We start from the raw sequence: 144,179 nt of genomic DNA, 5'->3' as shown, positions 1-144,179 counted from the left end.
TGACACCCATTAGGGTGGCTATAATCAAAAAGACAGACAACAGGTGTTGGTGAGGATGTGGAGAAATTGGAACACTGCTGGTGAGAACATAAAATGAAGACACATATTCACACAGAAACATGTTCATGAATATTCATATAACATTACTCATAATATCCAAAAAGTGGAAACAACGCAAATGTCCATCAACTGATGAATGGGTTAACAAAATGTGGCATATTTGTACAATAGAATATTATTCAACTATAAAAAGGAATTAACTATTGATTTATGCTATAACATGGATGAACCCTGAAAAACATTAGGCTAAGTGAAATACACCAGTCACAAAATGACATATATTATATAGTTCTAGTTATATGAAATGTTCAGAATAGGCAAATCTGTAGATGTGTGGTTGCCAGGGACCTGGGGGAGGGGCAAATGGAGAGTGATTGCTAATGGATATGAGGTTTCTTTTTGGATGATTTATATGTTGTGGAATTATTTAGTGGTGATGGTTACACAGCCCTGTGAATATACTAAAAACCAGTGACTTATACACTTTTAATACATGAATTGTATACTATAATAATTTTTTCTCAATAAAGCTGTAAAGTAGAAAGGAAAGTGAAATAGATCCCCAGATAACCAAAGATTAAGAGAATTTATTGCTACCAACTTGTCATACAAGAAGTATTAAAAGATGTCCTTAAGATTGAAAGGAAATGACACCAAATGAATGAATAATGACCATCTGTAAAGGTAATTACATAGATATATATAAAAAGTGGTATAAATATATTTTTTCTCATTTATTCACTTAACTGATTTAAAAGATAACTGCATAAATCAATAATTATAAAATTGTATGTTGGTTTTAGAATAATGGTATAATATACATGAAAATAATAATGCAATGGAGGGAGGAAAGAAGTGAACTCTTTGGAGCAATGTTTCTACCTCCTACTGGAATTACTTAGTACTAATTTGATGTGGTTTGTCAGTTAAGATGTTTTTCAGGGGTTTTTTAATATAAATTTATTTATTTTATTTATTTATTTTTGGCTGCATTGGGTCTTCATTGTTGTGTGCGGGCTTTCTCAAGTTGCGGCAAGCAGGGGCTACTCTTCGTTGCAGTGCGCAGGCTCAGTAGTTGTGGCGCACGGGCTTAGTTGCTCCACGGCATGTGGGATCTTCCCTGACCAGGGATCGAACCCGTGTCCCCTGCATTGGCAGGCAGATTCTTAACTGTATGCCACTAGGGAAGCCCAGTTAAGATGTATTTTGTAATCTACACAGCAACCATTATGAAAATAACTAAAAATATATTAAAAACCAACAAAAATAATTAAAATGCTACACTGGAGAGTATCCATTTAATGCAGTAGAAGGCAGTAAAAGAAGAACAAACAAAAAAGTTATGAAACCTATAAATCTAAACATATCAACAACTACATCAAATGTAAATGGACTGAACATTCCAGTCAAAAGGCAGAGATTATGAGATTGTGAGATTGGATACAAAGCATGGACTATCTACAAGAGATATACTTTAGATTCAAAGACACAAATAAGTTGAAAGACAAAGAATAGAAAAAATATTTCATGCAAACAATAACCATATGAGAATTATAATGGCTATACTAATATCAGACAAAATAGACTTTAAGACAAGTAATGTTACTGTAGACAAACAAGATTTTGTAGTGATAAAAGGGTCCGTTCATCAGGAAGATATAATAATTATCAATATAAACATGTACTCCTAACAACAGTGCCCCTAAATACATGAAGCAAAAACTGGTAGAATTTAAGAATGAAATAGACACTTCAACAATGATAGCTGAAAGCTTCAATACCCTACTCTCAATAATGGCTGGAACAACTAGACAAAAAGTCAGCAAAAATACGGAAGACTCGTGCAACCAACTTGACCTGACCTGATAAAAATGATGAATTTAGATCCTTCACACTATACACAAAAATTACTGAAAATGGATCATAGACCAAAATGGGATAGTTAAAACTATCAAACTTACAGGAGAAAATTTTCATGATTTTGGGTTAGGTGAAGATTTCTTAGATACAACAGCCAAAGCAAAAGCCACCTAAAAAAAATAGATTTCATCCAAGTACGAAACTTCTACACTTCAAAAACCACCATTAAAAAACTGAAAAGACAAACCACAGACTGGAGAAAATATTTACAAATCATATATCTGATAAAGGACTTACATCAATATATAAAGAACTCTTAAAATGTATAAGAAAACAAACAACTCAATCTAAAAATGACTAAAAGTGACTTCCCTGGTGGCGCAGTGGTTAAGAATCCGCCTGCCAGCGCTGGGCACACGGGTTCGATCCATGGTCCGGGAAGATCCCACATGCTGCTGATCAACTAAGCCCACACGCCACAATTACTGAGCCTGCACTCTAGAGCCCGCAAGCCACAACTACTGAGCCTGCGTGCCACAGCTACTGAAGCCCACACGCCCAGAGCCCATGCTCTACAACAAGAGAAGCCACCGCAATGAGAAGCCCTTGCACTGTAATGAAGAGTAGCCCCCACTCGCCGCAGCTAAAGAAAGCCCGCGCAGCAACAAAGGCCCAACACAGCCATAAATAAATAAATAAACAACTAAATAAAAGAAATAATAATTAAAATGAGTAAAAGATGTGAATAGACATTTCACCAGAGAAGACATAGGGCTGGAATATAAGCACATGAAAAAATTCTCAACTTCAGTAATCATTGGGAAAATGCAAATTTAAACCACAATGAAACACCACTTCACTCAGCTGGAATAATTATAATAAAAAAGACAGACAATGACAAATGTAGGCCTGGCTGCAGAGAATTGGGATTCCCTCATACGTTGCTGAAGGGAATTTAAAGTGGAGATTAGTTTGGCATTTTCTTAGAAGGTTAAACATAAATTATCATATGACTCATTTATTTCACTCCTAGGAAAAATAAATAAATAAATAAAATAAATGTAAATAAAATAAAAATAGCATATCCCCCCCCAAAATTAACTCAAAATGGATCATAGACTTAAATGTAAATATAAAAGTATACAAATTTTAGAAAAATGGAAATATTTTCAGGTTCTAGAGCTAGGCAAAGTGTTCTTAGACTTGTCACCAAAAGCATGATCCATAAAAGGAAAAATTTATAAATTGGACCTCATCAGAATTAAAAACGTTTGCCGGTTGAATGCCCATGTAAGGAGGATGAAAAGACAAGCTACAAAGTGGGAGAAAATATTTGCAAACCACATATGCAACAAAAGCCTAGTATCTAGAATATATAAAGACCTCTCAAAACTCATCAAGAAAAAACCAGACAAACAAATAATTTAATTAGAAAATGGCAAAATACATGACATTTCACTGAAGAGGGTAAACAATGACCAAAAAACACATGAAAAGATATCATTAGCCATTAGGGAAATGCAAATTAAAACCACAATGAGATATCATTACACACCTCTCAGAATGGCTCATTTAAGAAATAATGATAATACCACATGATGGGGAAAACACAAAGAAACTGGATCATTCATACATTGGTGTTCGAAATGTAGAATGGTACAGTCACTTTGAAAAACAATTTGGCAATTTCTTTAAAAACCACTGTACAACTCACCAGTTGCACTGTTGGGCATTTACCCCAGAGAAATGAACATTTATGTCCACACAGAAATCTGTGCACTAAGGTCACTAATGTTTATAGCACCTTTATTCTTTTCTTTATTTATTTATTTATTCTTTTATTTATTTATTTATTCATTTATTCTTTATTCTTTTACTTATTTATTCTTTCATTCATTCATTTATTCATTCATTCATTTGTTCGTTCATTCATTCTTTCTTTTTCTTTTATTCATTTATTCATTTAGTCATTTATTTATTCGTTTATTCATTCATTCATTTATCCATTCATTCTTTTATTTATTTATTTATTTATTCATTTATTTATTTATTTATTTATACTTTTATTTATTCATTCATTCACTTATACATTTATTTATTTATCCATTCATTCATTTATTTATACTTTTATTTATTTATTTATACTTTTATTTATTCATTCATTCATTTATACATTTATTTATCCATTCATTCATTCATTTATTCATTCATTTCTTTATGCATTCATTCTTTTATTTATTTACTTATTCATTCATTCATTCATTCATTTATTCGTTTATTCATTCATTCATTTATCCATTCATTCTTTTATTCATTCATTCATTCGTTCGTTCATCTGTTCATTCATTCATTCATTCATCTGTTCATTCATTCATTTATTCATTCATTCATTCATTTATTTATTTATTTATGGCTGCATTGGGTCTTCATTGCTGCTTGTGGGCTTTCTCTAGTTGCAGAGAGCGGAGGCTACTCTTCGTTGTGGTGCAAGGGCTTCTCATTGCGGTGGCTTCTCTTGTTGAGGAGCACGGGCTCTAGGTGCGCAGGCTTCAGTAGTTGTGGCATGCAGGCTCAGTGGCTGTGGCTCGAGGGCTCTAGAGCACAGGCTCAGTAGTTGTGGCACATGGGCTTAGTTGCTCCGCAGCATGTGGGATCTTCCCGGACCAGGGTTCGAACCTGTGTCCCCTGCATTGGCAGGCGGATTCTTAACCACTGCACCACCAGGGAAATGCCAGGACATTTATTTGTATTACTCCAAAGTTGGAAACAACCCAGATTTCTCTCAGTGGATGAATTATTCAACTATTGTACACACATATGATGGAATTCTACTCAGCAATGAAAAGCAACAAACTTTTTTTTGTGTGTCCACACCAAGCAGCTTGCAGGGTCTTAGTTCCCAGACCAGGGACTGAACCCGGGCCCTTGGCTGTGAAAGCATGGAGTCCTAACCACTGGACCGCCAGGGAATTCCCCAAAAGCAACAAACTTTTAATAACACACAACAACTTAGATGAATCTTAAGGGAATTGTCTTAGGTAGAAAAGCCAATCCCCAAAGATTACCTACTGTGTGATTCCATTTATATAACATTGCTGAAATGACAAAATTAGGGAAATGAAGAACAGATTAGTGATTGCCAGGCGTTAAGTACATCAGTGGGGGAAGAAGAGAGGTGTGGTTATAAAAGGTAATATGAGGGATCCTTGTGGTGGTAGAACTGTTCTATATCTTCTTTTTTTTAACATCTTTATTGGAGTACAATTGCTTTACAATGGTGTGTTAAGTTTCTGCTGTATAACAAAGTGAATCAGCTATACATAAACATATATCCCCGTATCTCCTCCCTCTTGCGTCTCCCTCCCATCCTCCCTATCCCACCCCTCTAGGTGGACACAAAGCACCGAGCTGATCTCCCTGTGCTATGTGGCTGCTTCCCACTAGCTATCTATTTTACATTTGGTAGTGTATATATGTCCCTGCCACTCTCTCACTTCGTCCCAGCTTACCCTTCCCCCTCCCCGTGTCCTCAGGTCCATTCTCTACATCTGCGTCTTTATACCTGTCCTGCCCCTAGGTTCTTCAGAACCATTTTTTTTTCTGGATTCCATATATATGTGTTAGCATATGGTATTTGTTTTTCTCTTTCTGACTTACTTCACTCTGTATGACAACACCATATATAAATATTGTTTTAACATCTTTATTGGAGTATAATTGCTTTACAATGGTGTGTTAGTTTCTGCTGTATAACAAAGTGAATCAGTTATACATATACATATGTCCCCATATCTCTTCCCTCTTGCATCTCCCTCCATCCCACCCTCCCTAACCCACCCCTCTAGGTGGTCACAAAGCACCGAGCTGATCTCCCTGTGCTATGTGGCTGCTTCCCACTAGCTATCTATTTTACATTTAGTACCATATGTCTTTAAGCCCTTTAAAAATTACTTTTATCAGAGAAGATATACATGGAACACCTACTGTGTATAAGGTACTGTTAGATTACAAGGTTAAAATAAAACTCGGTTAATACCCTCAAGTTCCCCCAAACTGTCCAACAAACATCTACTAAGCACCCATAGGTGCTGGGGAAACAGATATGAGAAAGACCTAGTCTCTGTCTTCGGGGAGTTCCCAGTAGAGCAGAGGAGACAGACCCACGAACAGACAACTTCAATACAATGTGGTAAGTGCATGGAACAGTAGAGGTGAGTGTAGAGAGCCCTGGGAGTACATAGGAGTTACTAACCTATCCAGGCTACACAGGGAAGGGATAGGAGTAGTGTTGGGAGCTTATAAAGCAATAAGAAGGTAAGAAAAGAACCATCTGGCATAGATACATATATAACAATGCCCCCAAACAGTCTTTTTACTTTATACTTGAGGAGCAAACTACGGAGTAGAGCCTGTAGAAAACAATGAGTAAACAATGGGGTGACGAATTATTTCCTCCCTCGTCTCCATAGGTTGTGGTTAACCCACCACATATGCTCCCTAGAGGTTCCAATCCACATCTACAGTCTGAAACCTAAGCATCTCCATGCATAATGGGACCTCAAAAAATGTCATGGAACACTGACTCTCATTGACAGAACAATATCCTCCTAAGTCGCTTCATGATCTGCTATAGCATATCTTCTGGGGGTTGCAGAAGATTGGACCTCTAATAACTGGTTGGGGCATGTGTATCAGCTTTTTCAGAAAAGATTATTTGGCTGAAGAGCCTCACATATCCTATCATTAAAATTTACAATTCTCTATCCTATGTTGCTATCTTAACATACCTTAAACTAAAACTGTATTCATAAAGGGTTTATGGACATTTTAAAAACAACAAAATATTCTTTAAATATAAGGCAATCTTTTAGTTTTTTTCACATGCTGTTTTCATCAACCTTATCATTTACCTGAACCTGCTGGTTGTGCTGTGGAGAGAGGGTATATAAAGCCTGTAGAACCTAATCCTTGTCTTTCTGTGTCTGACTTACTACACTTAGTATGTTAACCTCTAGGTCCATCCATGTTGCTGAAAATGGCATTATTTCATTCTTTTTAATGAGAAAGACAAATGTCATATGATATCGCTTATATGTGGAATCTAAAAAAATGATACAAAGGAACTTATTTCCAAAACAGAAACAGACTCACAGACAGAAAACAAACTTATGGTTACCAAAGGGGAAAGGGGGGGAAGGATAAATTAGGAGTATGGGATTAACAGATACACACTACTATATATAAAATAGATAAACAACAAAGACCTACTGTATAGTACAGGGAACTATATTTAGTATCTTGTAATAACCTATAATGGAAAAGAATCTGAAAAAGAAGTGTATATACAGATATATATATATCTGAATCGCCTTGCTGTACACCTGAAACTAACACAACATTGTAAATCAACTATACTTCAATAAAAATAAAAGTTAAAAAAAGAATCTAATCCTTGAACCAGACTTCAGGGTTAGATGTTGAGTCTCGGTGACAAAGCCTTACTTCTCACCACTTTCTTGTGTAGAGACATTTGCTGCCCAAGGATTTTGCCTCCTAAAATGCCTTAATTAGAGCCTGAATGGATTTGACCACTAGAAAGCCTGCTGCACATTTGGTGCATGGTTTCCTGTGCTCCAGAGAGCTCTGCTGTTCAGAGGCTCATAAAGCACCCTCCTGGACAGCTTCTCAGGCCCGGGTTTCTGCTCCTTGGCTGGCTCTGTGCTTTATTACCTCCTGAGGTACTTACCCACTTGCCTGTTCTCAAGTTACTTCCCCAGGCCCACAGTTTGACGGTGCTTTCCTAGGGGACACAGCCAGCCTCCCTGTTGCTCCAAACCAGCTGGAGGACTCGCAAAAGCCAGAAGCAGCCACTTGCATGGGCCTGGCCTTGAAAATGGAATGCCTCACCTTTCTCACACCAATTAGTGAAGGATGGGATCTGTATTAAGGGGAAGAATGCTGAGCGAATCTTTCCAGAAAATGAATGGAAAAGACAAGCAAGAAGGGGTGGGCATGTTCTCCAAATGGTAGGGCTCCTTGTTCTGTTGGGAATCATCCCAGAGCTGGAAAAGATGCCAGAGCTGTGGGAGAGGGTGAGCAAGTGAGCTAATGATCAAACATTTTGACCTGGGCTCAAGTGGATATGGCAGAACTACCTTAGACCATGTTCCAACTTCACTCTTTTCCTTAAATTTTATTTTATGCTCCTTTCCAAAGAAGTTGCTTTCTAGTTTTTGTTTGCTTGTTTATTCATTTGCAAAAGGGAGTTTGCAAACCCAAAACATGGTTGAATGTCAAAGGAGTTGGTTAAAACATTTGAGTCCTATACAAACACCATAATCTAAGGTCTTGGCCCAAGCTACAAACAATTTTCAAGAAACAACAAGTGCACAGTGATTAAGTTGAAGCTAACATAAAAGGATTTCTAAGGTTGAGACCCTATGGATCCCACAGGGGAGAGGAATAAGAAGCACTTCATTGAGAGTTCCCTACTCAATATAGCTCTCATTAAGTGCTCACCAATTTAAATGTAATTCCACCAATAACCACTCTGTGAGGAAGGTGTTGTTATTCTCCCTATTGAACAGATAAGAAGGCAAGTTTCAGAGAGGTGAAGTGACTTGCCCGAGTTCAAACCGTTACTAAATGGCAGAGCCAGGATTTGAACTCATGCCTAACACACAGTAGAGTCTCAGCTCATGCATATTGTTTATGGAATGAATAAATGAATGAACAGTCTTTTTGAGTAGAACAGTTCTGTATCTTGATTGGGTCAGTATCAATACCTGGTTGTGATGTTGTACTATAGTTTTGTAAGATATTACCATTAGGAGAACTGGGTAAAGTGTTCAAGGGATCCCTCATTTTTATTCCTCACAACTGCATGTGAATCTACAATAATAACAAAATTAAAAGTTTAATTAAAACAAAAACTATGCTAAGGAAAGAAGCCAGACACAAAAGGCCACATATTATATTATTCCATTTATATGAAATGTCCAGAAAGGCAAATCTATAGAGATAGAAAGTTGTTAGAGATAGTAACGTTGATAGAAAGTGATTGCCTGGGGCTTCCCTGGTGGCGCAGTGGTTGAGAGTCTGCCTACCAATGCAGGGGACAAGGGTTCGAGCCCTGGTCTGGGAAGATCCCACATGCCGCGGAGCAGCTGGGCCCGTGAGCCACAACTACTGAGCCTGCGTGTCTGGAGCCTGTGCTCCGCAATGAGAGGCCGCGACAGTGAGAGGCCCGCGCACCGCGATGAGGAGTGGCCCCCACTTGCCGCAACTAGAGAAAGCCCTCGCACAGAAACGAAGACCCAACACAACCATAAATAAATAAATTAAAAATTTTTTTAAAATTTAAAAAAATTAAAAAAAAAGAAAGTGATTGCCCAGGGGTGGGAATGGGGAGTGACTGCGCATGCGCCTGAGGGATCTTTTGGGGGCAATGCAAATGTTCTAAAACTCAACTGTGGTGATAGTTGCCCAACTCTGTAAGTTTACTAAAAATCATTAAATTCTACACTTACAATGGATGAATTGTTTGGTGTGTAAATTATGCCTCAATAAAGCATTTTAAGGTAAGTTTCTGTATATGTAAAATTACTGCAAAATAAAAGGTTTATTTTGAAAAAATGAAGAAAAGAAAAAGAAAAAAAAATAAAGACTTGAGACCCTCCCCACAAAAAAGGAAAGAGATAAAAAGATCAATAACTATGACTATATCTATATGCCAAAATACATAAAATTAAAAGACAAATGACAAACTGGGAAAATATTTGCGACAGTTATAACAGTGTGTCAGTATTCTCAATATATAAAAGCTTTTTAAATACTAGCATCCCCAAACAAAAATGGGTAAATGACATTCTATTCGGATTCATTTGTTTACAAGAAAGAAAAGCCACTCTAGCTATCTTATTGTAAAGATATAACAGGTAGTCTCATAGTCATCTAAGGACCAGAAAAGTGGTGTACACAGGGAATAGTACTGGAAGGGCAGGAACAGAGACTGCCCACTCTCTCATGGACCTGTGTAGCTCTTCTTTCTGCTTGTCTGTTTCATCAACCTCTGAATCTCTTAGCTCAAATTCTCAAGACTCTGGCAAGCCATGGATTGATTTGACTTGGATCAGCTGTCCACTGTGTGTCCAAATAGCTGTCACTATTTTAAGATAAGGCTTTAGATTATCTGAGACAGAGCAATAGACAGAACAAGCAAATTCACTGACATGTCTATGATAGACATAGACCAGCCATAGAAGTAAATACGTGTTTGGGGAAAATATGCAACCTCATCATTAGCAATCAAAGAGACAGACATTTAAATAGCAAGAGACATTTTTTGCCCATAAAAATATCAAAGATTAATGATAATTCATGCTGACACAACAACTGGGAGATAGGACAAATGGGTCTGGAAAACAATTTTTTTTAATTTATTTGTTTTTATTTTTGGCTGTGTTGGGTCTTCATTGCTGTGCGTGGGCTTTCTCTAGTTGCGGCAAGCAGGGGCTACTCTTCGTTGCAGTGTGTGGGCTTCTCATTGCAGTGGCTTCTCTTGTTGTGGAGCACGGGCTCTAGGCACCCGGGCTTCAGTAGTTGTGGCACGCGGGCTCAGTAGTTGTGGCTCACAGGCTCTAGAGTGCAGGCTCAGTACTTGTGGCGCCTGGGCTTAGGTGTTCCGTGGCATGTGGGATCTTCCTGGGCCAGGGCTCGAACCCGTGTCCCCTGCATTGGCAGGCGGATTCTTAACCACTGCGCCACTAGGGAAACCCTGGAAAACAGTTTTGCAATATGTATTGAGGACCTTTATAATGGACATAACCTTTGACATAATAATTCCACTTCTAGAAACCTATCTTAAGGGAATGAATAATCAGAGATACAGGGAGATTTATATATGTGAATATCTTTGTAGTATTTTTTATAATAAAAGAAAAAGAATGAACAGTATAAGTGTCCAATATTATAGGATATTTAAGTAAATTGATAAACATACGAGGAACATACAGTCATTTAAAATCATGTTTTTGAAAAGTATTTAATGAATGAAAGGTTCTTATAGTATTATGTTGAGTGAAAAAAGCAAGATATAATATTCTATATATAGTGTGAAAGAGAGAGAAAAAAATTGAGATTTGAGATGCTAGGAAGAAAGAAGCCAAAATCGTGAACTTAACAGCGGTTATATCTAAATGGTAAGATTACAAATTATTTCCGTTTTTACTTTTCATTTTCTTCATACTTTTTTTGGCTTTTAAAATGTTTTCTGAATGAGAATGAACTTGAACTTTTGTAATCAGAATAAAATCATAAATGTTGCTTAAAATTCAAAGACATGGAGGAAAGACATGGAGTAAAAGTAGAGACCACTAAATATTAAAGCATATTTAAAATTTAAGTCAGTATGGTCCTGGCATGAGAAATAAAACACAGAATAAATAGGGTAGAAACAGATTCTTGTATGTGTGAGATTTTAATATAAGATATGGGAGGCTTCACCAAATAGTAAAAGAAGGATTATACCATGATTGAATTAGTTACAAATAGTAACCAAGAGTTCTGGTATGCCATATGCTAAGTGCTTTTAAATTCATTTTCTCCTTTACTTATTACAACCTTTGAGATTTAGATAGTATTATCCCCATTTTAGAGATGAGTGAACTCAAGCCCCTAGAGGTTTAGGCATTTGCCCAGAGTCACATAGAAAAGTAGTGGAACCTAGACTGGAACCAAGTATGTCAGACTCCAAGTCTCTATTCTGTGCTACTTCTTTTTATGTATATAAAGTTCCTGGCAAGGTATCTAGAATACAAAAGGCATGTAGTAAGTATTATTCCTATGAATAACTTATACTTTTCTGCATATATTATAATGTAATATTTAATGCTTTATATAGTATATATAATAATGTAAATACTAGTAATAATAATATGATAAATATATCATCTTAATAACTCTTGTCTTTGTCCCCTGGCCTTCTCTATGCCCTCAGCCAGTGCCTTTGTTCAGACCTCTTTGGCCACAGGTTGCTTCAGTTGCCTCCTAACTGGTATCCATATCTCTTGTCCCCTACCCTCTGAGCCAGTCAATATCAAACCAATCTCCTGCTGACAATCCTTAACTGTCTTCGTATATTTTCAGGGTGAAGGTCCAAATTTCTTAATATTGTTTCTGAGACCCTTCACAATCTGGCCTACTTTCTTTTTTTTTCCAGTTTTATTGAAAAGTAATTGACATGCATCACTGTATAATTTTAAGGTCTACAGCATGATGGTTTGATTTACATACATTGTGAAATGATTACCACAATAGCTTTAGTTAACATCCATCATCTCATATAGATACAATAAAAATAAAAGAGAAAAAGTTTCTCCTTATGATGAGAACTCTTAAGTTCTACTCTCTTAATAACTTTCCTATATACCATGCATCAGTGTTAGCTATAGTCACCATGCTGTACTTTACATCCCTAGTACTTATTTATCTTTTAACTGGAAGTTTGTACCTTTTGACCACCTTCCTCTAATTCCTCCTCCTCCACCTCCCCCATCCCCTGTCTCTGATGACCACAAATCTAATCTCCTTTTCAATGAGTTTGGTGGGGTTTTTAAAATTTATTATTATATTCCACATATAAGTAAGATCGTACAATATTTTTCTGTCTCTGACTTATGTCTCTTAGCATAATGCCTTCAGGGTCTATCCATGTTGTTGTAAGTGGTAGAATTTCCTCGTTTTTGTATGGCTGAATAATATTCCATGGTATATATAAACACCACAACTTCTTTAGCCATTTGTTCATTGATGGATGCCTAGATTGCTTCCATGTCTTGGCTATATAATACCGCAATGAACATGGGGGTGCAGGTATCTTTTTGAGTGCATGTTTTTGTTTCCTTTGGATATAGCATTCCAGGAGGTAGAATTGCTGGATCATGTGGTCATTCTAGTTTTAATTTTTTGAGGAACCTCCACACTGTTTTCCATAGTTTGGCCTAATTTCTAATCTAGCCTCCTGTCACTGCAAACCTGCTTAGCTCCAGCACTATGGGCCCTGGTATATCATATTGAACTCCACACCTCCATGCCTTTACACATGCTGTTCCCTCAGTCTAGAGCATCCTTTCTCCACCATTTGTCTCACTGATTTCTATAGCCCTTTGTAACAGCTCCTATTGACTTTTTCTTCAGGATGCCTTCCTTACTCTTCCAGTAGTAGCCCTCTTCTGTGCTCCTATAGCACCCTGTGCATTCTTCTATCTTGGTACTTAACACACTGTCCTGTCTTTGCTGACGTATGTGCCTGTCTCCTCTACTACCTAGACTGTAAGTAACCAAAGGCAGAGATTCTTTTACGTTATTTCATTGGAATTATCAGAACCTAGCTAGGGTCTGGCCCATGATAGGTTCTTAGCTTAATAAGTGTTTGTGAAATGAATAAATGAGCTTTTGTCACTTAATGATGCTTTTATCTTCTAGATATATGGTTCAGTGGCCTGGTGGCCGAATCCTGCATCGCCATGAGCTAGACACCTTCCTTGCACAGGCAGTATCTACTCAGCTTTATGAACCAGATCAACTTCAAGAACTCAAGGTGATTTGATCGATCCTCATTTAAATTCTTTCTTTTATGAACTCATAGCTTTATTTTAGGTCTTTTTTTCCTGGAGCTGGGGAGAAGAGTAAGTTCTGCAGGTAAATGTTTGATTTACTTTAGCCAAATATTTATGTCTATTAATAAAGCCAACACTGTTCACATAGTGATAGGTGAGAATGGGTAGAAAAAATGGATATTGTGTAAGACAAATAAGTTGTGGCCCATAGACCACAGTAAGGTTTCCAACTCTTACAAAAGATGCTACAGGGGACTTATCCTGGTGTTTCCTCTTTGTCTCTCAGTAAATGTCCACCCTCCCTTTTTTATTGAAGTATAGTTGATTTACAATATTGTGTTAGTTTCAAATGTAAGCACAGTGATTCAGTACTTTTGCAGATTATATTCCATTGTAGGTTATTACAAGATAATGGGTATAATTCCCTGTGCTACCCTCCCTTTTTAAATAATACTTATTGGGTGTTAGAGGAAAGTCTAGAAAAGCATAAGGAAGAAAGTAAATCCACCATATAACTGAAGGCAGTAGAATATAGTAGGTTGGAGGGCAGACTCTGAAGCCAGGCTGCCTTGACTTTGAATCTTAGCTTCATTGCCTTCTAGCTATGTGTCCTTGGGCAGGTTGCTTAACCCCTGTAGCTTCAGTTTCCTTACTTGTAGGGTTATGAAGATATTAAATAAAATAATCCATGCAAAACACTTAGAACAGTGTCTAGCACATTTTAAGTACACAGTACTCAATAAGTATTAGGTACTAATGCAGGACATTCCTCTTCTGACTTCAGTAGCCATGGTCCTTTCAGGCCCTAGTATAAACTAGAAGATAAAGTCTAGTAAGTCTTACAAAATCTTGATTTCAGTGGGGTCAACTAAGGAAAAGATGAAAACAGTCTTAGACAGACAGTGTTGGTTCCTTTTTACAGTAAATGTGATACTGCTTGGTGCTAGAGCAGGTACTGACAACTCCACACCACACCTAGCAGGGGGCCTGCAAGTACTTCCCCTTTTCCTGGTAAAGCCATCTAACAGGACAACTTGAGATAACCACTGTGAACATTTTGATGGTTTCTTCCAGCCTTTTGTCATGTATTTTCTACATAGTTGAAATATTATTTATGTAATTATATACTGTATTTTTAAACTTATATAGCATATAGCACATATTTTCTATGTCTTAAATTTTTTGCTAAATATTTTATCATATGGATGTATCATTTAATTATTCTAATGTTGGCCATTTGGTTTCCAGTTTTCACCTATTATATGTAATTATTAACATCTTTTTTTTTTGGCTGCATTGGGTCTTCGTTGCTGTGTGTGGGCTTTCTCTAGGTGCGGCGAGTGGGGGCTACTCTTCGTTTCGGTGCGCGTGCTTCTCATTGCAGTGCACGTGCTCCTTATTGCTGTGGCTTCTCTCGTTGCGGAGCTTGGGCTCTAGGCACGTGGGCTTCGGGAGTTGTGGCACATGGGCTCAGTAGTTGTGGCTCGCAGCCTCTAGAGCACAGGTTCAGTAGTTGTGGTGCATGGGCTTAGTTGCTCTGTGGCATGTGGGAGCCTCCTGGACCCGGGTTCGAACCCATGTCCTCTGCATTGGCAGGCGGATTCTTAACCACTGTGCCACCAGGGAAGTCCTGTAATTAACATCTTTATGCATAGAGCTTTATTCACATCTCTACTTCCTTAGAATAGATTCCTAAAAGTAGAATTTCTGAGTCAAGAAGTGTGGACATTTTTAAGGTTCTTGATATATATTGCTTAATTGTAATATACATTACTCATTAGTTTTATTTGAGTGTGCCCATTTATTTCACCATATCCTCATCAGCATTGGGTGTTCTTTTGGTCTTTAGTTTTGTTTTAATTTTGTTCTAACTTGACAGGCAGAAAAAATGGTTTCTCAAGTGGGTGTCTTTTTAAGGTTTTAAAGCTGATTTTTTTTTTTGTAATGAGTATCATCCAAACCATCTCAGGGAAACAAATGGATAGAGGCTGCTTATGCACTCAAATGTCTGTATTGAAAGGCAACATGTTCTAACTTAACTGGAATAATCAGCAAAACAGGAATAAGCAAATGTAACCAATAACAGTAATTTCTTTTTTTTAACACCTTTATTGGAGTATAATTGCTTTACAATGGTGTGTTAGTTTCTGCTTTATAACAAAGTGAATCAGTTATACATATACATATGTTCCCATATCTCTTCCCTCTTGCATCTCCCTCCCTCCCACCCTCCCTATCCCACCCCTCTAGGTGGTCACAAAGCACCGAGCTGATCTCCCTGTGCTATGCGGCTGCTTCCCCACTAGCTATCTATTTTACGTTTGGTAGTGTATATATGTCCATGCCACTCTCTCACTTTGTCACATCTTACCCTTCCCCCTCCCCATATCCTCAAGTCCATTCTCTAGTAGGTCTGTGTCTTTATTCCCGTCTTGCCACTAGGTTCTTCATGACCTTTTTTCCCCCCTTAGATTCCATATATATGTGTTAGCATACTGTATTTGTTTTTCTCTTTCTGACTTACTTCACTCTGTATGACAGACTCTAACTCCATCCACCTCACTACAAATAACTCCATTTCGTTTCTTTTTATGGCTGAGTAATATTCCATTGTATATATGTGCCACATCTTCTTTATCCATTCATCTGATGATGGACACTTAGGTTGCTTCCATGTCCTGGCTATTGTAAAAAGCTGCAATGAACATTTTGGTACATGACTCTTTTTTTTTTTTTAGATTCCATATATATATATGTTAGCATACGGTATTTGTTTTTCTCTTTCTGACTTACTTCACTCTGTATGACAGACTCTAGGTCCATCCACCTCACTACAAATATCTCAATTTTGTTCCTTTTTATGGCTGAGTAATATTCCATTGTATATATGTGCCACATCTTCTTTATCCATTCATCTGTTGATGGACACTTAGGTTGTTTCCATGTCCTGGCTATTGTAAATAAAAATATGGAACGCTTCACGAATTTGCATGTCATCCTTGTGCAGGGGCCTTGCTAATCTTCTCTGTATCGTTCCAATTTTAGTATATGTGCTGCCGAAGTGAGCACTAACAGTAATTTCTTAATGGCAGTTTTTCCTCTGTGGTGGTTTCAGATTGAGAAACTGGATGCTCGAGGGATCCAGCTTGCTGCTCTCTTCATGAGTGGGGTCGACACAGCTCTGTTTGCTAATGATGCCTGTGGCCAGCCAGTCCCTTGGGAACACTGCTGCCCCTGGATTTACTTCGATGGCAAGCTGTTCCAGAGCAAGCTAATTAAAGCAGGCCGGGAGCGAGTATCCCTGGTTGAGCTCTGCGATGGCCAGGTACCACATGTTGGGCAGCTACTAAGACCGTCTCTGATCTGCTGTGGGGATGAATGACAGAAAGCGGAAAAGGAGCAGAGACATTGGGGAAGGAGGTAGCAGAAGTGGGAGAATGTGTCTGACCTTAACCTAACTTGGTCAAGGATGATCCCAAAGGCCCAGAGTCTGATATGTACATGTTACAAAATCATGTTGGGAAGGGTTTTTTTTTTTTTGAAATGAGCTTCAAGTTTTCATATTCCTTTTTTTGCTCCAAGTTATTTCTTCCCCATGGAATACTCAGATATACTCTATGCCTTTCCCCCAATTCTTAGAATTTCAGTTCCCTTATTTACAAAAACTGTAAGTCATTTTTGCAAGTGATGATATTTTTTATAAAGGAACTATTTTGGAAATAGAAGAGGGTAGTAAAGTAGATGACAGAGTAAAAGCAGGGGATATTTTTTGCAGTAAAACCTTGGGAAAGATGAGAGAAGTCAAGGGAAAGGAGCACTTACTTACTTCTTTGTCCATTTGTGGGGTATAAGCTGAGAGACTAGAGCAGGGGGTCAGCAAACTATTAAAAATTTTTTTTAATTTGAATTTTTATTCCAATAAAGCTTTTTGGAACATAGCCACATTCATTCATTTACATATTGTCCATGACTGCTTTCATACTACAGTGGCAGAGTCAAGTAGTTGTGACAGAAACAATACGGCCTACAAAACCTATCTGGCCCTTTTCAGAACAAGTTTCCTGACCTCTGGACTAGAGGCATGGACTTATCCTGGACAGAGGTCATGGGCTCTGATCCTGGGTATGGGGGAGAAGGTTAAAAGGGTTTGTATATGTCAAGTTTTGTTCTCTCTTTTACCTTATTCTGTTACCTCCCCCTTAAAAAAATAACCTAGCCTATTGCTGGCTCTGTAATAGACAATTAGTAAATACTTCTTTTTATATTTGTCTTCCTTGACCTAGTCAAGGTGCCTCGCAAGCCCTCAATCAGAACTAGTATGATGGTAGTTTGGTGTCATGCAAAGAGTGGGGGCTTTGGTGCCAGACAGGCTTCCCTGAGTATGTCACCTTGAGCCATTTAACTCCAGGCCTCGATTCCTTTAGTGGGAATAGACTTGTGAGACTGTACCTAGACTGCCCAATACTGTGCCTGAAACATGGGAGAAGTTCAAAAAATGGCAGCTGTTATTATTATTCCGTCCCTCATTTGAAGGCTGACCTGGCAACCAAAGTGGAGAAGATGAGACAGAGCATCCTTGAAGGAGTCTACATGAACCATCCACCGCCTTCTGCTCTACTTCCATCACCTACTTTTGTGCCTCCCATGGTGCCCTCTCTCTACCCTGTTTCACTTTACCCCCGAGCCATGGGCCCAATGCCACCTCCCCCTCAAGGAAGGAGCCGGGGGTTTGCAGGTCAGTACCTAAGAATGAGGTGTTTGTCAAACTCAATCTATTTCATAGTAACCCATCCAGTAATTATTGCCAGTTACAGAATCAGCAGTTTCACATATATCTTTACCTTCTGTGCTATGGTGTGGTTTGAAGAGGAGCTTACTTAGATGGAGGGGTGTAGCCTGCGGAGGAGAGCCCACTGTCTTCCTAGACCACTCTCCATAGAGGTGATTGATCCCTAAGGATTTGACTCTCACCAAACCACTCATGAAGTAACTGATGCAGAAACCAAGAGTCACTTTATTACTTTTTTTTTGTCAATTTATTACTTTTGAGAACTGTAATTCATGTGAACTGGGTCTTCATGGCTGCTGGTTAGCTCACTCTCTCCCCATAGGCAGATGTACACAGGAGCTTGCAGGAAGGGCAATGGTAGGTAAGTAAATGACCAGTGTCAGCAAACAGCCATAGCTTGATGTACCCATTTCCACTCTGAGGGTAGATCTAACACATTTCCAGAAGCATGGAGAGAAATAAGTCATAGTCTGTACCCTCCAGGGGATTGCAGTTTAGTGAAGAAAACAAATACATACACACTCACATGGATCCACACACACATGTATATACACACACGTATGTATACATTATGGTGATATCTGAGCTGTGGCTTAATGATGAACAGACGTTCTTGCTTAGGTAGGTCAGATACTGACCCAGATAATTCAAACAACCTGTCCCCTGGCGAAACAGGGTATTTTAATGGGGACATTTTAACATGAAATACCAAGTTTCTGTGATCAGGTGAGAGTGCTATGGTTGAAGTGTTTGTTGTGTATTGCTCGTCACTTTAAAAATAATAAAGCTGGAAGTTGAAATTTGTCTTAAAGTTAGGGTCACAAAATTCAGCATGGATGTTTAGCTCAAGGCTGTGCTTAGAGGAGCAGTGTGAATGTCTGCTCTGTTCAATCAAGTAATGATTAAGTCTCACAAACCAGGGAGCCAGCCATTCATTCCATCCTTTGAAGGTGTCTTTATAGATGCCTGCTCTCATTCTTTGCATGTTGACTTTACTGTGTCTCAGAAGACAGCCTTAATTAAGGCCAAGTTCTTGGGAGGTCCTCACCATTGCCCCAACTCTCACTGATGCCTAGTCTCCAGTTACTGGTGGTTCATGAGGAGCCTTCTGACTCCTTAAGGGCCACAGTAGGATCCCCAAATGCAAGTCTTTCTTGCCCTCTTAGGATTAGCTAGTCACCTAGTTCCTTAGACTCCCACTTTTATATAAATGAAGGGCTCTTTGCTAACAACCTGCTAAGTGAGTGAAGAGTTATTAATATTTGGGTTTTTTCCACAAACAAAAATTAAAGGTTTACTAGAATTCTGTATTCTATGAAGGCTTCCTTTTGTGCCAAATTACAGAGCTGTACTGTGCTTGTGAGCTCACACACAGAGTTGGAGTTTCCTGTTTTAAGGAGATATGCTATCTTGTCTTGAATTGGTTCTGGTTTTCAACTGTTGCTATTCTTACTTCTTAATCATAAATTACTGTTACTTTGGTTTCATTATTTTTTGTTTTGTTTGGTTGTTTGGCTAATCCTCCAGTGTGTAGTGACATGTATTTGAATCAAAAGTGGTTTTGGCCTATAATTTTCCAATAGCTAGATCTTAAGACCTCATTCTCTCTCCACAAATATTGAATGCCTACTGTGTGCAGGCTCTGTAGTTGGAAAATGAATCAGGCACACCCCACTTGCTAAAGTGGATATGTACAGATCTTCAACACCCTCTTCCAAAATTTGCTTCCACCATGACCCTTTGTTGTTATCACAGAGTCTTTTTATCATAGAGAAATGGAAATACACAGAATAGGTGGGCTGTAGATCTTTTGTTCCACCTCTTATCCTACCTTGCACTTATCATTCTTCCTCTCTTCCCAGGTCTCCATCCAATCCCACCCCAAGGAGGAAAACTAGAGATTGCCGGGATGGTTGTGGGCCAGTGGGCTGGCAGCAGATCCTCCAGGGGTCATGGCTCCTTTGGCATGCAAGTGGTTTCTGTCGGTGGGCCGGGAAAGGGGTATGTATTTGAATAGGTTGGTATAAGCTAGTGTCAATCAAGGTGCTCTTGGGAAAATGCCCAGCTATCCAACCCTTCTACTAAGGTAAGAGGCATTAACTAACTTTGCGTTTTTAAAGCCAGTTTTCAGTTGAGTTCAGCAAACATATAAAAATGCCCTGCCTTGATGAAAAAGTTTTTGCCCTAGAGGAGGACTTGGGACACAGGACAATTCGGTATAGCATAGAAATGACAGAGATAGAGGTTTACAGTGGTAACACAGAGGAGAGGCATCTAACTTAAGAGGGTCAAACTTCCTAGAGGAGGTGAGTAGTTAACTAAGTGAAAATGGAGGTACAGGCTTTATGTGTTCCTCATGATCACTTTTCCCCCCACTTTCTAAAGGCATGGAAAAGAACAGACTGGTAGAGGATCCAAAGGACATAAAAAAGGAAATAAACAAGTAAGTACCTTTTTGAGATGATCTAGCTTCTGTTTGATACCTCTTGTCGGTTTTTTGTTGGTTTTTTTTGCAAGAGATCAGGCATGGAAACCTGGGAGCTTTCATAGCTTCTCCCAGCATTTGATTTCATCCGCCTGCTCTCTAGCAGTCTAATGAGGGTTAACCTGCCCAGGCTCTTCCCGCAGGGCTGCAGTGTCATCCTTTTCCCTGAGTGAGGCCACAAGATAGAAACCAGGTACTGTGTCCTAAAGACCTACACTTAGCATAGCATGCACTACATGCAGCCATAAAGGGACCAAAGTGAAGTTAACAGTGGGACTCCACCAGCATGCCTGAACTTCTGAGGGGCTACCAGAGATGCTTAGAAAATTGGACTTTTGCCTTTGCTGATGATGGGAGGGGAGGAGGCATCGCCATTCTGCTTACTCTTAATGGTTCAGAATGGTCTTAAACTCACTGGTCTTCAATAGGCATCCCCCCTTCCCCCCGTAGTGATCCAAAATCTTGTAATGGCCTCAGACTGCTGGGCTCCTCATAGTATAGTAGCTACCATTTCTTGAGTGCTTACTTTCTTCCAAGCCATCTACTAGACATTTTATATGCGGTTTCTAATCCTCACAAGGGTCACTGACTAGACCATACTGCAAGGCAATTTTATTGTCAGCCCTCAATCCCAGCTCAGCTCTCATGTATACAACCAGCCCTCATTGCATCCATGTTAACTCCCATTGTCTAATGTTTTCTCAAGGAATACAAATTTGCTTTAATGTTATTTTGAGCCCCAAATGGAACTACAATGGTAAGTCCCCCACGCAAAGCATTTTGTAATGTACTCCAAAGCCAGAAAGCAGTGACTTTGGATTTTTCCAAAGCTTTTCAGCTTTTTCCAGAAGCTGCTCAGTAAGGGAAAAGAGATTGCACCAGGCAGGAAAACTAGTCACTCAGATAGTCTCTCATAAGGTAGTACAGCCTTGATGAATTCACCATGATTCAGGGACTGATCAATAGGCATACAGTCTGAAAAACCTGATATTTTTGGTACAATAATAGTGGATCCATCAGTAAGTGGTTGACTCACATTAACCAAGATCACAGAAATAGCTATGTGGATATGGCTAAAGGAGTGGGGGAAGGGAAGAGAAGGGAGGGGGTGAAAGATAAAGTACTGATTTACAGTGAGAAGAAATAATTATCGCAATATATTGTACACTTTTTTCCAGTCACTCATAAATACATGTATTTATTATTCCCATTTTAAACAGGAAAAAACTGAGGCTCAGAGGGATGAAGCACCTTGCCCAAAATTACCCATCAAGTTAGTATTAGAGTTGACATTCCAGCGTGAGCTGACTGATTCCAAAGCCCTGTGCTGTGCTAATTCTGAAACGGGATAACAACTCTAATTGTTAGAGATAAGATTCAGACCTAGGCCTGGCTGACTCTTGTATGCATGCTCTTAACCATGTCTACCAGAGCTTTTTCTCTCTAAGAGCAAGCTGAAAGGGAGGCCATGGTATCAGAAGTTTGCCTGGGGGCATGGAATCAGAACAGTAACATTAGCTGGCATTGAGTTCTTACAGTGTGCCAGGCACAACATGTTCTAAGTGCTTTACATGGACTGTGTCATTGAATCCTTATAGGAACCTATGAAATAGATACTATTATTCTCTCTATTTTACAGATGGGGAAACTGAGGGAAAACAAGGGATGGTAGATGATCTTAAGTTTCTCTTAGCTAAGATTTCTGGGGGTACTGTTATCTACTCTAGAGGTAGCCTGGCCAAGGAAAGCCTCACATTGACTTTGTTTTTAGCTAAGGCATCTTCCCTGGACAGAGCTGCTGCTGATTGCCTTGCTGACTCTCCTTTTTCTGTTCAGTTGCCCTTTCTCCAAAATCTGAGATAATTAATTGTTGCAGTTTATTAAATCTTCTTACATTACAGTTCTGTCTTCTTGAGATTATTCCTAGGTCAGTGGAGTTTTGTGTGTTCTCAAATTCTTCAGTCACTTACTTGTTACATTTTTATTTCTTTGTTGACTACCTCACATGGCTAATTCCATCCATTACTAGTTTCATCTTATTTCCAGGTTCTTGAGAAACACTTCACAGTAACGCCCATGTTGTGTAGGTTTTGGAGCCAAATGATCTAGCTTTGAATCTGGCTCTGCCACTTACCAGTTCCGTGACTTTGGGCAAGTTACTTAACCTCTCTGTGCCCTAATTTCCTCATCGGTAAAAATGGAAGAATTGGTATCTACCTCATAGAGTTATTTTGAGTATTAAATGAGATGATATATGTAGTGTTTAACACAGAACCTGGAACATGGGAAGTGCTCAATAAATATTAATAATTATTATTTATAATTGACCACAAATTCAACAGGTATTAGACTTCCATTATGTGTTGTGTCTTAGTGGAAAGAACAATGTCTTTGGAGTCAAACAGACTTGAATGCAAGTCTAGGCATGCCGGTGACCTTGAGCAAGTTATTTTACTTTTTCGAGCCTCATTTGTCTTTCTTACCTGTGAAACCAACATCAGAGTACCTGGCATGCCCAACCACTGTTATTATTCCTAATAATATTCATTGAGAGCCAGTACTGCACTTTCAAGGTAATACAGTTCATGGAGTTAGCATTTCAAGAGCAGTTACATTTCTGAAATTAAAAGAAAACCAGATGATTGTTTTTACTTATGAAAAATTCTATGGAACATTGCACATAGATCTTATCATTTGTTTTCTTTTCCTTTCATTTACATGTCCAGTTGTCAGTATTGGACAGCGTTGCGTGGAAGTTAAGAGAGTAAACTTTAGAGGCTGACCAACCTGGAGTGCAATCCTGGCCCCACCACTTTCTACCTGTGTCTCCTTGAGCAAGTTACTTTAATCTTTCTGAGCCTCAGCTTCCTCATCTGTAAATGGGGCATCATAATACCTACCATTTAGGGTCCCTTTTGGCATTTGAAAAAAATATATTGTAAAGCTTTGTAAACAGTAGCTGTGTCATTACTGTGTTGTCATTGCCATTGGATTTGAGTCAGATCCATTTGTTGTCACCCTAAGTTCTCCAGACAGTGTCAGAGTGTACTAGGTGTTAACAAGCTTTGGGCTTTCTGGTGTTTTTGAAGAACTGAAGCAGTTTCTGCAGGCTAACTTATAAACATGCTTGGGAAGGATCAGCCAGTTTGGGATTACCATTTCTACTGAATATCTCTGTTTTTGACAGAGCACTTCAGATGGAGTTTCTAAATCCCTGGAGCCTCATCAAGGTCGGTCTCGCTCACAGGTAAATGGAAACAATGGCACATTGATCAAGGAAGAGAAGAATGATCATCTTCCAGCTCCATCACAGTGTGCCTTAACCAGAGACAGCAGTGTGTGTAATAATGGTAACCGCTACTTCCCCGTGAAGAATGGTGAGAAGAGCCGCTTACGAGAGCAAAAGCTGGGAACTGTGGCACAACAGAAAGAGGAATAACAAGCAGAAGATGGCTTCAGCAGATCAGGAAGAGGGGAAAACCTATACTTTTCTGATTTTAGGCCCAAGTTAGAGGAGGACATAAAATGCTTACCCTAGTTTCATCCAGAATTTGGATGGGGTGTTCTATTGTATCCATCTTTTCCCCTTCCCTGTCTTTTTCTGGGCTTCCAGACTCAGCGGTCTGCTTCTAGGGAAGCTCTGATCAAATATGAATGGCAACAAGCATAGTTCCTGTTCTCAAATTGAATATATAGTGCCAATATTCTCTTTACGTCCCCTGGAAGCCTATTAAGGCAGTGACTATCGGGTGTCATCACGTAAGGCCCTATAGAAAAGTTCCAACTTTCGTTTTCTGAGTATATGGCTTCCTAACTTGCTTTTTTCTTTATGAAATAGTAGGGCCTTCATATATAATCAGTATCCACATCTTTTAACTCTTTCTCCCCATTCACCTATGCCAGGAGTTTATACTACCACCTCTAGCTCTGACCTGACAATCAGATAGGTAGATGTTTTCAGGGAAGTGAGGTAGTATTGGTTATTTTATTTTTTTAATTTTTTTTTAATTTTGTACACTTAAAATAACTACCAATGGCCTTTGTACTGGGGGATTCAAGTGAGTCAGAAAAGTACTGGGCAGATTTTTCCTGCCTCTGAACTAATGAATTGTTTGTAAAATAGAAGATGTGGCGCAGTTCACCCACTCCCTGCTGCCCACACCCTGAAAGGGTGGAATCAATATAATGAAATTGAGTACGAAAGGGAACTCAAAAGACTGTGTGTGCTTGTGTGTGTGTGTGTGTGTGTTTGTGTATGGATGTTTGGATAGATGTATATATGAATGCGTGTATCTATATGCATACACATACCCTTTATATAAAGAGACAAATCTATTTATCTATACATATTTTATATATATATAAATATATGTGTATGTGTGTATGTATATATAAATATAAATATATATATTTTGTATATATATATTTATATACATGCACACACATACATACATGATGATGTCCCAGAAGATTTACTGAATTTCCCAGAAATGCTTCCACTGCTATGGAGTGGTAGGTTTCAAAAGACCACATTTTAAAATCCTTACTAAGTCGAAGCCCATCACAATTATGAGAAGATGGGCTTCTCTAAAGCAGACAAAAAGTGCTTTCCAGAGATTGCCTGTTCAGAACAACAAACAGTTGGGTTGTCACAAGCCTAATCTTGACCAGAGTTCTCACATCCCGTATGGTAAAAACAGGAGGTTGGAATAGGATCGGGAAGAGTTGGGCATTTCCTTATGAAGGAGCAGCCTGGTCGGGAGAGAGAAAAGGGATGGGAGGTAATTACCGGGGCTTGCAGCCAGTTTGGAGGAAATCTCATCTGAAACTCCGGGATCAAACTGGCCTCAGGCCAGAATTTATTGCCATGAATCCCTGAGGGAGAGAGGACTAACATTGGAAAGATGGGGTAGGGAAGTGTGAGGAAATCGGCAATTTGATTTTACATACCTAGATTGTTTCGTTTGTTCATTGACATTTTGACTACTGGATCTTTTCATTTGCTTTGCAAGGAAGACTTCAGAGGACTCTGGCCCGGGCCTATAGGGGTATTCTATAAAAGGTTCCCAGCCCCCAAGTGAGGCCAGAATCTGTCCAGGACAAAGAGGCTGTTCCCCCTTTCTGGAGATACTCTTGAGACAGCCTTGCATTTCCAGTTTCCCTCCTCAGCAGTATGAGGGATGGGAACATGGCTTGCAACAGGTTAGCATTGTGTCTTCGTTCAGGAGTTGAGGCTTCCAGCCTCATACACTTCCTTTTGGGCTTTGTGATATTCTTGCCCAAGAAGTACCATTTATACAGGAATACAACTGACTAGACTTCTAGCAGGGTTCTCTCTCTTCTTGAAAAACCCCATGTACCTTAACCCGGAGTAGGTCCTTGGTGATTTTTTTCCAGACAACCAGAAGGCTGTTTGCTCACTACCCACTTACAATGAGTATCATCATGAGAGACTGAAGACAGTCTCAGACTGTTTTATCCTAGTCTGGCCCAATTTAAGAGAACCCACAACTCGCAGGGGGAGGGAGGTCTAGAATGCCTTTCCCCCTGCCCAGACACTTCTTACATAAACCAGAGCAGGATGACAAGAACAAAGTGTACAAAAACCTCCTCTATGGAATTGGCTCCCCTAATTTGGTTCCCGCTCTTCTCCTAACCTGCCCAACCTTTCACAACATCTTGAAGGTTAGGACTTCTGTATCCAGCAAGAGAAGGATTTAGTAGCGAACTTAGATGGCTTGGAAATTTCTTTCTGGAGCCACAGAGGGAGGAGTCCTTTGGAGCTCTAAAAGTAACCAGAATCACTGAGCTGTGTTAAATTAAATAGCTAGCTAGCTAGCTCCGATTTCTAATAGGAAGTACTTGGAGTTATATGGAAAGGCATTTTCTTCAGTTGCTGTTTCTGTGAATCTTGAATCTGTTTGACACAATCAAGTGACAGTATTGTTAACTCTCACAGCATTAAGAAGATTTATTATTTTGTAGGCATTCACTGTGAGAAGTAAAATTGCTGCTTTGACAGGGATGATTCCAGTTTGCCAAACGGCTTGCTTTTCTCCCTTCCACACACCTCTACTTTCTCCTAGCCTGGCCCAGGGTGAAACAAGTGTCTCACTTCCAACTTTGATTTTTATTTGGATTCAGCATTTTGGGTTTGTAAGGTTGCAAGAAAGAACCATAAAGGGCCATGTTTTAATTCATCTGCCAAAACATACAATTTAGAAGCCAGAAAGACTAAGGTTTATTACTGGAAGATTAACTTTTTCTAATTGCAAGATTAACTTTTTCTAATTTCTTTCAAATTAGGGAACATGAGTCTGCTTTTTGCTGTGAGTACCACTTGAAGAGACTGTCATCCTTCACTTGAGGTTCAATTTCTGACTATGATGTGGCCTTTCTTGAACAAAGTCATGCATCATATGGGAACCCCCAGAAATGACCCCTTTACCTTGTAGGGCCACAAGCAAAAGCACCCTGGATGTATATAGCCACTGATCCCAAGGACTTGCAGTTCTTGATTTCTGCTGGTGTGTATTGGGGTCAGCCTATAACTCCCACCCTTATTCAGTGGCCAGTCTAGTCTGGACCAGGCCTGATAAACTTCTGCTCACTTGTATCATTTTCATTCTGAGCCAGTAGGACTTTGGGTAGACTTTATAGCCCAAGAAATGGCACTTGCTTTGGCTAGTGATATTTGATTTTTGTCTCCATCTTGATTTCCTGGCATCGTTGGCCAAGTCACATTAACTTGTTTTTAATCACTGAGAAAAACAGCCAGGTAAGGCATTAGGGAGGGTGGTTAAGGAGGGGGTGGGGGGAGGAATGCTTATGTAGGGTAGAAAGAATGTGGAAGTAACTGTTTGGTTATAGTGATCCAGTCCCCTGGAACCTTAGAAGGCTCCTGTGGGCCTGTCTGTGCTACCCTTTCAGCCTCTAAGACTCCCCCACCCCACTTTGAAATGACAGTACAAGTAGACCACAGTTTAAAGTAGTTAGTATAATTCTACTAAGGTTTAATCATTATACTTGTTTACTTCCTGATGCATATTTCCTAAATATGCTTGGGGTTTGGGGGGGTAAGTTTTCACTGTTCCATTGTGTGTCACCCTATATTTTTCTCCCTCTTGTGACTTTGGCATCTTCTTTTATTTGACTTTCCATTTTCTTTTCCCTTGGCTTATTGCAGTAGTCTGCTGGTGCAGGTATTCCCTTATCCCCCTGTTACTGCTAATTATCTTCAGTATTGTCAGAGGTTATTTTGATGTTCTAAGAAAATAACTTCATATATTTTTTTTTGCAAAATCATCTTTTCCAAGGTAAAAGCAAAATAAAAAAACCCCTATGCTAGGGTGCCCACTGCAGCTTTTGACATTGCCCTTGTACTTTTATAGATGCTCTTTTTGTCCGTGTTGGTAGTAACTAATGACTAGTGAATTTTCATGTAAATGAAACAAATTAAATATTTCAGATTTTATTAACCTCTCATAACCCTGCCAAATCTGATGACTTCATTTTAGTTACTTCCCAGAAGACACTTCCCCATCCACCTTTTATTTTATTCTATTCTATTCTATTTTTAGAATAACATACTAGGTAAAGAAACTTTAACTCAAGGAGTCATTGATTTTTAGTGCTCCCTGATAAATGATGTTATTGACAAAAGTAAAATCTTTCATTGTTTTTTCCTGTGTTAGTATCTCTTCTCCTGTGCTCTTGACAGTGTGTTTAGTGGATGGATAATATGTATTTCTCTTCCAAATTCCCTGCCTTTTTGGCCCACCTCACCACAAAAGCTCCATAGTTTATTAATGTAAGTTTGAATGGATGCTTCTTAGGGGAAACTGCAGGAGTTTAAGGAAGGTGTTTCAGAAAGGAATGAAAATGTCTCAGGAGTTGTTCTGTGATGGAAATTGGTCTGTTGTTCTGTTAATGCTGATGGAAAGAAACTTACAGTGCTTAATAAAAGTCTATTCTTTTAGTAAAAAAAATGTGAAATAATTTTGGGTGTGCGAAGTTTAATTTCTTCTCCCATTTCTGGACTCCTTTCGGCAAATGGGGAATATACTTGTCTCAATTCAGAAGTGTTGCACGGAGATTTAGGAGCCTATTTGTAGTTGAATATCAGGGCAAGAGAGCCAGTACAAGAAAAGGAAGGGCATATTTAGCTTCCTGCTGAACTTCTTTATTTGGATGTTCTAAAGGCACCTTTGACTCGACATTTCCCAAACTGAACCCATCTTCTCTTCCGAAGCCTCCTCCTCTCCATGAGTGACACTACCTTCTACTCAATTGTCTACACCACAAACCAACCTCGGAGTTATCCTAGATGCATGTCTTTCTTTCCCTCATTTCTCAAATCCAATTTGTGACAAGATCTGTTGGTAACACTCAACCACCTTTCTCTTTCTCACATCTATCTCTTTTCTCTCCCCACTTGCTGTGGCTTAGTTCAGGCCTCCTCATGTCTCACCTAAATTGTTGCAGTTGCTCCTCTGTCTTACTCCTAACCAGGCAACTGTGAGCAAATTTTGTGTCTACGTGTATGTACCTTTTCCCAGTGAAAGGGACCATACCGTTGTTAGTTACTTAAAGAAGTCTATGACCTAAGAGACGTTAAGAACCACGGCTTTAATCCACCATGCTTATCAGCTTCCAGAGGAATCTGTCCTTCTAACATGCTGCATGCCCATTTCCATGGTCCCTTCATGATCTGGCTCCTGACCACTTCTCCAGCCTCATTTCCTTCCACCCCAACTCATTCCAGCAACACTAAAGCACATCCTACACACATTAAGCTATTAATATCCATTTCTTCTCATTTGCTTATACCATTGCCTAGAATACCTCTCTCCCCTTGTCTCTGGTGCAGTCTCAACTTTTTCCCCTAAGATTCAGCTCATATCTTTGTGATTCTTTTCCTGATCTCTTACTAGGGACCCCTGTACGGACTCACCACTGCCAGTCCCTGTAGCACTTCGCTGCATCTCTGCTAGTAGATTAAACTTGACCATCTTTGTCTTCTTGGCATCTACCACCAAGCATGCACTTAGAAATGTTTGATGACTAAATCAAGGACAGCTAAAACACCTTTGAAAATGTTCCCTGGTGCAAAACAGATTGTAGATTTCAGAGGCAGAGGATGTGTTGGTGGCAAAAACACAAGAAGATTGAACATGAACGTTCATCACTGAATGGTATGCATGCTTTTAAATGGGGCTCTCAAAAAAAAAAAAAAAAGAGTTCTGAGTCACCTTTGAGCAATAGACTGATGCTTGGAGCAGAGTCTGAAGCCAGGACTCTAGGGCATTCTTCTTACCTTACTGCTTCTGCTGAGTGTTGCTAGCTGGGCTTGGCCTCCCTGGCTGCTCTGTGCCTTGTGTGTACAGATTACAAAAGGAAACAGCTGAACCTAAAGGCGAGCATTAGAGGTTACTGAAGCTTGTAAATACTTACCCTTAAATGAAAACTATCATTTGTAAAAATTTGTTTTGTATTTGGTTCATTATGGCTATAGATGTCTTTTCCTAACCTTTGATCTTTGAGTGTTGGGACTCAGAATTTAATAGTGGGAAATCCTTAGCATTTGGCTTTTAAAAGTTACTGTTTGCTGAGGACCTATTAGGTACCAAGCATAGTACTAAGCTATTGTACACTGTTTCTAAGCTTCAAACAACTCTTCAAAGTAAGTACTATCCTCACTTTACACATGAGCAAACTGGTTCAGTGGTGCCCAAGTTCACACACAGCTAATAAGTGATAAAAACCAGGGTTCTAAACCTATGTTTTGACTAAGTAGATAACTCTTATTTCTGCCTCCTCAGCATTCCTTCCTCTTTCTGGCAGCAGTTAAGTGCAGTTTTTTGTTTTTCTTTTTCCTTTGGGGAACTGCTCTTTCCAATCTTGGGGTAGGGATGGGTTGACCATCAGTCACATGGCTTCACCTCCCCCAGTGCAGGGGTGGGTATATGACCCAAGCAGCGTCAACTGTGTTTTTTCATGGACTTGAGGGATAAAGTGACCAAGAATGAAAATATCTCTTCTAAAATCACAAGTATTAGGAATAATGTGAGCCTGGAACATTGTCTTCTATTTATATCTTCTACAACTAGTCTTTTATTTGTGTGTGAGAAATATGAAAATTCTGTGCTCATTTATTAGGAGCAAATGCAGAAAGTCATCTATTGGGGGATTACTATGTGCCAGAGAGAGTTCTAGGCAGTTTATTTTATATATTTTAAAACATTTTCATCTTATTATTCAGTCCTTACACATTTATAATCTTTAACTCTAGAAAAGGGGAGTGTATCACTTGGGATAGGCTAGGTTTTGCTGCTATAATAACCCCCAAATCTCACATAATAAAGGTATACTTCTTGCTCATTATGTCCAACATGTATTGTCAGGGGAGCTCTGTTCATCCAAAGCCACTTGATAACTCAGACCAACAGAAGCCGCATCACTGAGTTGGGAAGGAATGTGACCAAAATACACACTGACTCTTAAAGCTTAAAATGTCACACATCACTTCTCTCTTTTTATTGCCCAAAGAGATGGCCCACATGGTTGCACCTAATTTCCTAGAGGTGGAAAAGTACAATTCTACTATGTCCCTGGGAAAAGGGAGAGGTAAGTTTGGTGAGTCGCAATAATAGCATCACAGGGAGAAATTACCCATTTCTGGGTAGATTTGACTCATTGCCTTTTGACTGGTTGCCATTACCTAACCACTTGAGTCATTATACCTAAAATTTGTAATGGAATAGTGAAACATTCATTCCCATTCCAGTGTCATAGGGATTCTCTGCATGTGGGCTGAAGTGGATATAATCTTGTGGTAACACAAGCATTGAGTTTAGCTCCCCTAGCCCACCCTGTGGGGGTGGTTATGAGGATTAAATGACATAGTGTATGTAAAATGCCTGGCATATAATTCAGCCTCAATAAATGTTAGCTGTTATGGGTTTGGTGGGGGTGGGAGGGTTGGTAGTAGATGAAAGACTTGTCTATGCTCCCAGTCCTGATTTCCTCATAACACGTTCCTTCCTAGCCTATAATCTGGCATCAGCCCTTCCCATTTGAATGTGGCTGCTTCCAAAGGCGACTAGTGTGCTCCCAGTCACCAAGTCCAGGGTTTTCATACAGGCATCTTGCTGAGGACTTCCACAGTAATTGACACTGAAACACAACCCATTTCCTGAAATTCTCTGGCTTCCCTGACATTTCTCTGCTATTTCTCTTTCCTTTTTTGACTACTTAAAAAAATTATTATGTATTATTTGATAAACACAAAAGGATACATGTAACATATGTTAATGAAATTCAATAATAAAATGAACACTCATGAACCCACTGCCCAACCTAAGAACTATCCCATCTCTCTGCCTTCCCCAGAGGTAACTGGTATCTTGACTTTTAGTTTTCATTCCCTTGGTTTCTTTTTAAATAGTTACATCACATATGTAATTATTCCTAAACAATATATTGTTAGGTTGTACTTGCTTTATAATTTTATAAAAACGTTATTTTTATGTAGTGTTCTGCAACTTCCTTTTCTCACCCAACTTTTTTTTTCTCTAAGACTCAAACACGTTACTGCTGTAGCTGTAATTTGTTTTCACTTCTGTATAGTATTCCATTGTGTGACTATACCACAATTTATCTACCCATTCTCTGTCCAATGGAAATATGGCTTATTTCCATTAATGTTGCCGTGTATGCTTGTGCACGTGTCTCCTGCTGGGACCTAAGGTATGCAAATGCTCACTTTTATAAGATAGTGACAAAATTATTTTTAGAAGTAGTATTAAATGGGAATAATAATGCCTGCTTTACCTCCCTTATAGGTAGTTGTGAGAGTTACACAAGCTAGTGGATGTGAAAACACTTTCAATACCTTAAGAAGACACAGTTGACATGCTGGTTTTGAGTCCAAGCTCAAACTCCTAAAAGTTGCCTCATGTGCATACTGGTTTCAAGGACCAAAAAGACAAGGCTGTTCCGTGTCAATTTAAAGTATTCCTAGAATTTTCTCATGACAAAGACTAGACTCTTGGATTCTGAGGCAGATGTCTATTTGTTTTCCTACCTGACCAGCAGCCTTTCCTCATTTCTTCCATAACAGCACCTCAGTTTTCCAAGGAACTACCTCTATTCCATTTTTGGAAGTGTCCTCAAGTGCCCTGCTCTCCCTAGCCAGCTCACTGGGGTTTATTACTATTGTCATGGCTTTGTTTGTTTGCTTGCTTGCTGTATTTTGCTTGCTCTTTAAAGACTCCTTTTACTTCTGATAAGTCCAGCATGATAAGTTGATTACGAAAATGGCCACAGTTGTTCACATCTCCCTGTATCTACACCTTTTGCAGCTCTTCCCATTAAGAGATGGCATCTGTTTCTCCACCCTTCGAATCTAGACTAGTCTTGTGTTTTGCTTTGATCAATACACTGTTGCAGAAGTGATATTATGTCAGTTCTAAGCCTTGCGTGCTTCTGCTCACTCTCTTGGACCCCTGGAATTACCATGGGAATGAGCCTGGGCTAGCCTTCTGGAGGATGAGAGACCCATTTGTCTAGCTATATCCAGCCAGACCAGCTTAGACTTGTCAGCCACCAACCAACCCACCAGCAGACCACAGATACATGAGTGAGCCCAGCCAAGATCAGCCAAGCCTAATGCAGATCAACAGAGCAATAGACTCATGAGCAACAATAAATGGTTTGGTTTCAAGCTACTGAGTTGTGGGTTGGTTTATTATGCAGCAGTTGCTAACTCACACATCCAGCAATACAATAAAAATTATGTTTTATGCAGGATCTAGTTGTTCCTTAGTAGGAAAGCCCTTCAGGATATTTAGTCTTCTGTACTGCCTCTCCAACTACTTCTTCATTTCCTTCTTAGCATGTCTCTTAAGATTAGCATTTCTCAGAGTTTCTGTTTTCAGCCATCTTCTCACTATTCTTTCTCCCTGGTCAGTTTCATCCTATCCCATGGTCTCAGCTCTTACCTTTATACAGATGAGTCTCAAATCTACCTCTATGTGAACTTTACTGAGCAGAGTCAGAGTTCAAATGGTCTGCCGGACAAGTCCACATAATACTCTCCCAGAAAAATCATAACTCAATATGTTTAAATGTGAAGTCTTACTCACACTTCTTCATTGTTTCCTATACTTCCTCCTCCTCCAGCTTGATTCCTCTATCTCTGGTTAATGTCACTACTATCCTCACATCACCCAGGCCAAAAACCACATCACCTCAGACTCTCCTCTTTCCATATGCCCAATCATTCTGCAGTGTCTCATATCTGTCCCTTCCTCTCCATCTTCATGGTCCCTCCTCTTCTTCCTTCTTTTTCCTCTTTTCCTCTTTCTTTGTTCTTGCTATCAAAGTGTGATCAGTAGTCCAGCAACATTAGCATCACTTGAGAGCCTATTAGAAATGCAGAATATTGGGCCCCACCTAAGATCTATTCAATCAGAATCTGCATTTTAACAAGATCCCTAGGTAATTCATATGCACATTAAAGTATAATTAGCAGCTCCCCAGTTAAGTCTCAATCTGGATAGGTGTAAGTCCTCACCAGTTTATAACCTATGCACCATGTTAGTGGCACTCAAGCCTGGCTGCACATCAAAATACCTGAGAAGTCTTTAATTTTCCATTCACCTTTTCATGATTTAATCTTTTAAAAAATAACATAACGTTTATTAGTTGTTTCTTCAATACAGAAACACAAAGAAGGAAATTAAAATTGGCCTATGCCTTGCCCAGATAACTCCAAATGACATTTTCTTTTTTGAAAAAAGGAAAGTTTACCTAAGGTTAGGCAACTCAAACAGAATAAAAATATACAAAATGAAGACTGAAGAACCTCTAGCACCACCTCAATTTCAACTCCTTTCCTCAAATATAGCCATTCTTAATCAGAATTAACCTTCCAGGAAACAATTAAGCATATACCTGCATATCTGCTTATTTATTCTTTTGTTTAAAAAGTATAAATTACTCCCTTTTAATCATCATGATTTTAATACTTAATATATCTCAGAGATATTTTTCTGTGAGCATGTACAGAGTATTTCATAATTTTTTAACACTACATAGTGTCCATTAGATGGATGATTCAATCAGATGGATCAATTCCCTATTGACAAGTACTTTGAGGTCCAGATTTTTTTTAAACATCTTTATTGGAGTATAATTGCTTTACAATGTTGTGTTAGTTTCTGCTGTATTAGTGAGGTGGATGGACCTCTGTCTGGTCTGTCATACAGCATGAAGTAAGTCAGAAAGAGCAAAATAAATACCGTATGCTAACACATATATATGGAATCTAAAAAAAAAAAAAAGGTTCTGATGAACCTAGGGGCAGGACAGGAATAAAGACGCAGAGGTAGAGGATGGACTTGAGGACACGGGGAGGGAGAAGGGTAAGCTGGGACGAAGTGAGAGAATGGCATTGACAAGTACTTTGATTGCTTCTAGTTTTAGCTATTACAAACGGTGCTGCAATGATCATCCCTGGGCATATATTTTGGTAAACTTCTGCAAGTATATCCATAGGGTAAATTTTTAGTCCGAGATTGCTGAGTATATTGGTTAGGGCGCTTTTGGTTACAAGTAACAAAACACAACTCCAGCGGTAGGGTGAGCTAGAGCTACCCAGTTTCTTTAAGTCCCTCTGCTGTGCAGTCCCTACTTTATCCAAGTGGTTTTCCAAGTGTGGTCCCGGACCAGCAGTATCAATATCACCTGGGAACTTCTTGGAAAAGGAAATTTTTGGTTCCTACTGCAGACCCGCAGAATCTGAAACTCTGGGAGTAGAGATCAGCAATCTATGTTTTAATAGATTAGGTGATTATGATGCACACTAAAGACTGAGAACCAGTGCTTTAGCCAAGGTGGCCACGAGATGGCTGCCAGTGGCAATGGAGGCTTTGAATCTCTTCCTTTAAGTCCAGCAGAGAAGAGAAAACTCTGACCCAACATTCCCAGTGAGCAGGACTCCCAAGGTTCTCCCTCATTGGCTTGCTTAGGTCACAAGTCCTCCCCTGAACTAATGATGTCTGTGGTCAGAAGAACTGGGAGTAAGATCTGTTTACCCCAAAATACATGGGCTATGAGTGGGAAGAAGAGATATACAAATAAAAATCTACAAATTGTTGGGAAGGAAAAAGGGGGAAATGATAGCTGAGGAGGCACTAGCAAAGCCCACAACATTCAAAGAATATGTGCGTGTTCTATTTTGATATATATTGCCAAATTATAAATGAAAAAAGTTGTACCAACTTCAGTCCCACCAACAGCATATGAAAGTATCTAGTATTTCTTTATACCCTCACTTGCTCTACGTACAATCAAACTTTAAACATTTCTCAATCTGATAGGTGAAGATGGTATTTTATTGTTTTGATTTATATATGCCTTTACTCATGGATGAGATTGAACATCTTTTCAAATCTCTATTGATATGTGTATGTCTTTCTCTCCAAATTACTTGCTTATTCTTTAGCTCATTTTACTATTGGGTTTTGTCTCTTTCATGTTAATTCTTCTGAACTCATTATAAATTAAAGAAATTAGCCTTTTATCATATATGATGCAAATATGTTTTCCCAGCTTTGCTGATCTTTTGAATTTGTTTATGGTATTTTTTTGCCTCACAAAGTTTTAACTTTTATGCAGTGAAATTCATCAGTATTTTTCTTTACTGGCATCTGGGATTGAGATTCTGCTTCAAAAGGGCCTTCCCCCATGTCCACCTTTCCAGGTGAACATTGACATCATTTGTCAAGTCTGTAAAACTTTTAAAAATTAAGGATGCTGAGCCTCCACTCCAGACCTAATAGAGCAGAGTTTGCAAATGTGACACTCTGTACTGGGTTGAATAGTGTACCCCCCAAAATTCATGTCCACCCAGAGCCAGTGATTGTGACCTTACTTGGAAATATGGTCTTTGTATGTTAAAATGAAGTCATATTACATTAGGGTGGACCTTAGCCCAATGACTGGGGTCCTTATAAGAAGAGAGAAATTCAGGCACACACATGTGATGATGGAGGCAGAGTGATACACCTACAAGTCAAGGAATGTCAAGGATTGCAACCACCAGAAGCTAGAAAGAGACAAAGAAGGATGCTTTGGTAGGGCTTTCAGAGTGAGCATGGCCTGCCAATACCACTTCTAGCCTCCAGAACTGTGAGACAATACCTCTCTGTTTTAAGCCACCCAGTTTGTGGTACTTTGTTATCTATATCTAAATTAAAATTAAATTTAAATTTTAAAAAAATCTCCAAGTGTGATTCCAATACACCACAGGTTGAGAACCACTGGACTGAATAATAATCATAACCATCCTCGACTCAGTAATAATTCTCCTTTAGAAAAGCAAGTCCTGGTATTGAGACAATCAGCTATCCTTTTGGAAAAAAATAAAGTTATCCTTACATCATATCAAATTCACTATAATAAACTCTAAATGTATTCTAGAAGCTGGGGACAAGACAAAATCCCTACTTTCATGGAGTTTCCAATCTAAGGAGAGACAGACCATGAACGTATAAACAAATAAGTTGGGTAACTTCAGTAAGAGGTGATCTATGAAGAAAATAAATCAAGGTAATGAACTGGGGCACATCTTTTTTTTTGTTTTTGTTTGTTTGTTTGTTTTATTTTGGCTGCATTTGGTCTCAGTTGAGGCACGCAGGATCTTCGTTGTGACATGCAGGATCTTTTTAGTTGCGGCATGCAAGCGGGATCTAGTTCCCTGACCAGGGATTGAACCTGGGCCCCCTGCATTGAGAGTGCGGAGTCTTACCCACTGGACCACCAGGGAAGTCCCAAACTAGGGCACATCTTAATGTAGAGAGGGTGGTTAATTTAGTTAAGGTGGTGAGGGAAGGCCTTTTGGAAGAAGTAATATTTGAGCTGACTCTGAAGGTGTCAGCCATAGGAAGATCTGGGGGAAAAGAGTTCCAGATAGGAGAAATGCAAAAGTTGAGAAGGAAATGAGTTTAAGGTAGGTTAAAGACCTAAATGGAAAGCACTATGACAGAATGAGAAAAAAAGATAATATGGTTGTTGCCTTGTATAAAAAAGGTCTTCCAAAACAATAAACAAAAAAGAAAAGCCATAGAAGAAAAGATTGATGTAAATATATCAAGTGGCTATACAAACATTCTGTATGATAACTCCTGTATGCTAACACAAACCATAAACGTGTTACATACTGTGGGAAAATATCAGCAATATATATAATAGACACAGGGTTAATATCCAGAAATATAAATGACTCCTACAACTTAATATGGAGAAAACAAACAAACCTGTAAGAAAAACTAGGCAAAGGTTACAAAAAGTTCACAGAGGATGGGCCAATAAACATCATATAAAAAGACATTCAACTGCACTAGTGAGGGAAAATGCAGAGTTAAAAACAAACACGAGTTACCATTTTTTTTCTCCATCAGATTGGCAAACAGTTTAAAGGTCAGAGTCTTAGGAAATGTGAAAATACACTGCTGATGGGAGTGAAAACTGGCACAATGCTTTTGAAAGGCAATTTGGCAGTATGTAATTAAGATTGAAAGTGGCCCAGCAACTCACTTGTGGGTGTCCACCTGTACACAAGGAGGCCCCTACTGGTATGTTCACTGAAGCTCTGTATTACTGAAAAATAAAACCACTTTAAATATCCATCAGGGGAGTGGAGAAATAAATCAAGACCCATCCAAATTATGGAATTCCCTGAACAGGAATTCAAAAAAGAACAAGGTTGATTTTCCTTGCAGAAAGATCTCCAAGATGTTGCCAAGTGAAGAAAGTAATTGGCCAAATGATATGGACAGTATGATCCTGTTCACGTGAAAATGATAGATATCCACACTAACCTCCATTTTTCTGTGTTGTAAGCTTGTCTCTACCCACCCTCATCCCCTACTCCCAGTGGAAAGGAGTTTGTTTAGAGCAGTAAGGCTGTTTGAGTGGCTACAGTCCCTTCAAATCATCTCACAATTACCATCCAGCAGGAGTGGGAGCCTGCTACATAATTTGTAGGGCCCAGTGCAAAGTGAAAATGGAGGGTTCCTTGTTCAAAAGCCAGGGGAGAGGTGGGAAATGCAGTTAAAGGCACTAAAATAAAATGTTTTTTTCTTTATAAATATTTTATTACTTATATAACATAATAGGGATAATAGTGATACATGAATAACAACATAAACTTACAAATTGCAGAACAATATTTTGATCATAATTTATATAATAAATAATAACGTTGTTAATATGATACCTTGATTGATCATAAGATTTTTCTGGCTCACTTTTCTGCAAATTCAATTATTTAATCATCAAATCTATATTTTTAGCAACCTCGTTTTGAACCAGTATGATTGAAGGTAACATCAGTCAACATTGCAAATGTTTGATAACTTTTCATTTTGAGAAGGAGCTTTCTACTGATGCAACTGTTACTGGCACTGTTTGTTGTAGGCTGTGACAACATTGGGATAGAGTCCTGATAAATTATTTCAAAATACAAATTTTCATACATCTAGATCTGATGATTCTTGTAGAACAATGTTTCTAAAAAGATTTAACTCTTCATACAGATCAGTTTTGTCTAAGTCTGAATCTAATTTTAAATATAAATTTATACAATGGCATTTAACGTTTCCTCTGACACTTCCTGTAACTTGTGGAGGTATGCTATAGACTGAATGCTTGTGTCCCCGCCCCCCAAAGTCATGTTGAAATCCTAACCCCCACAACGTGATGGTACTAGGAGGTGGGGCCTTTGGTAGGTGATTAGGTCTTGAGGATGGGGCTCTCATAAATGAGATTAGTGCCCTTATAAAAGAGCCCCCAAAGAGCTCCTTCACCCTTTCCCCCACACAGCAAGAAGATCACCATCTATGAACCAGAAAGTGGGCTCTCACCAGACACTGAATGTGCCAGCACCTTGATTTTGAACCTCCCAGCCTCCAGAACCTTAAGAAATAAATCTGTTCATTAGCCACCCAGTCTATGGCAATTTTGTTATAGCAGCCTGAACAGACTAAGACAAGGTCATACAAGGAATAAAAATGGCTTCATTATTTATTTATAATTCAAAACACCTTTTTGTGCATTCTACCAGTATATCTTCAGTTATAAGGAAAACACTTTTAAATTGTCTTCCTCATTAATAATTGGTTCATCCAAAGCCTTCATCTGTGTCTACTTCGATGATCTTTAAATTTAATTTCCATTTCCTAACCTGTGGATATTTGCTTTGCAATTTTGCACTAGTTTTCAAAATGAGCTATTCTAAACCAGGGGTCCCCAACCACCGGGCCGCACAGCAGGAAATGAGCTGCGGACGAGAGAGCGAAGCTTCATCTGCCGCTCCTCATCACTCGCATTACCACCTGAACCATTCCCGCCCCCCCCCCACCCCGCCGCCCTCCATGGAAAAATTGTTTTCCACGAAAGCGGTCCCTGGTGCCAAAAAGCCTGGGGACTGCTGTAAAACTCCTCAAAGAATTCTAATAACCCCCAGTGATGTACTTTACTTCAATGTCCGTGAGTACTTTTTAATTTTGTAATAATTTACTGACAAAGTTTACTGTCTGAGTGCCAGCAGTTCCTGTCCCAGTGCTCAGGCCAGAGTTAATATTTGTGCACATGCTGCAGGGACAGGCTCTGTTGACAGAAGGGCAAGATTGCCTCTCACCACAGGTCCCATCACTGCCCCCATGCAGAGGCTGTCCTTTCTCTCAGGGCTATGGCTACTGCCACCCCTGCTGCTGCTGCTGCTTATGCTACTCCTGCCACCATTGTCACTGGCCCAATGTCCCCCAACCCCCCCGCTCTGGGCCCCATGGTGTCCCAGACTGCCCCAGATGTGCTTGTATATGCCAGGCGGCCTGGCCAACTGCTCAGCATGCACATCACCTGCCATGCCCACAGGCTCTGCTCACTGCCACCCAGTGTATCTCTTCTGCTCATGTGTATGCTCCATTGTCACACTGGACTATACTTACAAGACACAGGTTCAAAGATAACATTATTAAGAATGTCAAGACAATGACAGGAGAGCATTAAATCAAGCCTGAAATCCTTTCTGGGAGCAGAGCTCTGTACAGGTGGCACACCACTAAAGCTGGCGCTGGAGGAGTGGGTTGGTGTTCTCAGCTACCTAGTTTGGCACCTGGGGGAGCATCCTGTTAGTTTTTATTCCAAGTGAATGTAAACCATATTTTGCTTCTCTGATTCAAATTATGCAAAGAACTGTCGATCACCTTTCACTATGACATGGATCTTAGAGCTACCAGTTGCTGTTAGATTCACACAAGGAGTGGTGAAGAGCCTGGAGTCTGGCCCTGTATTGCCAGGAACCCCAGCTTGCACACATACTAGCTATGTGGCCTCGAGCAAGTGGTTTAAAGTCTCTACACTCAGCTTCCCATCCATAAAATGGGGATAGTACTAGTACCTACCTCATGGGGATAGTACTAGTACCTACCTCATAGGGTGGCTGTAAGGATTGAGTGAGTTAATGCATGTGAAGAGGTTAGAACAGTGCTTAGCGCACAGTAACTTCTCAGATAATGTTATTTGTCATTATTTTGTCTTTTGTTTTCACTGTCTTTGTACTTTCAAGTCCGCTTTGGAGCAAGTCTGTTCTTCCTCATGTAATGTTTTCTCATTTTTCGCCATTTTTCTTCATGTATTTTATAGTCCACTTTGGCCCTCATCATTTTTCCTCTCAACAGTTATATGTACTTATATGCAGAGAGATGAATCGGAAAAGAGCTCGCTGAGGTTCCCTCTAGGAAAGTAAGCAGGGATTGAGTGGTGGTCAGGGGCATCTTCAGCCTGTTTGGATGTTTATTTACAATGGAAATGCATATGCTATTGCCTATGTAATTAAAAGTAAATGTTTACAGCTGTTAAGTGGAGGTGGGGTAGAGGAAGAAAGTTTCCAGGGCAGCCTTGTACTATGGCGGCCAGTTCAGATCACGCACTGATGTGAGACACAACTAGAGCACATATTTCCAGGGCAACAGCTGGCTGCCTCCCATCCATGGCAGTGTGAGTTCCTTTGTCAGCAAATCTAACTGCCTCGGATTCAGCCCCCTGACAGCTTTGCCTTCCCCGTTATCCTTTACCCCCCAACTCTACTACCCAATATCACTGGGGAAGAACTTTTAGGGGTGGGTACCACTGTACCTGGGTCAAATGCCACCTCCTGTGAAGCCTTTCCTGACACACTCACTGAATATGTTTGAACTAATTGTGGCTACCTTTTTGTTCCTACACATGTTGTTCATACCTCTAGGTAGCACTTAGGGTTTGACCTTTTTCAGCCTGTTATTTATTGTTCATTGAACCTTGCTTCCCTCATTAGACTGTATACTTCTTAAGGGTATACACAGGGTCTCTTACTCATGTCTGGAGATGCCACCCCAAAACCCCACCCATACCCCACCCAGTCCATCATAAATAAATACTCAGGAGGTATTACTGAGAGAGTGCCCTGAACTGGCCCCCACCACCAAATTAGGGACTTTGTACTTTTTATTCCTCCTACCCTGTCCCTGGCCAGCTCTTCCTGTTATTCAGGTCTTCCACTCATATGCCAGCTTCTCTAAGAGGCCTTCCTTGACTGTCTAAAATAGACTACCATCTATTCAAATCTTTCTCTGTCTCATAACTTGTTTTATTTTCATCATAGCACTCACTGCAGTTTGAAATTCTCTTATTTGACTCACTTTATTGTCTGTCTCCCCCTCTGGAATGTGAATCACAGGAGGGCAGGGACCTTGTCTGAATCCCCAGTGCCTAGAACAGTACCTTGTATATAGTAGATGCTCAATAAATATATGAATGAAATTGTATTTGTTTTGATTATTGACTGATCCCCATGAAGAATATTAGCACTATGAAGGCCAGGACCTTATCTGGGTTACTGCTACATCCTCACACCTAGTGCCTCTGGGTTACTGCTACATCCTCACTGTAGTGCCTAGTGCATAGTAGATGCTCAACAAAGAATTGTTGGGTGACTGAATTAATGTTCCACATACACCTTAACTCAACATACTCCACACTGAACTTAGTCTCTTCTTCCCCACGAAACCTGCTTTTTCTTCTGTGTACCCTGGCTCAGTCGATGGCACCATCATCCAGAAATGACACCCAACCTAGAAACAAACTCACACTCCTTTCACTCATTCACCCACTACTTTCAATTAGTCTCCTAGCCCGGCCTATTCAACCTCCAAAATATCCCACTTATCTGATCATTTTTTACCCCTGCTGCAACTATCCTGATTCAGGCCTCATCTTTTTTTCATGACTAATGCGACTGCCTCCTCCTCTCTGCCTCTCCCCTTTTTCTCTCATTTATTATGGAATGCTTCATAAATTTGCATGTCAAACTTGTACAGGGGCCATGCTAATCTTCTGTCTTTTCAATGTTAATATATGTGCTGCTGAAGCGAACACCCTCCTGCCTTCTTGTGAAGCTAAGAAAGCTTAAGCTGCAGGGTTTGTCACTTGCCATGTGGTCACATGGTCATATGTTTTATAAAGTTTGCAAAATATATTTAAACCACAATTGGTTAAAATTGCTGTCCCTTTCCACTGAGAGTTTTCCTGGTCACATTTTCCTTGTATTAGGTGGTGCTGGAGCTGCCTCAGACATTTTTGAGATCCATCTAAGTGGAAGTTGAGTTGCGGGATACATTTAGTTTGGGTTTAGTGGGGACATTTATATGTTTGTACCGCTTCTATTTATAGTTATTACCCAGGTGTAGGAATGACTTCTAGAAATACTCTGTCTACCTTTGAACATAATTTTGTATTCACAAGTCTATATTCTTTTCTTAATGAAATCCTACCTCACAAACTGTACAAGTTTCAGGTCCCACTAAACCTGGATTGTTCTCTGGCTAAGCCACAAATGTGACTCTGTTGCTTTTGCTCAAAAACCTACAATAGCTTCTTATTGCTTACAGGATAAAATCTAATATTCAACTTCTTTTTGTAGATGTTTTCCTATTGTGCATCCATGCATCTGTACATGATAATCCTTTATATACAATGTTCTTGTTAATTTAGTGAACTTTTATATACCCTCCAAGTCTCTCTGAAATCTTCCTTGACAGCAGCAAGCAGCTTCTGAGGCACTTTCTTAGCCTCATTCTGCACTTTGCAAGAGGTATCTGTGTACTTACTAGATGCTATATTCCAACTGTTTACCTGCAAGCTTGTCTCCTGCACTGGCTGGCAATCTCCCACCGCAGAGTTCCTCTTTTTCATCATTGTATCCCCAGGGCCTAACCCACCATCACTTAGGAAACTGGTGTGCACACACACATTTCCTTTTCTAAAGCAGTTGGACCCTAGGAAAATGAAATAGTAAGAGTATTTCTAGAGAATATTCTAGAATGTCTGAGAAAACCAGCGCCACCTTGAAGCATGTGTGTGGAGTTCCACTCATTCAACCTCTTCTCCCACCCCACCCTCAGGCTGTAGTCAGAAAATCGTGGGACAGGTGCATGGAAATCCTTGAACTGTATCTGAACTGAACTAAACTGAACTGGGGTGGGGTCAAAGAAGAGAGATTTCAGAGGGAGCTGGGGACAGAGGATTTACGGAGGAATTACGATCGAGGGACCGAGGGCAGGACGCGGGGGGGGGGTGGTAGTAGAGGGTGCAAGGTTCAACAACTTCCTGGCTCTGAAACTTAAGCCACTTGGCTTCCCTAAGCGCGTGTCCTCACTCTGGGATAATAACAGAGCTTCCCTTGCAGGGTGAAGAGTAAACGACCCGGAGACCGTGTGAAAGAGGCCGGCCAGCTGAAGGTGCTCAATGAACGGGAACCTCTGTGAGTACTCGCCCCGCCTCCACCCGGGCCAAAGGCCCGCCCCGCCGCCGCCACCTATTAAGTTTGCGGAGCACAGTCACAGAGTTCACCTCCTCTCGTTAAGAGGAAAAAGCTGGGGGGAGGAGGGGAGGGGGTGTGTGTGTAGGGTGTGTGTGTGAGGGGAGGGTGTGTGTGTGTGTGTGTGTGTGTGTGTGTGTAGGGTGTGTGTGTCTGGGGAGCAGGGGAGAGAGTGAGTGACAGTGTGTCAGTCATGTTGGTTGGGGGGGGGTGCTTAACTCCCTGCTCGCCCGGAGTAGGGGGAAGGCGGGGAAGGCTCTGGCCCCACTCAAAATGGAGCCAAGCGCCTGCCTCGCCTAAGATGGCGGCCTCCCCGCCTTTCGGTTCCGGGTTCTCAGCGTCGATTGGGTACCTGGGGAGTCGACCGGGTCCAAAGGTGGCCGAGCCCCGCCCCCTTTCTCAAGATGACGCTCCGCCCCCGATGGCGTCACGCGGGACCCGGGGCCCGCCCTTCCCCGCCTGTGCCGCGGTTACCTCGCGTGTCCGGCCTTCATAAGATGGCGGTCGGGTCGCCTCCCCGCGGGGGCACCGCCACTCTCAACATGGTAGCTGTTTACCCCGTATTTCTCCTCCCCTCTCCGCCTCAACTTCCTCGTTGTTTTGAATAAACTTTATTGACTAGCCTGAATTGCCTATCACCGCCACCGGGATTCTCCCGGCGATTTTTCGGGCTGTTTTTCTCCAACCGGGCCGCCGGTTCATCTCCTTCCTCGTTGGTTTGCTCGCGGCAATCTCCTGCCGGCCCAGCGACGCCGCCGCTTGCCTGTTCGTCAGGCGGCCGCCGGACTAGGCCCGAGCCGCGGGCTCCAGTAGGCCCTAACGGCCGGGCCCGGGGCAGAGCTGTGGAGAAAGCTGCCCTGAAGCACCGCCGGGCGGCCAGGGCCGCGCGACCCAGCGGGTGGCTCGAAACTAAGGCGAGAGAGGTTCGCCGCCTTGCCGTGACGATCCCAGAATTCGGTGCGCGCCGCCTGTGGGGCCGGAACTGCCGGCCAAACCTCCGCTGAGCGAGGCGCTGAGCAGCTCCGGAGCGAGCCCGGCCGCCGGCGCTTCGGTGGGACTGAGCTCTGCGGGCGTGAGGAATCCCTGCGGCTTTGCGGATGAGGCGGTTCCTGTAGGGTTCCGGACCGAATACGTTCTTGTCAGGTTTGGGGTGTGAGGAGGTTCCTGTCAGTTTGGGAGGCGTGAAGAGATTCTCGTAAGTTTCGGGGGCTGCAAGGATATTCCTGTCACTCTTGGGATCTGTGACGAGATCCCTGTCAGTTTTGGGGGACAGGGGAGTCTTGGTCAGTTTGAGGGGTCTGTGAGGAGATACCTGCCAGTTTCAGAGCTGTGGGAGGAAAATCCTGGCTTGGTTGCAGGAGTGTGAGGAAATTCTAGTCAGTTTAAGGGGTTTTGAAGCGATCCTTTCGAGTTTTGGGGGTGCAATAAGAACCCTGTCGTCTTTGAAGTAGAGGGTGAGCTGATCAGTTTTGAGGTTGAGATTTATTTCAGTTGTTGGGGTGATGAGACTCCCGATTGGTGGGGGATGGAATGATTTTGAGAGTGAAGGAGCAGATCATTTAAACTCTCACAACAGAACCCCAGAACTGTGATTTGAGTTGGGTGCCTAGTCTTGTCTGCCTCGTTGCTGAAGACATCGAGGTAATTGTCGAGTAATCTGAGGACTTCCCAGGATCCCTCATCTCTCTCTAGTTGCGTCTATTTTGGGGGTGAGAGAAGTGGCTTTTTTTGAGGTACCCCCAGCCTCATCCTCTAGGCTATGCTTTGTGTCATAATAAATATTGAGAGCCCTGGGAAACAAGGTTGCTAACAAGGAGAAGGTGCAGTGAGGGATTAAAGAACCTTCCTGAAAAGGCATCAGATCTTTCCCTGAAACCCGGAAAGAAGTTATCACTGACCCTGGGGGCTGAAGGAGGTAAGGAGGGAAAAAAAGCCTCGACGGCAGAGCGCCGTTCTTTATTTGTTAAAGAAATTCTGGCGGCCAGTGGACTTTCTCCGATTGCCCCCTACAGCCGCACCAGCTGTGTTGCATCCCAGCAGCGGTAACTGCCCATTTGTGAGCTGAGGGACCTGATTTCACTCTGTAAAAGGTGTTGTTTGTGCCCAGCCTTCGTCCAGAGAGAACGCGTGCTGCCGCCTCCCCGCTACCTTTTGACGCTGAGAACCTGGCGCACCGCAGAACACTCCAAGGCCGGGCGAAGATGGCCTCGGTACCGGTGTATTGCCTCTGTCGGCTGCCTTACGATGTCACCCGCTTCATGATTGAGTGTGACATGTGCCAGGACTGGTTTCATGGCAGGTAAGGAGGGCAGGGCACGCTGGACAGGGTGTAGTGACCAGGTGCTCACTCGCTTGCTCCTTTCTCAACTCTGGTTCAGGTTCCTGCTCAGAAACTTATTTCCCCTCTCTTGCAGACAGTTAACACCAACCCACCTCCCAGACCCAGGTTCTTACATCCTTCCTTGCAGACTAGGGCCTAGCTGACATTGGCCTCTGGTTTCTCCTCTTTTTTCTTTTCCCATATGTATTTCTTCTTTGCACCCTTCTTCTGTTTCTTTGGTTTTTTCCCTTAGAAAAATACTTTGTCTCCAGCCACAAAGAATGTATCATTTTTGTATTCTGGCAGTTTTGTTTTGCCTCAGATGCTGGCTTTGGGGGAGACAGTACTGCATTTTTGAGATATTTGAGTCCAACAAACATGGATTTGAGTTGTGCTTTTGCAACTTACTATCAGAGTGACCTTGGGCAAGTTGCTTTGCCTCTCTGAGCCTCTTTGTTTTCACCCATGGAGTATATCTAATACATCCTTCCTGTTTACTTAAAGCATTTTGCATGCACTCAGTAAATGGAGGCAGAAATGCGACAGTATTTTATTTCTACAGTATTTATCTGCAGAACCATCCAGCTAAATTGAATTAAGCAGAGGAGATGTTGGGTAAAACAGTAGGAGTAAAACCACTAATGAATTCCCTCCAGCTAAACATGTGTGCACATAAGCACCTGTCACCCAGGATTCCAGAGAGGTTAGTGTGTGGAATAAACCTGTAATATTATCCCATTATTGGGACTTATATCCCAGCTCTGGAAAGAAAACCATGAGAGGGATTTGTACATTAGAGTACAACAAAACAGTGTATGGCGCCCTCCTCCTGTTGCATGTTGTTAGATTCTAGAATTTTCAGTTGTCATTAGTCCCTTCCAAAGGAGCTGTTCCTGCTATCACACCCAAGACCAAACTGAAGGTGTTGGTGCTGCTAAAATTCTGCTCTTAGCAGGGACTGCCCTGTGTAGCACGTCCAAATTCATATTCAGCTGATCTTTGTTGAGTATTACTGTGTGTCATGTTCCCATGGCACTTTGTGTACATCCTTATTGAAAGTGATTATTTCATCATATCATAGTTATAAATACGTCTGTGTCACTCATTAGCAAGAGCTGCCTGAGGGCAGAGATGTCAGCTTTTCATGTTTGGTATCCTCAGAACCTAGTTGAATGCTAAACATATAATGGATTCTGAGTACATTTTTGAATGAACAAATGAATGAGTTGTCTTGAAAAAAGCTATTGCCTGTGGCCCTTGCTTTGGATTGTGTAGGTTTAAACCTGGAAAGTGAACTCCTACCCACAATACAGAGACCCTAACTCTGCAGTCTGGGAACAGGAAACAGGAATGAATGCTTCCTGAGTGCTTACTGTGTGCCAGGCCCCATGACAGAGACTTGGCATACATTTATCTGATCTAATCCACATCCAAGCCTGAAAGTTAGGTATTTCTTTTTTAAATAATAATAAAAAATTTCCCCTGACTGTGTAAGTGAGACATGCTCATTGTAGAACATACAGAAAAAGAATAAAGAAGGAAATAAAAATCATCCGTGAGCCTACTATCCAGGACAATCTACTGTTTAACTTTTTTGTTGCATTAACTCCCATCATTTGACTTAGAATATAAACATATATTTTACAACATGGGATTGTATTATAAGTACCATTTTGTAACGTGATTTTTATTCCTACTTAACATTATAAAGTTAAGGTCCTTAAATATTGATCTGATTTCTGATATCCCATCATATATCTGTATCATCAGTTACTTGGTCATTTCCTCTGAGGTTGGATACTTAGGTTATTTCTACTTTTTTATATTATAAATAATACTGTGATGTGAGGGAAACTTTGGGGGTTCTGGAAATGTTTTGCATTTTTATTTGGGTGCTTGTTGAAACAAAAAAAACATTGCGGTGAACATCTTTGCATAGTAGGGACTTGACATTTACGAGGAACACCGCTGAGGCCTTTAAGAATTCCAAATTTACAAATATGGAAATGAATTTATGGGCCAGGCCCCTCCTTAATCACATTTCTGTGGTGAGTCCTGTGTTTCTGTGCACACCCTGACATAAGTTAACTGCCTTAATTGTTTTTCCTGTGAAAGAGACCAAGCTTTTATCTCTTATCATGCTTTTTCTCTATGGGCTGCCAGAGAATAAGGAAGCCAGCTGAGAATCAGGTCCTTGGTGGGTGGCTGTTCTTGCTTACTCAGTGCATTGCGTGCGCACGCGCGCGCACACACACACACACACACACACACACACACACACACACACACACACACACAGGCTCATAGTGCTCTAGTTAAGTCTGTACTTTAGCATAATTGAAAATTACTAAATATTGTGGACTTTTCACGGTTGTTCACAATAGTTAAGCCCACAAATGCCTATAGATGATATAAATCTGTTCACATCTCTGATGACTTCCATAGGCCAGATTTCTTAAAGTCCAGTTGGGGATTAGTAATGCCATGTTGCTTCCTGGTAAGGTTATAGCAAGGAAGGTGACTATTCCATTTTGCTGGTGAGAATCTGGAACTCATGGAGGTTAAGTTACTTTCTGAGTCTGGATTTGAACTTAGAATTATCTGGCTTCAGAGCCCTGGTTCTCAAAAGTGGGAAAAAATGGTATAGCTCCATTCCTCTATTGTAAAGGGCTGGGTTTTGAAGAGCATTTTGACTTGTAGAGCAGTGGTTCTCAAACTTTAGGGTGTATCAGAATCACTTGGAAGACCTCTTAAAAGATGAGATAGGTAGGCTCCACTTGCAGGGTTTCTGATTCAGTATGTGAGCGGAGGCCACTCTCAGAACCACTGATTTAGAGCATTATTCTGTCTCAGTTCCTTCCCTTTCTGTAGAGTGTGACAGCTTCTGATATTGGGGGATGGGTGGGCTAACATATCATTACTGTACGCTGTTGTTCTCAAAATGTGGTTCATTATCTGGGAATTTGTTAAAAATGCAAATTCTTGGGTTGGGACCTGGCAATCTATACTTTAACAAACAGGTAGATTCTGATGTACCCTAACTTTTGAGAAACATTGCTGTACACTGGTGGAGGAAGTTAGTTGGCAAGCATTTATTGATGTCTGGGGCTTTGGCAAAACCTCACTCCTCTACAGTTTTCCTATCTATAAAGGAAGTATTGGTTGGCATATCCCCAAGGTGGTGGCTGTGGTGTGGACTCTAAACTCTAGAGGAAATGGCACTGGCTTCAGATCTGGGTTCAAATTCTGACTCTGTTGCTTTTTAGCAAAGGATTTCATCTCTGTGAAGCCTCAATTTCCCCAAGAGTGGTTGTGATGATTTAAATAAAATGGTAGTGGGCCTTGTTTATTGAGCACTAGCTAGTCTGCTAGTCACTATGCTAAACACTTTGCTTAATTATCTTTAACCTTTTTTTTGAATTTTAAAATTATGAATTCAGTTCATTTAATAGTTATAGGACTATTTAAATTATCTATTTTATATTGGATATGTTGTGGTAGTTTGTGCTTTCTAAGGCATTGATCTATTTCTTCTAAGTTGTCAAATTTAAGTGTGTAGAATTGTTCATAGTATTCCCTTATTATCCTTTTGATGTCTGCAGGCTGGCTCTGTGGTGATATCTCATTTCATTCCTGATATTGAAAATTTGTCTCTTCTCTCTTTTTTTCTTTGTCAGACTTGCTAGAGATTTGTCAGTTTTATTGATCTTTTCAAAGAGGAAGCCTTTTGTTTCATTGAATTTCCCTGTTGTCTTTCTGTTTTCAATTTCACTGGTTTCTGCACTTTATTATTACCTTCCTTCTGCTTGCTTTGGGTTCATTTTGCTCCTCTTAATGTCTTGAGGTGGGAGCTTAGTTTATTGATTTGAGACTTTTCCTGTATTCTAATATAAGCATTTAGTGCTATTGGTTTCCTTCTTAGTACTGATTTAGCTGTGTCCCACAAATTTTGATATGTTTTCTTTTTCATGTAGTTCAATATAATTTTTAATTTGCTTAGAGACTTCACATTTGACCTATGAATTATATAGAAGTATGTTGTTTACTTTCCAAGTGTTTGCAGATTTTCCTGTTATCATTCTGTTATTGATTTCTGGTTTGTTTCCATAGCAGTCAGAGAATATACTCTATACAATTTCAGTTCCTTTAAATTTACTGGGGTTTGTTTTATGGCCCAGGATACGGTCTGTCTTGGTAAATGTTCCATGGTCACTTGAAAAGAATGTATATCCTGCTGATGTTGGGAGGAGTTTTCTGTAAATGTTGATTTACTCCTGTTGGTTGATGGTGTTGCTGAATTCTCCTCTCTTTGCTGATTTTCTGTATAGTTGTTCAGTCCGTTGTTGAGAAGGAGGTGTTGAAGTGTCCAGCTATAATTGTCAATTTTTAAATTCTTCCTTTCAGTTCTATCATTTGCCTCACATCTTGCAGCTTTGTTGTTTGAATGCAGATGCATTTAGGATTGCTGTGTCTTGGTGGATTGACCCTTTAATTATTATGTAATGTCCTTCTCTGTCTCTGGTAATTTTCTTTGCATGGAAGTCCACTTTATAGGATATTAATATAGCCATTAATATAGCCACTCCTGCTTTCTTTTGATTAAAGGTTGCCTGGTATCTTTTTCTATCCCTTTACTTTCAACTGATGTCATTATATATGAAATGAGTTTCTCGTAGACAGCATACAGTTCAGAATTATTTTTGTCCACTCTGCCAATTTCTTTTAATTGGTATATTTTGACCATATATACCTAATGCAGTTATCTATATGTTAGGGCATAAGTTAGTCATTTTATTTTTTTGTTTTCTGTTTGTTCCCTCTGTTCATTCTGTTTTCTTTCTCCTGCCTTCCTTTGGGTTACTTAAATCTTTTCAAGAATTCCATTTTGATTTATCTATAATGTTTTTGAGTGTATCTCTTTGTATAGCTTTGTCAATGCTTGTTCTAGGCATTGACATAATACATACATAACTTACCATAATCAACTGGTATTGACATTTTACCGGTTTGAGTGAAGAGTAGAAACCTTACTTCCCTTTAAATTCCTTTATGCTCCCCTGCTATAATTATCTTAAATATTTCACCTACATACATTGAGAACCGTATCATATAGTGTTACAATTTTTGCTTCAACTCTCAAACATGATTTAGAAAACTCAAGAGGAGAAGGAAAGTATATTGTATGTACCCATATTTTCACTCTTTCCCTTGTTCTCACTTACTTCCTAGTGTTCCTAAGAGTCCTTCTTTTATCATTTCCTTTCTGTTTAAAGAATTTCCTTTAACCATGCTTTTAGAATTGGTCTACTGGCAACAAATACTCTTAGTTTTCCTTCATATGAGAATGTCTTGATTCCCCCTTGAATTCCTGAAGGGTCTTTTCATTTGATATCAGATTCTGTGTTTCCAGTTCTTTCAGTCCTTGAAAATTTGTGCTACTTCCTTTTGGCCGCCATGGTTTCTGATGAGAGATCCTGTGTCATTTAAATTGGTGTTTTCCTTTGGGAAATGTCATTTTTCTCACTGATCTCAAGATCTTTCCTTTATCTTTTGTGTTCAGGATTTTGATTATGCTATTTTTTTTGGCCACACTGCACGGCTTGTGGGATCTTAGTTCCCCGACCAGGGATTGAACCTGGGCCACAGCAATGAAAGCGCTGAGTCCTAACCACTGGACCGCCAGGGAATTCCCTGATTATTGCTGTTTCTCAGTGTGGATTTCTTTGTTGCTGAAGCACTGTTCATTTTTTTCAATCTATTTTCCTTCAGTTTTATTGAGATATAATTGACATATAGTACTGTTTAAGTTTAAGGTATAGAGTATAATGACTTGAATTACATATACATATATTGTGAAATGATTACCACAATAAGTTTAGTTAACATCCATCATCCCATATAGGTACAAATAAGAGAGAAAGAAAGAAAAATAAGTTTTTTTGCTTGTGACAAGAAGTTTTAGGATTTACTCCTAGCAATTTTCAAATATACTATACAGCAGTAGTCATCATCTTGTACATTACATCCTCAGTACTTAAATATCTTATAACTGGAGGTTTGTACCTTTTGACCACCTTCATCCACTTCTCCCACCCCACACCCACCTCTGGAGGGTAACCACAAATCTCACTTTTTCTATGAGTTTGGGTTTTGTTTTTTAAGATTTCACATATAAGTGAGATCATAGAATATTTGTCTTTGTCTAACTTATTTCACTTAGCATATGCCTTCAAGAGCTGTCCGTGTTGTTGCAAATGGCAGGATTTTCTTCTTTTTTTATGACTGAATAGTACTCCACTTTGTGTGTGTATGTGTGTGTGTGTGTGTGTGTGTGTGTGGTGTATTTATATATACATGTATTACATTTTTTTATCCATTCATCTGTTGTTGGATATTTAGGTTGTTTCCATGATTCAGTTATTATAAATAAGTCTGCAGTGGACATGGAGGTGCAGATATCTCTTTAACATAGTTTTTGTTTCTTTCAGATAGATACCTAGAAGTGGAATTGCTGGATCATATGATAGTTATATTTTTAATTTTTTGAGGAACTTCCATACTGTAAGTGGCTGCACCAGTTTGCAATCCCAGCAGTGCACAAAGGTTCTCTTTTCTCCATGTCCTCACCAACATTTGTTATCCCTTGTCTTTTTGATAAGCCGTTACAACGGGTGTGAGATGATATCGCATTGTGGTTTAGGTTTGCATCTCCTTGTTGACTAGTGATGTTGAGCACCTTTTCATGTACCTGTTGGCCATTTGTATGTCTTCTTTGTAAAAATACCTATTCAGTTACTCTGCCCACTTTATAAGCAGATTTTTTTTTTTTTGCTATTGGGCTGTATGAGTTCTTCATTTTTTTTGAATATTAACCCCTTATTTAACATATGATTTGCAAGTATATTCTCCTATTCCATAGGTTACCTTTTTATTTTGATGATTTCTTCTTTCTTTTTTTTTTTTGCTGTGTAGAAACTTTTTAGTTTGATGTGGTCAAACTAAATTTTTTATTTATTTTTGATTTTGTCACTTTGTGCTTTAGATGTCATATCCAAAAAATCATTGCCAAGATGCATGTTAAGGAGCTTTTTTCCTATGTTTTCTTCTAGAAGTTTCATGGTTTCAGGTCTTACATTTAACTCTTTAATCCATTTCGAGTTAATTTTTGTGAGTGGTGTAAGTCAGGGGTCTATTTTCATTCTTTTACGTGTGAATATCCAATTTTCCCAGCACCATTCACTGAAGAGACTGTCTTTTCTCCACTGAGTATTCTTGGCTCCCTTGTCAAATATTATTTGACTGTGTATGCATGGGTTTATTTCTGGGTTCTCGATACTGTTCCATTGGTCTATGTGTCTGTTTTTATGCCAGTACCATACTGTTTTGATTACTATAGCTTTATAATACAGTTTGAAATCAGGAAATATGATGTTTCCCACTTTCTTCTTCTTTATCAGGATTGCTTTGGCTATTCTGGGTCCTTTGTGATTCCATATGAATTTGAAGATTGTTTTTTCTACTTTTGTAAAAAAAATACTGTTGGAATCTTCATAAGGATTGTTTTGAATCTATAGATGGCTTTGGGCAGTGTGGACATTTTAACAGTATTGATTCTTCCAATCCATGAACACAGGATATCTTTCCATTTCTTTGTGTTTTCTTCAATTTCTTTCATTGATGTCTTGTAGTTTTCAGTGTAGAGATCTTTCACCTTCTTGGTTAAATTTATTCCTAAATATTTTATAGTTTTTGACACTATTGTAAATGGGATTGTTTTCTTTATTTCTTTTTTAGACAATGTGTTTTTAGTATATAGAAATGCTACTGATTTTTGCATGTTAATTTTTTATCCTGCAACTTTACAGAATTCATTGATTAGCTCTAACAGTTTTTGGATGGAATTTTTAGGATTTTCTATATATAAAATCATGTCACCTGCAAATAGAGATAATTTTCCTTCTTCCTTCTTCCTTGTCAATTCTGATGCCTTTTTTTCCCCTTGACTGATTTCTCTGGCTGGGATTTCCAGTACTCAGTTGAATAGAAGTGGTGAGAGTGGGCACCCTTGTCTTGTTCCTGATCTTAGAGGAAAAGCTTTCAACCATTCACCATTGAGTCTGATGTTAGCTCTAGGCTTGTCATATATGGCCTTTATTATGTTGAGGTGCATTTCTTCTGTACCCCATTGAGTATTTTTTTAAATCATGAATCAGTGCTGAATTTTGTCAGATGTTTTTTCTGCATCTTCTTTTGAGATCACTTTTTTCTTTCATTCTATTAATGTGATGTATCACCTTTATTGATTTGCTTATGTTGAACCAGCTTTGTATTTCAAGGATAAATCCCATTTGATCATGGGAAATGTTCCCTTTAGTGTGCTGCTGAATTCAGTTTGCTAGTGTTTTATTGAGAATTTTTCCATGTGTATTCATCAGGGATATTGGCCTGTAGTTTTCTTTTCTTGTAGTGTCCTTATCTGGCTTTGGTATCAGGGTAATGCTGGCCTCATAAAATGAGTTCTGGAGTGTTCCCTTCTCTTTGATTTTTTAAAGAGTTTGGGAAAAATTGGTGGTAATTCTTCTCTAAATGTTTGGTAAAATTCACCAGTGAAGCCATCTGGTCCTAGGTTTCTCTTCGTTGGGTGTTTTTTTTTTTTTTTTTTTTTACCGATTCAATCTCCTTACTAGTAACTGGTCTCTTCAAATTTTCTATTTCTTCCCAATTCAGTCTTGGCAGGTTGTATATTTCTAAGAATTTATCTATTTCTTCTAGGTTGTCCAATTTGTTGACTTATAGTTGTTCGTAGTTCAGTCTATTTTCTTTCTGTTGTTCAGATTGGATAATTTCTATTGTTCTATCTTCAGGTTTACTATTTTTTTTCTCTGTTGTCTACATTCTGCTATTGAGCCCATGCAGTGAGTTTTCATTTAAGTTGCTATAGTTTTTTCTAGAAGTGCCATTGGTTCTTTTCTGTATCTTCTATTTCTTTGCAGAGATTCTATTTTTTGCTAACACTTTTTATTTATTCATTTGTTTCAGCCATGTTTGTAATTGTTTTTTGAAGCATTTTTGTGGTTGCTCCTTTAAAATCCTTATCCGATAATTCCAACATCTGTGTCATCTCACTGTTGAGACTGATTTTCTTTGCTCATTCAAGTTGTGATTTTTCTTGTTCTTGATATGATGAGTAATTATTTTCATTATATCTTGAATATTTTGGGTATTATGAGATTCTGGATATTATTATATCTTATGTTTTTGCGGGCCTCTTCAGACACTGCACTTCAGTGGCAGGGGAAGGGGGTACTACTTCTTTACTGCCAGGTAGGAGTGGAAGTCCAGGTTCCCCCAGTTGCTCTCTGTTGGCACTCACTACCTCAGATCCTGCTATCATCTAGTCAGGCTGCCTTCTCTCCATCTTTCAGAATCATCTTACCTTTTTTTTTAAGGTCCAAGATTTTCAGCTGTATTTAGTGGGAATAATAAGGAGAAGTGTGTTTACTCCATTATTCCAGAACCAGAAGTGACCAATTAATCTTTAAAATAGCTCTTTGGAGCTATTATTTTCTCTCATGAGGCTAAATAGCTTGCTCAAAGCTACACAGCCAGTTAGTTGCTCAACCACAAGTCAAACCTGGGTCCCTTGGACTCTTGCTATAGGATATACTATAGATAGTATAAAGCACTGTTCAGGTTAAGCCATTTTCAAGGTGTTGTGGGAGACAGAGAAAATCAGGCTTATAAACTCACACACACTCCACATTTTTGTTCAAAGTGAAATCAGGTTAAAATGGACATCACTCTTTTTGAAGCAGCTGAAGCAGCTGCTACACAGCTTTAGGAGTGTGTAGCAAAAGGAAGAGAAGGCCTAGCATTCATATTCAGGGTTTACTATGATACAATGTATGGGCTGCAGAATCCCTGCCCTGGAGAAGGTCTTACAGGGTGTGGAGTTAGAAGTATCAGAAGGATAGCCTGCTCTGTCAGGGCTCACAGGATGTCTCTTGGAGTGACATATTTTTAAAAAATAAATTTTATTTTTTAATAATTATAGATTCATAGGAAGTTGCAAAAAATGTATGTGGAGGGCCTTTGTACCTTTACCCAGTTTCCCCCATGGTGATATCTTATATAACTACAGTACAATATCAAAACCAAGAAACTGACCTTGGTACAATCCACCAATCTTATTTCAATTTCACCAGTTTTACACGCACTCATTTGTGTGTGTGTATGTGTATTTAGTTCTATACAATTTTATCACACTTGTAGATTCATGTAACCACCACAATCGGAATACAGAACAACAGAAGGAATCAGAATTCCTTCACCAGTGGGGTAGCATAATTTTTGCCCCAACCCACTTAGAAGAAATTTGGGATAGCAAACATGTACCAAAGGATGGGTGGTCAGTATCCAAGAGGAGTATTATGAAAATTCAGATCAGAAGGTCTGATAGGCATGATGCCCAGGACTGAGTTATGGGAGCTAAATGAAAATCTGCTTTTGGAAACAGAGGCATCACTGAGTGGGGAGCACACCTGACATGTTACCATTCCAGTTATAGCAAAGGGACCAATGTTATTAGACAGAGTGAGGGGAGAGTAGTAGCAGCTGATGATAGGGGCTGGGGGGTGGGGGTGGGGGTGCAAAGCATGTAGGGCAGTGGTTCTCCAAGTAGGACCAGCAGGATCAGCATCACCTGGGAACTGGTTAGGCAAATTCCATTGTCCTACCCCAGACCTACCAAATCTGAAACTCTGGAGGTGGGGCCCAGGAATCTATGGTTTAACAAGCCTTCCAGGTGATTCTGACGCACACTAAAGTTTGAGAACCACAGGTATAGGGTCCTATGGGCCATTGTAAGAACTTGGTTTTCACTCCAGATAGGATGGGAGCCATAGAAGGATTTTGAGCAAAGGAGAGTTGTGATCTGGTTTAGGCTTTGGCTGTTGTGAGGACAGACTCAAGGTGAGTATGGGATGAAGCAGGGAGAGTTTGGGGATCACTATAGATCATTATTTCTTAAAATGTGGTCCCTGCACCAGCAGCATCAGCATCACCCGCAACCTTGTTAGAAATGCACGTTTCTGGGCCCCACCCCAGATCTACCAAATCAGGATCTCTGGAGGTGAGGCCTAGGAATCTGTCTTAACAAGCCCTCCAGGTGTTTCTGATGTGCCCTAATATTTGAGAAACACTGGTCTAATTAGGCAATGGTGACTTGGACTGGAGTCAGTGGTGATGAGAAGTGGTTGGATTTTGAATATATATTGATACAGGATTTGCTGACAGATTGGATTGGGGTTGTGAAAGGACTCAAGGATGACTCCGTTTTGAGGAGTTTTGGTATACAGGGGAATAGAGTAACGGGGCAGTGACAGAAGGGGTCACAAGAGGATTTTTTGTTTGGTTGGGTTTTTTGGGAGATAGAGATTACAGCCTGTTTGCCTGCATGTCAGTGCACATGGAGTGATTCTGTTGGTGCATCCAGCATTTAGTGAAGCCTGTTATTGGCAAACTTATGTGCCAGGGACTGGGTAGAACAAAAAGAAACATCCCTGGTGCACTGAAACTTGCTCAGTGTCCTTTGTACTCCTCCAAGTCCTATGTGCTTGGAGGCAGGGGTGCCACTGGTGCGAATGGTGGGTGCCTCAGCATCTCGGGATGGGTCATCCCTGTTTTTATACATTGTGCTTGGCCTGATCAAGGTGTTGCAGGAAACTAGAAATTGACTTGGATTTTCTGATATTTTTTGAATAATGAAGAAAGGTAAAATATGTTCTTTTTCCTCTTTATTGATGAATGAAGACATTATTTTTCCAAGGCACAGGTGGTGACAGGACCTGGCTCTTTGGGAATCCTCAGAGAGCAGAAGTTGAGCAGATAAGAAGCTAGACAGGATCCTGGGCAATCTTGTTACCTCTCAAGCTTCTCCAGCCCTCAGCCCCCACCTCAGTTCCACATCCCTGGAAGGACTGAATGCCCACTTTTGTGTTCTCGTAGCACTTGACTCTACTAATAACCCCACATTATATTCTAGTTATGTATTGTAGTGGTATAGTGGAGTCAGATGGATCTGGATTTTTATCCTGCTCTGCTATTTATTAGTTTTGTAATGACCAACAAGTTCCTTAACCACTCAGATTTCTTATCTGTTAAATTAGAATAATATTAATAATGATGATAGCTAATACTTTGTCCCAAGTACTCTCAGTTCTTTACCTACTTTACTTCATTTAAGCCTAACAACTCTATGAGGTGGAATACTATTAATATTCTTCTTTTATAGATGCAGAAACTGAGGCACAGCAAGGTTAAGTAAATTGCCTAAGTTCACACAGCTAGTAAGTGGCAGAGGTGAGATTTAAACCCAGGCAGTTTGGCTCCCAAGTCTGCACTTTTAAACTCTGTGCCTCTAAATACTGTACAGAACGCCCTGATTTGTTGTAGAGATTAGATGTGTTAATATATGTGTGATAATATATTCACAGTTCACTTTTCTCCTCAACTCCTTTTATGCAGGCTTCAAATTTACTCACCACCCCCTTACCCTGCTTTATTTACTTTATAAATAAAGTAAATATGCTTTATTTACTATAGTGCTTATGAAACTGTTTTGGTACCACCTGTCTCCCCCTCTAGAATGTCCACTCCATGAGGGCAGTAGCTATTTTCAGTCAATATTTATTGAATTTATGCACCCACTAACATCCAAATACTGAGTGCCTACCATGTGCCAGGTTCTGTGGCACATGTTGGGGATAATTCATCTTAATCTTGAGACCTGGTGCTGTGATAATTGTCCTCTTTACTAAGGAAGCAAAACAGCATTTAGGAACCTTGGTCCAGGTAATAATTATTGAGACAGTGCAGCCAGAAGCCTGATTTTCATCCATATGCCTTCCTGATGTGAGATATTATCTAGCCCAATGAATTGGGTTGAATAATAAATAAAGCAAGACTGGGAGATGGATAAGGTGAGGACTTGGGGTGAACAAGAGATGCTGTCTGCTGTATGTCGTAGGGGCAGATAGCAAGTAAATGGGCAGTTGCAAGTCTGCAGGGTGAATGCTGAAATATGGATAGTTAGGGGGGCGAGGCATGGCAGTAGGGAAGAGGAAGGGAAGGAATGTTCTAGGCACAGGGAGCCATGTGTGATGAGTCCCAGAGACCAGAAAGAGCATGGCACTGAGAGTCGAGCTGGGTTTTAGAGCAGGGCTGGCTTCATGGGTGTGTGACTGCTGTAGTCACACACAGCCTCATATTTGGAAGGGGGCCCCATGCCCATGCTTGAAGTTTAATGCTCTGTGGTTGTAGTCTTGAAATTCTTAATAATTTTACCTTTGAATTTGTGTTTTGTATGTGAGGTTCAAGGGGACAGTGGAGTTTGTCCTGGGGACCTAGAGCTTTAGCTCACCTGTGGTCCTACCTCTTGCTGCCTCCCTGAACGGATTCTCGACTGGCTGCCTGGGTTGCTGGGCCTGGGTGCAGGTGCTGGAGAGTCAGGGTCAGGTGCATGCACCCTGCACACTAAGTCATAGCGCGTGGCCCCTGAGTGCCTGTGAGGGCCTGCGCTTGCCCCTTGAGTATCCCCATGCCCAAGGGAACATGACAGTAATTAACAAATAAAAAGCCCCATGGCAAGTTGAGCGAGATCATGGAAGAGAGGAAATAGCTTTTCTTTGTCAACTGGGGGCCCCTGATTTTCATTTGCACCAGCCCCACAAATTTTATAGCCGATGCTATGTGTGAAGGGCAAGAGGTGGGGTCTTCTAGGCCATGATAAGTTTATACTTTACCTTAAGAAAAATAGGAAGCATGTGAGGGGTTTTGAACAAGGGTTGACAGGATCAAATTTACATTTTAAAAAGATCACTTTGGCTGTAGTGTGGAGGGCCATTTGGGTGAGGACAGAGTAGAGGACAGGAGCCCAGTTAGGAGGACAGGACAGTAATCCCAGTTAGAGATAATAGTGGCCTGGATTAGGGCAGGGGCAGTGAGGATGGCAGAAGGATACAATTGATAGCCAGTTAGGAGATAGAAGTGATAGGACATGGTGATAACTTGGATGATAATAGCATCACATACAGAACACTTACTCTGTACCAGGCACTGTTCTAAACACTATATAAATTAACTCATTTACTTTTGAGAGCAACATTATAATACACATACAAATTTTTATCCCCACCTTAGAGACGAGGAAACTGAGGCATAGAGTTAAGTAACTTGCCTAAGATCTCACAGGTAGTAAGTGGAAAGTATAGCTAGGCTGTAAACCCAGGCAGTCTGGCCCTAAAGTCTAAGGTCCTGAGCTTGAATAGCTACTCAGGGTGTAGTGGAGGGAGAAGGTGAGAGGCAAGTCATCAGTGGCTGCCACGTTTCTGGCTTAAACACCTGGTAAGGTTATGGTGCCTTAGAGAGGGAGCAGGTTTAGGGGCCAGGCAGGGGGAGAAATTGAATTTGGATGTGTTAAATTTGAAGTGCTATGTAAGTGGGCTATCCAGTAGAAATATCCAGGAGAAATTTCGAGGGAGGGTCTGAAACTCAGCAGAGAGATCTCGCTTGCAGTTATAGTTACATAGAGGGCACGTGGAGCCCTGGGAGTTAGTGAAACCAACGAGGGAAAGTGAGGAGAAAAGAGAGCCTAGGCAAGAGGACCTAAGAAATGTCAACATTTAAGGAGTGGGCAGGAGAAAAAGAATGCACTGGGAAACAGAAGGAGCAGCCAGACACATAATTAAGATCACATCACATCCCTGCTCATAATCTGGTGAATTCCACCCAGTTCTTCACTCAGGTAAAGCCAAAGTCCTTTATGATGTCCTACAGCCATGGTCCCCAACCTTTTTGGCACCAGGGACCGGTTTCATAGAAGACAATTTTTCCACGGACCGGGGTTGGAGGGGGATGATTCAGGCAGTAATGTGCACGATGGGGAGCGATGGGGAACGGCAGATGAAGCTTCCGCTTGCTCGCCACTCACCTCCTGCTGTGCGGCCCGGTTCCTAACAGGCCACGGACCGGTACTGGTCTGAGGCCCAGGGGTTGGGGACCCCTGGCCTACAGGACCCTACTGCATGAGCCTTTCTGATCTATTATTGTCCCCCTTGCTCTTTCTATTCCAGAACACTGTCCTCCTCTCTGTTGACTTAATAATCTAGGCACACTCCTGCCACAGGGCTTTTGTACTTGCTGTTCTAATTGGGATGCTGTTCCCTCATATACATATGGCTTGCTCCTTTACTCCCTTCAGGTCTTTATACAAAAGTTGTTTTGTCAGTGAGTCCTTCCCTGGCTTCCCTACCTAAAATTTCAACACCACTGTCATTCCCCTCACCCCCCACTGTGTGCATGTATACTTACATATACATGCATACATATTCCCCTTCCTGCTTTATTTTTCTACTTAACTCCTCTATCTAACGTACAATATATTTCACTGATTACCCTGATTTATCTTGCTTCTTGTCTGCTTCACCCACTAGATTGTCAGCTCCATGAGGGCAGGGATTTTTGCATGCTTTGTTCTGTGTCTTTGTCTCTCCAGCACCTAGACCAGGGCCTGGCAGATGCTCATTAAATGTTAGCTGGAGGGATGGACCCCGGGCAAATGGGGTGTTACGGAAGTCAAGTAGAGAGAGCACAGGGTCAGCACTGTGGTAATGCTGCTAGGAGGTCAAATGAGATAAAGGAAGGAAGTACTTATTGCATGTTTCAGTAAGGAGGTCAAGATATCAGTGAAGTGTGTTTTAGAGAAGGTGGGGTCTAAAATCAGCAGCAGTGGGTGAGAAAGTGTACACAGCAACTCAAAAAAATTCTTTTTATAGGTTTGGCCCTGGTAGAACATCTCTGGATAGTACAGTGCGGCTAGGAGTAGGAGGGAGACTTTTCACTGTATACACTTCTGTACCTTTTGAGTTTCATAAAATGTATAATCAATACCTATTTAAATAAAAGTCATTGTGAAGCTGCATAGGATTAAACAAGGAAGATATTTAGCTCTGAAGTGGCAGAGAGGGGCAGAAAGGAGGCAGGGAAGGTCTTGCAAAGATCAGTGAGCTAGTTTAAATGCTATTGTGAAGGAGAAGGTAGAGAGGGAGAGGTTGAAGATACTGCAGAAAGAAGAGAGAATTTATTGAGAAGGTAAAAAAAAAAAAAAAGATGTGACCCAGGTGGAAAAGCTGACTTTACAAAGAAGGAAAGATAGCTCTTTCGTTGTAACAGGAGGAAAAGAAGGGTGCAGAAGGAGATGGATTTGGTGTGAGAAGTTGAGGTAGTTCCCATCTGATTACTTCATTTTGTCTAAGAAGTAGGAGGCAGGGTCATTTGCTGAGAGAGAAGAGGAAGACAGTGGGGGGTCAGAGATTTGAAATAGCCATTGTGGATAATGGTGGAGAGAACTGAGCAGGGAAATACAGAATTGTCAGGCAGCATGACCCAGATTTTTTTAAAATAGACTTTATTTTTTAGAGTAGTTTTAGGTTCCCAGCCAAATTGAGTGGAAGGTACAGAGGTTTCCCATATGCCTCCTGCCCCCACATGCATAGCCTCCCCCGTTGTCAACATCCCCCACCACCAGAGTGGAACATTAAAGTAGATGAACCTACGTTGACACATGATTATCACCTCAAATCCATAGTTTACATCAGGATTTACTCTTGGTGTTATACATTCTATGGGTTTGGGCAAATGTATAATGACTTGTACCCACCATTATATCATTTTAGTAGCAGAATAGTTTCACTGCTCTAAAAATTCTCTGTGCTCCGCCTGTTCATCTCTCTTCCCCCCCAATCCCTGGTGACCATTGATCTTTTTACTGTCCCCATAGTTTTGCCTTTTCCAGAATGTCATGTAGTTGGAATCATATAATATGTAGCCTGATTGGCTTCTTTCAAAGTTTCTTTCATGTCTTTTCATGGCTTTATAGCTCTTTTTTTTTTAGTGCTGAATAATATTCCATTGTCTGGATGTACCACAGTTTATCCATTCACCTACTGAAGGACATCTTGGTTGCATCCAAATTTTGGCAATTATGAATAAAGTTGCTATAAACATCTGTGTGCATGTTGTTATGTGGACATAGTTTTCAGTTACTTTGAGTAAATGCCAGAGAGCACAATTGCTGGGTTGTATGGTAAGAGTATGTTTAGTTTTGTAAGAAACTGCCAAACTGTATTCCAGAGGGGCTGTTTTTTGCATTCCCACCTGCAAAGAATGAGAGTTCCTGTCACTCCACCTCCTGGCCAGCGTTTGGTGTTGTCAGTGTTCTGGATTTTTGGTTATTCTGATAGGTGTATAGTGATATCTCATTGTTTTAATTTGCATTGTCCTATTGATACAGGATGTGGAGCACCTTTTTCATATGCTTATTTGCCATCTGTATATCTTCTTTGGTAAGGTGTCTGCTCAGATCTTTTGCCCATTTTTTATTCAGGTTGTTCATTTTCTTATTGTTGAGTTTTAAGAGTTCTTTGTATATTTTGGATAACAGTCCTTTATCAGATATGTCCTTTGCAAATATTTACTTCCAGTCTTTGGCTTGTCTTTTCATTCTCTTGACAATGCCTTTCACAGAATGGGTTTTTAATTTTAATGAAGTCCAGCTTATCAGTTCTCATTTTTCATGGATTGTGCCTTTGGTGTTGCATCTAAAATGTCATTGCCAAACCCAAGGTTATCTAGATTTTCCCCTATGTTGTCTTCTAGGAGTTTTATAGTTTTGCATTTTATATTTAGGTCTGTGATCCATTTTGAGTTCTTTTTTGTGAAGGATATAAGGTCTGTGTCTAATTCCATTTGTTTGCATGTCCAGTTGTTCCAGCACCATTTGTTGAAAAGACTGTCTTTGCTCCATCGTATTACCTTTGCTCCTTTGTCGAAGATCAATTGACTATATTTCTGTTGATCTATTTCTGGGCTCTCTTTTCTGTTCTATTGATCTGTTTATTCTTTCATCAATACCACACTGTCTTGATTACTGTAGCTTTATAGTAAGTCTTCAAGTCGGGTAGCATCAGTCCTCCAACTTTGTTCTTTTCCTTCAATATTGTGTTGGTTTTTCTGTGACTCAGATATTTTGGACAGTGTGAATTTATTGTGGCACCAATCCAATGGATGATTTTTCTCCAGCCATGTCCAATGGTCCAATGTTATATAGTTGGATTGAGCCAGGGTTGGGATTTGCACGTGGGAGTGATGTAAAGGCAGTGGGGCAAGTGAGTTGAGGGTATCTGTAAGAGAATGGTTGAAGTGAGGAATGATGAAATCTATGAACTAGATAGGGAAGAACGGTGAAGGCAACAGTAGTTGAACAGGTGAAAAGTAAGATCAAGGGATTTTGAGGGCAAAGAACAGGTGTAATGAATGAGAGCTGGATGGATGTACTTGTGGTCAGAGTGTGATGTGTGCATTTCATATTCCAGAAGTGAAGCAGTTGCAAGTGTTGAAAGGGTCTGGGGGATGGCCATGAGAGCTGGTAGCTGAAATGGGAGTGGAGGCAGCAGTCTCTGAAGATGAGAAGGTCAATGAGCTAAGAGGCTGGGATATTAGGCCTTTATATCCATAATTATGTCACGTGGGAGGCTGGCAGGACTTGGGATGAAGAGGAATCTGTGAGCAGGTTCTTCAGTGAGTGAAGAGGGTATGTTGGGGAGATGAGTAGCTGATAGTGAAGAGGAGTGGGAAGAGCTATTGTTGGATGATATGAAACTCAGAGGAATAGGAGATCTTACACAAGGATAGAGGAGAGATGATCTCAAGAGTCTCACTGGAAAGTGAGGGGGATGTTCACCCCCAGCCCAGCCCTGAGTTACAAGGGTCTGGGAGAATGTACAGCTTCTACCTGACCGGGTTCTAACACAGTGCTTCTTAGACTTTCTGAGGTGAAGGACCCAGGGTATTTTGGGTTTTTTTTTTTAAATTTCCAATTCATAATAGACCAATCCTTTTATAAAATAAAATGTCCTCAATTTATTGATGTGCAACAGGTTTACAGGGTTAGCAGTCGGGAAGGTGGCGGGGTCCTGATCCTAGGAAGTCAGTCTTGGCCAAAATGGTTGGAGCTCTGCCTTATTTTTATGCTCCCTGTTCTGTGAGGCTGACCAAAGATTTTAGGAGATCTTAGCCAGAAGTTTTTTGGAGGGCTGCCGATGACTTCTTTGGTGGGGAAGGCTTTAAATTTTGTGAGATTACTAGCTCACATACATGCGAACTCAGATTTTCAAAATTAAATAAATCTTTCTCAGACATTACAATATGGAATAAGTAACGCATGTTCATTGTAGAAAATTAGAAAATACAGATAAGAGAAGAATGGTTACCATAATCCTTCACTCAGAGGGAACCACTGTTGACTATAAAATACTATTTTCATTCCTTTTCATTTAATAAAGTAAATAGCTCAATAAAGTTTAAATGTTTGATTTTATGTTGAAATAATATTTTAGATATATTGGTTAATAAAATATTAAATTATTATTAAACTTAATTTCACCTGTTTCTTTTTACCTTTTTAATGTGGCTATTAGAACATTTAAAATTACATATTTAACTCACATTATATTTCTACTGGACAGCACTGCTCTAGAGTCTCTTCCAGCTTTGACCATTCTGAGTCTTAATGAAGCTTTATTGTCTGTACATTTTTAGCTCTGTCATAATTATTTTAGACCATTTGGTCCAATAGAACTTTTTGCGTTGACAAAAAAGTTTGATAATCTGCCCAATATGGTAACCATGTGTGGCTACTGAGCACTTGAAATGTAGCTAGTGTGATGGAGGAACTGCATTTAAAATTTTACTTAATTGTGTACTGAACAGCACAGTTCTAGACCTTACGAAAAGTAAAATTTCCACAAACCTTGGCTGATTTTCTCTTTTCTAGTTGTGTTGGTGTTGAAGAGGAGAAGGCTGCTGATATTGACCTCTACCACTGCCCCAACTGTGAGGTCTTACATGGGCCCTCCATCAGTAAGTAGATCTTGGGGTTTTTAAGAGAAGGCAGTCCAGAGGAGAGACAAAGCAAAGGAAGCTTGGAAGGAAAATTGCCTTTCCTGAGTGCTTCAGATTTGTCTCCCTTGGGAAATAGCAGAAGCCTGTGTAGGCCCTGCAGGCCAGCAGCTGCTCCACTGAGAGGGCAGAAATGCAGAGTTTCACCTCCCTCCCTTACTTAGGGATTCCCCAGAGGAAGCACCTATCCTCACCAAGAGCTTTCCTGAGACTGTGAGGGCCTCCTTGACTCCAGATGATCCAAGGGGTTGTTAGATTGGAAGAGAAGCAGGATCTGCTGAGGCGTTTGCTCTTGGAACCATAGCTTGTAGCCATTTTGACTGACAGTGTCTTGTCTTTTTCTGGCTTAGTGAAAAAACGCCGTGTATCTTCAAAAGGCCATGATACACACAAGGGGAAGCCAGTGAAGACGGGAAGCCCTACGTTCGTTCGAGAGCTTCGGAGTAGGACCTTTGACAGGTGAGGACCCCGTACTCCAAGGGCCAGTGAATGCCAGGGCTCTGGGAAGCTGGGGCCCCTCTCTTCCCAGCTTTCCCACTGGCTGTCACACTGGGTACCTCCACCATCTGGGGATATCTGCAGGGCTCTGTGAGTTCCCTCTGGGGAGGGATCTTCTGTTTTAGTCGGTTTCTGAGAAACATTGCTAGCGTTTCATTTGATGTGCAGAGTACATTAAGGTCCACTTGTAGAAACTTTTGGTAGATAGGCAGTTTTCGCCTCAGTCAGGAGAGGATATTTACATGCACCCAGGGAATGCTATAACTAGAAGGAGTCTTAAAAATCAGAAAGTTTAATTCTCTCATTGTAGAGAAGACGAAACTCTTTGGAAAAAAAGTTTTTTTGAGTAGTCATGTATTTCTTTTAAAATCAAGAAAAAATTTTTTTCTTTTAAAAAATTAAGATGGGCTTATTAAATAAAATAAATTACTTGAATTGAGCAAAAATAATGTTAGAAAAATTAATGAATAAAGCATTCTCTTTTGCTTAGTTTTTAATTCATTTGACCTTTTCCAGCTTTCCTGTAATTGAAGTGTAATTTAGGATTATAAGTGTTTCTTCAACTTAATAATTTTTGTTTTATTTGTTTATTTAAAGGCAGTGAGTCTCCTTTCTACTCCAGACCCCTCAGGTCCCTTCTCCAGAGTCAACCAATTTCTTGTGCATTCTTTCAGAAATAGTTTTTGCTTATACAAACATGTATATATGTGTGTGTGTGTGTGTGTGTGTGTGTCCCCTTTTTTATTAAAAAACACAAACAGAAACACTTATTGTTCTACATCTTGCTTTTTTTAAAATCTAAATTATGGAGATCAATCCATAACAGCATATACAGATGTTCTTCATTCTTTTTCATGGATGTTTAGTACTCCACTGTATGGATGTATAATTTATTTAACCAGTCCTCTGTTGATGAACATTTAAATCAATTCTAGTATTTTGCTATTAGAAAAAAAATGCGCAGTGAATGTCTTTGTACTTAGGTTTTTGCATATGTGGGTGAGTATATGTGTAGATTTACTACCTAAAAGTGAAATTGCTAGGTCAAAGGGTATGTGCTTTAAAAATGTTTATAAATATTGCCAGATTGTTTTCAAAATGGCCACACTATTTCATACTCCCACTAGACAATGTGTGAGGCTACCTATTTCCCTATATTCTGGCCAACACTGTTTATTATCAAACTTTTTTGCCTTTCTGATAAGATAAAAAATGAGATTTCATTGTTTCCACTTGCATTTCTTTAGTTATGAAGGAAGCATGTCTATTATCGTACATTTATAAGTCATCTTTTCTTTCTCTGTTAACTGCCTTCTTAACATTGTTTAACAGTTTTTCTGTTGGGTTACTGCCTATTTCATACTGATTTGTATTAGCTTTCCTTGCAGAAAATTTTAATTTTTACGTAAATTTACTTATTACTGTTTATAATGATTACTGGGCCTTGTCTCTCCAATAATTTTTCTACTATTCTATGGCTTTATTTTTTCTAATTTGATCTTTGTTCCATCTAGAATTACTTAAAGAGTGAGATAGACATTGATCTTAATATTTTTCCAGATGTTTGTCCCAACACAACTTGTCAAATAGCCAGTCTTTTCTCCAGCATGATTTTAAGAAAACCAAAAACTCCTGTTTTCTAGTTAACTAAGTATGTGTGTCAAGAGAGTGGCTGTAAAAATTGTTTCTGTTTTTTAAATCAGTCTTTTCTCTTTATTTGCCAGTGTTTAAAATGGGGTAGTGCTGCTCTGGGTTAGAGTAATTTAGCTAAACTTGTCAGATATGTCTTTTCTTCCTGGGCAGGCTGTTGAGTGATTTCTTCCTTTGTCATCTAGAGAAGAGCACCATATTGACAGGCTATCCTGGATTTAGCTTCCCACCTTTGCCAGTGACCTGGCTTCTTGCCTTCGATAGGTCATTTCTTCCCTGGCAGGTGAAGTTTATGCCACTCATTAGTTGCCAGCCAACATTAGGTCCCCTCAGGAAGACCCCACCTCTTGGGTGAGTGACAGCATCCAGTGAGGCCTTCAGTGGCAGGGCCTCTAGGGTTCAGGCTTTCTCTCATGTGGCCCACAGCTCAGATGAAGTGATTCTGAAGCCCACTGGAAGTCAGCTGACCGTGGAATTCCTGGAAGAGAATAGCTTCAGTGTGCCCATCCTGGTCTTGAAGAAGGATGGATTGGGGATGACGCTGCCCTCACCATCATTCACTGTGAGGGATGTGGAACACTATGTTGGTAAGCACCACAGACCCTCTTAGCTGTGACATTGTTCACTCCCATCAAAACCTATGACCCTTCCCCTCCAGTCTACGTTTTGCATTTCCTTTCTAGCCATCTTGGGAATTTGAGGTGAAGTGCCTTGCCCAGAGTCATTCTTAGGCAAAGCTAGAACCAAAATCCTAGCCTTCCCTTCCTTTTCCTCCTAACAGACCACAAAACCCCAGGCTGAGCCCCATCTTTTACCTGGGGAATTCCAAGGATTGTTATGGCCTCTCTGTCCTCTGTTGAGCTGAGAAAGCCTTTGACTTTTGCCCTCACATGCTAGTTGTGTTCTGGACATGAGTTTTGGGGGATAGGAAGAGAAGTGAGGAAGCAGGGCCCAGGCAGGTGGATAGTACTGTGAGTGAGACTATGTGTCAGGCAGTTCTGTTGCCCTAGAAGGTCTGGACCTGGCACATAGGTCTAAGGAGAGTGTGAGGAATACCCACCCCCACTTCCCATTTATGCACATACAAATACAGTGAGAAGTTTTCTGTGTAAGGTCATTTTAGGGACTGGTTAGGGGACGTGAGAGTCTTCTCTGATCCCTGAGACTTGGTGCAGAATCCATCTCTTTACTCCAGGTTCTGACAAAGAAATTGATGTGATTGACGTGACCCGCCAGGCCGACTGCAAGATGAAGCTTGGTGATTTTGTGAAATATTATTATAGCGGGAAGAGGGAGAAAGTCCTCAATGTCATTAGTTTGGAATTCTCTGATACCAGGTAAGAGGGAAAGGGGTAAGTAAAAAGCCTCACAAAGTGCCTAGGACTTGTGATATACTGAGTGTGTATTAGTGTTCCTTTCCCTTCTTCCTGGTGGTTTCTTCCTTTGGGATGAGGAGCTGGTTTATACTTTCTAGGGTAGCTGCTCACATTATAACAACCAAATCATATTTCTCCTTTACAGTTTCTAGCATTAGATAGATTATACAGTAGCTATTTTAATTAATTTTTGTTTCCTTCAAGATTTAGGACAGCTTTCTTAGACCTTTTTTTGGTGTTTAGATTGTGGCATGGTCACTGTTTAACTCCCAGGATAGGTTCTCTGTCCCAGGTAAACACTTCTTTACCTGGAACTGAGCCCTGAGAAGTTTCTCTAATTGTTCCTCATAAAGAAGACACTACGGCATGGGGACAGTACAGTACTGTTAAACACCATGTGCCAAGTGAGTGGGCCCGGGTGTGGAGAGTCTGAGCATTTAGTGGAGGAAATGATCACCTTTGACTGGGGAAGGCTATGGAGCTGGGACTTGGGAATTCCAGAGCTGAGTGGAATGAGGATGCTGACTGGACTTACAAAAATAAGTGTCCTATGTGCTCTTTGGGATTCTGTGGAGAGAACTTCTTTCTCTTATCTGAGTCTCACTGGGATGGGGGGCATTTTATTCAGGCTTCAACCTTCAATTCCCAATCAGCTGACATCTGCTCTCCACCCCTTCCTTGATAGGCTTTCTAACCTTGTGGAGACACCCAAGATTGTTCGGAAGCTCTCATGGGTGGAGAACTTGTGGCCAGAGGAGTGTATCTTTGAGAGGCCCAATGTGCAGAAGTACTGCCTCATGAGCGTGCGGGATAGCTATACAGACTTTCACATTGACTTTGGTGGCACCTCGGTCTGGTACCATGTGCTCAAGGTAAGAATGGCTATGACTTCTGAAGACAGCCAGGCCTTGGGCCTCCCTGTTTGTTTCAGGTGGCAGCATAAAGACAGGCTGCTAAGGCCTACCTGCATCCCAGATTCTATTTGGGTGACATTTCCACATAACTGCTCTATCAGGGTTGGGTACTGAGTAGATATGCCATATAAACTCTCTCTACTTTACAGTTTTGATGGTTAACTTTTTTTTTTAATAACAGCAGATGCCTAAGGTTTTCTCTGACTGTTATCTTAATTGAACCAATCTGTACTCCTACCGCTATGTATGGAAATGTCCATATTTACTGCAGAAGTTTCTGGTAACATGAGAAATTCCCTCTCCCCTCCAAGTTTATTGAGTTATAATTTGTATACCATAACATTCATCTGTTTTAAGTGTATAGTTTGATGAGTTTGACAATTGTATAAATAGTTGCATGACTGCCACCACCATCAAGATAGAGCACATATGAGACAGTTTTTTTTAATGTCAGCCTTTCTATAGTCTCCCTTTTAGTGGTCATTACAATTTTATAATTAGCATATTGATTGTCAATGACTATAAAGGATTTTTGAGGTCTGGAAAACAAATTTCTTAAGTAAGTTTTATTGTTTTCCACCACTGTTCATGCTTATTTAGCTTTCTTATCAGAAACGCCAAGGAAAGAGCAGAAAACTTGGATATAGCTCTTGTCCAAATGATCACAAATCCTGAACTAGTTGTTTTCATTGGTTTATCATGGAGAAATTGGAGTGTGTAAATGAAAGTGCTATTATGCAACTGTTAGATTTAACTTTTTTATTTTTAAATAGTTTCTTTTTCATAGAAAAATTGCAAAAATAATAGGAAGATTTCCTGTGTGCCCTTCACTCAGATTCCCATGTTACTATTTTATTATACTCTCTCTTTCTCTGAAGCAAACATAATAAAATGGTTTTACGTAAATATTTTTTCTGAAACACCTGAGAGTAGTTGCAGACAAGGTGTCCCTTTATCTCGTAATAATTCAGTGTGTATTTCTTAAAAACAAGGGTATTCTCTTATATAACCACAGTATAGTTATCAAAATCAGAAAATTAATATTGATATAATACTGTTATCTAATCTACAGATCTGATTCAAATTTCTTTAATTGTACAGTAGATAATTTCTAGTAGATAATTTTCTACATTGAAATGTATTATGAAATATTGGTTAAACTAATCAAGCTATGGGTTGGGGATATTTTTGTGCTAGTGGGTTTTTTTCTTTTCTGCCAAATTATCTATCTGGTGATTATCCAGGCAAAACATAGTTAGGAAATAATATGTTCTTCCAACAGATAATCACCCAACATATAATCTTACAGAAGTCCTTGGGTGATTACTGAACTTTTAAACCTTTATTAGCTTTGATTGCAGGTGTGAGAAGGAACGCTCTCTGTAAATGGCATTTAAAGGCAAATTCAATTTTCTTCTCATTAGTAATGTGGCCTGAAATTCTCCTAGGGCTAGTAATATTGATCTACTCATCTATAGAGGCCATTTTTCATTTGGCGTTGCATCTAAAATAGGAGCCTTTGGTGTACATTTGTCTTAAGTTGACAATTTTGTTTGAAATGCCCTTTCCAAATTGTTTTTGTCAGTTTTATAGAAGCTTAAAAGTACAAAGTGCAAAAGGACTTTTGAAGTTTTCCAAATATATATATAAATGATCCTTGGACAGAAGGAATTCTAGCATACTACATGGTCTTGGAACATGAGAGAGAGAATATTCTTTTGGAGACTCCCAGAAGACTTTTCTGGAAACCCTTGATATTTTTGGCATGTCAATCTTTCTTTGTTTCAGGGTGAGAAGATCTTCTACCTGATCCGCCCAACAAATGCCAACCTGACTCTCTTTGAGTGCTGGAGCAGCTCCTCTAACCAGAATGAGATGTTCTTTGGGGACCAGGTGGACAAGTGCTACAAGTGTTCTGTGAAGCAAGGACAGACACTTTTCATTCCTACAGGTCTTCCCTGGGCTCCTCTGGGAGGGTTTGAGGAAGGTGGGAAGAGGAAGAGAGCTTGTGGCACCGGAACCAACCCCTCCCATAATATGTTGATCTGATTATGTGAGATATCCCTCTCATATCAGTTGAAGGCTCAGAAGTGGACATCAAGAAAATTCGAGTGGTGGCCAGTGGGCAGTGTGGTTGCTTGGGGAGGTCCAGGAGGAAGTTGATAGGCTCCTTTGCACTGGACTGATGTCAACTTGGTGGACAGATAGAAAACAGGACTCTCAGCCCTGTGACTCTAGAGATAGTGACTGAGAGACTGGCATTGTAGACTATAAGTCAGAATGACCTGGGTGGGGGTAGGGTTTTTTTATTCCCCGAAACAATAAATGCCTAGGCTTCACCCCTAGAATTATGAATTCGTTGGTCTGGGGTGGGATCTGAGTGTATTTATTTTGAAAAAGTCCCCATAGTTGTCTCAGTTTGGGGAAAGTTGACATCTTTAGTATGTTGAATCTTCCATGAACACATATGTCTTTCCATTGATTTAGATTTTTCTTGACTTTCTAATTTCTTAATTCCTTGATTTCAGACTTAGTGTTAAATTTTCTCAAAATGTTCAATAGAATTCTGTACAGCAGCCACATGGACTTGGAGATTTCCTTTTTGGAAAGTTTTTAATTAACATTCAATTTCTTTAAACCTGTATTAGGCTATTCAAATTATCTATTTCATATTGAGTGAATTGTAAGTTTGTGCTTTTCGAGCAATTGGTCCATCTTATCTAAGTTGTCAAGTTTATGTGTGTAGAGATAGTATTTCTTTATTATTCTTTTGATATCTTCCAAGTCTCTAGTGCTACCCTGTGTTTCATTCCTGATGTTAGTAATTTGTGCCTTCTCTTTTATTCTGTGTTAGTCTTAATGGAAGTTTGTCAATTTTGTTGAACTTTTTAAAGAATCACTTTTTGTTTCATTGATTTTCTCTGTTGTCTTTCTGTTTTCAATTTCATTGATTTCTGCTTTTATCTTTGTTTTTCCTTCTTTCTGCTTGCTTTGGGTTTATTTTGCTCTCCTTTTCCCAATCTTGAGACAAGAGCTTAGATTATTGATTTCAGACTTTTCTTCTTTTTTTTTTAATAAATTTATTTTATTTATTTATTTTTGGCTGCATTGGGTCTTCGTTGCTGCACATGGGCTTTCTCTAGTTGTGGCGAGTGGGGGCTACTCCATTGTGGTGCACAGGCTTCTCATCATGGTGGCTTCTCTTGTTGCGGAGCATGGGCTCTAGGTGCGTGGACTTCAGTAGTTGTGGCACATGGGCCCAGTAGTTGTGGCTCGCGGGCTCTAGAGCACAGGCTCCATAGTAGTGGCGCACGGGCTTAGTTGCTCCGCGGTATGTGGGATCTTCCTGGACCAGGGCTCGAACCTGTGTCCCCTGCATTGGCAGGTGGATTCTTAACTACTGCGCCACCAGGGAAGCCCTTTCTTCTTTTTTTTAATATAAGCATTTAGTGCTATAAATTCCCCCCTCAGCACTGATTTAGCTGTGTCACATATTTTGATATGTTGTATTTTCATTTTGTTAAATGTGCTTTTAAAAAAATTGAGATATAGTGCACATACCATAAAAATTACCATGTTAAAGGGTACAATTCAGTTTTTAAAAATATATTCATGAAGTTGTGCAAACATCACCACTATCTAATACCAGAAAGTTTTCATCACTTCAAAAAGAAACCCTGTACCTATTAGCAATCACTCCCCGTTCCTTCTTCCCCCCCAGCCCCTGTCAACCACTTCTGTACTTTTCTCTGTGTATGAATTTGCCTTTTCTGAATATTTCATGTAAATGGAATCATGCAATATGTGGTCTTTTATGTCTGGCTTCTTTCACCCAACATAATATTTTCAAGGTTCATCCATGTTATCAGTACTTCATTCTTTAAATGGCTGAATAATAATTCCATTGTATGGATATACCATATTTTGTTTATCCATTCATCATTTTATAGACATTTGGGTTGTTTTCACTTTTTGCCTATTATGAATACTGTTGCTATGAACATTCATGTACAAGTTATTGTGTTAACATGTATTTTCAGTTCTCTTGGGTATATCTACCTAGGAGAGGAATTGCTGAGTCATATATATGGTAACTCTGTGTTTAACTTCTTGAGGAATTGCCAGACTGTTTTCTAAAGCAGCTGCATTTTACATTTCCACCAATGATTTATGAGGGTCTCAATTTTTCCACATCCTCCCCAACACTTGTTTTTGCCTGTCTTTATGATTATAGCCATCCTAGTGGGTGTGAAGTTGTAGCTCATTGAGATTTTAATTTGTGCTTCTCTAATGGCTATTGATTTTGAACATCTTTCCATGCACTTATTGGATGTTTATATATCTTTTTTTGAAGAAATATCTATTCAAAACTTCTGCCCATTTTTATTTATTTATTTATTTATTTGATTGTGCCAGGTCTTAGTTGAGGCAGGCAGGCTCCTTAGTTGCAGCTCACCGGCTCCTTAGTTGCGGCACACGAGCTCCTTAGTTGTTGCATGCGAACTCTTAGTTGCGGCATGCATGTGACATCTAGTTCCCTGAGCAGGGATCGAACCCAGGCCCCCTGCATTGGGAGTGTGGAGTCTTTTTTTTTTTTTTAACATCTTTATTGGAATATAATTGCTTTACAGTGGTGTGTTAGTTTCTGCTTTATAACAAAGTGAATCATTTATACATATACATATGTTCCCATATCTCTTCCCTCTTGCATCTCCCTCCCTCCCACCCTCCCTATCCCACCCCTCTAGGTGGTCACAAAGCACCGAGCTGATCTCCCTGTGCTATGCAGCTGCTTCCCACTAGCTATCTATTTTACGTTTGGTAGTGTATATATGTCCATGCCACTCTCTCCCTTTGTCACAGCTTACCCTTCCCCCCCCCCCATATCCTCAAGTCCATTCTCTAGTAGGTCTGTGTCTTTATTCCCATCTTACCACTAGGTTCTTCATGACCTTTTTTTTTTTCCCTTAGATTCCATATATATGTGTTAGCATACTGTATTTGTTTTTCTCTTTCTGACTTACTTCACTCTGTATGACAGACTCTAACTCCATCCACCTCACTACAAATAACTCAATTTCGTTTCTTCTTATGGCTGAGTAATATTCCATTGTATATATGTGCCACATCTTCTTTATCCATTCATTCGATGATGGACACTTAGGTTGCTTCCATGTCCTGGCTATTGTAAATAGAGCTGCAATGAACAGTTTGGTACATGACTCTTTTTGAATTATGGTTTTCTCATGGTATATGCCCAGTAGTGGGATTGCTGGGTCGTATGGTAGTTCTATTTTTAGTGTTTTAAGGAACCTCCATACTGTTCTCCATAGTGGCTTTATCAATTTACATTCCCACCAACAGTGCAAGAGGGAGTGTGGAGTCTTATCCCCTGTGCCACCAGGGAAGTCCCTGCCCATTCTTTAATTAGGTGATTTGTCTTTCTATTGTTGAGTTGTAAGAATTCTTTATATATTTTGGTTTAGACCTTTATCAGATGTATGATTTGCAAATACTTTCTCTCATTCTGGGGGTTGTCTTTTCACTTTCTTGTTGTTCTGTGAAGCCCAAGAGTCCAGTTTATCTGTTTTTTTCTTTGCTTGTGCTTTTGGTGTCATATCTAAGAAACCATTGCCTAATTCAAGGTCATGAAGATTAACACCTGTGTTTTCTTCTGAGTTTTCTTTTTAGTTCTTACATTTATGTCTTTCATCCATTTCAAGTTAATTTTTGTATATGGTGTGAGATATGGGTCCAGTTTCATTCTTTTGCATGTGGATGTCCAGATGTCCCAGAACAATTTGAAAAGACCATTCTTTCCCCCATTGAATTGTCTTGACACCTTTGTCAAAAATCAGTTGACCATAGGCCATGTATTGGTTTATTTCTGGACTTTGAATTCTATTCCCTTGATCTGTATGTCTGTCTTTATGACAGTATCACACTGTCTCAGTTATTGTACACTTGTAGTAAGTTTTGAAATTGGGAAGTGTCAGCCTTCCTGGGCCCCTTGAATTTCCATATGAATTTTTCAGCTTCAGGTTTTATATAGATTTTTTCTAGTGTTTGCTCTAGTTTTATGTATATATGTATACATATATAGATATATATGTATATGTACATATACATAGACATATACACATATATCTATGTATATGTACATATGTAGATAAATATGTATATGTATATATGTATATATGTACATACATATCTATATGTATATATTTATATGTACATATATATCTGTCTTATGACAGTCTACTGGTGTTGACATTTTACCAGTTTGAAGAAAGAGTTGAAACCTTACCTCTTTTCACATCTCTTTACCCTTACCATATGTAATGTATTTGTCTTAAATATTTCCTCTGCATACATTAGAGCCATATCACATAGTGTTTTAATTTTTGTTTCAGCTGTCAAGCATAATTTAGAGTACCCAAGAGCAGGAAAGTCTATTGTATTTACCTGTATTTTTACTCTTCCATTGTTCTTCCTTCCTGGTGTTCCAAGATTCCTTCTCTTATCATTTCCTCTCTGTTTAGAGTTTCAGGATAGGTCTGCTGGCAACAGATTCTCTTAGTTTTCCTTCATCTGTAAATGTCTTGATTTCCCTTTCACTCCTGAAGGATATTTTTGCTGGGTATAGAAATCTGGGTTGATATTTTCTTTCAGCACTTGAATGTTGTGCTGCTTCCTTCTGGCTTCTGTGGTTTCTGATAAGATTTTGGCTCCCCTTTAAATTGTTTTTTTCCCTGTATGTGTCACTTCTTGCTACTTCCAATGTTTTTTTTTTATTTAGTTTTTTAGCAATTTGACTAGAATGTGTCTTGGTGTGGATTTCTTTGGGTTTATACTGTATGTGTTCATCGAGCTTCTTGAATGTGCAGGTTTATGTCTTTTGCCATATTAGTGAAATTTTTAGGCATTATTTCTTCAAATACTTTTTCATTCCCACACTCTAACTTTTCTTCTGGGTCTTTGATTATACGAATGTAACACATTTTGCTGTAGTCCCACAGGTTCCTGAGGGTTTTTTTTCTGTCCCATTGCATGGTTCTTTATTTTTTTTGTCTTTTTTAATTTTTACTGGCATATAGTTGATTTACAGTGATTCAGGTGTACAGCAAAAAGAGACTCAGTTATATATATAGTATCTATCTTTTTTCAGATTATTTTCTATTATAGGTTATTACAAGATATTGAATATAGTTCCCTGTGCTATACAGTAGGTCCTTGTTGGGTTCCTGAGTTTATTTTTCTCTCAGTCTATTTCTTCTCTCTTGTTCATATTGGGTGCTTTCTATTGTTCTGTTTTCAAATTCTCTGAGTCTTTTCTCCATTGTCTCCATTCTTCTGTTGAGTCCATTGTTTCACTATATATTTCAGATGTAGTATATTTTAGTTCTATAATTTGTACTTGTTTCTTATTTATAGCTTCTCTTTCTTTCTACTTCTTTTGTTTGTTTGTTTCCAGCATGCTTGTTATTGTTCGTTGAAGCATTTTTATGATGACTCCTTTAAAATTCGTGTCATATAATTCTAGCATCTTTGTCTAACATTATATTGTATAATTCTGGATTTTCTTTTCTGTTACTCAGATCTGTTTGTCTATTCATATATCAATATCATATTGATTTGATTACATTGGTTTTATAGAATGTTTAATATATGATGAGGCAAGTCATGCCCCCCTCCTCCTACCCCCATACCCATCTGCTTTTCTCTTTTATAGTTTTCTACTCCCATGCATTTATTCACCCATCTTTGAATTCTTTGCTGGGTCTCACATGATGTTTTTTTTTTGTACACTGGGCACTTGGTAACTGGTGAATTGAATTTGTCTACCAGAGATTTGAGTTGGATTCATTTGCATCTTGGTAGAAATTCCCACAAACTGGGTGCAATCTACTTAGTTCCACAAGCATTTCATGTCTACTCTCTGCCCCAACATTGGGCTAGGTGCTAGAGATAAAAGATGGATAGGCCATTTCAGTATAATGTTCTAATAGACACAATAGAGGTATTCACCAGAAGTTTTGGGAGCACAGAGAAGAGCACTTAGTCTGGCCAGAGGTTTGTGAAAATCTTCTCAGAAGAGTGACACCTGAAGAGTAAATAGAGACTGACCAAGGAAAGAAAGGCAGGAAAGCCCTCTCAGATGAAGGGAAAGGCATAAGCAAAGCAAAGATGTGTGAAGCAGCTTATGGATACTGGAGCCTAAAGACCAAGGGCTGGGAGCAGATGAAGCTGAAAAGGTTGGCAGGCTGAACTTACTTCAGAGGCAACTGGGGACTGTTGAAGATTTATTTGTTTATTTAATTTCTAATGAAATATTTCAGATGTAGCAAAAGATATAAAGAATAATATAATGAACATTTATGTGTTTATAACTCAACTAAAAATATAACATATTACAAACATATTTGAAGCCTTGTATATACCTCTCCTCAATTACATTCCCATTCTGCCCTCTCAGAGCTAGCTGTTGTCCTGAAGTTGATGATATCATTCTCATGCATTTTTATCCCTTTATTACATAGGTATGCCTTAGTAAGCAGTATATAGTATTGTTTTACATGTTTTTGAATGTTATATAAATGGAATCATATTAGATGTATTTTTCTCAACTTTTTTCTCTGAACATTATGATTGTGAGATCCATGTTGATACATGTGGCTACTGTTCATTCATTTCACTTGCTTTCTAGTATTCCATTGCATGAGTATACAGCAGTTTATCTATTCTTCTGTGGATGTACATTTCATTGAAGAGTTTCAAGCAGGAGGTGACATGGGCAGATTTGCATTTCAGATATATCACTTAGGGTTGAGATGTGGAGGATAGACTTCAGAGGTTGAGATTGGTGTGGAACAGTGGTTTACAAACACTTTGGACTCTGGACCTCTTTATACCCTTAAATATTATTGAGGACCCCAAAGAGCTTTTATTTATGTGGTTTATATTTATTAATATTTACCATATTATAAATTAAAACTGAGAATTTAAAAATATTTATTAGTTCATTGAGGAAAAAACAAGAATAAACCCATTACATGTTAGCATAAGTAACAATTTTTATGAAAAATAACTATTTTCAAACTAAAAAAATTTAGTGAAAAGATTGACATTTACATTTCTGCAAATCTTTTTAATATTTGGTTTAGCAGAAAACTTCTGTGTCCTCAAATCTGCTTCTGTGTGTTGTGATATCATGTCATGTACACCTTGAAAAACTCCACTGTATACTGAGGGTTAAAAAGACAAATAACATCTTAGTATTATCATGAACATAGTTTTGACCATGCGTATGCTCTGAAAGAGTCTCAAGGAGCCCCAGGATTCCCTGGATCACACCTTAAAGAACCACTGGTGTTAGAGGAGCCAGTTTGTAGGCTGTTGCAAATAGCGTAGGTGAGAGATAATGATGGATCTGAACCAAGCCATTAGTAGGATGGATGGATGAAGAAGGGGAGATGAATATGAGAGAGATATAAGAAGAAAAACCAGAAGGTCCCAGAAGGCAGTATAGGGTCAAGGGCAAGGAAAATAATTTAGTTTCAACTAGGTACATCCTTCACAACCAACCTGTGAAGTAGATATTTAGCTATAGAAAATGGCAAGATTTGAACCCAGGTCTGTCTAACACAAAAGCTCTTTGTTTTACCTAGCGCAGAGTTAGAAGGGGTAGTCATGGCAAGGAGGTGATGCCTTTCTTAGCAGTAAGAGAGAGGATGGGTGAGGCAACGAAGAGATTTTGAAGTGCAGAGGAGGGAAGTAGAAGGAGTTTATTAACCTCATAGGTTGGTCCAGTTCAGGGTTATAATGATGGCAGACTTGGCTAGGATGGGTGTTGGGAGAGTGGAGGAAGCTAGAATGTTCTGAATTACTGCCAGGCTGTCTGGTCTAAGGAGTTGTGTTTGAGCTGAGTGGGCAGTGGTGATGTCCAAAGAAGAAAGGCCCTCTGCCAGCTATGTTTTTTGCCTTGTTACACTGCAGGATGGATCCATGCTGTGCTGACCCCCGTGGACTGCCTTGCCTTTGGAGGGAACTTCTTACACAGCCTTAACATTGAAATGCAGCTCAAGTGAGTCCTGAAGCTCTGGTGATCCCGAGTTGGCCATTCCCATCTGCTAGAGTCCTTGAGTTCTCCGCTATTGTGAGGAGTGCAGCATAGAAGGAGGCAAGATGATCAGAAAGGAATGGATACTGGTTTCTGATGATGTTCAGTCTGAAGATGAATACCTCTTCCTCACTTAGTAGTTCTGTGAATTTTGTCAAGTCACATAACCTTTGAGCCCAAGTTTCCTAACCCATAAAGTAAGGTCTTAGAGGGTAGTTGTGAGGATTAGAGATAATGGATACAGAGCATCCAGAGCAATACCTGATACATAGTAGGTGCCCAGTAAATAGGGTCCTTGTTATCATTGTTATTGTTGTGCCTACTTCCTCCAGAGCCTATGAGATTGAGAAGCGGTTGAGCACAGCAGACCTCTTCAAGTTCCCCAACTTTGAGACCATCTGTTGGTATGTGGGAAAGCATATCCTGGACATTTTTCGAGGTATGGAGCCCTTTGCCAACTGTCCTTTTTGCCCTGCTGCCCTGACCATGTCCATCACCTCAAATCAAGATACAGTACCCATCACCACAAAGATCTCTGTAGTGTTACCCCTTTATAACCTCACCCACTCTCTCCCCCTGAACTATCCATAACTTCAGGAAACCACTGATCTCTTTTTCATCTCTATAATTTTGTCATTTCAAGAATGCTATACAAATGGAATCAAAGGATGCGATCTTTTGAAATTGGCTTTTTTACTAATTGTAATGTAGGGTAGGGCATGGATTTTAACTTTTTTATTTAGCAAAGGGGACTGAGAAAATTGGATCACAGTGAAATTATTCCGATTTCCTGCCAATTAAAATAAGAAACTCAATTGGTATATTGTCAGAGTTCCCTGGACGTGCTTCCCCTGGGGACAAGGCCCAGTCCTGACTACCCATCATTGGTTTGGTTCCTGGGTATCAGCCCAGATAGAAGCCAACCTGCTGGGTTTCCTCTTTCCTGGTCTGCTTGGAAATAGAGTGGCTCCCTTACTCAGACCTGAGATCCTTCAAGGTGACTTGGCCAGGAAGAGTTACAAAGAACCTCAGAGGCCAATGAGTACAGTCTCTTATGCAGTACCTCAAGCCCTTATTCTGCCACCTAGACAGACCGTCACTTGAGTGTTCATTCAGAGGCTGGATGACTAACTGCTTATTATTTTCTTTTCTGAACAGCTTAGTTCAGTAGAAAATTCTTTATTGAGCCTAAATCTGGATGTTTGTTATAACCTCCTCCTGGAGTAACTCAGAACAAGGCATTAATGGCTCTTCAGATCTGTGTAGGTGGCAGTCGTCCTCCTGAGTGTTCACATTTTGAAACCCAAGAGGCAGAGTAGTGTAGAAGGAGCACAGGCCTCAGATTTAGACAGATGAGGTTTCAGTCTTGGCTTTGGCACTTACCAGGTGTGGCCTTTGGTTGTCTCTTTGCCTCTCTGAGCCTCATTTCCTGAACTATAAAATGAAGATAATGATATCTGGCTTATAGGATTGGGTATAGGATTAAATGAGATAGTAGACGTCAAGGTAGTCATAAAATGAACACCATTATAAGAACTGAGATCTGGAGTTGTGCTCAGAACCTTGAGTATTTTCTCTGGTTGCCTGAAAAAAAATAACAAGTCCATCACTTCCCTGCATGGCTTCTTTGACACTCTACCTTCCTCTTTCCCCCTTTAGGTTTGCGAGAAAACAGGAGACACCCTGCCTCCTACCTGGTCCATGGTGGTAAAGCCCTGAACTTGGCCTTTAGAGCCTGGACAAGGAAAGAAGTAAATATACTTATTTCTCTACCTACTTTAGAGGTCTACTCTCAGCAGGGACTGGCTTTGGGAAGATCCTCTGGGGACGTGGAGGAAACTAGGGAGGTTTGTGGGCTCCTAGGATTAGAGTAGAGGACTGGGCTAGGACTCCTTGGATTATATTTTTAAACCTTTCTTTCTGATTATAAAAAGTAATACATGCTTACTGTCGAGAATTAGAAAAATACAGAAGAGTGTAAAGAAGGAAAAACTTCACCTGTAATTTTAACTCAGAGGGAATAAACATTAACATTTGGGTATACTTTCTTTTGTTTTTTTAATATTCATTTTTAAAACATGATTGCTCTCACCCTGTACATATAATTTTGTATCTGAATTGGTTGGCTTATCTTAATTTTTCTGTGTCACCAGAGTTCTCCACAAACATTAATAGTTACGTGATATTCTTTTGCAGGGATGTACCATCCTTACCTAACCACTTGTTTATTGTTGCTTATTTATTTATTTGGGGGATAGTTCTAGAAAATCATGCAGTAAATAGCTGTTTGCATCAGGCTTTGTTCCTCATCTCTTGATTGTTTCTTCAGGATAGATTCTTAGAAGAGCGATCACTAGATCAAAGTATGTGAAAAAATGTAAGACTCTTGATGCATACTGCCAAAATGGCTTTTTAGGAATATACCAATATCCATCTATCCAATTGAATACTAAACAGCCTATAAAAGAGATTAAGAAAGCTCTCTATGTACTGATTTGGAAAGATCTCCAGAATTTATCATGTATTAGTGTAGAACTGTGTGTATAGTGTGCTACCTTATGTGTAAAAGGGGGGAAAAGAAGAATTATATTTGTATGTGCTTGTATTTGACTGAAGACACAATCTGGAAGGATGCAGAAGAAACTAATAAAAGTGGTTACCTGTTGGAGTGGGCTAGGGGAGCTGATGGCAGGGTCAGATATATACTGAGGCTTTTCAATATATATCTTTTTATATTGTTTGATTTTTGAACTACGTGAATGGATTACCTACTCAAAATGTTGAATTTATTTAAAAACCAATTTTAAGAAATACAAAAATAGGAAATATCAATATATTCTTTTATGCTTCTGATACTCTTTGTAGATTCCTTCCCCTGCATACAGTAGCCTGAGGAAACTTTTCAGCCACTGCAGGCTTAAATGTGCACAATCTCCCCATTTCCTGTTGACAGCCTTCCCCCCAGGTATCCTTGGACTTCATGTTTTGGGCCTTCTCTTGCTCCCTGGACTCAACTACACCTGGGCCTTAGCCTTCGATTCTGTTTTGCCACATCCCTCAGGTGTGGCTACCTTGGGTTTCATCTCTGACTCTGCATCCCCACCTGACCCTCCCACGAAGTGAACTTCAGAGTGACTCTGTCCCAGGAACACCAAAAGGGAGGGAGGTGGGTAGGTCCTAAGCACTCATGTCCTGAGCCAGGATGGCCTCAGGGACCAAGGGATGGCCCCAAACAGTGTGACCAAAGGGAGCTGGAAGAGAGTAGGACACAGAACTGAGGAGCCCACACTCATGGAAGAAGTCTTTTGTGAAGTGCAGACAACTTCTCTTTTGTGAAGAGAAGCAGTTGCTCCTTCACCCTTCCAGAGCCCCTGGGCTGGGAAGAGGGAGCTGTCAAGGTTATCCAGCTGGGTCACATGGGTTCTCAGCCCCCATCACTGGCCAGCCACCAAAATAAATTCCAGATGGATTAAAAGAGTTAAAGGAATCAAACCATGGGAAGCAAGGAGGAAATGCTGAGGAATTTTTATCAGTCCTCTGGATACAGAATTCAAGTCAAAACTGGTGGAAGAAGTCACAGAGGAAAAGTTTGAGCTGTCTGCATAAAGATGTATTGATAAATAAGATTGCAAATGAATTAAAAGAGAGACAATCAACAGGTCTCTCCCTGGGTTGCTGTTGGGCTAGCTGTGGGCTCGTAGCTGCTCAACATTGAGTTCTGTCCTCAGAAGTGGAGAGGCTGGATTGTCCCCAGGTATCTTGCTGAGGTTCTTGACTTGCTGAGGGGTGTGGTTCAAGTCACAACTAAGTTCCTCACACCTCTTGACACTGTCCTTTATTTTATCAGATATATGTTTTGCAAATATTTCCTCCCAGTCAGTGGTTTGTCTTAACAGTGTTTTTCTAAGAGAAGTTTTTATTTTTTAATAAGTCTAATTTATCAGTTTTTTCTTTTATGGTTCATACTTTTTATGTCCTAAGAAATCTGTGCCTAACCCAAGGTCCCAACGATTTTCTCCTGTGTTTCCTTCTAAAAGGTTTATAGTTTTAGATTTGACATTTAGGTCTGTGATCCATTTTGAGTCTCTGTGTGTGTCTGGTGCAAGATATGGAATGAAGTTCTTTTTTTGCATATGGATATCTGATCAGTCTAGTACCATTTGTTAAAGAGACTACACTTTCTCCATTGAATTGCCTTGGTAACTTTGTTGAAAATCAGTTGTTCATTTATGTGTGGATCTATTCCTCATGCCTTTTGTTTGACAGGCTCTGCCAGACCACGAGGATGAGATCCCGGAAACAGTGCGGACCGTACAGCTCATTAAAGATCTGGCTAGGGAAATTCGCCTGGTGGAAGTAAGAAGCATGGGAGCAGGGGAGGCGTTTGGGAAGGGCTCAAGGCTCAAGTGGCAGGTCAGGCTTTTGCAGTTGGCATGAGGGCTCAGGGGAAGGATTGGGAAGACCCCACCAAGGACCCTATTCATTCACTCATTTATTCATTCATTCAGATAATTATTATGTGCCTCAAGTGTGCCACATGTTGGGCTAGGTGCTTAGGATACATAAATAATACAGTGCCTGCCCACAAAGAACTCACAATCTAGTAGAGGAACCTGGGCAAAGTTAACCTGTCTGAGCCTCAGTTTCCTCATGTCTAAAGTGGGGATAACTAATAACTACTGAGGGATTATTAAGAGGATTGAGTAAGATAATACAGGTTGAGCACTAAATATAGGGCTTGGCACACAGTAGGTGCTCAGTAAATTCTGCTGGTGGGTCATGGTGGTCGTGGGTGGCAGAGGTCATAGTAGTAGTAGTTGTTGTTATTAATATTTTGACTCAGTCTCTACATTCTACAAAATGACAGTTCTCCCGGGTTGAAGATGATTACAAAGCCATGTTTCAACAGGTGGCATATACCACGAGACAGTAAGGTGCAGTGGTAAGAGACTCAGAGAAACTTGGGTTCTGGTTCCTGCTCTGTCATTTGCAAGCCTTTCAGAGCCTCAGTATCCTTATCTGTAAAGTGGGGATAACACCACCTTTTCAGAGTTTTGTTATGATTAAGAGCTAATGTATATAGAGCCCCTCGCACAGTGCCTGGCAGAGTAAGTACTCAATAAATGTGAGCCATTGTTATTAATAGACTGCAGCAAAGAGAGAACTCAGTGTGGGCTGGTGAAGTAGCAAAGGCACCAGAGGAGAATTGGACTTGAGGAAGTTTCAACTTTCCTTTAGCTCAGAAGCTGTAAGGTTCCATTTAGTGCCCAGGATATAGGCACTAAATCTGTGCTGAAGGGTGGTCAGAGTGAGCTACTGGGAAGTTGGGGTTCTAGCCTCACCTCTTGCAGCATGTTTCACTGCCTACACCATAGCTTGCATTGTCCACCTTCTACCTCATTTTCCACCACTTCCATCTGTCAGAATCCTTCAGGGTTTTAGGCCTACCTTTTCTCTGGCTCTTCCCACTTAAACCAGTTTTATATACACAGAACTTTGGGCTGGTTGGAAGAGGACTTAAGAGATGGATCATATCTTTTTCATTGGCTTTCAAATGTTTTGAAGCAATGAAATCCTTTTTTTCAAATGAAATCTTAATGTGGAAGCTCATTATATACAACAAATCAAAGCATAACTGCTATGAATAAGATGAAGGTGGGAGGCTAGTAGCAGAATTAGGACTACAACCTCTCTCCTGCTCTCAAATCCTGTGGTCCTTAGAGTTGGAACCACACATTTTAGTACTCAGTTATTTTCTGTCTCATGTCAGCTGCTCTTGGAGTCTTTTTCTCTCCGGTTTTGACAGTAGTGCTGAGCTTTTCCTCTGCTCGTCTTCTCCTTACTCGTCAATGGCTAGGTAAAGAAATGCCACCCAGTAAATTCTTGAGTGACTTATTGTGCCAAAACTAGGGTGTGCATAAGTGCATATGTGGAGCATCTTTAAGCCCCTTCATGGCAGTACCGCCAGTGCCATGAACAGACCTCTGCTCTTAGTGCAGAGTGAACCCTTGAGTAAGCTCTAACCCCCTCATGTACTAACACTCTTGTAGGATATCTTCCAACAGAACGTTGGGAAGACAAGCAATATCTTTGGGCTGCAGAGGATCTTCCCAGCCGGCTCCATTCCCTTAACCAGGCCAGCCCATTCCACTTCAGTATCCATGTCCAGGCTGTCACTGCCCTCCAAAAGTGGTTCAAAGAAGAAAGGCCTGAAGCCCAAGGAATTCTTCAAGAAGGCAGAGCGAAAGGGCAAGGAGAGCTCAGCCTTGGGGCCTGCTGGCCAATTGAGCTATAATCTCATGGACACATACAGTCATCAGGCACTGAAGACAGGCTGTTCCCAGAAAGCAAAGGTGGGTGCTGGCCCTTGGGTTCAGCCCAACCCTTTTGGGTCCCTTGGAAGAGCAGGGTATAAAAAGGATAGGCTCTCCTGTCCTCCCACCTCCCTTAGGGCCCCTGGTGTTTGGCTACCAGTCCCACTCATTTAACAGGCATTTATTGAGATCTTGTCTATGCTGGGCACTGTGATAGGTGCTGTGGACATAACCCTCAAGAGGCTGACAGGCTAGTGAGAAAGATAGGCATAAAAAGAAATGAGTGCAATGAAGTGTTGTGGATGCCACGATCAAGGGTGTGTGTGGGACCCTGAGACATGGGAGGGGATGATTCTGTCTGGGTAGGGGCGATGGTCAGGAGCTCTTCTCAGTAAACATGACACTTGAGATGACTCTTGAAATGCTGGGATGGGAATGACATTTGAGAGCATGGTATACGAGTGGCAGGTTGGAGTCTTGAACAGGTTCTTGAGAAAAGCCCTCCTCCAGGGCTCCACCTTGCTTCAAGATTGTGGTGCCCTACATAGGCATGTGAAGATGCTCCACCTCTTTTTAGGGAACATGTTTTGCAAGATTGATAGGTGTCCCTTGAGCCAGCCATACATTCTCAGCCTTCTGCTCCTGTGATCATTTGGGTTGGGGGTGGGGGGACAGCATAGCAGAAGACCTTGGTTCAGGTGGTTTTGACAGTGAACTCAACCAGTGAAACCAGAGGGAACTGGTCATTCTGATTCACATGGGAGTTCCAGACAGGTGACAACTGAGCCTCCTCCTCCTACAGTTCAACATCACTGGTACCTGCTTGAATGACTCAGATGATGACTCGCCAGACTTGGACCTTGATGGGAATGAGGGCCCGCTGGCCCTGTTGATGTCTAATGGCAGGTGAGGTGGGGAGAAGAAGCAAAGATGCTGGGATTGTTGGTGGCAATATGCCACTAAGACAAGGCATGGAATTGGGACCTGCGGCTGGGACATGGGTGAGGGAGGGACTGTGCTTGGGGAAATAACCAGATATTATCAGATAACATTCCTTAGTACAGAGAACCATGGTAGTGTTGGGGGTGGGAAGGGGGAGAGGTCTGGAACTAATTGGCAATCCTGAGGAAAATCTTATATAAGTTCTAGAAATTTCAGCAAGTCAGTGGATCAGAACTGTTGGCGGGAATAGGAGGTAGTACAGCATACTGGTTAAGAGCATTAGTTTTTTATATACCTTTTGCAATTCAGTTTTTAGGAACTTATTTTGCAGAAATATTTGCACAGGTGTGTAAAGAGAAATATTTAGTAGTCACTGTATCACTGTTTGTAATAGTAAGCAATTGGAAACGTTCATCAATAAAGGTTGGATAAATAAATTATGGTACATCTATGGAATAGAATACTGTGTAACTTAAAAAGAATGAGTTTACTATCTATTGACGTGAAAAGATTTCCAAGATATATTTTAAGTGAAAAAATCAGGTTGCAAGATAATATATAGGAATAGTTCATTTTAATTTTTTAAAAAAGCACGTATGCACATATGTGTGTGTGTGTTTGTGTAAAAAAGCAACATACAGACCTTTTCCTTTAATTTAACCTTTTTGAAGAGGTTTAAAATTTAATTTATGCGGTTTAAAATTCAAAAAGTGTGAAAGAATACATAGTGAAAAATTTTGCTCCCACTCCTCTCTGTTCCCCAGTTCCCCTCCGCATGGAAAACCAATGTCAACGATTTCCTTCCAGAGATGTGTATACACATTCATGCAAATAAATATATTTGTCACATATTTTATGCTTGTCACACCAAACTTGTAACAGTAGTTATCTCTGGAAAGTAGAATAAGGGAGGCAAGAGAGGAAAGTTTCACTTCAAAAGCATTTGAATTTTATACAGTGAGCACATATTACTTTTCTTAAAATAATTTTTAACAAAACGTTTTCTAAAAGAATAAAATAAAAGCACATCTTGGCAAAAAGCTCCAGCTTGGGTATCAGACAATCCCGAATTTGAATCCCTGCTCTGTCACGTATTCGCTCTGTGACCTTGACAAGCTAATTAACGTATCTGCACCTCTCTGTCCTCATTTTATGTATTCTATAGATAAAACTTATCTTAGGGTTGTTGGAGGACTAAATGAAGTAATGCATGTAAAGTGCCTATCACAGGTTCTGGCACATAGTAAATGCTTAATAAATGGTCGTTCTTATGAATATGATGATGAAGTTGAAGATGTAAGGTGATGGTGGTGGTGCTGATGATGATGGTTGTGGGTATGGCCAGAAGCTAAGTAGGTCATCAGAAACCTTCAAACATGTAGGGAGGCAAAGGAAGACAGTAAAAGTTACCATCTGGACACTCAAAACACCAGACAGGAGCAGTCAAGAGTTAAGTACAGAGTATGAACAGTATAGGAACATAAGCGACAAGGATACCTCAACAGCCTTTTTGTAGGAAAAGATTGTTTTCAGATCCCAAGGGTGAGTGTAGTAGGTCTACCTGGCTGGGAAATAAGGGAAAAGGGAGTGTGAGGGCAGGGTAGATTCTGAAAGCAGCAGAGCTATCCTTGTTATTTGAGGACATAGTTACTGAAGAATAAGATTAGAGAGACTGTTGAGCATTGCCTTTGTCTAGAACCCATGGTTGGTCTGCTGGGGAAGAGAAAATTGAGAGTCCTAAGGGTCCAGCCTATAATGGCTATTGAGGACACAATGAGACATTTTTCCCTTCCTCACCAGTCTTTCTTGTACTGCTTCTATTACCTTCTTGCACCTGCCAGAGGCTGCTGCTAAGTGAACCTAGGGAGTCAAGGTATAGAAATATTTATAGACGATATGATATTATGTCTGGTCTTTTTCTCCAGAATAATGCCATATTTTGTGGGGACTGAGGTGTAGATGAAACAAGATTGGCTGTGTGTTGATAATTGCTAAAACTTAGCTGGGTCATAGGTACATGGGAGTTTTTAATATTTTATATATGTTTGAGATTTTTCATTATTAGAAGTTAATAAAAGATCAAGGTTAAATAGCTACCATTTATTGAGCACCTGCTCTGTGTCAGACTCTATCTTAGCCATTTACATACATTATTTTATTTAGTCCTCACAACAACCCTGAGGGTAAGTGTTGTTATCCCCATTTTACTAATGTGGGAAAGTGAGGCCCAGAGAACTATAAGATTAGCTACCATTGGGCCACTTGCCATGTGTCAGTCTCTACATTAGCTCGTTAATCCTCCCAGCAACCCTATGAGGTATAAAACAGCTAATTCACTAAAATCCAGTTCACCAAATGACTATTTGCTGAATGTGTCAAGTGTACTGATTTACCAAAAACTTGTTTCTCTTAACTATAAGGCTTATTTGAGCAGTCTGTACTGGTTAATATTGTTTACCATGTGTAACAGGATTATTTAAGCCACTTTTGAGTTCTTTCTACTTCCTTTATATATTTTAACAGCTTTTTTGAGGTATAATTTACATACCATACAATTAACCTGTTTTAAGTGTACAATTAAATGACTTTTAGTAAATTTAAAGAATACGCTGCCATCACCACAATATAATTTTGGAACATTTCTATCACACCAAATAGATCCCTCATATCCACTTACAGTCAGTCCTGGTTCTCTTCCCCAGGCCCAAGCAACCACTAATCTACTTTCTATCTCTATGGATTTGCCTTTTTAGACACTTCATATAAATGGAATCATACATATGTAGTCTCTTGTGTCTGGCTTCTTTCACTTAACAATGTTTTTGAAGTTCATCCATGTTGTAGAAGTATCATTAATTTGTTCCTTTTTATTGCTGAATAGTATTCCATTGTGTGGATATACCACATTTAGTTTATCCATTCACTAGTTGATGGTCATTTGGATTGATTATGCTTTTCGGCTATTATGAATAATGGTGCTGTGAGCATTTGAGTACTAGTTTTTTTGTGGGCATGTTTTTGTTTCTCACTTAGGAGTAAAATTTTGGGTCATATGGTAACTCTGTTTAGCTTTTTAAGAAATTGCCAAAATTTATCCCAAAGCATGTACCATTTTACACTTCTACCAGCAATTATGAGTTTCTCCATATATTGGCTAATGCTTGTTATTGTCTGTCTTTTTGATTATAGCCATTCTGATGGATGTAAAGTGGTATCTTATTGTGGTTTTGATTTGCATTTCCCTAATGACTAATAATGTTGAGCCATTTATATATCATCATTAGAGAAATGTCTATTCAGATCTTCTGCTTATTTTTTAATTGGTTTTGTTTGTCTTTTGTTGCATTCTAAGAGTTATTTAAATATTCTGGATATAAATCCTTTTCTAGATAAATGATTTACAAATATTTTCTCCTAGTCTGTGGCTTGTCTTTACATTTTCTTAATGGTGTCTTTTGAAGCACAAATGTTTTGAATTTTATCTAATATCAGGCCACAAGATATTTTCCTATATTTTCTTCTAGAAGTTTTATAGTTTTAGCTTTTACATTTAGATCTATGATCCATTTTTAGTTAATTTTTGTGTATGATATGAGGTAAGAGTCCACATTCATTTCTTTGCATGTGATGTCCACTTATCTCAGCATCATTTGTTGAAAAGACTATTCTTTCTCCACTGAATTGCCTAAATAAGCACCTTTGTCAGAAATCAATTGACTATAAATTTAAGGGTTTAGTTCTAGACTCACAGGTCTGTTCCACTGATGTGTATGTCTATCCTTATGGCAATATCACACTACCTTGATTACTGTAGCTTTATAGTAAATTTTGAAATTGAGTAGTGTAAGTCCTCCAACTTTGTTCTTTTTTGAAATAGTTTTGGCCATGTTAAGTCCTTTGTATGCCCATATACATTTTAGTATCAGCTTATTAATCTCTACAAAACTAGATGGATTTAGATAGGATTGCACTGAATCTGTAGATCAGTTTGGGTAGAATTGCCATCGAGTGTGACTGTTTTTATGTTCTCCTTCACTCTCTCTCCAGTACCAAGAGGGTAAAGAGTTTATCCAAGTCTCGGCGAGCCAAGATCGCGAAGAAGGTAGACAAGGCTAGGCTGGTGGCAGAACAGGTGATGGAGGATGAATTTGACTTGGATTCAGATGATGAACTGCAGATTGACGAGAGACTGGGAAAGGAGAAGGCGACCTTGATAATAAGACCAAGTGTGTACTTGTTCTTTTTCTTTCCTGCCCTGCCCATTTCAGTTTGTTTTTGGTCCGCTTGATAGACTCAAGACCTTAGGCCTGAGCTTGTTGACATTCTGATTTACCAGCTCTGTAGGCTTCCATGTATCCTTTGCTCTAAGAGATTTATTTATAAGCTAATTCCTAACCTCCCTAAATTACTCGTCTGTGGTCATTACTTTCAGGAAAATTATAGTCTTATTCTCTTTCCCCTGGGTGTTTGGCTCAGATGCTAATCTTAGCTTCATGATAAGTGCATTCCATTGCTTTCTAGAATTTCCCCGAAAGTTGCCCCGTGCGAAGCCTTGCTCCGACCCCAACCGAGTTCGTGAACCAGGAGAAGTTGAGTTTGACATTGAGGTAGGAGCCTGCCCTGTTTCTAATCTTCTGCTCATTCTGGTTTCATAGACAGAATACAGATTGTCATTCTAATTGAGGGTGGGGGAAACATCCTATGCATTCCATTCCTAAAATATTTATAAAGTGAAAGATTGTGGGCTAAGTGCTCCTGAACATATAAATGGAAGATTATACTTCAGTTGAAATATTTTTAAAATTCTTTAATATAGAGTAGAATAAAAGGCAGTGTGATGTAGCAGAAAGAGTATCTGATTTGGAATATCTGATTGTGACTTTACACAAATTATTTAACTGCACTGAGCCTTAGTTTCCTTATCTGTAAAATGAGAGTTAGACTTGCCTCACAAAGATGCTGTGGAGATTAAGATGAAAGAACAAATATTCTGCTTAGTACTTGGTAGATACTTGGTGCTCAGAAGATATTAGTATCAGGAGTGGGACTGTCAACCCTGTATTGGGGCCTTACCAGACCAACCCTGGGCAGCTGAGGTGATATCCTTTTTCTCCAACAGGAGGACTATACAACAGATGAGGACGTGGTAGAAGGGGTCGAAAGCAAGCTTGGAAATGGGAGTGGAGCTGGTGGAATTCTTGATCTGCTCAAGGCCAGCAGGCAGGTGGGGGGACCTGACTATGCTGCCCTCACGTGAGTACTGGCTTTGATCTCCCCTTTCTAGGTGTTCAGACAACACACACCCCCACCTGCCACCCAAAGGGCTAGGTCAACCAATCAGTAGATATTAATTGGGTCATTTAAAGGGACAAAAATTAGCCAGGGCATTTGGGCTGAAAGAATAAAGTAGACATGAAATCTGTCCCGAGGTACTTAAGATCTGACTGAGAGAGGATATACGGACTTAAAGGGTAATAAGTTTGGGGTTTTTTGGAAGTTAGAAGAGGCATGGAAGGAGAGCTGGGCCTTTTCTGGACCTTGCTTTAAGAAAAAAGAAAAAGGAAAGAATGCAGCATTGGTGAACAGGAAGGGAGATGCACCCCTCTTTTTGCCATCTTGCCTGCTGTCTATGGAGAGACTTGAGTCAAGAAGGACTGGCCTTTTTATGATAGTCTTTGATACTATTTTGATCTTTAGTTTGTTTTCTGGTTTTTCGCCTGGGATGGTTCTCTCCTCCTTCCTCCCACCCTGACCCCGGCAGCTGTTGTCCCTCCTCCCTGACTCTTCTGATGACTGATTTCCTCTGACAACTAGAGAAACTCCCTCAGCATTTCTCCTCTGTCCCTTGCAGCGAGGCCCCTGCCTCTCCCAGCACTCAGGAGGCCATCCAGGGCATGCTGTGCATGGCCAACCTGCAGTCCTCATCGTCCTCGCCAGCTACCTCCAGCCTGCAGGCCTGGTGGACCGGGGGGCAGGACCGAAGCAGTGGGAGCTCCAGCAGTGGGCTGGGCACAGTGTCTAGCAGTCCTGCTTCCCAGCGCACCCCAGGGAAGCGGCCCATCAAGCGGCCAGCATACTGGAGAACCGAGAGCGAGGAGGAGGAGGAGAACGCCAGTCTCGATGAACAGGACAGCTTGGGAGCATGCTTCAAGGATGCAGAGTATAGTAAGGGCAGCTGAGCACTTGAGTCCAGGCCAGGAGGGCTCCCCCCTAGCCCCAGTCTCAATCCCAAATCCAATCCAGGACAGCCTGTAGTGAGCAAAGGCCTGGCCTTAAGCCTGATACTTGGTTTCTCTGTGCCGTATTTTCTTAATCTGTAAAAAGGGGATATCTCACAGGTTGATGTAAGAATTAGAGATGATGCTTGCACAGAGCACCTGGCACAGTGTCTTGTTCATGGGAGGCCCTCAAAAAATGGTAGCTATTATAATTAGCTATTAACCATTTTTAGCATTGTCCAATCTTCACTGCTGGTGACTCTTTTTTCCCTCTTGCCTATTTTACTTCCATTACCTGTATCATTTGTGTTATGTGTCATTCAGTTCATCCCTTGCAAAGGTTTATGATGACTTTTCGGTGGGCTTCTCACATTTAATAGATGATGCCTTTTTTGTAAAGTAAACTTTGTTGAGTACTACAATGTATAAAGCACTTTTTTGTGTAGTGCAGCTGACTTTAATGTAGGTTTTTGTTTTAATATTATTTAAAAAATTAATCCTCATTGACCAAAATTAGAACAAGACAGAGAAAGCAGAAATTCCCTTTGACTAACACTCTTCCCCCTCTGAGAAAGGTTATCCAAAGGTAACCTTTGTTATCAGTTTGATGTATACCTTTTATTTTCTTGTGTTTACACCCATATGTAGACATAAATAGATAGAGGTATAGTTTCGTTTAGTGTGTGTGGTTCTACAACTTACTTGGATATCTTTCAACATCAGTACATAGAGATACACTTCATCAATGCATTGAGATCTACCTGCTGCATAGTAGTCTGTAGCATAGGTGTACCATCATATGTTTAACTGTTTCCTACTGATTATCATTTAGGTTGTTTCTAATTTTTAGTGTTTTGAAAATTCTTGTAAATAACCTTTTGTGCCCATGTGCCCGTTAACATTTCTCTAAGGTAGCTAGACCTGCTGAGTTGAAGGTATGTACAACATAAATGTTGATAGTGCCGAATTCCGTCCAAAAAGGTCAGTATATGAGCGGTGTATGAGATATACCTGTTTTCCCACAGCCTTACCAACAATGGATGTTATCAGCCTTTTTAATTTTTGCCAATCTGATGGCAAAAAATGGTGTTGCAGTTTGTTTTATGTTTATTGGCTCTTCCTTATTCCTTTCCCGTGAATTATCTATTCAGTTTTTCACTCATTTTTAGGATGTTAGTTTTTCTTATTGATTTGTAGGAGTTCTTTATGTACTCTAGATTTGTTGGAGTGTGTTTTTATATATTCTGCAAGTGTTGAAAAATATTTTCTCTTAGTCTGTTGCTTGTATTTTAATTTTACTTATGGTATCTTTTAGCATGTAGCAGATTTCAGTTTTTACATAGTCGTCTTTATCAATTTTTTTTGTATTTTATGTTTTGTATAAGAAGAATTTCTTATATTTTCACCTAAAACTTGTATAGAAGTTAAAATTTTACCTTTTTTTCTGGAATTAGGTTTTGTGAATTGTGAGAGGTAAGAATCTATATTTTTTTCCACATGGATAGTCATTTGCCCCAATACCATTTATTGACTAGTTCATCAATTATCCCCCTGATTTGAAGCTCCGCTTCTGTCCTAAACTAAATTCCCATATATATATGGATTTGTTTTTCTTTTTTCCTTTTTTTTCGGGGGGGCGGGTCACGCTGAGTGGCTTGTGGGATCTTAGTTCCCGACCAGGGATTGAGCCCACCCCCTCGGCAGTGAAAGTGCAGAGTCCTAACCACTGGACTGCCAGGCAATTCCCTGGATTTGTTTTTCTACTCTATTCCCAGTTCTGTTCCTCAATAGCTGTGTAACCTTGGGCAAGCTAATTAACCTGTCTGTGATAATAGTACCTACCTCATAGGTTGTTGTGAGGATTAAATGAGTTATACATAAAGCACTTAAAACATTGCCCAGCACATGGTTAAGTGCTGTGTGTTAGATATTATTAATATTATTCTGTTCCATAAAACCAACTTGTCCACTCCTGTGGCACTACCTCATAGGTTAGTTACTCTAGGCCTTGTGTCTGGTAGGGCAAATCCCCTCTGCATAACTTGCTTTGGACCTGAGGAGAATACAGATGTTCAGCAAGCCCATCATCTCTGGGTTGAGCTGTGATTGGTCTTAGTTTGTTGCCAAGTTTCCCTGGCTATCCATCTTACCTTCAGCAGACAGTCACATTGACCTATAGCCAAGGCATCTGGACCTGGTCTCACTAGTCCTACCTGAGGACAAACAACTCACTCAACCTCTGTCTGCTTCCCCCTCCCTGCTTTGCCCAGCAACACTAGAAAGACAGTTTAATGAGGAGGTACCCAACTACTTGTTCTTATTTTTCCAGAATTTCTAGGCCATTATTGAGCTTTTTCTAGTCCAGATGGATTATAGAATCAACTTGTCAAACTCCATGAAAAATCCTATTAGGATTTTTTATTAGGATTGCATGGTATTTGCAATTTATGGATTAATTTATGGAGACTGACATCTTTCATCAGAGCCCTTTCTGCTACAGTGGGATATACACATTTCTGAAAAATGTCCTGAAGATTTGTACACTAAAAATAATAGGGCTTACAAGAAAAAGAAAGGGGTATACCCCTCAAAATCTCTGTGGCTTTGAAGCCAAAACACTGGCCCAGATAATGACAGTCCTAATAGTAATCCTTGCCTGGTTAGAGCCCATCGGCATTTGCACCCAGCATTGTAGTCAGTGGATCCTTTGTATCCCTAAACTCTGCCTGGGCTCAGGTTCCTCCTTCCAGATGTAGGTTCTTGAGGGCATTTGCTTAAGATAAATAGCAGCTTTATCAAATTAAAATCTGATCCAGAGCCTAGTCATCAGCAGTCATTTTTTGTTGTTGTTTTTATTTTTTTTAAATTATTTATTTATTTTTGGCTGTGTTGGGTCTTCGTTGCTGTGCGCGGGCTTTCTCTAGTTGTGGTGAGCAGAGGCTACTCTTCATTGTGGTGTGTGGGCTTCTCATTGTTGCGGGTGGCTTCTCTTGTTGCGGAGCACAGGCTCTAGGCGCGCGGGCTTCAGTAGTTGTGGCGCACAGGCTCAGTAGTTGTGGCTCACGGGCTCTAGAGCGCAGGCTCAGTAGTTGTGGCACACGGGCTTAGTTGCTCCGTGGCACGTGGAATCTTCCCGGACCAGGGCTCGAACCCGTGTCCTCTGCATTGGCAGGCGGATTCTTAACCACTGCACCACCAGGGAAGTCCTTTGTTGTTTTTAAACACAGGGGAAAGTGTCTTCACAACGTCTTCAGCGGCACTCTCCACCATCCTCCTCTCCCAACAGAACTTAATTTTGTAGAAAACAAAGCCACCATTTACCCTTCCTCTGACGGGAGGCACTATTGCAGGATTTTTAGCTTTTGTGTGTAGGTCTTCATATATAGCTAAGGTTTTCTCTGAAATGTGAGAAAACTCACCACTGATTGGTTAAAAACAACATGCCAGGGAAAATTGCTTTTGAACCAGTGCAACTTCTGGATGACATTGCTATCATTCTGCCATTTACCTTTGAGCAGCCACAAAACAGGCCATCTTGTCCTTCTATCTTCAAACATGGTCTGTCTGTTTATTCAGGCTTTCTTGTATATCTCTTCTTCAGTTTATTACTAGGTATTCTATTTTATAGTTTGGTTCCTATTGAAAATGGCATCTTTTTATCTATTATATTTTCCAATTGGCTGTTGCTAGTATGCAGGAAAATAGTTGATTTTTCTATATTGATCCTGTGTTGGATTGCCTTATATACTCTTATTAGTTCTGTTAGTTTTTCAGCTAATTGTCTTGGGCTCTTGAGGTAGGTGATCTGTGTCCCCTATCTTAGTTTGCTAAGGCTGTCATAACAAAATACCACAGACTGGATGGCTTAAACAACAGAAATTAATTTTTTCACAGTTCTAGAGGCTAGAAGTCCAAGATCAAAGTATTAGCAGGTTTGCTTTCTCCTGAGGCCTCTCCTTGGCTTGCAGATGACCTCCCTCTTGCTACCTTGTCACATCGTCATCCCCTGTGCACATGGGCCCCTGGTGTCACTCTCTATATCCTAATCTCTTCTTAAAAAGGCACCAGTCAGATTGGCTTAGGGCCTACCCTAGTGGTCTCATTTTAACTTAATTACCTCTTTCAAAGCCTTATCTCCAAATACAGTCATATTCTGAAGTACCGGGGATTAGGAATTCAACATACGAATTTCGGGGGGGGGCACAATTAGCCCATAACAGCCCCTTTCTTTCTGGTATTCATACCTCTAGATTCTCCTAGTTTTATTACAGTGTTGAGTAGTAATGGTGATAGGGGGCATCCTTGTGTTGTTTCTGACTTTAAAGGTAATGCTGCTAGTGTTTGTCCACTCAGTATGTAGGGCTCTGTAGGTCTCTGTTAGACTACTCTCATGAAGTTCAGGGGAGTTTGAGAGGTTTTTGTTTGTTTTAAAATCCAGAGTGGAATTGGGTTTTATCAAATGATTTTTTGGCATCTTTTAATATAAACACATAGTTTTTCTGTTAATTTGCTAATGGTGATTTACATTAGTAGAATTACTGATTTTGAATTGATATTTCCTTCTTGAAATTAGCTGTATTTGGTTGTGGTGTTTAACATAGTTTGTCTAGTTTATTTGATGATTTACTAATTATCTCCGGTGTTTGGTGTTTGTTTACTGTTAATTTCTGGTTTTATTTTATTCCTTTTTCTTAATGTTCTTTGTACAACATCTTGAGTTGAAAGCTCTGTTCATTTATTTTCAGTCTGTTTTCCCTTTTGATAAAGGGTTTTTTAAATTTTATTTTTTAAATTAACATTAAGTAAAATTGGCTTTGTTGGTATACACACGCTTAGATTCTTGTAACCACCACCACCACCACCACAATGAGTAGGACACAGAACCCCTCCAGAGTCCCTTATGTTATCCCTTAGTAATCATGCCCTCCCTCTACCCCTAACTCCTGGCAACCACCGTTCCCCATCACTGTGATTTTGCCTTTGCCAGAATGTCATATAAATGGAATTATACAGTATGTAATACTTTGAGACTGGTATCTCTTACTTAGCATAATGCCTTTAAGATTCTATCCATGTTGTTGCGTATCAATAGCTTGTTCTTTTTTGTTGAAGAATAGTTTTCCATTGTATGGATCTACCACAGTTTTGTTTTGTTTTTTTGGGTTTTTTTGGCTTGCCGTGTGGCATGTGGGATCTTAGTTCCCTGACCAGGGATTGAACCCGTGCCCCCTGCAGTGGAAGCACAGAGTCCTAACCGCTGGACCGCCAGGGAAGTCCCTCTACCACAGTTTCTTTATCCATTCACCCATTGAAGGACATTGGATTGTTTACAGCTTTGGGCGATTATGAATTGAGCTGCTGTGAATATTTGTATGCAGGCTTTTGTGTGAACATGAGTTTTTATTTCCCTAGGATACATACCTAGGAATGGGATTCCTGAACAATGTGGGCAGTGGATGCTTTAACTTTACTGGAAACTGCCAAACTGTTTTCCAGTGATTGTGCCATTTTACATTCCCACCAGCAATGTGTGAGAGTTCTAATTGCTCTGCATACTCATCAGCACTTGGTATTGTCAGTATACTTATTTTAGTCATCCTCATAAGTGTGTAGCAATATCTCATTTAGTGGCTCATCTAATGGCTAATGATGTTGAACATCTTTTCGTGTATTTATTTGCCAGTCATATACTCTTTTTTGAAATGTCTAGACAGACACTTTGAACAACTGCTGCCTTTTTAAAAATTAGGTTGTTTCTTAACTGTTGAGCTTTGAAAGTTCTTTATATAGTCTGGATTCAAGTCTCTTGTCAGATAAGTGATTTGCAAATATTTTCTCCCAGTCTGTGGCTTGTATTTCATTCTCTTAAGGCTTTCTTTCTTAAAGTAAACGCTTTCACTTTCTAGAAAGTCCAGTTTATCAATTTTATCTTTCATGGCTTATGCTTTTAGTGTCTTATTTAACAACTCTTTCTGTAAACTCAGGGCACAATTTTCTCCTTTTTTTTTTCACCTAAAAACTTTATGGTTTTAGGTTTTACATTTCTATCCATGTTCCATTTTGACTAAATTTTTACATAAGGTATGGTGTTTAGGTTGAGGTTCACCTTTTTTTTTTTTGGCATATGGATGTCCAATTGTTCTAACACCATTTCTTGAAAAGACTATTTTTTATTTTATTTTTCTATTGACTCGCATTTGTACCTTTGTCAAAAATCAAATGACCATATTTGTGTGGTTCTGTTTCTGAATTGTTCTTTTCCATTGATCTGCGTGTCAATCTCTTTGTCAGTACCTTACTATCTTGATTACTGAAGCTTTATTAATTCTTAAAATCAAGTAATATGATTTCTTCAATTTTGCCTTTCAATATAAATTTTAGAATCAGTTTATCTGAATCCACAACAATTTCTGCTAGGATTTTGGTTAGAATTGTGTTAAATATATAGATCAATTCAGAGAGAATTGTGATCTTTATTTTTTATCAAGGTGCAAGTCACATTACATATAATTAAACATTTTAAAGTGTACAATTCAGTGGCATTTAGCGCATTCACAGTGTGGTGCAACCACCACCTCTGTTTCCAAGATATTTTCATGGCCCCAGAAAAATACCCGGGATCCATTGAGTAATTGTTCCCCATGTTCCCCCCACCCCTCATCCCCTGGTAACCACTAATCTGCTTTTTGTCCATATGTATTTGCCTATTTGGGATATGTCATATAAAGTAATCATATAGTATGTGACCTTTTGTGTCTGGCTTCTTTCACTTACCATGTTTTTAAGGTTCATCCAAGTTATAGGATGTATCAGTATTTTGTTCCTTTTTATGGTTGAGTTAGTATTCCATTGTATGGTTATACCACAGTTTGTTTATCCATTCATCTGCTGATAGGCATTTGGGTTATTTCCACCTTTTGGCTGTTATGAGTAATGCTGCTGTAGACATTTTTGTGCATGTTTCTGTGTGGACACATGTTTTCATTCCTCTTGGGCATATACCTAAGAGTAGAATTGCTGGGTCATATGATAATTCTGTGTTTAACTCTTTGAGGGACCACCAAACTGTTTTACACAAGAACTACAAGAGAACTGTCACCTTAGGTATATTGAATCTTCTAATCTGTGTACGTGGTATGTTCCTCCATATTTACTCTTTTAAAATTTTCTTTCATCAATGTCTCATAGTTTTCAGCATACAGGTCCTACACATGTTTTTTGTTGGATTTATCCCTGAGTTGCGTATTTTTTGGAGATACTGTAAATGGTACCTTTCTTAACCTTCGGTTTCCAACTGTTTATTGCTAGTATATATAAATATGATTGATTTTTGTGTGTTGACCTTGTATCCTGCAACCTTGGTAAACTCACTTATTAATTCTAGGAATGTTTTGTATATTCTTGGTATCTTTTTTGTCTAGATGATCATGATCATGTCATGTGCAAGTAGGTACAGTGTTATTCCTTTCTTTCCAATCTGTATGTCTTTTTTCCTTCTTGCCTTTTTGTTCTGGCTAGGATTTCAAGCACAATGTGGTGAGAGTGAACTCTAACACCCTTGCCTTGTTTCCAATCTAAGGGGGAAGGCATTTAGTCTTTTCATTATTGTGATATTATCTGTATAGGTTATCAAGTTAAGGAAGTTCACCTCTATTCCTATTTTGCTGAGAGGTTTTTTTTTTTTTAATGAATGGGTATTGAATTTTCCCAATGTTTTTATTCCACCAGTGGATATAATCATGTGGTTTTTTCCCTTTAGTCTGTTAATATGGTAGGTTACATTGACTGCTTTTCAAATATCAAACCAGAATTGAAATCACAGGATAGACCTTAATTGCTCATGGTGTATTATTCTTTATGTATATTACTGGATTTGGTTTACTAGTATTTCACTGAGGATTTTTGTGTCTGTGTTCATGAGGGATATTGGTCTATAATTTTCTTTTCTTGTACTGTCTTTAGTTTTGGTATCAGGGCAATCAGTGCTGGCCTCAAAGAATGAGTTGGGAAATGTTCCCTTCTCTTCTGTTTTCTAGAAGAGATTATGTACAATTAGTGGGGTTTTATAAATGTTTAGTAGAATTTTTGAGTGAAACCACCTGGGCCTAGGGATTTCTTTCTCAGGCTTTAACTATGGATTTATTTTCTTTAGTAGATATAGTATTATTCAGGTTTTCTATTTCGTCTTGGGTGAGTTTTGATAGTTCATGGTATTCAAGGAATTGGTCCGTTTTAGCTAAGTTGTAGAATTTATGAGCATAGAGTTGTTTGTAGTATTCCCCTATTATCCTTCTAATGTCTGTGAAGTCTTTAGTGACATTTTTTTATCTGATGTTATTTTATTTTTTTATTCTTTTTATTTTTATTCTTGATGTTAGTAATTTGTGTCTTTTTCTTTGTCATTCTTGCTGGCATCTTATCAATTTAATTGATCTTTTCAAAGGACAGTTTTTTGGGTTTTTAAAAATTATTTATTTATTTATTTATTTTTGGCTGTGTTGGGTCTTCGTTTCTGTGCGAGGGCTCTCTCCAGTTGTGGCGAGCAGGGGCCACTCTTCATCGGGGTGCACAGGCCTCTCATTGTGGCAGCCTCTCTTGTTGCGGAGCACAAGCTCCAGACGCGCAGGCTCAGTAGTTGTGGCTCACGGGCCTAGTCACTCCGCGGCATGTGGGATCCTCCCAGACCAGGGCTCGAACCCGTGTCCCCTGCACTGGCAGGCCGATTCCCAACCACTGTGCCACCAGGGAAGCCCCCAGGACAGTTTTTTTTAAATTAATTTTTATTGGAGTATAGTTGCTTTACAACGTTGTGTTAGTTTCTACTGTACAGCAAAATGAATCAGCCATACATATATACATATATCCCCTCCCTTTTGGACTTCCTTCCCATTCAGGTCACCACAGTGCATTAAGTAGAGTTCCCTGTGCTATACAGTATGTTTTCATTAGTTATCTATTTTATACATAGTATCAATAGTGTATATGTGTCAATCCCGATCTCCCAATTCCTCCCACACCCCCTCTTTCCCCATTGGTATCCATACATTTGTTCTCTACGTCTGTGTCTCTATTTCTGCTTTGCAAATAGGATCATCGATACCATTTTTCTAGATTCCACATATATGTGTTAATATACCGTATTTGTTTTTCTCTTTCTGACTTACTTCACTCTGTATGACACTCTCTAGGTCTATCCATGTCTCTACAAATTACCCAATTTCGTTCCTTTTTATGGCTGAGTAATATTCCATTGTATATATGTACCACATCTTCTTCATCTGTTCCTCTGTTGATGGACATTTAGGTTGCTTCCAGAGACATGGTTATTTTTGATCATATTTAAGACAGTTGATTTAGAGTCTTTGTATAGTAAGCCCAATATCTGAGCTTCCTCATGGACAATTTTTATCAATATTTTTCCTGTTTCTTTGCATGCCTTATAATTTTTTTGTTGAAACCTAGACCTTTTGAATATTATAATGTGATAACTCTGGAAGTCATATCTTCCTTCTTCCCTAGAGATTGCTGTTGTTGCTTATTGTGAGCTACAGTTATCTATTTATTTAATGACTTTCCAAATGATTTTTTGCAAATACTGTGTTCCTTGTTGTGTGTGGTCACTGAAGCATCCGTTCCATTGCCTCAGCAGTCAGCTGAGATTTCCTGACAGAATTTTCCTTAAATGCCTTAATTAAGCAGGCTTTTTCTTTGTTAAGCATCCCCTTTGTTGTTATAAGTTTTTGATTGGATTCCAGAGTCCCCAAAAAGTTGATTATTGTAGTTTTTGACAGCTTAATGGTTGCTTCAGTGGAGGGACAGATCCTTGGAGCTCCCAACTCCATCATTTTTGGAGGAGGCATCACTCCTCCTACCCTTATATTTTTAATATGCGTATTTTAACTTGTATTTTCTTTAAATGTCTAAAATTAATTATTATCTACATCTTATTCCATCTTGAATAAGACATGAACCTTAGAATGGAATTCCTTTTGTATGTTACTTTATACCTGTTCTCTCTCAATCCTCAGAACTTTGCAAGACAGGTTCATCTATTATTTCAATTTTATGGGTGAAGGTAGTGAGACTTACAGGAGTTCTCCTAGGCTACTAAGCTAGTGGGTCAGTCCAGGATTTCAAAGTAATTGTCTAATCCTGAGGCTCAAGGTCTTTCTACCATACTACACTTCTTTCCTTTAGGTGGAAAAACCTTTCAAACCCAACAAAATAACATTGACAGCCATTAGTCTAGTAGGGATGGAACCTTTCTCAAACAACTCTGTTACCAGTAGTCATTTCTTTCTAGGGACAATTAATAAATTCAAAAAAAACTTTTTAATGAGTCAAAGAGGTTTTACTTCTTTGCTCAAGGAGGAAGGCCTGAAAAATGGGCTCATTTTCCTACAGAGAGACCCTTCTGGAAGGAAGTGGGAGACTGGATTCCTCTGATGAAGTAGAATTCTAGAGAAGTTTGAAGCTGATCAGTAGGAGGAATGGGAGTAGTCATTAGGAGGAAATTTTCACTCTCACTTTGCTTCTCTTTTAGGTTTAGCAGCAGCAGTGTTTGACCTCATCAGTAGGACCTTTCTAGACCATTTTCCTATTAAACTGTATAGGTGTTGCATGTGTATGATAAAACTGGATGTTTCTATGTATTTATATAGGTTGAGATACTTATATATGTGTGTTTTGTCATTCGCATCATTCAATTATAATAATCTTGTTCCCAGTTCAGCCTAAGTGGTCTTTTTGTTCCCTTTGTGTGAATGTGTGAACAATTTCTTTTTCCATTAATTCAGCAAACACTTACTGAGCACCCACTCTGCATTATGTTCAGCTCCCTTAGTTTAAAACCAAAGAATGCATATCCTTGCCCTCACAGTAAATTGGGGGTGACATTTACTAATCATCTCTTAAATACTATATAACAACTCCAATAGAGGTATGCACAGAATACTGTGGAGAGTTGAGGACGCATCTGAACGAGATTAAGAGAAGAGGGAAGGCTTCTTTAGGATGTGAATCTAAAGCTGAATTTTGTACGGTCATTAACTCATGAAGTTACTCACTAAATGGATGTTGGGTGAGTGAAATCAGAGTTAGGTGATGCTGGGAGAAGGACATTTGCAGCAAGCGTACAAAAGTAGAAAGACATGAAAAGTATGTGGCATATTCAAGAATTCCTACAGTTGAGTATGGATTAAATAAAGGGTCCACTTGTAGGGGGGTGGGAGGAGCTCAGGTAGGTATCATTCTGTCATCACCCTTCTGGATGAGATCTCATTTTACCCTGCTTTTCCCTCTCACTGCAGTTTACCCTTCCCTGGAGTCTGACGATGATGACCCTGCTTTGAAATCTCGACCCAAGAAAAAGAAGAATTCAGATGATGCTCCATGGAGTCCTAAAGGTGATCCAATATTCTGTCCTTAAACTCTGTGGGGGTGGTTGGGGGGAAAAATAGACTGGCTAGGTGGGACATTTAATATAGGAAGACACTCATTTGTTTATTCAGCAAACATTTGATGAGTGCCTGCTGTATGCCAGGTACCACGTTAGGTGCTGGAGCAAAAATGATCAATAAGACACAGAGTTCGTGCACTCAGGTCAGCAAAATCAGAGGTAATGGAGCATGTTGCTTTTGATATTACATGGCTTGAGATGAAAAGAGGAAGACCTTGAGCAGATTTCAGCAAGCAGTCTAAGGCTCCTGAGAGAACATTCTGCTACCATCATCCCAGCCCTTTGGTAATAATATTGTTGTCAAAGGAGGGAAATTCTGCTAACTTTTGAGCTCTACAAGGCCCAAGACTCCTTAGATTGTTACCTGTACTGGCTGAGAGGCCATCTCAGATGAGTTTTGAGTTGAATATGGAATTTAGAGGGTAATAAAAGAATTTTATTCGTCTCCCTGGCTGGGTGGTTTTTTCATTGGAGGGTATGTCAGTTAGCTTTTGCTGCTTATCAGACTATCCAAAACTTAGTGTCTTAGAACAACAGTTGATCATTTCTCATGATTCTGTAGGTTGACTGAACTATTGTTCTGGTCTGGACCAGATTGCCTGGGGCTGGTTGGTCTAAAAAGATCTCCTTCAGGTGTCCAGGACCTAATTTGGGGTGTCTGGGGCCTCTCTCCATGTGGTCTTTCACCCACCTGAAGGCCAGCCTAAGCTTTTTCACAAGGTAGCAGAAGGGTGTCCAGCAGCAAGAGAGGACAAGCCCAATATGCAAGCACTTTTCAAGCCTCTGCTGTGTCATGTTTTCTATTGTCCCATTGCCAAAGCAAGTTACATGGCCAAGCCTTGATTCCAAAAGTAGAGAAATAGATTCTACCTCTTGGGAGTGGGAACTGCAAAGTTTTCCTATGCACACAAGGACATGTGAGCAAATTGAGAGCCATTACTGAAGAGTCTGCCACAGAAGGTGCTGGCATCGCAGTACCCCTGTGGTTCCCCAGGAAATAAAGGGCATGCTATCCCCACCCAGCCTTATTTGACCTTTCTGGTATTTGCTTGGGGTTGGAGGAATGGGGTGGCAGGGCAGTCCTGGGAAGTGTTCTCTTAGTGAGTCAATCAGCAAATGTTTCTTTTTTCTTTCTTCAGGCCTATTTTCTGATTTTATTTTCTCCTATACTTTCTGGCTTTTTAGCATAATAGGAAATTTGGAAAATAGAGAAAATAGAGGAAAGTATAAAGAAGAAATCACCCATGATTCTGCCACCCAGAAGCAACCACTGTTAACGTTTTGATATATTTCCTTCTAGTCTTTTTTCCTATGCATTTTTCTTTTTATGGTTGATATCACAGTCATATATCCTACTTAAAAAATTTTTTTGCCTTTTAATCAAAATAATGTGTATATCTGGTAGCAAACCAAATAGTACAGAGAGGTTTAGGATGAAATGCAATGGTCTTCTGCCTCTGCTTTCCCTACTTCCAGTCCCTTGCCTGAGAGGCAACCTTGTCATTTTCATTTTTCTGGTAGTTGCCTCCAAAACTCAAGATAATAGGGTTGATACCACCATTTCTTGATTTGTTAACTTTTTTTAAATTTTTTTAATTGGAGTATAGTTGCTTTACAATATTGTGTTTATACTGTACAGCAAAGTGAATCAGCTATACATATATACATATATCCCCTCCTTTTTGGATTTCCTTCCCATTTAGGTCACCACAGAGCATTGAGTAGAGTTCCCTGTGCTATACAGTAGGTTTTCATTATTTATCTATTTTATACATAGAATCAATAGTGTATATATATCAATCCCAGTCTCCCAATTCATCCCACCCCCCCCGCCCTTTCCCCCCTTGATTTATTAACTTAACCTCTGTTTCTCCTCCCATCGGCTTTTGTCAGTCTCTCTTGATTACCCACTTTCTAAGATATGGACATTAGTGCTGCTGTTCTTTCTTTCTTCCTCCAACCTTCTGTAAGCTGTACTTTTTTGTTTATATTGTCAAGGTTGTTACCATTGACTTGTAATTAATACTCTATGTTGACTAGAGGTTGACTGTAAAAGTTGAAAACCAGTAAATATATCTGGCCTTTTAAATTAATATTATATCATAAGCATGTCCCTGTGCTGTTATTTATAAATAATATTTTAATGGCCACAAAATATTCTATCCCATGGATATACCTAATTTACCTAACCTCTTTAATGTAGGGCATTTAGCCGATTGCCAAGTGTTTACAATTAGTGATAACATTTGGAGTGAACATTTTTGTATGTAAGTGTTTGTATCTCTATTTATATGCTTAGGATAGATTCCCATGAAACTCTCGAAGGGCCAAGGTATATAAGGATATCCAGTGAAAAGTCTCCCTCCCACCCCTGTTCCACAGCCTTCCAATTCCCCACCTGGAGTCAACCACTATTACCAGTTTTATGTGTATCCTTTTAGACGTAGTTTATTCATATACAAGTAAATGCATGTATATATTTTCTTTCCCCCTCTTAACTCAATTGGAGACATACATTATATATGTTATGTGCTTTACTTTTCTCACTTAACAATTACATGTTGGAGATTGTTTACACTCCCACAAACAATGTATGAGAGTGCTTATTTCCCTACACTCTTGCCACTACAATTTGTTAATGTGAATGTTTTAAAAGCTCTTGATATGTATTGCCAAATTGTTTTCCAGAAAGGTTTTACTAGTTTACGCTACCACCAGCCATGTGCGAGAGTACTTGTTTATGAATCCTCACAGGCATTGAGCATATAGTTAAGAATAGTCTTTGCCTATGAGTAATAGGAACCTCTCAGGCATCCTTAGTGAGTGCTTATCCCCTCAGGGTCGCAAGATGGCTGCTTCAAGTTCTACTTTTAAAAAAATATCTCTTTGGCTGAAATTGTGTCACATGGCTAAGATTATCTGCTAGAAAGGCCAGGAAGTGTAGTTTTTAGTTAGGTACATTGTTGTTCCACAAAATTATGTTTTTATTAGTAAGCAAGAAAGGGAGAATGATACTGGGTTGAAAATAAGCAGTCTGTATCATGGTATTTTTTGATCTTTGGTAATTCACAAGCAAACAACAGCATCTTGCTGATTTAATTTGCATTTCTTTGATTAGACATTTCCTATATGTTTGTATTAGCATTAGAATTTCTTCTTTTGTAAATTTTATGTCTGACTTTTGCCCATTTATTCATGTAGGTCTTCAAGATTTTCATATGCCCTTTTTATATATAGTAAGAAATAGTCAAATATATATGTAATTTATTTATGATATTTTTTCCTCATTCTACATAAAAAATATGGATATTTCTATATCAAAAGGTGATCTTATCCATTGTTTCCCTATTCAGAGAGCAGATAATTAAAACACTGCTGTTTTTTTAACATAAATGTATGCATATATGCATGTATATTTCTCTAAAAAGAAAGCTAATAACTTTTATCACATTTTCAAAGTAGATTCTTAACCCAAAAAAGATTGAGGCATTTACTAAAGATTTTCCCATTAAAATCAGGAATAAGACAAATAAATATACCCATCATCACTGCTGTTATTTAGCATTGCTCTAGAAGTTCTAGATAGCATAGTTAGGAATGAAGCAGAAATAAGAACTGTAATAGAAATTAAGAGACCAAATTATCATGATATGAGGCGCCCTAAGGGTGGTAATTCTGATTATTTTTGTCCATCATTGTATCTGTAGCAACTTGCAGAGTGCCTGACACATGGGAGATGTTTAATAAGTATTTGACAAGTGAAAGAAATGATATGATCGTTTAATTAGAAAATGTAAGGGAATCAACTGAAAAACTGTTAAAACTAATATGAGAATTCAATAAATTGGGTAATCACTGGATACAAGCCACATGTCTAAGAATCAAGAATTGCCATATATCAGTAATAACCATAATACACTGAGGGGGAAAAAGATCTTATTGACAATAACAACAATTATATAAAATACCCAAGAATAATCTTAAGAAGATATGTGTGAAACCTACGTGAAGAAAACTTCAAAACATTACTGAGGAACATAAAAGAAGGCCTGAATAAATAGAGGTATAGCATGTGCCTGACTACGAAGACTGATTTTCGTAAAGGGTCATTTAATTAATGTATATGCTTAACACTATCCTAAATCAGAATCCTAATGGAATTTTGTGGGGAACTCATTCTAAAATTAATTTAAAAGAGTAAGCAAGTATGCTGAAAACAAATTAGCCTTGTAAGATTTAAATACACTATATTGCTGTAATAATAATCAAATTAACATGGTTACAAGTACAAGAATAGTCAAATATTTTCCTTTATGTTTAAAAAATCCTTGTTATGAAAAATTTCAAATATACGCAAAATTAGAGAGGTTGGTATCATGAACACCCATATACTTATCACCCAGATTTAATAACTAACATTTTTACTATATTTGCTTCATCCTTTTTTTTTTCAAGGCATCTTAAGGGAAATTTCAGACATCATGACATTTCTGTTTCCTTGCTGATCTTCTATCTAATTGTCCTATCCATTAGAGAAAGTAGGGTATAGAAATCTCCAACTAGTTGTTGAATTATCTGTTTCTCCCTTCAATTCAGTCAGTTTTTGCTTCATGTATTTTGGGCCTCTGTTGTTAGGTGAATATATGTTTATAGTTCTCCTATCTTCTTGATAGACTGACCCTTTTATCATTATAAAATGTCCTTTGTTTCTAATAACAATTTTTGTCTTAGACAATTAAGTCTGTTTTATCTGATATTGGTATAGTCTTGAATCTGAAGTGTCTTAGAGACAGCATGTAGTAAGATTATGATTTTTTATCCATTCCGCCAATCTCTGCCTTTTAATTGGAGAATTTAATTCATTTGTACTCAGTGTAATAACTGACAAAGTGGGTTTATATTGTCCGTTTTTCTGTTTTCTCTATGTCTCATTTCTTTTTTGTTTCTCAGTTCTTCCATTACTGCCTTCTTTTGTGTTTAAAAGCTATTTTCTAGTGTCCCATTTTAATTTTCTTCTTTTCCATATGTATTTGAGCTACTTTCTTAGTGATTGTTCTAGGGGTTAACATTAATATCTTAATTTATACCATTTGAATTCAGATTAATATCAACTTAACGTCAATAGTATATAAAGTCTTTGTTCCTATATATTTCCATTCCTTTTAACCTTTATGTTATTACTGTCACAAATTACATCTTTATAAATTGTGTGCCCACAAGCATAGAGTTATAATTATTGCTTTATGCAGCTGTCTTTTTAATTAGGAGAAAAAAATGACGTACAACAAAAATATGTTTATACTTCCTTTTATATTTACCTATATAGTTACCTTTACTAGTGCTTTTTATTCATGTGGATTTGACTTTATTGTATAGTGTCCTTTCATTTTAACCTGAAGAGCTGCCTTTAGTATTTCTTATAGGGCAGGCCTACTAGCAATGAACTCTCTGGGTTCTTTGTTTGTTTGTTTGTTTGTTTTTCGTGGCAACCCTGCAAGGAGCTAATCTATTGGCGCCATTTTGCCAACAGCATTTGCTTACTTAGTGTCTCTGTCATATTTTTTTTTTTATTTTTGAATTGTATTTTATTTTTTTTTATACAGCAGGTTCTTATTAGTCATCAATTTTATACACATCACTGTATACATGACAATCCCAATTGCCCAATTCATCACACCACTACCCCCACCCCCCGCCGCCGCTTTCCCGACTTGGTGTCCATATGTTTGTTCTCTACATCTGTGTCTCAATTTCGGCCCTGCAAACTGGTTCATCTGTGCCATTTTTCTAGGTTCCACATATATGCGTTAATATACGATATTTGTTTTTCTCTTTCTGACTTACTTCACACTGTATGACAGTCTCTAGATCCATCCACGTCTCAACAAATGACCCAATTTCGTTCCTTTTTATGGCTGAGTAATATTCCATTGTATATATGTACCACATCTTCTTTACCCATTCGTCTGTCGATGGGCATTTAGGGTGCTTCCATGACCTGGCTATTGTAAGTAGTGCTGCCATGAACATTGGGGTGCATGTGTCTTTTTGAATTATGGATTTCTCTGGGTATATGCCCAGTAGTGGGATTGCTGGATCATATGGTAATTCTATTTTTAGTATTTTAAGGAACCTCCATACTGTTCTCCATAGTGGCTGTATCACTTTACATTCCCACCAACAGTGCAAGAGGGTTCCCTTTTCTCCACACCCTCTCCAGCATTTATTGTTTGTAGATTTCCTGATGATGCCCATTCTAACTGGTGTGAGGTGATACCTCACTGATTTGATAGGGATTGCATTGAATCTGTAGATTGCTTTGGGTAGTATAGTCATTTTCACAATATTGATTCTTCCAATCCAAGAACATGGTATATCTCTCCATCTGTTAGTATCATCTTTAATTTCTTTCCTCAGTGGCTTATCGTTTTCTGCATACAGGTCTTTTGTCTCCCTAGGTAGGTTTATTCCTAGGTATTTTATTCGTTTTGTTGCAGTGGTAAATGGGAGTGTTTCCATAATTTCTCTTTCAAATTTTTCATCATTAGTGTATAGGAATGCAAGAGATTTCTGTGCATTCATTTTGTATCCTGCAACTTTGCCAAATTCATTGATTAGCTCTAATAGTGTTCTGGTGGCATCTTTAGGATTCTCTATGTATAGTATCATATCATCTTCAAACAGTGACACTTCTACTTCTTCTTTTCCAATTTGTATTCCTTTTATTTCTTTTTCTTCTCTGATTGCCGTGGCTAGGACTTCCAAAACTATGTTGAATAATAGTGGTGAGAGTGGACATCCGTGTCTTGTTCCTGATCTTAGAGGAAATGCTTTCAGTTTTTCACCATTGAGAATGATTTTGCTGTGGGTTTGTCATATATGGCCTTTATTACATTGAGGTAGGTTCCCTCTATGCCCATTTTCTGGAGAGTTCTTATCATATATGGGTGTTGAATTTTGTCAAAAGCTTTTTGTGCATCTATTGAGATGTTCATATGGTTTTTATTCTTCAATTTGTTAATATGGTGTATCACATTGATTGATTTGCATATATTGAAGAATCCTTGCATCCCTGGGATAAATCCCACTTGATCATGGTATATGATCCTTTTTTTTTTTTTAAACACCTTTATTGAAGTATAATTGCCTTACAATGGTGTGTTAGCTTCTGCTTTATAACAGAGTGAATCAGTTATACATATACAATATGTTCCCATATCTCTTCCCTCTTGCATCTCCCTCCCTCCCACCCTCCCCATCCCACCCCTCTAGGTGGTCACAAAGCACCGAGCTGATCTCCCTGTGCTATGCGGCTGCTTCCCACTAGCTATCTATTTTACATTTGGTAGTGTATATATGTCCATGACACTCTCTTACTCTGTCACATCTCACCCCACCCCCTCCCCATATCCTCAAGTCCCTTCTCTAGTAGGTCTGTGTCTTTATTCCCGTCTTGCCACTAGGTTCTTCATGGCCTTTTTTTTTTTTTTTTCCTTAGATTCCGTATATATGTGTTAGCATACTGTATTTGTTTTTCTCTTTCTGACTTACTTCACTCTGTATGACAGACTCTAACTCCATCCACCTCATTACAAATACCTCCATTTCATTTCTTTTTATGGCTGAGTAATATTCCATTGTATATATGTGCCACATCTTCTTTATCCATTCATCTGTTGATGGACATTTAGGTTGCTTCCATGTCCTGGCTATTGTAAATAGAGCTGCAATGAACATTTTGATACATGACTCTTTTTGACCTATGGTTTTCTCAGGGTATATGCCCAGTAGTGGGATTGCTGGGTCATATGGTAGTTCTATTTGTAGTTTTTTAAGGAACCTCCATACTGTTCTCCATAGTGGCTGTATCAATTTACATTCCCACCAGCAGTGCAAGAGTGTTCCCTTTCCTCCACACCCTCTCCAGCATTTATTGTTTCTAGATTTTTTGATGATGGCCATTCTGACCGGTGTGAGATGATATCTCATTGTAGTTTTGATTTGCATTTCTCTAATGATTAATGATGTTGAGCATTCTTTCATGTGTCTGTAGGCCATCTGTATATCTTCTTTGGAGAAATGTCTATTTAGGTCTTCTGCCCATTTTTGGATTGGGTTGTTGGTTTTTTGTTATTGAGCTGCATGAGCTGCTTGTAAATCTTGGAGATTAATCCTTTGTCAGTTGCTTCATTTGCAAATATTTTCTCCCATTCTGATGGTTGTCTTTTGGTCTTGTTTATGGTTTCCTTTGCTGTGCAAAAGCTTTTAAGTTTCATTAGGTCCCATTTGTTTATTTGTGTTCTTATTTCCATTTCTCTGGGAGCTGGGTCAAAAAGAATCTTGCTGTGATGTATGTCATAGAGTGTTCTGCCTATGTTTTCCTCTAGGAGTTTGATAGTGTCTGCCCTTACACTTAGGTCTTTAATCCATTTTGAGTTTATTTTTGTGCATGGTGTCAGGGAGTGTTCTAATTTCATACTTTTCCATGTACCTGTCCAATTTTCCCAGCACCACTTATTGAAGAGGCTGTCTTTTCTCCACTGTATATGCTTGCCTCCTTTATCAAAGATAAGGTGACTATATGTGTGTGGGTTTATCTCTGGGCTTTCTATCCTGTTCCATTGATCTATATTTCTGTTTTTGTGCCAGTACCAAACTGTCTTGATTACTGAAGCTTTGTAATATAGTCTGAAGTCATGGAGCCTGATTCCCCCAGCTCCATTTTTCGTTCTCAAGATTGCTTTGGCTATTCGGGGTCTTTTGTGTTTCCATACAAATTGTGAAATTTTTTGTTCTAGTTCTGTGAAAAATGCCAGTGGTAGTTTAATAGGGATTGCATTGAATCTGTAGATTGCTTTGGGTAGTAGAGTCATTTTCACAATGTTGATTCTTCCAATCCAGGAACATGGTATATCTCTCCATCTATTTGTATCATCTTTAATTTCTTTCATCAGTGTCTTATAATTTTCTGCATACAGGTCTTTTGTCTCCTTAGGTAGGTTTATTCCTAGATATTTTATTCTTTTTGTTGCAATGGTAAACGGGAGTGTTTTCTTAATTTCACTTTCAGATTTTTCGTCATTAGTGTATAGAAATGCAAGAGATTTCTGTGCATTAATTTTGTATCCTGCTACTTTACCAAATTCATTGATTAGCTCTAGGAGTTTCCTGGTAGCATCTTTAGGATTCTCTATGTATAGTATCATGTCATCTGCAAATAGTGACAGCTTTACTTCTTCTTTTCCGATTTGGATTCCTTTTATTTCTTTGTCTTCTCTGATTGCTGTGGCTAACACTTCCAAAACTATGTTGAATAATAGTGGTGAGAGTGGGCAACCTTGTCTTGTTCCTGATCTTAGTGGAAATGGTTTCAGTGTTTCACCATTGAGGACAATGTTGGCTGTGCGTTTGTCATATATGGCCTTTATTATGTTGAGGAAAGGTCCCTCTATGCCTACTTTCTGCAGGGCTTTTATCATAAATGGGTGTTGAATTTTGTCGAAAGCTTTCTCTGCATCTATTGAGATGATCATATGGTTTTTCTCCTTCAATTTGTTAATATGGTGTATCACATTGACTGATTTGCGTATATTGAAGAATCCTTGCATTCCTGGAATAAACCCCACTTGATCATGGTGTATGATCCTTTTAATGTGCTGTTGGATTCTGTTTGCTAGTATTTTGTTGAGGATTTTTGCATCTATGTTCATCAGTGATATTGGCCTGTAGTTTTCTTTCTTTGTGACATCTTTGTCTGTTTTTGGTATCAGGGTGATGGTGGCCTCATAGAATGAGTTTGGGAGTGTTCCTTCCTCCGCAATTTTTTGGAAGAGTTTGAGAAGGATAGGTTTTAGCTCTTTTCTAAATGTTTGATACAATTCACCTGTGAAGCCATCTGGTCTTGGACTAATCTTTGTTGGAAGATTTTTAATCACAGTTTCAATTTCATTACTTGTGACTGGTCTGTTCATATTTTCTATTTCTTCCTGGTTCAGTCTTGGAAGGTTATACCTTTCTAAGAATTTGTCCATTTCTTCCAGGTTGTCCATTTTATCGGCATAGAGTTGCTTGTAGTAGCCTCTTAGGATGCTTTGTATTTCTCCGGTGTTTGTTGTAACTTCTCCTTTTTCATTTCTAATTTTATTGATTTGAGTCCTCTCCCTCTTTTTCTTGATGAGTCTGGCTAATGGTTTATCAATTTTGTTTATCTTCTCAAAGAACCAGCTTTTACTTTTATTGATCTTTGCTGTTGTTTTCTTTGTTTCTATTTCATTTTTTTCTGCTCTGATCTTTTTGATTTCTTTCCTTCTGCTAACTTTGGGTTTTGTTTGTTCTTTCTCTGGTTCCTTCAGGTGTAAGGCTAGATTGTTTATTTGAGATTTTTCTTGTTTCTTGAGGTAGGCTTGTATAGCTATAAACTTCCCTCTTAGAACTGCTTTTGCTTCATCCCATAGGATTTGGATCGTCGTGTTTTCATTGTCATTTGTCTCTAGGTATTTTTTTATTTCCTCTTTGATTTCTCCAGTGATCTCTTGGTTATTTAGTAACGTATTGTTTAGCCTCCATGTGTTTGTGTTTTTTATGTTTTTTTTTTCCTGTAATTGATTTCTAATCTCATAGCGTTGTGGTCAGAAAAGATGCTTGATATGATTTCAGTTTTCTTAAATTTACTGATGCTTGATTTGGGAAGGAAGTGTAATCTGCTGTTTTTGGATGGAATGTCCTATAAATATCAATTAAATCTATCTGGTCTATTGTGTCATTTAAAGCTTCTGTTTCCTTATTTATTTTCATTTTGGATGATCTGTCCATTGGCGTAAGTGAGGTGTTAAACTCTCCCACTATTATTGTGTTACTGTCGATTTCCTCTTTTAGAGCTGTTAGCAGTTGCGTTATGTACTTAGGTGCTCCTATGTTGGGTGCATATATATTTATAATTGTTATATCTTCTTCTTGGATTGATCCCCTAATCATTATGTAGTGTCCTTCCTTGTCTCTTCTAACATTCTTTATTTTAAAGTCTGTTTTATCTGATAAGAGTATTGCTACTCCAGCTTTGTTTTGATTTCCATTTGCATGGAATATCTTTTTCCATCCCCCCACTTTCAGTCTGAATGTGTCCCTAGGTCTGAAGTGGGTCTCTTGTAGACAGCATATATATGGGTCTTGTTTTTTATCCATTCAGCAAGCCTGTGTCTTTTGGTTGGAGCATTTAATCCATTCATGTTCAAGGTAATTATCGATATGTATGTTCCTATGACCATTTTCTTAATTGTTTTGGGTTTATTTTTGTAGGTCTTTTTCTTCTCTTGTGTTTCCCACTTAGAGAAGTTCCTTTAGCATTTGTTGTAGAGCTGGTTTGGTGGTGCTGAATTCTCTTTGCTTTTGCTTGTCTGTAAAGCTTTTGATTTCTCCATCGAATCTGAATTAGATCCTTGCCAGGTAGGGTAATCTTGGTTGTAGGTTCTTCCCTTTCATCACTTTGAGTAGATCATGCCACTTCCTTCTGGCTTGTAGAGTTTCTGCTGAGAAATCAGCTGTTAACCTTATGGGAGTCCCCTTGTATGTTATTTGTCATTTTTCCCTTGCTGCTTTTAATAATTTTTCTTTGTCTTTGATTTTTGCCAATTTGATTACTATGTGTCTCGACGTGTTTCTCCTTGGGTTTATCCTGTATGGGACTCGCTGCACCTCTTGGACTTGGGTGGCTATTTCCTTTCCCATGTTAGGGAAGTTTTCGACTATAATCTCTTCAAATATTTTCTCTGGTCCTTTCTCTCTCTCTTCTCCTTCTGGGATGCCTATAATGCGCATATTATTGCGTTTAATGTTGTCCCAGAGGTCTCTTAGGCTGTCTTCATTTCTTTTCATTCTTTTTTCTTTATTCTGTTCCACAGCAGTTAATTCCACAATTCTGTCTTCCAGGTCATTTATCCGTTCTTCTGCCTCAGTTATTCTGCTATTGATTCCTTCTAGTGTAGTTTTCATTTCAGTTATTGTATTGTTCATCTCTGTTTTTTCTTTAATTCTTCTAGGTCTTTGTTAAACATTTCTTGCATCTTCTCGATCTTTGCCTCCATTCTTTTTCCGAGGTCCTGGATCATCTTCACTATCATTATTCTGAATTCTTTTTCTGGAAGGTTGCCTATCTCTACTTCATTTGGTTGTTTTTCTGGGGTTTTATCTTGTTCCTTCATCTGGTATATAGCCCTCTGCCTTTTCATCTTGTCTATCTTTCTGTGAATGTGGTTTTTGGTCCACAGGCTGCAGGATTGTAGTTCTTCTTGCTTCTACTGTCTGCCCTTCTCTGGGTTTTTTTATACTTTTATTTTTTTTAAGAATGATCATTTATTATTATTTTAAACAAATTTTTGGCCACACTGAGCGGCATGCAGAGCTTCCCCGACCAGGGATCGAACCCGCCCCCCCCTGCCGTGGAAGCGTGGAGTCTTAACCAGTGGACCACCAGGGAAGTCCTGTTTTTGTTTATTTAGGAATATCCTGATTTCTCCTTTTTTGAATGATAGTTCTGCTGGATGTAGAATTCTTGGTTGACAGTGATTTTCTTTCAGCACTTTGAATATGTCATCCTACTGCTTTTTATCCTCCATGGTTTCTGATGATCAGTAAACTCAATCTTTTATGTTATGAGTCACTTCTGTTTTGCTGACTTCAAGGTCCTCTCTTTGTCTTTGGTTTTGGTTATGATATGTAGTCTCTGAGTTTATCTGACATATAGTTTGTTGAACTTCTTGCATATGTAGATTAATTTTTTAGTCAAATTTGGAAAAGTTTCAGCCATTATTTCTTCAAATAGTCTTTCCACCCCTTTTTCTCTCTCCTTTTGGGCCTCCCATATGCATATGTTGGCAAATTTGATCCATCCCACAGGTCCCTTTGGCTCTGCTCATTTTCCTCATTCTTTTTTCTTTCTGTTCGTTAGACTGGATAATCTCAATTGACCTTTCTTGAAGGTCACTAAGTCTTCCTTCTGCCTACTCAAATCTGCTGTTGAAACCCTCTAGTGAAATTTTCATTTCAAAAATGAAAATTGAAGTTACTTTTCAACTCTAAAGTATCTATTTGATTCCTTTTTATGGTTTCTGTCTGTTTATTGGTATTCTTTATTTGGTGACACGTCATTCTCATACTCTCATTTAGTTCTTTAGACATGATCTCCTTTAGCTCTTTGAACATGTTTGAAATAGGTGGTATAAAGTCCTTGTCTAGTAGGTCCAACTTTGTTCAGGTAGTCAGGGAGAGTTTTTATCCATTACTTTTTTCCTGTGTGTGGCTACCCTTTCCTGTTTCTTTGCATATCTTCTAATTTTTTTGAAAACTGAACATTTAAAATAATGTAGCAATTCGGGAAATCAGATACTCCCTACTTCACTCCCCAGGGTTTGTTTTGTTGCTGCTTGTTGTTATTTGTTTATTTACAGAATTTGTTCAGAAAAGTCACTAAAGTAGAAGTTTCTACTCAGTTAGCTTAGTGGTCAGCTAATGATTGGACAGAGATTTCCTTAAATGCCTGAAACCAGTAAATCTCCCAGTGCTTGACAAGGGGCTCTATGTGCATGTTGGGACATACCTTCAGCACTCAGGCAGGCAATTTACAACTGTGCCTTAGCCTTCACTTCCTGCTTTGCAGAGCCTCACCGTCAGCCAGAGGTGAGTGCCTGGGATTTCTCAAGTCTTTCCTGATCATGCACACAGCCCCTATTCATGCATATGGTCTTTTAGATTCCCAGAAATATGTGAGAGCTTTTCTAATCCCCAGTGGATATCTCATTCCTCAACTTTTCCTTTTCAGCGTTTGGGTTAGTCTGTTGTTTGCCACAACTGTTATCCATCAGCTTAAGCATCTGTGACATTAAGCACTTGCCTTTAAATATTTTTGATAAATGCTCCCCAGGGAGCACTAGGCTTTGAAAGAAAGCTCCAGCTCCTTGCTGTTCCCTACATCACTGGCAATGTGGCCTGTTATTTTTCAAGGCTACCACTGAGCTGGGGAGAAGTGGATGGGTCTAGGGCAAGTTAAAATGCCACAAAGCTCACTGCTCTTACTGAGATTCAGCTCTTTTTCTTAAATAAATGCTCTCCAGGTAGCTGTAAACCTTTGGTTAATTTCCAGAGTTCTGAAAAAGTTTATTATGACAATTTTTGCCAGTTTTTTCATTGTTTTAATTCAGAAGTGACGTTTTGGAAGTCCTTAACTTTGCCTTTTTTGTGGATTTCATCCATTGTGACATACTAAATATTAGTTCAGTATGCATCTCTATGAAACTGACTTTTTCTTTCATAACCATAGTTCCATTATTTGACACCTAAGTAAAGTAACATTTATTTCCTAATATTATTTAATACCAAATCGTTATTCAAATTTCCCCCAATTGTACCAAAAATAGCTTTTATAATTTGCTTATTTAAACCAGGATCTATTCAAGGACTACACATTTCATTTGGTTATTATAATCTCTTAATCTCATTCATTATTTAAAATTTTTTATTATGAGAATTTTCAAACATCCATAAATGTAGGAGAGTACACAAACACCCATATTCTCAATATTTAGATCCTACAGTTGTAATATTTTTCTGTATTTGCTTCATTATCTGTATCTGTCTGTCCATAGTTTTTGCTGAGCCACTTTAAAGTAATGTGCAGCCACCATAACATACTATAGTATGTTATGGTGGCTGCACATTAATACTTCAGTATCTCCTAAGAATAAGAATGTCCTCCTACATAACCACACTAACTTTGTTATACTTAACAGTTAATAATTCCCTAAGATCTTCTAATAACCCATTCTATGATTAGATTTTCTCAACTGTCCCTACAAAATGTCTTACATAGTTTTTTTTCCCCCTAAATCCAGATCTAATCAGGGAGGTTAATTTTTTTTCAGATTAAAACAACTTGCTTATGTATTATACAGGTCAGGAATTTAGAAAGGACACAATGGGGACAACTTGTCTCTACTCCATGATGTCTGGGGCCTCAGCTGGGAAAATTTGAAGGCTGGATGGCCAAGAGTTTGAATCATCTGAAGTCTCATTAACTCACATGTCTGGTGCTGGGCTGGGAGGACCCAAAGACTGGAAGTACCAAGCAGAGTGCCAACATGTGACCTCTCCATGTGACTAGCTTCCTCACTGCCTGATGGCCTCAAGGCAATCAGACTTCTTATGTGGTTGCTCAGGGCTCTAAGTGTGAGTGAGTGTTGCAGGAAGCAGTGCAGAAACTAAAGTTGCCTTTTCTGACCTAGTCTCAGAAGTCATGCAGTGTCACTTCTGTCACATTCTATAGGCTACAAATGAGCCTGCTCAGGTTCAACGGGAGGGAACATAGACCCCACCTATTAATAGGAAAAATGTCAAAGAATTTGGGGCCATGCTTTAAAGCCACCACACACACAAAACTATGGAGAACGATATAAAATACACCCAAGAATCCATGACTGAAAATTGTGCATTAACATTTTTGCTAGATTTGCTTCAGATCATTTTTTAAACAAGTAAAATATCAATATCGCCTTAAAGAAAGGACTTCAACCTCCTGAATTGCCTGTTCTAGAATCTGCATACTGCTTATACAGAAAGTCTCCTTTATATTAATAACAATAGCTAACCAACCAAGGAATCTTTAAATCTAGGTCAGATACCACCACCACCTCTTTTTTTCCTGTGACATTGACTTTTTTCATTAATTAAAAAGAGTGAAATCCCATACACTCACCAATGAGAATCAACAGTTATAAAGATTTTGCCATAGTTGATTCATCTATAACTTTCTTCTTTTTTTAAAAACTGTCTAAAGCAAATACCAGATAGTGTCATTCCCTCCCCACGCCACCATGTACTTCAGTATGCATCTCTAAAGTATACATTTTCTCACATAACCACTGTCCTGTCATCATATATAACAAAATTAATAATAATTTGATAATTCCTTGATGTTATCTAATACTAAGTCCATAATCAAATTTCCTTAATTGTCTAACAAAAAAAGGCATTTTCATAGTGGATTTGTTTAAATCTGGATCTGAACAGGGTCCATATGGCATTTGGCTGTCACGTTTTTTGAATATCTCTTAATCTAGAGAAATCCCTTCCTTTTTTGTTTGATCCTGTTGATTTGTTATAAAAACTAGTATAATTGTCCTTGAGCACATCCCACCTTCTAGATTTGTTTGTTTGCTTCTTTGTGACATTGTGCTTTTAAAGAAACCAGGCCAGTTATCTTATAGGATGACTGTTTGCCCTCAGTGTCATTTAACTTGTTTTTTTTTTTTTTAATCTCTGTGTTTTCTAAAAACTGGAAGTAATATGAACTGCTTACTTGATGTTAGGTCTTGGCAAAACTACTTCCCAGGTGATGCTGTAGATTTCCTATTGCATTGCATTAGGAGGTGCATGAAGTTGGCCATCTTTCTGTTAGTGACAATAAGGGGATGATCTCCTGATTTCATCATTGTAAGGTTAGTTTTTTTTTCTCGAGACTAGCAAGTCATCTGTGAGATAATACTTTGGTACTGTGTGAATATCCAATTCCCTAGAATCAGTTATTTCATTAGGGCTTACAAACCTGTGATTTTCTAATTTTGTCATTCCTTTTACATTTATTAGCTGACATTCTTCTGTAAAGAACAGCTTTCCCTCATCATCTGGGGCTGTTTGGTTATCCTGAAGTACACTTCCTATGTAAAATGTGGGATGAGTAACTATTTTTTGATTCAAGATTGTTAAGGCATTATATAAAAAGGTTATACAAGAAGATGATCTTCTTTAGGAACTCATAGCCTGGTTATTAGATAGAATAACACACATCAGCATTAGGGAATGAGACAGGATAGTATGTGCTACGTATTAAGTGACTTGTACATAAGTTCAGGGGAGGGGAGAGGTCAATGTGAGCCAAAGAGGTCCTGGACGTTTTGCATAGAAGATTGATTTCAGCTTACTTTTGAATAATGGGCAGGTTTTAAAGAGGTGGACAAAAGGGAAGAGGGTACTCCAGGCCGTGTAGATGGTGAGGATGAAGGCACAGGGGGAGAGGATGAGCTGTACGTGTTCTGGAGGTGTAATAAGGAAGCCATTCTGTCTGGAGAAGCTGAGGATATGGGAGTGGAAATAAGGTTGGGGAGGTAGGTAGGGAGCAGAGCATGGACAACTTTACATGCCAATTCAGGGAAATTAACTTTTATCCTTTAATCAGTGTGTGCTTTGTGTACCATGGGCATTTGTGAATTAGCTTTTTACCCAATGGGAAGCAAAATCTGGCTTTGTAAAAAGCTAGAAGCAGGAAAACCAATGAGACCACCTTTGGGGGGCTCAGAGGTAGGGAATATGATTGTCATTCAGGTAAATGTCTTCATCCTGTTCCCTGTGCAGCCCGTGTGACCCCAACTCTACCGAAGCAGGACCGTCCTGTGCGTGAGGGGACCCGGGTAGCTTCCATTGAGACAGGCTTGGCTGCAGCAGCTGCAAAGTTGGCCCAGCAGGTAAGTGCTGACACTCAGGCAATGGCCCTGCCACTGATCCCAGTTTGACTTGGAGCCTCAAAACCCAGACCTCCAGGCTGACAGGTCCCACTGTTGTCTCATTGGCAAGTGGGTAACTTGTGATCTTTATCCATGGCAGTATCCCAGCTCCCTCCTATATCCTACATATACCAACTCAGTGACAAGCTACTTCCACAGGGCACACCGTTGAAATGATTTAGGATGAAAGAAAATAGGGGTCCAGAGAAAAGCCCTTGAAGATATCACTTGCCTTTCTGGGTGTGTAAAATCCTCTCAGATGGGAAGGACCAAGTCTGTCCTTGGGTGAGAGCTCTTTTCTTCAGATGGAGCTCCAAGGAGGTGACTCAGTTGAGTACACTCAAGTTTGTCAGTCTCTCATCAGTATCGGAATTTGGTTTTTTCGGGGAGAGGCTTTTCTTGTCCTCTGTACCAAATACTTTACCTGATCTTCACCCCATGCTTCCCAAGAAAACTTCACCCACTAATTTTTGTCCTAGAATCAAGTTGACTTCCTAGCATGTTATAGTTTTCAAAGTTCTTAAATGTGCTTGGCAACCCTGGGAGCAGTTGGAAGTGAATCTTGTGGTTTTCTCCTTATCAGTAGTATCCCCTTAGATCCTCATGCCACATCCTATAGCTTAGAGCATTTATTGAGCATCTGCTTTATGTTAGGTGCTTCCATATACAGTGTCTCATGTAATCTGCTCAATAACCCTTTTCAATAGGTAATATTTTCATCATTTTACAGGTGAAGAAAATGAGGCTCTCTTTAAGTGACTAGTCCAGGATAATACAGCCAGTAAATGGAGGAGACAAGATTCAAACTCATATCCTCTAACTTAAGATTTCATGTTACTTGCTATTTAAATAAAGTGAAATAGTTAAATGTTTATATAATTCCGTAATTACATCCTATTTAAATAAAATTTAATAGAATGATGTTTTTCATATGATGTTCTGTGGAGTTCCAGAGTTTAGAAATGTTTTGGACGCTATTGATGGAAGCCAGCAGAGACCAACCAGGCCAGGCAGCCATTCATTGTCCAGAACTTTTCTCTATTATGTATATCCTAGTGCCATGTAAGATGTAATTTGAAAAAAAAAGGAAGTTTGACTGCTTTAAATGAACAAATTAATTAAAGGTGTGAAGACTACTCTTAGTACCTTCTATGGAGCTCACTTCTGGTTGAGTTGATCAGGGATGACCTCAAAGAAGAGGTTTTGAAATTGGGAAGGATTTTGCAGGCTAAGCTTTTGGAGGGGAAAGGGAGGCATTCCAGGAGAAGGGGATTCCTTGGTAAGCACACAAGGCCCTCTTGATTTGCCCTCTGGTTACCTCTCCTCCCTGACCTTGTGTCAACCCTTCATGCATGCCCTTTACACCAGCCATACTATTGCATTACGGTACTCATTGTTCATTCAGTGTATCAGACTGTCTCATGCCTCTGTGCCTTTGCACAAGCTGTTCCTTCTGCCCATTGGGAATCGTGCCCTCTCAGATGCCTTTACCTAACAGCCCTTCACACCATCCACCACCAGTTTATTTCAGTGGCCTTCTGTGCTTCCATAGCATTCTCATGGTACTTACAATCATAAGTATACTTTTCTGTGTTCCTTATTAAACTGTAAGGGCCTCAAGGGTGGAGACATATCTAATTTAACTTGGTATCCCTACTGTGCTAAGCATGTGTTTAGTCATTGTTGGTTGAGTGAATGAATGAATGAATGAAGAAAAGAATGAATAGATCTTTTTGGATTGGAGGCTTCTTGTTGGGGAATGGAGTAAGATAAATAGAGGTTAAAAAATGAATTCTGGAGCCAGCCTGCCTGAGTTCAAATCTTCTCCCTCCCACTTGAGCAAGTTACTTAATTTCTCTGTGCCTCAGTTTCCTCGTAGACTCTGTCTAAGGATTAGATGAGATAATATATGTAAAAGCTCTGAGAACAGCACTTGCCACACGGTAAGTACTATAGACTCATTAGCTTTTCATCATTATCACTACAGGTTGGCTAGGTATAAGTGGCCAGACGATGGATGACCATAAATGTCAGGCCAGGGAGTCTGAACTTGGGTGGGGACTTGCTAATGGCCTTTTGAGATAAGGTGAAAGTGGCCCTGTCATAAGATAGTCTAGTCTTCTCTGAGGGGATCTGGATGAAGTATATGAAAAGGAGATTGGCAACAAAGGTAGAAAATTTTAAACTGTGTGATCTAGGTATGAAGAGATAATTTCTGGATTCAGATGAGAGAAATGGGGGCAGAAATGCAGTTCTTGGTATGGATGGAGTAACAAGCATTTTGGCTGAGAAAAGAGACTCTGAAGACAGATGGCTTGGGTCTGAATTGCAGCTTGGCCACTTACTGTTCCTATAACCTTAGGAAAGTGACTTAACCTCTCTGCCAGTTTCTTCTCATAAAAAGGGAATTATAGGGCTTCCCTGGTGGCGCAGTGGTTGAGAGTCTCCCTGCTAATGCAGGGGACACGGGTTCGAGCCCTGGTCTGGGAAGATCCCACATGCTGCGGAGCAACTGAGCCCGTGAGCCACAACTGCTGAGCCTGCGCGTCTGGAGCCTGTGCCCCGCAGCGGGGGGGGGGCCGCGTTAGTGGGAGGCCCGCGCACCGCGATGAGGAGTGGCTCCCGCACCACGATGAAGGGTGGCCCCCGCTTGCCGCAACTGGAGAAGGCCCTCGCACGAAACGAGGACCTAACACAGCTAAGGATAAATAAATAGATAAATAAAAAGAGTAGCTATTAAATTAAAAAAAAAAAAGGGAATTATAATTCTTTTTTTCTCATGCTTCATAGGAGTATTAAATGAGTTAAATTATAGAACAGTGCCTGGCATATATTACTAATATTATTATTCTCGTCCCACAGAAATTCCTAAGGTAGCCACAGCCTGTCAGATCTTCCGAAGGCAGGAGTAGACCTGTGTTGCCAAGAGAAGGCAAAGAAATGTAATCACTGAGTTGGTCTCTGTGGCCGTGTAGCATTTCAGAAGGTGAAGTCGTTCACATGCTCTCAGCACCACCTTTCCAGGTTCTCAGGGGTCCAGGTGCCCACTATAAAGGTACCCACTACACAGTGGATAGTATATTCATAGAGCAATGGATGGATGAAATCCAAGATATTGTGAGAAGTGACACAACTCCTTATTCATCCCTCCCATCCAAAACTGAGATTTTAAGATCCAGTGACCTGGAAGACTGTCCTCTATTAAACAAAAGACCAGCAAGAAGAAGAGAAACCATTGTAAGAGATGAAGATAGAATAATAGTTTCCCATTTGTTGAGTACCTACTATGTGCTATGTGTTTTTATGTCATTATTTAATCTTTCCAGCAACCCTGAAAACCAGCTATTGTTTTGCCCATTTTACAGATGAGGCAATTGAATTTCAGAAAGGTTAGTAACTTGACCAAGGTCATCCAACTTAGGGAGCACAAGCCTAGATTTGAAGTTTATCAAATTTATCACAAGTTTATCTCATTCCAAAGCTGCTACTCTTTCACTGGCAGATGTCCCATTTTGAGAATTGTGCATGGTGGGTGTTCAGATAGACCTGGTTGAATCCTGAACACAACTGTTCAGCTGTGGGGCTTTGGGCTCAAGTTACTTAATATCCCTGTACCTCAGTTTTCTCATCTGTAAACTGAGGGATTTTCCTTCTCAGGGCTGTTCTAAGGAGTAAATGAGGTCAAACATATAAAGTGCCTCAGCTGCTGGTGTAAATTTAGCTATTATTATTAGGCATGTCCATGGTTCACCTCATAAGTGGTAATTCTAGGACCAAAACGCAAGTCTCTGAACTCATTTACCCTTCTGTTGCCATTGTACTGATTAATAGCAGTGTTGACTTAAGAATGGATGGTACCAAAGGACCTGAGGTATTGGAAGGCCTGTGTGTTGTGTGTACATATATCCAGGCTAAGCTTGGAGTAGGGGCAGGTTGCAGAACCACACTGACCACTGTCTAGATTCCTTTCTGGGAAATTTTCTTCTCTTTTCTTCACTCCTAAATTCTCCCCTCCCATTTGGCTTGTGTTTCAGGAGCTACAGAAGGCCCAAAAGAAGAAATATATCAAGAAGAAGCCTTTGTTGAAGGAGGTAGAACAGCCTCGCCCTCAAGAGCCTAATCTCAGCGTGGCAGTACCAGCCCCAACTCTGGCCACTACACCCCAACTTCTCACCTCCTCCTCGCCCCTGCCTCCCCCTGAGCCTAAACAAGAGGCCCTCTCAGGAAGTCTTGCTGACCATGAGTATACTGCTCGTCCCAATGCCTCTGGCATGGCCCAGGCAAACCGCAGCACCACACCCATGGCCCCTGGTGTCTTCTTGACCCAGCGGCGCCCTTCAGTTGGCTCCCAGAGCAACCAAGCAGGACCAGGTATGACTGCCATATGGTTGTAGAACTGAGAAGGATCTTAGGGTCACTGGCTTCAAACCCTTAAGCATTCTGGTAAATGAGAACACCTGGGAGGGACACTGATGGGCAACCTAAGATACTTGGACTTGACCTCATAGGCCATGAAGAGACATTGACTGGTGTTAAGCAGAGACAAACTCAGATGTGGGTTTGGAAAGATCCTTCCGGTGGGCCAGAGTGGAGGGTGGGCTGAAGGTGGGAAGTCTAGGAAGGAGGCACATACACAAGTCCAGGCTGCAGTGAAGAGAGGCTAGGGCTCTGGCAGAGGGAATGAAGGAGGGGATAAATTGATCAAATATGGAGAAGGTCACTTGGGACATGGGAGGTGATTTGATGTGGGGAAAGAAGAAGCAGGGAGGGCTCAAGCCCTCCTTTTCCTCACTTTGGCTCTGAAAGCCCAGTCCCTAGAGTACGCAGCTCAAGGGTGATGAGATTGGTGCGGCATTGGGATGATGAAGATGGGGGTTTCTAATGAAACAAGGCCCTGGGAGTGGCAACTTCAGGGACACTGAGCTATAATCACTAACCAGGCACTTGTTCAATCCTGGTAGGCAGGATAAGAAGATGAAGAGGCACAATCACCTTGCAGAAGTTAGGAAGGAAAATGATTGGGACCAAAGAAATCAGTGGGGAAAAGTAACCAGACAGAGTAACCAGGGGGTCTGTAACCACTGCAGGAGGTCATAGGAGGAAGAGCCAAAGCATGTGGTGTTGGATGGGAGTAGTTAAGGAGGGCCTCTTGGCCCAAGATGGTCCTGGAGCCAGGCATAAGGATGGGGAGACTCTGTGGGCAGAGGAACAGAGGAGGGGGGTGGCCCAAGGACAGTTGGTGGTGGAGCTGCTGCTGGCACCCTTGCCATATCCTTTGCTTACCTCTCCCTTCCCCCACAGGAAAGCGTCCCAAAAAGGGCCTGGCTACAGCAAAGCAGAGACTCGGCCGTATCCTGAAAATCCACAGAAATGGCAAACTGCTTCTGTGATCCCCTTTGTGTCCTGCCCCTCACCCCTTCACCCCCATTGCCTTCTCCGTTGTCAATTCTCGGGGCACTCCTGGATCCTACCTGCCCCGGACAAGGTGCTGAGGCGCATTGTCCTGCTTTCTTGGAACTGACCAAAGGCACGGACTCTCCCATGGGCCCCTTCACCTACTCCCTCAGCTCCCTTCCCCACTTCCACTGGAGCATCCTGCCTTCCTTTTCCATATCTCTGAGTAGCCAGTAAATGGGAGAGGTTTCCAGCTGACTAGAGCCCTCTTTTCTGCTGCCCCAATCCATTTCCCTTTCACCAGCTTTGTCTGCCCTTTACTGTCATCCCCACTTAAAGCTGGAAAGCAGGACAAGGAGAGGCATGAGGAGAGCCTGGGCCCCTCGGTATTTCCCTGGTCATGAAGTGGGAGGCCCAGTGCTCAACACTTTCTGCGGCTCCAGCCCTGTCTCCAGAAGCCTGCCCACCTCTGCCCATTCTCCTTCCTCCTCTTAGCCCAATGGATGTGTCCCACTCCAGACTCGTTCCTGGGAGAAGGCTCTGGCCTCTGCCCCCTCTTGCCAAATGCTTCATGGAAATAAAGAGGAGGGCCCAGAGTCTTCTTACTGCCCCACCGTGGGCCATTTCCAGAGTGGCCTAGAAAGGCCATGGGCTGACTTCATTCATCCTTGGGAAGAAGAGAGATTCCTGTCACTTCTCAAGGTGGGGAGAGGACCCACACCCAAGACTTTGACCGAGACTTTGTAGCCCATTGGAGGAAGCTACTTTTGGGTGGCCACAGACGAAGCCACCTCTCCCAGGGTGAGCTCCAGGGATTTGCCTAGAGTTTGAGGTCCTGCAGAACATTACCCACATAGCTTTGGCTGGGCCCCAGGAGGCAAAAACCATCTCCCAAACGCCTTGAAAGCATCTGCCACTGAAGCAGATAGCCCTTGCTCTACGGCCTGATCCCTTCACCCGTACCACAGAGCACAGCCTGGACCTTCTGGAGAGGATGCGGCAGGACAGCTCACCCCAGGTTCTCCATCAGGAGCCTCCCTGCTTCTCTCCCCACCTTGAGGTCTTGGTCTGAAGAAGACTTCAGAACTCACATCTTCACTCCTGGACCTGTACACTCCCAGATGTCAGGTGGACGCTCAAGCAGAGTGCTGATGTGGGGGGAGCCCGAGCCTAGGAGCGGAGATGCCCACCTGTAAAGGAGCAGATCATGTGAACCTCCCACCCCCTCTTCCCTTTGTCAATGCTTCTATTGTCCAGACAGTGCCCACCCCCTCCCTCACCCTCCCCCAGCTCCCTCCACCTCCACCTGTCTTTGCCTCCCTGGTGACCTGGACTGGATGGAGAATGTCTCCCTCTCTCCATTTCGGCACTGCCCAAGTGGAGTGCTTCATTGTCTTCTACCCCCACCTCCTCCACTTTAACTTCACCTCAGTTTTCCCAGTGCTTCTGGGGAACTTCACAGCTACCGTGCAGGCCACAGGGAATATGTGAGGCTTCCCCGGTCGTCTTCGTGTCTCCAGTTTGTCTTTCTTTTCTCCACAGCCCGACATCTACTCTCCTTCCTTGGAATCAGGGGTCCCTTAGCCCCATTTCCTTTTCCTATCTTGGGGGCCCCAGGGGCCAAGCAGTCCTCCATCTATTCACACCAAAGGCAAAAAAAGCCTGGCTACCTCCCCCTTAGCACGTGAGGTTCCCACTCCCCTCCCCTCTGTTTCTGCCCAGCTTTGCTTTTCTTGGGGATTTCAAAGCAACAGAGCGTAGTGAGGGGAGGGAAGGAGGGCAGCCTGTGTCCCTGTGTAGGCAACTGCCTGACTAGGCCCTGACTGCTGTAACCAAGACCAGGACCCCAACCCTTCTGCCCATTAACACCCCCCTCCCCTTGATCTTTCAAAGGCAGCTAATTGCTAGCATATCCCCCCTGGTTCCAGGCCTCTTTCCATTCTGTTTCTTTGTTAAAAGTTTTGTGGAGCTGAAACCCAACCTCCATTTGACTGGGTTTCTGTTTAATTTAGTTGGGCTCTCAGAGCTGGCTGTTTGTTGTTTTGTGTTTTAAATGAAAAGCAAGTTTACCCTCAGATTTACGCTTTTCCAAAGAGGCTAGTGTGCTTTTTTTTTTTTTTTTTTTATTAATGTTTCAGGTTCTAAGTGAAGTGAGTTGGGGAGGGGTTGGGAGTGGTCGTAACCAAGGTTTAGAACATGATGAGAGAGTTACCTCTGGTCTCCAATCCCCAGCACAGAGCTGGGGCTTGGATAGGGGGCAGGGAGAGAGGATTTCTATTCACCTTTAATATATTTTTACAAAAAAGCAATTTAAAAACAAGCCCACCGCTTCTGTACATGTCTAAATATATTTTTAGAAGTGGGTAGGATTGTGAATTTCTGATGCAGGGCCTTTTTATAAACAGGTTAGAATAGCATCATACAGACTTCTCTGTTGGTTTTTTTTCCCCTGTTTTTTTCTTATGTTGTGTTACTAATGTAATTTATATATTTTTTTTAGATCCTCCCTTTCCTATAGAGATAAAAGTGATTTATCTTGGCAATTGCTTTGCTCAGCATTCTGTTTTTTTTTGGTGGTGGTGGGAGTGGTGGGGTGTTGGGGTCCAGGAGTACTGCCTTCTCTTTACATTCTGTCTCTCTCATCAACTCACCTCTTCCCTAATGCACAGCCTTATGCCTGAGGTGGGGAGGGGACAGGATCCCTGCCCTCACAAGAGACACAGTTCACACACCAAAAACGGATAGTCAAAAGTATAGTGAGCAGAAAAGAAAGGGGTGCAACAATTCAAAGGGGCCTGACAAGTTTGTTGGGAAGGCTTTCTATGGCTTCCATGGGCTGTTTTTACTGGCTATACCTGTATCCTCTTTCTGTGAATGTGAAGCTGTGGGGTTTTATTTTTTCTTCCCCTTCTCTCTCTCTCTCTCTCTCTCTGACATGTTTCTCCAAGCTGAACTTGATTACTGTGTTTAGGGCCAGTGCAAGGGATATAATTATTAGAGCTAGCATATCATGCTCATTTCCTTGTGCCAGATACTGCTCTTAGTGTTCTGTGTATATTGATTCATTTCATCGTCACCAATATCCTCATGCTACTGATGAGGAAGCAGGCAAAGGAAACTTCCGGCATCACACATCATACGTTGTGGAGCCAACCTGGTTCCACAGTCTGTGTTCTTATTACTCTGTTCTAGCACCTCTCACTGATAACCACTACCGTTTAAGTGCCTTTTCTGTGCCAGGCGTCGGGCTAGGGATTTTACCTAGGATATGTCATTTAATTCTCACTGACAACCCCAGGAGATAGTTACTAGCCCTATTTTACAGTGAAGGAGACTGAAGCTTGCCACTGGCCTTCCACAGCAGGATCTCCCTGATGCCAAAATTCATGTTCTTTCCTCTCATCATGTTAGAAAATCTTCAGCAGCTCAATAACCCAACGGAAGTTTATTGAGCACTTGTGTGCAAGACGTAGCATTGAGAGTTGTGTCCTGAGGAGAGCCCTTGGGGTGATGTCAGAAGCCTCAGTTCCAAATTTACCACCACCTGGACTCTCTGTGACCGACAGCAGGCTGCTTACTGTCTGAGGGTCACTGTAAAAGAAGTTTGAACCCAATCAGAATTTCTTCATCCTGGAGATTTTGCTTCTGTAGGCTCTGGGTTGAGGCTGGCTGGGTTTGGCACCTACCGGCTAAATGACCTCCTCCAGCTCTCCCAATATGAATCTTGGTATTGGGCAGGATGTGGATAGAGAAGGTTCTTGTCTGGGGCATGGGGAACTGTGTCTCCTGGTAGAGGGGCAACAGGGAAGAGAGGAGGGATTTTAGAGCCCTTGCAGGAATGGTGGGCTGGGTTCTCTCTGTCACCAACTCCCACCCCACCCTTTCCAGTAAGGGGCCAAAGCACTGTCACCAGCCTCAGGTTAGAGGATAAGCTAGAGTCTTGGTCACCTTACTCCTCATCTAGGCAGGAGGTACCAGCAGATGAGAGGCTTCTGTCTAAAAAATGGAAGGAGAACAAGAATACCCAACTTCAGTCTTCTCTCTTTCCAATATGGAGTGGGAAAGTGCACAGGACTTGTCACTAAGAGCCTGCCTTCTCCGTGATTAACCAAGTAATTTGGGGGAGATTGCTTGTCTTGATGTCAGATGGAATGATCTCACCTATGGAGCCCTCTAATGCATGGTCACTCCTAAACTTTCTGGATGCTGTTAATTCCCATACTGAATCCTCTAGCCCTGACCTGTCCTGAGTACACATCACACATGCTTCTGCTTGCCTGTATTGTGTTCCCTGCCTCAAGTACACAGGCTCCTCCCTTTCCATCAGGACCCTGTTCACACCCAGTTGACTGAAATGGCACTTGTCTCCAGTAAGCTGAGTGGAGGAGAAGAGCACCGTATGGTACAATGTGATGATAGAGATGAGCACAGGAGGCTGGTCAGGGAATCTGTCCCAGCGAAGCTGGGAGTTCAGACAAGGCTTCCTGTCAGGGGTAGTGTTTGAGCTGAAGGATGCAAATTAATTAGACAATCAGGCAGAGAACAGTGGGAAGAGTATTCCAAACCAAGGCAATAGCATGAATAAAAACAGAAGTGGAGGCAAAAAAAAAAAAAAAATCCATGTGCATATAGAGGACAGGCAATTTAGTATAACTGCAGCTGTAACTCATCTGGGGGAACATATGCAGAGTCTCCAAGAAGGAATGTTTAGTTTGAGAAGGTATATGATCCAAATTGATTAGTTTTTAGGCACAATATTTATTTTAAAACCTCAGATAATGGAGGATATGTAATTTGATGTTTGTCGAAAGACATAGCTGTATCCCATGAATGACAGAGAATCATTAAAGGGGTTTAAGCAGAAAATGGCATGATCCAACTTGCTTTTTAAAAAGATCCCCTTGCCAGTCATAGGAGTGAATTAGGAGGGAGAGAGATGAAGATAGGGAGATGAGTGAGGAAGTTACTGAAAGAAGGATGGGGAGGGCACCATCTTCTAATGCCCCATCAAATGCCACTTCCCTAAGGAAGTCTTCACCCAACTCTGCAGTCGATTCTGACCTTTTCTTGACTTCTACATCTCATAAAGTGTGGATATTCCAGGCCATTTCCAGGAGGCAGAACCATGGAGTCAGCCACTTATACAACCTAAGTGATAGAAGTTGCACCCCTCTATCCCCATTTTCAGCTTTTTAACTGTCAGGAAAGCTCTCCTTTCCTATAGGACCACAACATAATGCCAGCACTCACCAATGAATGTGGTAAGAGAGATACAATACCCATTTTATATTTTCCTTGTCAGGAGTCCAGCAAGCCTCCATCACATTCCATTCCATTCTATCATACACAGCCTTTCAGGGTTATCTCCCCAAAGTCCTCTCTTCATCATCTCTTTCTGCATAAAAACATCCATGGCTTCCCACTGCTTATTGCGCCTTCTGGGTTTCAAGGCTTTTCTATCATTGGTTCAGTTCTACAATGGTTTATCAAAGCTTATTTTGTGTCAGGCCCTGTGCATGTCTTTGGAGGACTTAATCCTAAGGAGCATGTGGTTTAGTACACAGACATGGAAACCCAAGTACAGCAATACTAGGATAAATACTGTTACGAATAAGTATAGGGTGCTATGGGAGCATGAAGGAAGGAGACCAAACCCAGTCTGAGGAGCAGGAAAGACTTCTAGGAAGAAACAACACCTGAGTTGACTATTGAAGGGCAATTCACCAGGCAAGGGAAGGCAGAAGGATGAGTTGGAATAGAGCATTACAAGCAAAAGGAACAGCATAAGCAAAAGTAGAAAATCAAAGCAGCCTGGTTTGTGGGTGGAACTACAAGACTTTGAGTTGAGTTGGTGTACAGGCTGGGGTGAGATGGCAAATGTTGGGGGATGAAGCTGAAGAGGTTGGCAGGAACGCAATCATGAAGGTCCGGTTTATGTTTCAGAACGTTCTTTCTGGCGATCCTTGGGGTGGGGAGAGACAAAAGCGGGTTAGTGTGGAGGCCAGTGTGGTGTGAGGGTGGTTGCAAGATTCCAATTAAGATGCAGTGAGGTCTAAACCAGGGCAGTGGCTATGAAGATACTAGAGATGTTAACCCACAACTCCCTTTTTTATTTCCCTGATATTTTACTATGAACATTTTCAAGCATTCAGAAAATCAAAGTAATTATACAGTGAATACCCATATATTTACCATCTAGATTCTACAATCAGTGTTTTACTACACTTGTTTTGTCAAATATATCTATCCATCCCTCTATCCATCAACCCATCTTATTTTTTATGCATTTCAAAATTTGATACCTGTAACCCATTCTCTTAAACACTTCTGCATGCATGCCATAAACTAGAGTTCAATATATGTTTGTGATTCTTTTTTAGCTAAAATATTCACACAATGAATACAACTTTCACATACTTTAAGAGTATAATTTCATGTTTTGATAAATGTATATACCTGTGTAACCCACACCCTTATCAAGACACAGAACATTACCATCCACCCAGAAAGTTCCCACATGTCTCTTCCCAATCACAGCCCTTCTCCCTGCCACAGTAGGCCTTGAGTTTGAAAGGGTAGGATTTGAAAATAGATGATCTAGGAGGAGAGTCTGGGTGGATTCCCTTTTCAGCAAAGTCATGAAGGCAGGTAGCCATGGGGTATACACAAGCATTAGTAAACAAACTTGGATGGATGGATGCCTTTCAACCTCCCTCCTCTCCCCCTCCTGAGCCTCATCTTTATGGGTCAATTCATGAAATGGTGAGGCAGAGAGGAACTGAGTCAAGGGACTGCCGGGCCCTCAGGAACTAACAATCTTGTGGGGGAGATGGAGAGAAACATGGTCACAATTCCATGTGACAGATGTTGAATTTTGCATTGTACCAGGGTCAGTGCTATAACAGGAAAGAGTGGAAAGTGAGATAAAACAACACAGAAGTTCCACAAGGGTTTGGGGTGTGTGTAGGTGGGGGGAGAGGGGAGAGATAAGGCGAGTGGCTCAGACTCGGGAGGGACTGGAGGAGCTCAAAGGAAAAAGGGAGGAAGAGCATTTAGGAGCCATGAAAATTTACCTGGAGGTGAAAGGACTTAAATCTTAATGATGTTGACTTTTTGATAACATGTGTGGTAGACACAAAGATATTTTAAGTTGCAAGTAACAGAAAATGCAAGTCAAGCATGGGACATTGGCTTAAGTAATTGAAAAGCCTAAAAGTATGTGGATTTTAGGCACAGTTTAATCAGAGCTTTCGTATGTGTTAGCTTTGTCTTCAGGATATTTCTTCATCGTTAAAAGATGGCTGCACACAACAGCAAAAGAAAACATGAAAACAAAACAAAAAAAACGAAAAGACAACCTACAGAATGGGAGAAAATATTTGCAAATGATACGACAGACAAGGGCTTAATCTCCAAAATATACAAACAGCTCATACAATTCAACAACAACAACAAAACCAAACAACTAGGGACTTCCCTGGTGGCACAGTGGTTAAGAATCCGCCTGCCAAGGCAGGGACATGGGTTTGAGCCCTGGTCCGGGAAGATCCCACATGCTGTGGGGCAACTAAGCCCATGTGCCACAACTACTGAGCCTGCACTCTACAGCCCATGAGCCACAACTACTGAGCCCACGTGCCACAACTACTGAAGCCTGCACACCTAGAGCCTGTGCTCTGCAACAAGAGGAGCCACCGCAATGAGAAGCCCGTGCACCACAATGAAGAGTAGCCCCCACTCGCTGCAACTAGAGAAAGCCCACATGCAGCAACGGAGACTCAACATAGCCAAAAATAAAATTTAAAAAAACAACAGCAAAAAACAACCCAATTGAGAAATGGGCAGAAGACCTTAATAGACATTTCTCCAGAGAAGACATACAGATGGCCAGTATGCACATGAAAATATGCTCAACATCACTAATTATTAGAGAAATAGAGAAATCAAGACTACAATGAGATACCACCTCACACCAGTCAGAATGAACATCATTAAAATGTCTACAAATCACAAATGCTGGAGAAGGTGTGGAGAAAAGGGAACCCTCCTACACTGTTGTTGGGAATGTAAGTTGGCGCAGCCACTATGGAGAACAGTATGGAGGTTCCTTAAAAAGCTAAAAAGAGAGTTACCATATGACCCAGCAATCCCACTCCTGGGCATATACCTGGACAAAACTATAATTCAAAAGTATACATGCACCCCTATGTTCATAGCAGCACTATTCACAGTAACCAAGACATGGAAACAACCTAAATGTCCATTGACAGAGGAATGGATAAAGAAGATGTGGTACATATATACAATGGAATACTACTCAGCCATAAAAAAGAACGAAATAATGCCATTTGCAACAACATGGATGGACCTAGAGATTATCATACGAAGTAAGTCAGAAAGAGAAAGACAAATACCATATGATATCACTTATATGTGGAATCTAAAATATGGCACAAATGAACCTATCTACAAAACAGAAACAGACTCACAGGGCTTCCCTGGTGGCACAGTGGTTAAGAATCTGCCTGCCAATGCAGGAGACACGGGTTCAAGCCCTGGTCTGGGAAGATCCCACATGCTGTGGAGCAACTGAGCCTGCGTGCCACGACTACTGAAGCCTGCATGCCTAGAGCCCATGCTCTGCAACAAGAGAAGCCACCACAATGAGAAGCCCGTGCACCTCAACGAAGAGTAGCCCCTGCTCACTGCAACTAGAGAAAGCCCACGCACAGTGACGAAGAACCAATGCAGCCAAAAATAAATAAATTCATTTAAAAATACCCCCCCCCCACACACACACACACAGACTCACAGACATAGAGAACTTGTGGTTGCCAAGGGAGAGTGAGGTAGGGGAGGGAAGGACTGGGAGTTTGGGATTAATTTAAAAAAAAAAACAGATGGCTGCACACAACACAGTGCTTCCATTTGTGCTCATTTGTCATCTTATACATTCTCTTTGGTGAAGTGCCTGTTGAAGTCTTTTGATTTTTTTTATTGGGTTGTTTGTTTTCTTGCTATTGAGCTTTGAGAGCTTTTTATATATGTAGGATACAAATTCTTTGTTGGATATGTGATTTGCAAATATTTTCTCCCAGTCTGTAGCTTGTCTTTTTATTCTCTTATCAGTATCTTTTGCTGAGCAACAGTGTTTAATTTTGATAAATTCCAATTTTATTTATTTTATGGATCGTCATGTTCAAGAGTTATTTGACTAACCCTAGGTCATGAAAATTTTCTCCTATGTTACCTTCTAAAAGTTTTATGTTTTACATTTAGATCTATGATCCATTTTGAGATACTTTTTGTATACTGTAAGAGGTTTAGATCAAGGTTCTTTTTTTGCCCCTGAGGTGTTCAATTGTACCAACATCACTTGTTGAAAAAACTGTCTCTGTTGAATTGCTTTTGTCCCTTTGTCAAAAATCAGGTAGCCTTACTTGTGTGGGTCTATTTCTGTAATCTCTAGTCTGTCCCATTAATGTTATGCTTCTATACTTCCACCAATACCACACTGTTTTGATTGTAGCTATATAGTAACACTTAATATCGAATAGAGTTATTCCTCCCACTCCATTCTTCTTTTTCAAAATGGTTGAGCTATTCTAGGGCCTGTGCCTTTTCATATAAATTTTAGAATAAGCTTTTCTGTTCCTATACATACCTTGCTGGTATTTTGAAAGAAATTGCGTTAAATCTATAGACCAATTTGGAAAGAACTGACATGTTGAGGGTTTTTTAATATTTTTAGATTTTTATATAATTTTAAATTGAAGTATAATATACACAAATAGAAAGGCACAAATTCAAAATGTACAGATTAAGGAATTGTCATAAAGTGAACACATCCCTGTAATCATTACCCAGTTCAAGAAATATAATGAGTAGCACCCAGGAGATTGCGTCTTAACACAAAAGAGATAAGAGATGAGCTCTTGAGATGAAGAGTCCCTTAAAGAGCTATACCCTCAAGGAAATGGATGAGAAAATAGCCTTCCTACTGGCATAAGGACACGAGGCAGCTTGTCTGTCTTGGCTTGGGCTTTGGATGGGGGACAACTTTTTCTTAACCGTGTAACTGAGCTTCACATGGGTTTGTGGTTCAAGCCCATACTACTTACATGGGCTGAGAACCTACAACTTGTAAAATTAACAGAAAACCTGATCTCTCTGGGGGATCTGACAAAAGCAAACACCAAACCTCAGTATGAACATGCTTGCAAGCCAGGCTGAACAGGAATTTCATAGATAAAACCCAGTTGAATGTGAACAAAATAATCCACAATAAGCAATAGACATCAAACAACAAACAGTAGGATTAAACCTTTATGAACTTCAGATAATTGAAGAATCTAAGGCTTAATTATGTTAAATTTGATTAAGAACATAAAAGAAGAAATAAAAAACATAAAAAAACAAAACACTATTTTACAAAAAGAGTAGGCAGATTTGAAAAAAGAACTAAAGCTGACCTCTAGAAATGAAAAATGCAGTAATTGAAAATTAAAACTCAGTGAATGAGTTAAACAGATTAGACACTGTTGAAGAGATAATTTAATTGGAACACAGATCTTCGGAAATTACTCAGCAGATAGCAACATAGAGTTAAAGAGAGAAAAAAGAGGCTAGGATATATGGAGGACAGAAAGAGAAGGTCTCACAAAGGAGTAATTGGATTTGCAGAAGGAATAAATAGGTGGGAAAGAGGGGGAAGGTAATATACAACTGCCAACTCAACATTTTCATTTGGAAATATGTCCAAAATGTAACGCCTGATCTTCCCTCCTCAAAACTGTTTCTCTCCTGGCCTCCCTCATATTAGTAGATGGCAACTTCATCCTTTCAGTTGCTCAAGCCAAAAACCTTAAGTAGTCCTTGATTCATCTCTTTCACACCCCATACCCAAGCTGTAGGCAAATCCCATTGGCTTTCCTTCAAAGTATTTCCAAAATCTGACCACTTTTCACCATCTCCACTGCTACCACCTTGGCCAGAACCATCATCATTTCTCACCTAGAAAATTACAATAGCCTCCTAACCCATCTCGCTGTTTCCTCCATTGCTTCTCTATAATCTAATTTCAACATGGTATCAAGGGAGATCTTTTCAAAAATATAAGTCAGAGACTTCTACTTGAGAGAAGATGGAGAAAACATACTTTTCTCTGTTCCATCCACTAAATACAACTTGGGTAATTACATATAAACAAACACAAGACTTTGAAAGGCAGAGAGAAAGCAGATCAGCTAAGGGCATTGGCACCTGAGAAACAGCACAGTGATAAGTTCCTTGGTTTGTTTGTGTTCTGTTTTGTTTTGCCTCATACATCCAGACTGGATACTGGAGAAGCTGGCAATCCACAAACACCAACAGATGCAGACAGAAAAATATCCAAGAAAAGCCTGCTTTCTCTAGCTAAAGGATCCATAAAGGGGTAACCTAGAAACAGAGAAAACTTTTAGACAATGACCATTTTACTCCAGCCAATCGCAGAAAAACTGTGGCTCCACCCCTACCCTCACCAACAAAGACTGAGTGAAGAGCCTAGACTCTTTGTGGGCTGTGATGAGAGGCTCCAACCTTCAACATGGTGGTGTCAGAGAAAGCCAAGTGGAGAACCTGGATTTCCACTCCCACCTAGCAGTAATGTTGTGGCACCATAATTTCCCTTATCAGAGTCTTCTCAGAAGAGGCCAGCTCCAACAAAAGATTTAACTAAGGTCCAGAGTCTCATAACAATACCCAAGTGTCCAGGTTTCAATAAAAAAAAAAGCACTTGTACTAAGAACCAGGAAAAGATCTCAAATTGAATAAGAAAAGACAATCAACAGATGCTAACAGCAAGATGAAATAGATGATAGGATCTTCTGACAAGTGTAAAAGAACCATTATAAAAATGCTCAACAAGCAATTACAAACCCACTTGAAATAAATGAAAAAGAAAAGTCTCAGCAAAGCAATAGAAGATATAAAGAAGAACCAAATGAAAATTTTAGAACTAAAATCTTAAATAACTAAAATTAAAAACTCAGTGGAGGGAGTTCCCTGGTGGCCTAGTAGTTAGGATTCCGGGCTTTCACTGCTGTGGCCTGGGTTCAATCGCTGGTCAGGGAACTGAGATCCCACAAGCCATGCAGCGTGCCAAAAAACCCAAACCGAAACAAACAAAAAACTCAATGGATGGGTTCAACAGCAGAGAGGACAAATGAGAAAATAATTAGAGAACTTGAAGATAGAACAATAGAAATGACCCAGTCTGACCACAGCTCCTGGAACTGATAGGTGACTTCAGCAAGGCTACAGGATACAAGATCAACATACAAAAAAAATCAACTGTATTTCTGTATACTAACAATCAATACCTGGAAGCTGAAATTAAGATTATGTAAATTTAAAATGTACAATCACTTAAAAATGCAATACTTACATGTAAATCTAACAAAACGTGTGTAGGACTTGTATGCTAAAAATACAAAATGCTGATGAAAGAAATCAAAGAAGATCTAAATAAACAGAGGCAGTTTGTGCTCATTGATTAGAAGACCCTACATAGTAAAGATATCAGTTCTCACCAACTGATATATAAGTTTAATACAATTTCTGTCAAAGCTCCCAGCAAGATTTTTTTTGTAGTTAGACAAGATTATTCTATTATTTGTATGGAAAGGCAAAGGAACTAGAATAACTACAGTGGGTTGAATGTTGTCCCCACCTCCCACAAAGATATATCCACTTCCTAACCCGCAAAGCCTGTGAATGTGACTCTATTCGGTAAAAGGATCTTTGCAATTGTGATTAAGTTAAGGATCTTGAGATGAGAGCATCATGGATTATCTGAATGAGCCCTGAATGCAATGACAACTATCCTTATAAGAGACAGAAGAGAAGGCACAGACACAAAGGATAAGGCCATTTGAAGATGAATGCAGAGATTGGAGTTATGCAGCCACAAGGCAAAAAACACCTGGAGCCACCAGAAACTGGAAGAGGAAAAGTATTCTCCCCTAGAGCTTTTGCAGGGAGAGCAACCCTACCAACACCTTGATTTCAGACATCTGGTCTCCAGGACTGTAAGAGAATAAATTTCCGTTGTTTTAAGCCACCAAGTTTGTGATAGATAATTTGTTATGGCAGCCCTAGGAAACTAATAAAACAGCTAAAACAATTATGGAAAAGGAAAAAAAGTGGGAAGAATCACTCTACTTGGCTTTAACACATTGTTTAGCCACAGTGATTAAGACTGTGGTTTCAGTGGAAAGATAGACACAGAGATCAATGGAACAGATAGAGAACACAGAAATAGGTAACCTATCTACACACAAATACAGCCAACTCATTTTTTTGGACAAAGGTGCAAAAACAATTTAATGGAGGAAAGATAGTCTTCAGCAAAAAGGTGCTGGAGCAATTAGATATCTATAGGGGAAAAGTGAACCCTGACCTAGACTTCACACCTTATGTAGAAATTAACACAAAATGGGTCATAAATTTAAATGTAAACATAAAATTATAAAACCCTCATAAGATAACGTATGAGAAATCTTTGGGACCTAGGGCTTGGCGAAGAGTTTTTAGACATGACACCAAAAACAGAAAAGAAAAAAATTTGATAAATTGGACTTCATTAACATTTTGCTCTAAGACCCTGTTAAGAGGGTTAAATGGCAAACTAAAGACTGGGAGAAAATATTTGCAAACCACAAATCTGACAAGGGACTCATATCTAGAATATATATAGAACTATCAAAACTCAATATTAAACAAACAACCTAATTAGAAAATTGGTATAAAAAAAAAAGACATTTCACTGAAGAGGATATATGGATGACAAATAAGCATGAGAAAATACGTCCAATGTCATTAGCCATTAGGGAAATGCAAATTGTGCCTATGTTGGGACATCTCTACACACCTACTAGAACAGCTAAAATAAAAAATAATGACAGTGCCAAATGCTGGCAAAACTGAGGCGAAATTGGATCTGCCATACATTGCTGGTGGGAATGTAAAATGGTACAGCCACCCTGGAAAACAACTTTTCAGTTTCCTAAAAAACTAAACATACACTTATCATATGACCCAAGAATTTGACTCCTAAGCATTTACCCTAACAAAACGAAAATATGTCTGCACAAAAACCTGTACCCATATGTTCATAACAGCTTTATTTGTAATAGCCAAACACTGGAAATGAACTTTTGATATACACAACTTGTATGGGCCTTAAGGGCATTATGTTAAGTGGAAAAAGCTAGTCACACACTGTATGTCAATAGATAAATGGTTAAGCAAACTGTGGTACATCCATGCCATTGAATACTATTCAGCAACCTAAAGTGGTAAACTACTGGTGCATGCAACAACTTGGATGGGTTCCAGGGTCATTATGCTGAAAAAGTCCAATCTTAAAATGTGATATACTGTATGATTCCATTTTATAATGCTCTGGAAATGACAAAATTATAGAAATGGAAAAAAAGATTATTACTGGTTGGTAAGGATTAGGGATGGTGGCAGGGAAAGTGGGAAGTACAACTACAAAGGGGAAGCATGAGGGAGATCTGTATGGCAATGGAATAGTTCTGTATCTTGATTGTGGTGGTTACATGAATCTACACATGATAAAATGACATAGAATGATACACAAGACAATGCAAAAAATGTCAAATTCCTGGTTA

At 39.9% G+C, this 144,179-nt stretch overlaps 2 protein-coding genes and 3 non-coding genes across 10 annotated transcripts; 2 read left to right on the top strand and 3 right to left on the bottom strand.

Moving 5' to 3' along the window:
• Nucleotides 1-13,408: 13,408 nt before the first annotated feature.
• On the top strand, nt 13,409-25,139 carry LOC118888595 (constitutive coactivator of PPAR-gamma-like protein 2). The gene is made up of 6 exons (XM_036839842.1): nt 13,409-13,519; nt 16,654-16,863; nt 18,072-18,273; nt 20,190-20,328; nt 20,713-20,770; nt 24,000-25,139. Exons 1-6 carry the CDS (start codon nt 13,409-13,411, stop codon nt 24,249-24,251), a joined length of 972 nt encoding a protein of 323 aa, XP_036695737.1. The 3' UTR covers nt 24,252-25,139.
• Nucleotides 16,501-16,607, bottom strand: LOC118889353. The gene has a single exon (XR_005018490.1). It is a non-coding gene; the product is annotated as a U6 spliceosomal RNA (small nuclear RNA).
• Nucleotides 25,140-37,570: 12,431 nt separating the features above from the next.
• On the bottom strand, nt 37,571-37,643 carry TRNAE-CUC. Its single transcript has one exon. It is a non-coding gene; the product is annotated as a tRNA-Glu (tRNA).
• Nucleotides 37,644-43,191: 5,548 nt separating this feature from the next.
• LOC118889309 lies at nt 43,192-43,294 on the bottom strand. Its single transcript, XR_005018454.1, has one exon. It is a non-coding gene; the product is annotated as a U6 spliceosomal RNA (small nuclear RNA).
• A 1,282-nt stretch (nt 43,295-44,576) lies between these two features.
• On the top strand, nt 44,577-132,031 carry PHF8 (PHD finger protein 8). 6 transcript variants are annotated; one of them, XM_036840225.1, is made up of 22 exons: nt 44,577-44,678; nt 46,843-47,034; nt 66,947-67,032; nt 67,422-67,530; nt 69,646-69,806; nt 70,415-70,556; nt 71,281-71,467; nt 73,298-73,460; nt 81,506-81,593; nt 81,962-82,068; nt 83,289-83,380; nt 85,896-85,985; nt 87,680-87,982; nt 88,746-88,849; nt 92,933-93,111; nt 93,407-93,492; nt 94,005-94,138; nt 94,737-95,050; nt 106,413-106,508; nt 123,959-124,068; nt 128,142-128,478; nt 129,409-132,031. In XM_036840225.1, the coding sequence occupies exons 2-22, from the start codon at nt 46,937-46,939 to the stop codon at nt 129,495-129,497; spliced, it is 3,075 nt and encodes a 1,024-aa protein (XP_036696120.1). In that variant the 5' UTR covers nt 44,577-44,678; nt 46,843-46,936; the 3' UTR covers nt 129,498-132,031. The 6 variants fall into 6 exon arrangements, with proteins under 6 accessions (XP_036696120.1, XP_036696121.1, XP_036696122.1 ...); XM_036840226.1 differs by lacking the exon at nt 44,577-44,678 and adding an exon at nt 45,238-45,786; XM_036840227.1 differs by lacking the exon at nt 44,577-44,678 and adding an exon at nt 45,238-45,930 and having other exon boundaries at nt 87,695-87,982.
• The last annotated feature ends 12,148 nt before the right edge of the window (nt 132,032-144,179 follow it).

This window comes from Balaenoptera musculus, chromosome X, assembly GCF_009873245.2.
Source record: "Balaenoptera musculus isolate JJ_BM4_2016_0621 chromosome X, mBalMus1.pri.v3, whole genome shotgun sequence".
In the NCBI taxonomy this organism is placed as follows: Eukaryota; Metazoa; Chordata; class Mammalia; order Artiodactyla; family Balaenopteridae; genus Balaenoptera; species Balaenoptera musculus.
The sequence above is the reverse complement of the archived record's forward strand: the minus strand, read 5'-3'. Positions and strand labels throughout refer to the sequence as shown.

What these genes read in the sequence shown, in the direction of transcription:
- LOC118888595 (XM_036839842.1), top strand. Translation starts at nt 13,409, where the DNA reads ATGGTTCAGTGGCCTGGTGGCCGAATCCTGCATCGCCATGAGCTAGAC. An exon ending in TTGAGCTCTGCGATGGCCAG is followed by an intron (nt 16,864 to 18,071) that starts GTACCACATGTT and finishes CCTCATTTGAAG; the next exon opens with GCTGACCTGGCAACCAAAGT. An exon ending in ATAAAAAAGGAAATAAACAA is followed by an intron (nt 20,771 to 23,999) that starts GTAAGTACCTTT and finishes TGTTTTTGACAG; the next exon opens with AGCACTTCAGATGGAGTTTC.
- PHF8 (XM_036840225.1), top strand. Translation starts at nt 46,937, where the DNA reads ATGGCCTCGGTACCGGTGTATTGCCTCTGTCGGCTGCCTTACGATGTC. An exon ending in GACACTTTTCATTCCTACAG is followed by an intron (nt 73,461 to 81,505) that starts GTCTTCCCTGGG and finishes GTTACACTGCAG; the next exon opens with GATGGATCCATGCTGTGCTG. An exon ending in GGGAAATTCGCCTGGTGGAA is followed by an intron (nt 85,986 to 87,679) that starts GTAAGAAGCATG and finishes ACACTCTTGTAG; the next exon opens with GATATCTTCCAACAGAACGT.